Source organism: Gorilla gorilla, chromosome 7, assembly GCF_029281585.2.
Source record: "Gorilla gorilla gorilla isolate KB3781 chromosome 7, NHGRI_mGorGor1-v2.1_pri, whole genome shotgun sequence".
Classification (NCBI taxonomy): domain Eukaryota; kingdom Metazoa; phylum Chordata; class Mammalia; order Primates; family Hominidae; genus Gorilla; species Gorilla gorilla.
This window is the reverse complement of record NC_073231.2, coordinates 11,776,280-11,919,384: the sequence shown is the minus strand read 5'-3', so window position 1 is coordinate 11,919,384 and position 143,105 is coordinate 11,776,280. Positions and strand designations below refer to the sequence as shown.

The window sequence follows — 143,105 nt, the reverse complement described above, 5'->3', positions numbered from 1 at the left end:
AAAGAAGGCCATCATATAATGATAAAAGGGCCAATTCAGCAAGAGGATATAAAAATTCCAAATATGTATATATATGTACCCAGTAGTGGAATATTTAGATATATTAAAAATGTCATTAGAGCTAAAGAGAGAGATACACCTCAACATCATGATAACTGAGGGCTTCAATACCCCACTTTCAGCATTGAACAGATCATCTAGGTAGAAAGCTAACAAATAATCATCAAATATAATCTGTACCACAGACCAAATAGACTTAACAGACATTTACAGAACATTTCATGCAATAGCAGTGGAGTACACACTCCTCTCCTCATCTCATAGAACATTCTCCAGGCTAGACCACATGTTAAGACACAAAACAAGTTTCAACAAATTTTGAAAAATCAACATTATATCAAGTATATTCTAGACAAAAATAGAATAGAACTAGAAATGAATACTAGGAAGAACTTTGGAAACTATACAGATAACATGGAAATTAAACAACATGCTTCTGAACAACCATTGAGTCAATGAGAAAATTAAGAAGAAAATAACAAATGTTCTTGAAATAAATGCAAATGGAAACACAACATACCAAAACCTATGGAATACAACAAAGACAGTGCTAATAGAGAATTTTATAGCAATAAATGCCTACTGCAAGAACATAGTAAGATTATAAACAAGCTGTTATGCACCTCACGGAACAAGAAAAACAAGAAAAAATGAAATCCAAACTTAGGAGAAGGAAAGAAGTAATAAAAATCAGAGCAGAACTAAGTGAATTCGAGATTTAAAAAATGCAAAGGATTAATGAAACAAAAAGTTGACTTTTGGAAGAGATAAACAGACTTTATAAACTGCTAGCTAGACTAACCAAGAACAAAAGAGAGAATGCCAAATAAATAAAATCAGAAATAAAACAGGAGACATTACAACTGATATAAAAGAAACACAATGGATCATTAGAGTCTGTCATAAGCAACCATATGCTAAATAATCCATACGATGAAATTTTTTTTTTACCAACAACAATGATCAATCTAACTTTCCCAAATTAATTTTAAAATCCACCAATACTTTATAATAAATACATATTAAACTGTGGTTTATACCTGAGATTTAGATTATCAATTGACTTATTTATCTTTTCTGAGGCGCATATTACCTCAGAGCATATTTTAAAATGTATTTCAAGATTCCATCATTTATATAATTATACAGAATGATACTTTTCCTCCTTGAATGTTGGTGTTTTATATTTTTATTGAGATAGAATTTACTATAAAATTCATTCCTTTAGAGTGTTCCATTTAGTGCGTATCAGTGGATTCTTAAAGTGGGATATACTGATGACCACTGAATGAAGGAATGAAGTACGAATCTATGCCACAACATGGATGAATCTTGAAAACATTATGCTAAATGAAAGAAAGCAGACATGAAGGATCACATATTTATTATTCTGTTCACAGTAAATGTCCAGAATAGGAATATACATAGAGACAAAAATTAGATCAGTGGTTGCTAGGGACTGGGAGGAGAAGAGATTTCTTCTTGCGGTTATAAATATATTCTGGAATTAGATAATGGTGAGGGGTGCACAATTTTAAGAATACACCGATAACCACTGAATAGAACACTTTAAGGCAATGAATTTTATGGTAAATTGTATCTCAATAAAAATATAAAAATCCCACTAACATTCATGGAGGAAAGGCATAATTATTTATAATTATATAAATAAGGGAATCTTGAATCATGAAGTATTATATAAATGAGGGAATCTTGAATCGTGAAGTATTAAAATGTGCTTCAGAAATGATCAATAAGTCAACCAGTAATCTAAATCTCAGGTATAAACCACAGTTTAATATGTTTTTATTATGGGGTATTGATGAATTTTAAAATTAATTTGGAAAAGTCATATTGATTATTTAATAAATATGCTTATATATATTTGGCTAGTTGTGGTTAAAAATTAAGGTGGAATCTTAACTCTCACCATACAAAAAGTAATTTCCATATACATTAAATGATATCATATGAGTTTTATTCAACTTTAAAGGAACACAGAAGCTAGGTCCTTGCCTGGATCAGTGGTGAATTTATCCTGTGAACCAAGAATTACGGTGGAGTATCCACCTCTTCACCTCTAGCCCTTCTTCTAGTCATCATTCGCTTTTCGTTTTTCCAATTCTTTAAATTTCCTGTGTTCTGTGTGCATCCTCTCACCATCTTTTGATCAAACACAACTCTCAAGTAAGTTTATTTATTATTATTATTATTTTTTGAAACAGGGTCTCACTCTGTTGCCCAAGCTGGTGTGCAGTGGCATGACCTAAGCTGAATGCAGCCTTGACATCTCAGGCTCAAGCGATCCTCCTGCCTAAGTTTCCTGAGTAGCCAGAACCACAGGCACGCACCACTATACCTGACTAAGTTTTTGTATATTTTTTTTTTTGTAGAGATGGGGTTTCACCCTGTTTCCCCCACCGGGCAGGTCTAGAACTCCTGAGATCACCCACCTCAAACTCCCCAAATGCTGGGATTATAGACATGAGCCACTGTGCCCGGCCTCAAGTGAATTTATCATAGGTTAAATCACTGCAGTGAACCACCTGATTTATTTCTTTAGTATCAACTCTTCAATCCTCTGAGCAGCCTTCATGGTACAGTAAAATCTGCCCATGCCTAATTTATTTTCAGACTCTTGAAAGACCTTGCATTTTCTTTTACTTATATTTTTAGAACTTCGGAATAAAAAAGTTTCTGTCTTACCTGGAGGAACTGTGAACATCAAGGAAAGGACTCCAAAGACAAAAAACAAGACCCTCATGTTTGAATAGGTAAAGCAGGTTAGAGGGAATCAGTAGCTGAGATGAAGAGGACTTCTCTGTACATTCAGTCCTCTGAAGAGGTGAGTTGTTTAGTGATTATTGAACCTTTCAGGAGCAAGAAGATTTCTGTGTTTCAAGGAGATTTTATATCAGGAGAAAGCATGCAATCATCACGACTATCAGTCATTTAAAGTACATTTATCAAAGGTCAACAGGGTGTCTGCGAAGGTAGTAGAAAGCACAGCCATGGCAAAGGCAGGAGAGAGACTTGAAATATCAGCATTGTCTTATGCATTCTGGAGGAACTGTAAAAGTTAAGGAAGCAGTTATAGAGGAAAAGCATTCATTTTATTTTTCTGATAATAGAAAGAAGCACGTAATACAACAGCATGCCTATTTATTACTATTTTGGCACCATGTGTTAGCATGCTTAAGCAATGGAATTAAATATGAAATTATAAACAGACTAGTGAGATACAGAAAAACTTTTATTTGATTATCTTTCTGTCCAATCGATCAAATAAGATAAACTAATTTTTATATTGAAATCTAAGTTCACACAAATTGTTTGCACATCAGTTATGTGTAATATTAGAGGAATTAAAGAAAGAAGAGTGGGCCTTAGGGAACCTATAATACACTTCAGAAAGCAAATAATATATACAAAGAAACGGCAATGCAACACGAGCATATTTCTGGCAAAGAGGCACAAATTACTTCTTAGACACTAAGGAAATGAACATAAACACCAGAATACTTTGGGTGCCGTAGGGAATGCTTAAAGAGGGTATGAGTAAACTTTATTTATTTATTTATTTTTTATTTAGAGACAGGGTCTCACACTGTTGCCCAGGCTGGAGCGCAGTGGTGCGATCTTGGCTCACTGCAACCTCTGCCTCCCGGGTTCAAGTGATTCTCCTGCCTCAGCCTTCTGAGTAGCTGGGATTACAGGCACACATCTCCATGCCTGGCTAAGTTTTGTATCTTTAGTAGCAATAGGGTCTTGCCATGTTGGCCAGGCTGGTCTCGAACTCCTGGCCTCAAGTGATCCACCCGCCTCGGCCTCCCGAAGTGTTGGGATTACAGGGGTGAGCCACCACGTCTGGCCAGAATATCAACTTCAGAAACTGCAAAGTACATGCACATTGCTGGTCTTACTTGACCTTCATTCCTTTCTAGATGGTCTCACTACAGGTGAAGTAACTTTTCTCAGTACCAAGAAGGAAGTTCTCTTTCTGCCATGGCTTCTTCTTGGTGCTACTTCTATAATACTTCAGAGTGTTAGTGAATGGAACACGTGGTTACATTATTTCAGCAGGTCCTCCCTGCCTTTAGAGACTTTGAAAATGAAATCTTGAGTCAGGGATGGGGAGGTCTTGGGAGAGGCAAACTTCCCAAGTCTTAGCCTAAGAAGGGCCAGTGAGGGGCATGAAAGCTCTGGGGATGTTTTTTCCTAAACCTCCATTCAGGTCCTTCCTCCTGAGTTGCTGGGGCAGCGGTGCCTGGGCACAAGCCTCTGCCAGCACCCTAGAAACTCAAAGGGGGATCTTAGGGTCATTGTGCTGGTTATTGCTGACTGTTCCATTTACTGAAGCCAGAATGGCCTAGGATCATTAGCATCTCTGATCAAGGATCCAGAATTTACTGATTTTTCTCACCTCTCTGAGAATTCTTTCTTTCTTGATCACGAGGAAAAGCTTTGGAAGTACAGTTTACACTGCAAAGCAATACAATTTATGAGAACAAATAACTGAAATCCTTTATGGAACACTAAGGGCATAATTTTCACTGCTTGATATTTTCTATGAACATTTGTTTGCCAGCCTGATGTAGGTTGGTGCAAACGTAATTGCGGTTTTTGCCATTTCTTTCAATGGCAAAAGTCCCAATTACGTTTGCACCAACCTAAGAGATTTGGAGCCAGGAGGCAGGCTTGGAATCCTGCCCAGGAAGCCCAAGAACATTGTGTAATCCATGGGCTAGCAATCAGGGATATCAAAGAAGGGTCAGAGGAAGGTTCATTGCATGCTGGGGGTGGACCAGTAGGTACCAGATGAGCATTGAAAGATGGCTTAGATTGCAGAGGGCTTCAGCAAAGAAAGATAAAGTGCTCTGACCAATGACTTTCCTTAAAAGAACACCAAGAAGAAAATCAGATAGCTATCAACCTATCAAATATAAGCTGTCACAGTAGAAGAAGAAAGAAGGCAATTTACCATGAGATAATTAAATTTGACCTAGAAATTATAGCGTTTTATTGCACATAACTCTCCAGGAAGGCACCAGATTTTCAATAAACAATTTATAATCAAGTATTCATTGTTTACTTTCCTTCCCTGCCTTCAGCAGTACTGACAGCTTTGGGGACTTTGATGCATTAATTATCTATTTTTCTTCTTGTTGCTGCCGGTTTTCTTTTTCTTATTTATTTATTTATTTGAGACAGAGTCTCACTCTGTTGCCCAGGCTGGAGGGCAGAGGCGTGATCTCAGCTCACTGCAACCTCCACCTCCAGGTTCAAGTGAATCTCCTGCCTCAGCCTCCCGTGTAGCTGGGATTACAGGTGTGTGCCACCACACCCAGCTAATTTTTGTATTTTTGGTAGAGATGAAGTTTCACCATGTCGGCCAGGCTGGTCTTGAACTCTTGGCCTCAAGTGATCTGCCTGCCTCTGCCTTCCAAAGTGCTGGGATTACAGCAGTGAGCTACGTGCCCAGCTGCTGCCAGCTTTCTAAATCCATTGTTTTCCTTACTTGAAGTCTGTCAATATCCTCAAGTTCCTCCCATGTTAAAAACAAAACACAAAATTGTCTTTCCTGTATTTAGTTTGTTTTTTTAATGAATGCCCTAGCTTTTCCCTTTCCCCCTCAGGAAAATCATAGTCTCTATGCTTCATTTCCATTTTATCTTTCATTCACTTCTTACCCCACACGTGGCTGACATTTTCCCTCAGCTTTCCATTGAATACACTTTTGCTAAATCACTCACAAGTTTTTCTCTGTCTTAGAGTAGACAAACACATATATGCCTATATCCTATATGTATATTTTATTTTTATTGATTTCTAAATATTATTTCACGTAAAATTGGAAAAAATAAGATTATCATAATAGATATAACACATTACTTGATCACTAAAAAGATCATCACTATTTTAGTTTATTTACTTTCCATTAAATTTCTCTCTCTTATTCTTGTGATTCACCTATAGCTTTATTTATTTAATAAGTATTACTTTAATGTAAATATTTTCCTATACTATTTTCAAATACTCCAAAACAGTAATTTTTACTTTCTACATAATATTCCATCTTATGGATATTTCATAATATATTTATGTAATCATCCTTTCATTGTTGGGCATTGTTTTGTGTTTATACTTCACTATGTAAATGTTATGAGATTCTCCCAAGGGGCTTCTCTACTATTTCCAAATCAATTTCTGGCTAGGTCTCCTGACCCAAGTGGCTGCTGGAGTTGCAGGTGTGCTTAACTTCTATGGAGTGAGTGAAACCTTTAGTTCAATACATTGTTAATTGAAAGGAGAATCTTAGTATAGACTATTTTCCAGTAGAGGTAAAAAATGGATAATAACTTTGTTCAACTAGCAAAATAAGAGAAAAAGATAGAAAATAAGGTAAAAATAAATGATAGATATAAGGTCAAATGAAATGTGTAAAATCACTCCATCAGTTGTTAGGAGGCAATTTTTTTTCTCTTTCTGCACTTGAGTTGATCAAGTCTATAGATAGATTCTCTTCATAGCTATGAGAAGCATATTGGCACAAGGTTGCTGTCTCTCTCTGTGTAAATGAAGTATTAGTTCTAGCCTGGATGTTCCCTATAAGCTTCAGAATAAAAAAATTCAACTATTTACTTGACATCTACTTTTGGATGTCTAATAAACAACTCAAGAATTCCAAAATGAATTTTTGGTTCATACCACTTGCTCTGTTAATACTCACACTCCCCTTAGTCTTGCTCTCTCAATGATGGGCTCATGTACCTAGTTGTTTAGGTTAAAAAACAAAAACGAACAAAAACTCTGAGCATACCTTTGATTCTCTCATATCATAATTACAACCCATTAGCAAGCCCGGTTCTATCTTTAAAATATCTCTTTTATTTTTTATTTTTAAAAATTTTTGAGACAGAGTTTCACTCTGTCACCTAGGCTGGAGTGCAATGGTGCGATCTCTGCTCACTGCAACCTCTGCTTCCCAGGTTCAAGCGATTCTTGTGTCTCAGCCTCCCGAGTAACTGGGATTACAGGTGCTAGCTACAAATTCTCAGCTAATTTTTGTATTTGTTTTTGTAGAGATGGGGTTTCGCCATGTTGGTTATGCTGTTCTCAAACTCCTGTCCTCAGATGATCCGCCTGCCTTGGCCTCCAAAAGTGCTGGGATTATGGGTGTGAGCTACTGGGCCCAGCCTAAAATGTGTCTTAAATCCAACCTTTGTACACTTCCTCTGCCATTGCACCATTGTCCAAGTCACTAGTGTCTCTGGAGAGAGCCCTCTAACTTGTCTCTGTGTTTTTATGAGAGCTTTGCATACTCTAATTTATGTTCAGACACCAGAGATATGTTTCTAAAATGCAAATTCAATCAAATTATTTCCTTATTGAAAATCTAATTACGTTTTTTAAAAAAACTACATAGAAGAAATCCAGTCTGTTTACATGGCACACAATGTCCTACCTGATTTGGTTGCTGAATATTTCTCCGATCTTTTTTTCCTGCTACTGTTCCCTCTTTTCATTCTGTTCCACACGTATTAGTTTTCTTGCTCTTCCATAAACATTTCAAACTCATTTCTACCTCATAGCCTCTGTTTTTGCTATTACCATTGCAAGGATTATTCTTTTCTAAGATATTTCTATGGAAACTCTGTCCCCCTATTTCATTCAGTCTTTGTTCCTGTGTCACCATCTCAGAGAGGCTTTCCATGATTATTGAATAAATTCTAAAATAAAATTGATATCAAAAAGGTCATGCTCCCTGCAGCAAGTTGCTAATATCAGAAATCAATAACAATAAGATATATTCCCAAATTCATACACAGAGATATTAAAACACAACACATTCCTACATAACACTTGGGCTAAGGCATTCATAAAAATGAATACAAAATAATTAGATCTGAAAAAACGGAAAGCACTATAAATGAAATCCTGTGGAATGCAGCCAAAGTGGTATAAAAACTGTCATTTATGGTCTTCAAGATATTTACTAGAATTCATGAAAGTATGAAAGCAGCGTACTGCTCAACTGAAGAATCGAAATAAATAACAAAATAAAAAGAAGAAAAACCTGAAACAAAATAGGAGACAATAAACAAAAATAATATCACACATAAATAAGAAACAAAACAAACCAAGAAACATTGTAGAGTTATTTAGTAAGACCACTAGATAGTTTATGGGAAGATTCATATATTAGATGAGTCTTAGGAAAACATCATGAGAAAAAGAGAAAAAAATAATACAGGGAAGAAAAGGAACATAAACTACAGATAGAGAAGCGCTTTGATATCACAATAGAATCCTTTAAACCCTCTATCCTGAATATGTGAATGAAATGGACACTTCTAGGGAAATACAAATGAATAATATTGACCAAAACAAACTTACAAGTGGTCAATGTTCTATCCTTTCACATCCAAAAGGAGCTAGAACTAGCAAGATTTTATGTACAATCCTGAAGGAATAGATAATTCCTATTTCTTTTTTTGTTTTTTTGAGACGCAGTGTTGCTCTGTCATCCAGGCTGGAGTGCAGTGGCGCGATCTCGACCCACTTCAAGCTCCGCCTCCCAGGTTCACGCCATTCTCCTGCCTCAGCCTCCTGAGTAGCTGGGACTACAGGCGCCCGCCACCACGCCCGGCTAACTTTTTTTTTGTATTTTTTAGTAGAGATGGGGTTTCCTCCTGTTAGCCAGGATGGTCTCGATCTCCTGATCTCGTGATCCACCCGCCTTGGCCTCCCAAAGTGTGATAATTCCTATTTCATAAGAATAATTGAGATTACAGATTGAGCTAGGTGGTTACTCAACACATTTTATGAAACAGAATAAGCACAATATAGAAATTTCACAGGGGTAGTGTATTAGTTATTGTTGCATAACAAGGTATTCCAAAATGTAGTGGCTTAAAACAACAAATTGATTATCACAAGTTTCTGTGGGATGAGGCTTAACTGGGTGCTTTTGGCTAAAGGTCTGTGTTGAGGTTGCAGACAAAAGCTGTCAGCTGGGGCTACATTTTAATCTGAAGACTGGGAGTGTGGGGGTCATATATAAACTCATTCACTGGCTTTTTTTCATGCAGCATAATGTTGTGGAAGTTCATCCATGATGTATCATCTATTAGTATTTGTTCTTTTTTATTATGAAATAGTATTTCTCCGTATAGATATAGTACATTTTGTTTATCCATATACTAATATATGGGATAGAAACCTAAGAATAGTATCATTAAATTGCATGATATATTCATATTTATCAGTTTTAAGAAAAGGCCAAACTATTTTCCAAAGCGGTGATACTATTTTATATTTCCATCAGCATTGTAAAGGGCCCTCATTTAGCCACATCTTCACGGACATATTTTATCACTGGTCATTTTTATTATAGTTATTCTAGTGTGCGTTAAGTGGCTTCTCATTGTGGTTTTAATTTGCATTTCACTATGACTAATGATTCTGATAATCTTTTCATGTGTTTATGCCCATTCACATATTTTCTTTGGTGAAATGTGTACTCAAATCTTTTGCCTGTTATCTTATTTATTAACAAATTATTAATTATAAATTGATAAATTATAGTTGTCTTATTTATTGGGTACAAAGTGATGTTATGATTTATGAATTCAATGTGGAAAAATTAGATCATGGAAATTAACACACCAATCACCTAAAATCATGATTTTTTTTGTCTTGAGAATGGTTGAAATGTATTCTCTTGGCAATTTCGAAATGTATAATACATTTTTTACTATATTCACCATGTTGTGCAGTATATCTTAAAGAAACCTAATTCTCTTGTCCAGTTGAGGCTTTGTACTGTTTGACCATGATATCCTCATCCCTTTACCATCCCCAGCCTCTGGTAACCACTGTTCTACTCTCTGCTTATTTGAGTTTGATTGTTTTAGATTCCACAAATAAGTGAAACATGTAATATTTGTCTTTCCGTGCCAGACTTATTTCACTTAGCATAATGTTCTCCAATTCCAACTTTGTTGCTGCAAATAAAAAAGTTTCTTTTCTTTAAGGTAGAATAGTATTCTACTGTGTATATATACTATATTTTCTTTATCCATTTATCTGTTGATAGACACTTAGGTTGATTCCAAAACTTGACTATTTCAAAAAGTGCTGCAATGAACATGGAAATGCAGACATCTCTTCAATATACAAATTTCAAGTCTTTTCAGTAAATACCCAGCCGTGAGATTGCTAGGTCATATGTAATTTTATTTTTATTTTTGTTGAGAAACTTGTAAGTTTTCCATAATGGCTACACTAATTTACATTCCTACAACAGTGTGCAAGTGTTCTCTTTTCTACACATCCTCTCCAACACCTGTTACATTTTCTCTTTTTGGTAGTAGCCATTCTAGCAGATGTGAGGTGATATCTCATTCTGGTTTTAATTTCCATTTCCCTAATGAATAGTGATGTTGAACACTTTTTCACAAGTGTATTGGTCATTTGTATGTCTTCTTTTGAGAAATGTCTATTCACCTCCCGTGCCCATTTTTTAATTGGACTATTTGTTTTCTTTCTGTAGAGTTGTTGGGTTCCTTATAAATTTTGTCTATTAACCCCTTATCAGATGTATGGCTTGCAAATATTTTCTCCCAATCTGCAGATTGTCTCTTTAATCATTTTCTTTGGTGTGCATAAGCTTTTTATTTTGATTATAATCGAATTTGTCTATTTTTGCTTGCATTGTCTGCACTTTTGCAGTTAGAACTTAAGTTAGAACTTTAAGTTAGAACTTAAAATGTCCAATGTCAAGTGCAGCAGGTTTCTCACCTCAAGGGACAAGAGAACAAAGCCAGGAGCCTGGTACCAGCTTCCCAGGATTAGGGCACACAGCTTAGGAGTAATGAGCTGAGACTTGGCCCCCAGAAGTTTCCCAGAAATGACACCAGTCAACAGAACCCACTTTATTCCACGATCAAACCGTCAAAGGTGTCAAAGAATATAAGAGCAAAAACCCCATCCAAAGGACAATGATACGGTTTGGCTCTGTGTCCCCACCCAAATGTCACGTTGAATAAATCCCCATGTGTCAAGGGCAGGACCAGATGGAGATAACTTAATCATGGGGGTGGTTCCCCCATGAGTGAGCTCTCATGAGATCTGATGATTTTATAAATGGGAATTCCCCTGCACAAACTCTCTTGCCTGACACCACGTAAGACGTAATTTTGCTCCTCATTTGCCATGATTGTTAGGCCTCCCCAGCCTAACAATGTGGAATTGTGAGCAAATTAAACCTTTTTCCTTAGAAATTACCCAGTCTCTGGTATGTCTTTATTATCAGCTTGGGAACAGATTAACACAGACAGCAACACCAAAGATTAAAGAAACATCAGTCTACACAGATTAAAAAGAAGCAGCACAAGAACTCTGGCAACTCAAAAAACCAGAGTGTCTTCTCACCTTCAAGGGACTGCAGTAGTTCCTCAGCAATGGTTCTTAACTGGGCTGAAATGACAGACATATAATTTAGAATCAAGATAGGAATGAAGATCATCGAGATTCAGGAGCAAATTGAAACCAAATTCAAGGAATCGAAGGAATCGAATAAAATGATATGAGTTGAAAGACAAAATAGCCCTTTTAAGAAAGAACAAAACTGATCTGATAGATATGAAAAACTCTCTATGAGAATTTAATAATACAATCACAAGTATTAACAGCAAAATAGGGCATGCTGATACACACGTATGTTTACTGCAGCACTATTCACAATAGCAAGACTTGGAACCAACCCAAATGCCCATCAGTGATAGACTGGATTAAGAAAAGGTGGCACACATATACCATGGAATATTATGCAGCCATAAGAAAAGGATGACTCCATGTCGTTTGTAGGGACATGGATGAAGCTGGAAACCGTCATTCTCAGCAAACTATCCCAAGGACAGAAACCAAACACCGCATGTTCTCACTCATAGGTGGGAATCGAACAATGAGAACGCTTGTACACAGGAAGGTGAACATCACACACTGAGGCCTGTCATGGGGTAGTGGGAGGGGGGAGGGATAGCATTAGGAGATATACCTAGTGTAAATTACGAGTTAATGGGTGCAGCACACCAGCATGGCACATGTGTACATATGTAACAAACCTGCACGTTGTGCACATGTACCCTAGAACTTAAAGTATAATAATAATAAAAAAATAGGCCATGCTGAGGGAAGAATCTCAGAGATGGAAGACTTGTTCAGTTAGACAAAAATAAAGAAAAAAGAATTCAAAAAAATGAACAAACCTCTGAGAAATAGGGAATTATGTAAAGCGACCAGATATATGACTCACTGGCATCCCTGAAAGAGCAGAAGAGAAAGCAAACAACTTGGGAAACATATTTGAGGATACCTTCCATAAAAATTTCCCCAACCTCACTAGAGAGGTTGATTCAAATTTAGGAAATGCAGAGAACGCCTGCAAGATACTACACAAGACAACCATCCCCTAAACATATGTCATCAGATTCTCCAAGGTCGACATGAAAGAAAAAGTATTAAAGGCAGCTAGAGAAAAGGAGCAGGTAACCCACAAAGGGAATCCCATCAGGCTAACAGTGGATTGTTAAGCTGAAACTCTATAAGCCAGAAGAGATTGTGGGCCTACATTCAGCATTCTTAAAAACAAGAAATCCCAACCAAGAATTTTATATCCATCTAAACTAAACTTTACAAGTAAAGGAGAAATAAAATCGTTTTCAGAAAAGCAAATGCTAAGGAAATTTGTTACCATCAGACATGCCTTACCAGAGGTCCTTAAGGGAGTGCTAAATATGGAAATGAAAGAGTACCAGCCACCACAAAACACAGTTAATTACATAGATATTGACACTATAGAGCAACACACAATGAAGTCTGCATAATAACCAGCTAACAACACAATAACAGGATCAACTCCACACATAGCAATATTAACCTTGAACATAAACGGGCTAAATGCCCTACTTAAAAGGCACAAAGTGGCAAGTTGGATAAAGAAGCAAGCCCCAAATGTATGCTGTCTTCAGTGTCATTGCATGTGAGACCCATCACTCATAGGTTCAAAGTAAAGGCTCCAAGAAAGATCTGCCAAGCAAATGGGAAACAAAAAAGCAGGGGTTGCCATTCTAATTTCAGACAAAACAGACTTTAAGCCAACAAAGATAGAGATAGACAAAGAAGGGCATTACATAATGGTAAAGGGTTCAATTCAACAAGAAGACTTAGCTATCTTAAATATATATGCACCCAAGACAAGTGTGTGCAAATTCATAAAACAAGTTATTAGGGACCTACAAAAAGACTTAGATAACCACACAGTAGTAGTGGGAGACTTCAACACCTCACTGACAGCATTCGACAGATCATTGAGAGAGAAAACTAACAAAGATATTTAGGCCTTCACTCAACACTTGACCAAATGGACCTAAAAGACATCTACAGAACAGTCCACCCAACAACAGAATACACATTCTTCTCATCTGCACATGGTACACACTCTAAAATCAACCATGTGATTGGCCCTAAAACATTACTCAGCAAATTCAAAAAACTCGAAATTATACCAACCACACTCTCTGACCACATCCCAATAAAAATAGAGACAAATATTAGGAAAATCACTAAAAACCATACAATTACATGGAAATTAAACAACCTGCTCCTGAATGACTTTTGGGAATGACTTTTGAGGCTACATCTGGAACCACATATAAGCAGGGCTGCAGCAGGGTCCACAGGCAGATGGCGGTGTTTCTGTGTTCATGGCCAGGTCTATGATTGGTGAGCCTACTCCCAGGGACATGGGCCTGCCTTATCAAAGCAGTTTTCCTTGGTCTTGGGTTCTAGTGTGTTGTCATGAACTCCTGACTGGGTCCTGATGTTACCACAAAGACATTTTATCCATGGATGGTTGCCAAATCAGTGTTCTGTGGGTGGACGAAGGCTGGGGACCTTCTACTTAGCCATCTTACAGATGTTCTGCTTCATTTGTTCTTTGATTTCTTTTTCTTCTTTTTTTCAAGTGGTTGGGTAATTGTGGTTAGTCAATTTTTTTTCTTGTTAAACGGTTGTGTTATTTAAGAGTTGCTTTAGTGCTCATAGTATTGCTCTTTAACCCACCACAGTCTATCATTGGGTGTCATACTACTTTACATCTAATATAAAAACCTTTCAAGGTTATATGAGCTATGGTTCTTACAGCAGCAACAATATTTTATTTTGTATTTTGAATATGGAAATTGCAATCTTTTTCTAGTGATAATAAAATCCATTTTACTTGGACTATTTTCTAGTATTTTTGTGACTTGCCATTTATTCAGAAACTCTATTGTCTCGATCATATCAAATTTTCCAGAAAGATAGAAAGAACAAAACGAACTTCTAAATGTACAACTGGCAAAGGTCTGAGAGTATCTCAAGCTTTCATGATATATAGTATTGCCTTTGTCTTTTTTTTTTTTTTTGAGATGGAGTCTCGCTCTGTCGCCCAGGCTCGAGTGCAGTGGCGCAATCTCGGCTCACTGCAACCTCTGCCTCCTGGGTTCAAGCGGTTCTCCTGCCTCAGCTTCTTTAGTAGCTGGGATTACAGGCACCCACCATCATGCCTGGCTAATTTTTGTATTTTTAGTAGAGACGAGGTTTTGCCATGTTGGCCAGGCTGGTCTTGAACTCCTGACCTCGGCCTCCCAAAGTGTTGGGATTACAGGTGTGACCCACTGCGTCCAGCCTGCCTTTGCCTTTATATAACAATAAAATTAATTCCTTTGGGGTTTATCAACTATGCCCTCATAAATTAGTATCAATATAATATGTTCCAAGCACAGAATCATATCACTGTATACAGTAAACATGGCCTTCTCCAGAAGATATAGTCAAGTACTCCAACAGATTGCATGTAATTCACCCAGTCTTATTATCAAAAGGCACAGACAGTCTTTTCCCAGAAATCTTTTAAATGTCCCTAAAACGTGGATTTCTGCACCTCTGGATGAGATATCAGAGCAATATTGCCCTAAAATCTCAATGGTTAAGATATGGTCAGGTATTTATAACAACTAGCACAGCAGTAAAAAAACCAAAGGGGTTATCTCTAGATCTATATGTTTCAGATAAAGAGATATAATTCATCTTTGGATTGTCAGAAGACTTTTCTGATCTATTATTTTATATGTGAAGCTGTCTTGCTTTTTGAAAGTTTACTGGCAAAGGTCTCTACTTGAGTGAATTTTCTAACTCCTATTTACTTTCAACATTAACTGATAATTTCTTTACTATAGTGGTTTTCAACAACGGACAATGTTGCCCTCAGAGGACTTTTAGAAATGTGTAGAGATTTTTATTTGTTTGTTTGTTTATTTATTTATTTTTTGGTCACAGGTGGGAGAAATATTTTAGAGGCAAGAGAGGCTGCTAAACATCCTACAATATACAGGAAAGCTCCCCACAGCAAAAAAAAAAAAAAAAAATTGTTCTTCTCAAAATGTTGACAGTGCTGCAGATCAGACACATTGCTCTACTTTATATTGTATTGTCTGTCACTGAACTTCTTTATTAAATGGCCAATACTGTATGGTAAAATCGAGAGTATTATTTGAAAGAAAATTAAGAAAAACAATCAGAATTAGAAATTAGAGGCTCCTCTGCCTATGGAATAGCCATTCTTTTATTCCTTTACTTAATAAACTTTCACTTAAAAAAAAAAGAAATTAGACTTTCTGGACTGATTCTGTTTGTTCCTTATATTTTTCATTTCCCTTACCTGTTTTTTCTTCTTGCTCAGATATAAAAAACGTTCTGTCCAGGCACGGTGGCTCACGCCTGTAATCCCAGCACTTTGGGAGGCCGAGGCGGGCAGATCACGAGGTCAGGAGATCGAGACAATCCTGGCTAATACGGTGAAACCCCGTCTCTACTAAAAATACAAAAAATTAGCCAGGCGTGGTGGCGGGCGCCTGTAGTCCCAGCTAGTCGGGAGGCTGAGGCTGGAGAATGGCGAGAACCCGGGAGGCGGAGCTTGCAGTGAGCTGAGATTGCGCCACTGCACTCCAGCCTGGGTGACAGAGCGAGACTCCGTCTCAAAAAAAAAAAAAAAATTCTTTTTGCTTCAGTGAGTTGAGATGTTATATTAATTCAATGTCAAGTCTCTGAAGAAACTTTCACTAATTCACTAAGATGGAGAATAAGAAATGAGTGATGACTTTTTTTTTTTTGCTTACATTTAATAGAAAAATTTGGACTTAACAAGGGGAAGATAATTTAATTTCAGGCAGTAATTCATTTGAATTCTAATGTCTTTGGGCTTTAACATAGAGATAGAAGAGATTCAATCTTTGAACTTCAATTTATGCCTAGAAATTTTATAAGAACACTTGTTTATATTCAAATGTGGGAAGCTTTTCTTTTTTAGCATTTTAATATGGGAGGGTATTTATGACTTTTAAAGTCTCTTAATGTCATTTAATAATCAAAGAATCTCTAATGTGCTACACTGGATAATGTAGTGGCACATAACTTAAGATGACAAAGAAGAGAAGATGTAAATTTTCAGCTATGTGCAAAATGTATATGGTAAAAATTGTATTAGTGTATTATTCTGAGATTAGCTTAGAATCTGATCTCAGAGTAACATGCCATTCATGAGTGATTCTGAGAAGATATAGAAAAAGTAATGACTAGTATTGAAGAAACAGATCCATGAAGATGAGATTAGAGTTATTTTAATAGACTCCTGACATCTCCTCTGCATAGGGAGATAACCCATCCTCCCCTGATTCATTGACCATAAGCTCTGTGGTTAAAAAAATACAAACTCTTGAATTTTGTTTGTGGGGTAATTTGGCCTCATTCTAGATGTTTTCCATCTTTGTGACACTCATGCCATGTCATACTCCTGGTATCCTCCCTGCCCTTTAATTTTCTTGGCCCCAAGAAATGGAGTTATCTGATGGAGAGTTTGGAAAGAACTAACCAGGCATGCTGAGTTGGCAACTCTTCAGCTCTACAGCTCCTCCTAGTGAGCCTACTTGTAGAAAGCGGGTCTTCTTTTCTACTTCTCTAGGGGCAGGGGGCAGTAGAGGGGAGACCTGCTTCAAGTGCTGGAATGACTGGAATGGTCATGCGCCTAATTCTCAGGTGCAATGTTAGCAAGGTCACATGATTAGCAGGCTTTAACCCATATTATCTAAGTAGGTCTCTATTAGTAACGAAAATGATACTTGTTCAGAACTGGATGAGGAAGCAGACTGACATTGCACTTCAAATAATCAAACACTGCCTACTGATACTTCATATTCTTATTGTTTTACATATTTAACATTTTTATCTTTTTTTCTTAGAAACATATTTTTATAAGTACCTATAGGGTATGAGATTCTTCTGTTATTTATTTTATTCTTATAGTTCTTAAGAGGCTTGCATGTGCATCAAGAAGAAATGCTCCAGGAGGCAGTCAGTACACGTGGGATTAGGACAACATTTATTTCCAGTCAAGGAAGAATAAGAAATTGGGTTAAACAGGAGTCTGCAAAATTTATCCATCCATTCTGGAGTTCAAAGGGCTTAACGTTTGCTCCCACCTAAGGAGATTTTCCTTTGGGAACCGGAGTTGGATAGGGCTCAAGTATCCACCACCTTCTACAACATTTTTTTCCTTCATTACATATACCAATGGTATCATCTAGTGTGCTGCATAGTTTGTCTCTGCACACCCCTTTCATTGCAATACTGTTTTTGTCCCGGAATAATGCCAGTCTTTCCTACACAGGAAGATATTTAAGAACATAATTAATTCACTATTGAAAATAGACATAAAACAATAAACCCCCAGAAGATTGGCTTTGGGATAGGAAAGAAAACATTGTCTATATGAAAGGATCAGACCCGCAGACAGAAACAGCACCTTTTTATGGTAAGGCCGCTAAGATTGTAGATTATATACACCTTGGAGGAAATAGGCCAATTTCTAAAATCCTTTAAAGGGATTGTCCTCCCCTAGCGCAGTACATTTTGAAATGTGTGGGACCATTTGTTCTTGCCACCATGCCTAGGGAAGGTGTCTTTGGTATTTAGCAGATAGCACAGCATTGCTAAATTTTTCACCTAAGGAATTGTCTTGCACCAAACACCAACAATGCCACCACTAAGAAAGTCTCAAAGGAAGTATGTGTCCCTCCAAATTCCCATCTGTGCATACATCATCCCTATCAAATGGTTCATGTGCATATCTTCATCTCCTTTCATAGAAAGCCTATCAATCCTTGAGATTTTATCTAAACTAATTTCCTCATTTCAGAACTATGTAAGAAATACCTTTCCTATGTTGCTCAATACCTCATAGATAGATGGAGGGATGGATAGATAGATAGATAGATAGATAGATAGATAGATAGATAGATAGACAGACAGACACCTGGAGAGAATTAGTCACAGAGCTAAAAGGTATTTTCCCTTAAGTGTATCCACATGTTCTCTTAATTCATCTGGTTGTTGAGAAGCATATAGCTAAGGGTGTGCTCTAATTCAGTAGTTTTCTCTATGCTTACTATCCTTTCTCTTGCCTTCTCAGCACAACCATAGTTTATTTTTCCTACTGTATATCACTGCAGATGTTATATAAGAAAAACACTTTTGCTGATGTTCATTAACAGACATTAGTTCCTGAACCATCCTGTTAACACACCTGGATCTTATTTTGTTTTTACTGGCCTCTACCTCTGGCTTCTTTGCTTCTGTAGATGAGTAACAGTTTGGTGGCCGTTTCAGCTCTTAATCTTTTTGTTGTTGTTTGTTATCATTTTGTATTTAAACTAGGCTATCATTATTGTTTCTCTATTCTGTAGAAATAGATCCATAGCCAGAAAAACCAATGCAGCCTTTTGGAACTGAGTGCTCATAACCTATGCAAGATTGTCTTCCACTCTTGTTAGAAGCTTCAACCTAGTGCAGTCTGGTATTATACTCTACTATCAGACTAGCAGTTCATAAACTCAGGGTTTCTGTGCGCAAGAGAATATCATGATGGGGGAGTTGGGTAATATCTTGTAATATTCTCTCTTTTTTCCAAGACTGTTGTGGAAGAGAAAGTGGCTGCCTTTCAGAGAGAGACCTGAAGTCTCCCCAGCCAGTTGTGGAAGGCGCTGGTTCAACTGCATTGTCTACACAGAACACAGGCTTCATGTTCAGAAGCATAGCAGACCTGTTGCTAACTGTTGGTCTTTTCCCTGATAACTTCATCCATACACTTAACATCTGGCAACACTGTCAGACTTTTTAAATGAAGCTAAAATCAGGGGTTATTAGTACTGGGAAAGATATAGTCAGAGGCAGAGTATGGTATCAAGGAGGCCTATGCGTGTGAACTTAGAGGCATCCCATGCAAAATGAGGTGGAATGTGAATCTTCAGCTGAAGCCAAAAGAGAGAACTTCCTCTCAGTAGGATGCGTAACCCACTATACGGTAAAGTTCAGCCTACTGACACTGCATGTAGCCTAAGACAGTGCCAATTCCTCTATTTGGGAGATGTCCCTTGCTTCACTCAAAAGGAGTGGAACAATTCATCCTACCAGTGATGTGCTTCTTGCTACATGGGAAGCTTAATTTAAGGAGGTATGCTTTGAGCATGAAGCCAAAGAGTTATAATCTCCCTTTTTACCGATGACTGTGACATATCATCATGCCAAGGGCACTAGTTTAAGTCAAAAAGATAAGATTAAATTACTTAATTCATATTCAGATTAATATTCCTCATTCATGAGGAAGGAAATTTCTTCCCAGATATTCACATTTATTTTCAGACTTATTGACAGAAGTATATACATATAGAGCAAAAGAAGAGGGGCACTCTCTAATACACTTTAGAATTTATTTGACGTTAATATGTTATAATGGTTATATCACATGGCAGTTGATGAAAGGATGCATATTTAATAAGTGCCTTTGGAAAAAGAAACAATTTAGATGTTCACTTCATATTATATCACAACATTAATTTCTGTGGATGCAGTGAGAAGGACTTAGAATCACACTGGAAAAGACCCCTAATAGCGCATTCATCTACTTTCTAAAAGGATATAACTTTCTTAGCATTAGAACTCATTGAGTCAGTAACTTTTAAGTTTTTTTTTTGGATGATGTAGAGGACTTAAATGGAACAGGCTCTGCCTGGAACTTTATCAATCAAAAAATAGAAGTGCAGTTTCCTTTTCTCTACATAACGTGAGTTCAAGCTGTCTTCTGCTCCTGTCCAATGTCATGTATTTAGATATTATGTTATTCTCCACAGTCAGTGTAAGAAGAATGCTATAATTTTCTTAATTCTCAGACAGCTAATGCAGCAATCCAAGATTTATGCCTTTCTAACCTCTTCAGACTCATATTCCCAGCATATATATGTATGTTTATGTGTACATATAAATCTATATGAACTATTCCAATTTTTTATAGGATACCATGGACTCTTTTTGGATTAAATATAAGGATATATAAAAACATATATTCAAGTAGCTATAACTTAATATTCATCAGACATTAAGCTGATAAACTAATATTTCAGCTTATATAGTTTCTTTGGAGAATTTTTTTCATGAAAACAATAACATTTTTTACTTAATTGGATTTTTTTGGTGTAAAAATGTCTTTAACAAAACTCTTCACGATCTAGCCACTCAATTTTTCTTAAAAGAAATTTTATGACATAAAAGTTATATAGGAGTTATAAAATTTCTAAGATTATCGGAATGCTTCTAGACACCTGATAAATTCTACATGCCCAACAGTCACAGCAGAGATTAAGATCAGAATTTTTGGAGTGCAGTATTATTAAATTGTATAGACAGCTCAGCAATTAACTATTCAGTACTAAGAGACCATACAAAACTGATAATGAAATTCCTATTTTTCGACCTGAGTGTTCTGGGTCCCACTTCATAATGTGTCCAAGAACATCTCAATATGCACAACTAAGGTATTTTGACCTTTATGTATGGTTTTAATATCCTCTGATCACAAGAAACCTGGCTATTCAAAAGTGATTCCCTCCTGTGCAGAATTATAGGACCTTTGTTTAATCCTTCTTCCTGGTATAACTGATTTGGAAGGAAGAAAGAAGGGCTGATATTTCTATTCCTCCAGGAAGATATCACGGCTTGAAAGGCAGGCCTCTAAAGGATTCTTGTCGTATTTGTGGGGAGATTAACTCAGCTTTCAACCTCAAATAACCTCTTGTTCTTCATCTTTTATTTTATTGTGGTAATAGCACTTAAAGTGAGATCTACCTTCTTAAGAAATTAAGTGCTATAGATATAACATTGTACAGTTGATATTTAGAGCTTATTCATCTAATAAAACTGAAAACTTTTACTCATTAAATAGCAACTCCCTATTTCCTCCTCCCTCCCGTCCCTGGAAACCACTATTCTGCTACCTGTTTCCATGAGTTTGACTATTTTAGATACCTCATATAAGTGCAATCATGCAGTATTTGTCTTCTGTGACTGGCTTATTTCATTTAGCATAATGCCCTCCAGGTTCATCCATGTTGTCACATATAGTAGAAAACCTCCTTAGTTTCCTCAATATATAATTAGAAGATTTTGAGAAAAAAGTCTGGCAGAAATCAGAGTTATCATTTTTGCATGCATATCTACACCTATGGATTGATTAAAAACCACATTGACCCAGATTAAAGAGATTTGCTTTTAGCTGCAATGTTGCTACTACCTATGTGATCGGAGGAAAACCACATTCTTTATCTGTACATGGGTTTTATTCTCTAAAATAAAAACAACTGCCACTAAGTTTTATTTTAATTTGAAATTATTACAATCATATAATTTCATATCACATGTCACTACAAGTGTATCTGACCTCAATTGTATCTTCTGACCAAAGCTGAGAACCAAATCGGAATTGCATAAGCTCCTTCAGAAGGAGGCAATCATATGTGAGGTGGATCTCAACATGTCCACAGATTAGGTAAAGATCAAACAATTGAGTAGCTTTGATTGCACTTAAAAGAATCTCAGAACTGGAACAAAACAAGAGTGCCCTCTCTCACCATCCTAATCAACATAGTACTGGAAATATGAGCCAGAGCAATCAGCCTTTTGAAATAAAAGGCATCCGAATAGGAAAAGAAGAAATCAAATTACCTCATTTTATTGATGACATTATTCTACACTTAAGAAACCCTAAAGATTCTTTGAAAGCCTCCTGGACCTGATAGACAACTTTAGTAAAGTTTCAGGATGCAACATCAATGTACAAGATCAGTAGCCTTTCTATACACCAACAATGTTCAACCTGAGAGCCAAGTCAAGAATGCAATCCCATTTACAACAGCCACACAAAAAATTAAATACCCATGAATACATTTAACCAAGGAGGTGAAAGATCTCTACAAGTGACACTACAAATCACTACTGAAAGAAATCACAGATGACACAAATAGAAAAATATTCCCTGCTGTGGATTGGAAGAACCAATATTGTGAAAATGGCCATACTGCCCAAAGCAATTTATAGATTCAGTGCTATTCCTATCAAACTACCAATGACATTTTTCACAGAATAGAAAAAACTATTCTAAAATTCATATGAAACCATAAAAGAACTCAGACAACCAAAATAATCCTAAGCAAAAAGAACAACACTGGAGGCATCATCCTACTTGACTCCAAATTATACTATAAGGCTACAGTAACTGAAAGGGCATGGGACTGGTACAAAAGCAGACACATGAACCACTGGAACAGAATAGAGAACCCAGAAATAAAGCTGCACATTTATAACCATCTGCTCTTTGACACAGTTGACAAAAATAAACAACGGGAAAAGGACTCCCTGTTCAATAAATGGTGCTGGGATAGCTGGCCAGCCACAAGCAGAAGAATAAAACTGGATGCCTATCTTTCACCATATACAAAAAATTAACTCATGATGGATTAAATATTTAAATGTAAGACCTCAAACTATAAGACTCCTAGAAGAAAATCTAAGAAACACCATTGTAGATATTGGCCTTGGGGAATAATTTATGACTACGTACTCAAAAGCAATTGCAACAAAAACAAAAGTTGACAAGTAGAGCCGAATTAAACTAAAGAGCTTCTGCAGAGAAAAAGAAACCATTAACAGGGTAAACAGAAAACAACAGAATGGGAGAAAATATTTGCTAACTATGCATCTGACAAAAATTTAATATCCGGAACCTACAGGGAATTTAAATCAACAAGCAAAAAACAAATAAAGTGGGGAAAAGACATGAAAAACATGAACAGACTCTTCTCAAAAAAAGATATAGAAGCAGCCAGCAAACATGAAAAATAGCTCAACACCACTAATCACTAGAGAAATGCAAATCAAAACCACAATGAGAACTATCTTACACCAGTGAGAATGGCTATTACTAAAAAGTCAAAAAATAACAGAAATGCAGATGAGGCTGTGGAGAAAAGGAGTGCTTATACACTGTTGGTGGGAATGTAAATTAGTTCAGCCACTGTGGAAAGCAGTCTGAAGATTTCTCAAAGAACTTAAAACAGAGCTACCATTCCACCCAGCAATTCCATTACTGGGTATATCATCCAAAAGAAAACAAATAATTCTACCCAAAACATACCTGCACTCCTATGTTCATCCCAGAACTACTCACAATAGTAAAGACAGAATCAACCCAGGTGCTCATCAATGGTGGACTGGATAAAGAAAATGTGGTACATATAGACCGTGGAATACTATGAAGCCATAAAAAGGAACAAAATCATATCCTTTGTAGCAACATGGATGAGCTGGAGGACTGCAAATTAATGCTGAAATAGAAAACCAAATACTGCATGTTCTCACTTTTAAGTGGGAGCTAAACATTGGATACTCATGGACATAAAGATGGGACATTGGGGACTACTAGAGTGGGGAGGGAGGAAAACAAGGATTGAAAAACTATTTGGTACTATGCTCACTACATGAGTGCTGGGATTACCATCATTCCCCAAACCTCACACCGCAAAATATACCAACATAACAAACATGCACATGTACCCCCTGAATCTACAATATAGGTTGAAATTATTTAAAAAATAATCTCAGAGATAAGGGGAGGAAGAGATCTTTGCTCATTGACCACACACTTTATTTTGGGGGCTATGAACATCCCACTATTAATAGTGGAGATCATAATTTTATCATATCTTATCAGGATCTGGATGAAACACCCTGAAGATGTTTGATTCTATATTCCCTTTTCAGTTTGATTCTACATTTCGATATTTAAGCTTCTGAATCGTGGACCCTAAGGATGCAACTATGAGTCCTGGAGGGTTTTCTGTACTATTTGTCTTATGCTTAAAATTTTGCCATTAAAGCTTCATGCCACTGTTTATTCTTTTCCAAATTCCCTTGTTCCCAATTTTCTATCGGTCTTTTATAATTTGATGCAAAATTTTCTTGTTGAACTCTGTCTTATTTGCCTAACTGCTACCCTTTACAAATATTCCTCACCAATAGACTCAACATCACTTCCATCCACTACCGAGTTGGAACCAAGAACTATCATCTTCACTCTCCTTTTTGGAGAGTGAAACCTTGATGATAGCTGTTTGCTTTATTTACTAACCTTTAAATCACATATCAAAGCTTCTATACCCCTAACTCTATTTCGGCCCCATTTTCTAATTATCGAGCTCTTGAACCCCCATTTTCTTTGAAAGAACTCCTTGTCCTGCTTCTCAATTGTGGCCTCATTAGTACCAAAGAAGAGAAGCATGTTGGATTTCTGAATTCCTAAGGCTGTGAATTGGGGTCTGAGTTAGGATGGCCACAGCATAATTATCTCAGTAGACCTCTTCCGGTCTAGGCGTCCCAATAGACTTCTACAATGATTCACCATCTTACCTTTTGGTATTAAAATCACAAAGAGGAGGAGAACAGAAATAAGGCAATGGAGTTTCATGGTTGAGTGTTCAATAGAGAGGTGAGTGATCAGGGCTGGTGGAACACAGGGGCTTTTATTTAATTCTGGGGGCCTGAGGTTCCTCTTGCTCAGTGAAGCTTAACAGAAAGGAAATAAAACAGCTTCCGTTGGAATATTTCCAAACTCGAAGGTCTCTAAATTTTGTGACAAATTAACCTAATTGTAGGAAACCAGATTACTAACCCTTTCCTTTTTCTATGGCTCTCAACTTCACCAGAGGTTAATTAATACCTGTAGTTAATTTCCTTTTTTGAATGGGGCCAAGAAGTAAGGCCATGTGAGTACAGAACATCCTTATTGCAAAAGTCCTAGGGCTTGTAAGGAAACATTTCCATAATACACTGTTTTTTTGTTGTTGTTGTTTTTGTTGTTGTTTTGCAAGAGGGACAAGAGTATTGTCTAAGGTCCATTTATGAAAAGCTTTTTTTTTTTTTTTAACTAAGTTAGTCCTTAAAAGAAAGGCTGTCACTTGTGTGAGGTGTTCTTTTTTTTTTTTTTTTTTGAGACGGAGTCTCGCTCTGTCGCCCAGGCTGCAGGCTGGAGTGCGGTGGCGCGATCTCTGCTCACTCAAGCTCTGCCTCCCAGGTTCACGCCATTCTCCTACCTCAGCCTCCCCAGTAGCTGGGACTACAGGCGCCTACCACCACGCCCGGCTAATTTTTTGTATTTTTAGTAGTGACAGGGTTTCACCGTGTTAGGCAGGATGGTCTCCATCTCCTGACTTCGTGATCCTCCGGCCTCGGCCTCCCAAAGTGCTGGGATTACAAGGCGTGAGCCACTGCGCCCGGCCCTGAGGTGTTCTTAATCACATCTGAAAGGTGGATACACTTAATTCACATTGAAAACAAATATTTTTTCATCGTTATTGATCCTCTGTATAATTATCTCATACAACAAGACAAGAAAGATCAGGAGAGTTGAAAGATAAAAGACAGAGTAAAGTGCGCAGCTCCTGTCAAAAGACTCTGAGCCTACAGCTTAAAGAGATTCCCCTAACCTTTCACCCTAAACCCACCACATAGCAACAAAATATTGAAAGCTTAAGAGCATGCTTTAATCAAGAATCAATTGACCAAGATCCAACTTACCCGAAACAAATTTACCTTCTGTTCAATTCCTTATTGGCATATTTCCCTGAATTGATATTTTTTTAAATTTGTAAACTTTCATATATGGTGTCAGTCTTTTCTGAAAAATTCTATATACATATATATATATATATATATAACTTTTATATAGCTTTTATTTGACTACTTTTGATCATTTTCATGTTAGCTGATGTATTTATGAGCATTTGCTAATTTATTTCCTCATTAATAATTTATGCCTTAATAATTTTAGGTTTGCATAAATGTTCCAAAAGACTAATATTCAAAAGATTTTTTGAAAAGTAGAACAAAGCCAGAGAATTTAGACTACCTTGTTTCAAGACAAAGCTACAATAATGAAGACGCTGTGATACTGAAATAAGAAGAGACGTATAGTTCAACAGAACATAATAGAGAGTCAAGGATAAGACCATCATATGAATGGTCTGTATATGGGTAACACCATATATATTTATCCATGCTTGATGATTTTGACAAAGGTGCTAAGTAAAGTCCTTTTTTTTATGCCCTCATTCTTGTATATGTAACTCATTCAAGTGGTTTGTGTGAAGGTTTGTTACATGGATAAATTGTGTGTCCTGGGGGTTTAGTATACAGATAATTTTCCCAGATATTCAGCATATTACTCAATAGGTAGTTTTTCAATCCTCACCCTCCTCCCACCCTCCACCCCAGGTAGGCCTTAGTGTCTTTTTTTCCCTTCTTTGTGTCCATGTGTATTCAGTGTTTAGCTTCCACTTTTTTTTTTTTTTTTTTTGAGACACAGTCTTGCTCTGTTGTCCAGGCTGGAGGGGCAGTGGCATGATCTCTGCTCACTGCAATCTCCACCTCCCGGGTCCAAGCGATTCTCCTGCCTCAGCCTCCTGAGTAGCTGGGACTACAGGTGTGTGCCACCACGCACAGCTAATTTTTTGTATTTTTAGTAGAGACAGGGTTTCACCATGTTAGCCAGGATGGTCTCAGTCTCCTGACCTCGTGATGTGCCTGCCTCAGCCTCCCAATAGCTTCCACTTTTAAGTAAGAATATATGGTATTTGGCTTTCCGTTTCTGTGTTAATTTGGTTAGAATAATGGCCTCCAGCTGCATGTGTGCTGCTGCAAAGGACATGATTTTTTCTTTTCATGGCTGCATAGTATTCTATGGCGCATATATGCCACACTTTCTTTATCTAGTCCACTGTTGATGGGCATCTAGGTTGATTTCATGTCTTTGCTATTGTGAATAATGCTGCAATGAACATACACATGCATGTATCTTTATGGTGGAATAATTGATATTCCTTTAGATATATACTAAGTAATGGGATTGCTGTGTCAAGTAGTGCTTCTATTTTATGTGTTTTGAGAAATCTTCAGACTACTTTCCACTATAGCTGAACTAATTTATATTTCCACTAGCAGTGTATAAGCATTCCCTTTTCTCCAAAGCCTCACCAGGGTCTGTTATTTTTTGACTTTTAATAATATCTATTCTGACTGGTTTGAGAGGGGATCTTATTGTGGTTTTGATTTGCATTTCTCTAGTTATTAGTGATATTGAGCATTTTAAAAATATGTTGGGTGTCTCTCTGTATGTCTGCTTTTGAGAAGTGTCCATGTTTTCCAAATTTTTAAATAAAGGTTTCAGTTTTTGCTTGTTGATTTAAATTCCTTATAGATTCTGGATATTAGACTTTTGTCAGATGCATGGTTTGCAAATATTTTCTCCCATTCTGTAGTTTGCTGTTTACTCTGTTAATAGTTTTTTTTTTTTCTCTGCAGAAACTCTTTAGTTAATTCGGCTCCACTTGTCAATTTTTGTTTTTGTTGCAGTTGTTTTTGAGGACTTAGTCATGCATTATTTCCCAAGGCCAATGTTGAACATGATGTTTCCTAGATTTTCTTCTAGAATTCTTATAGTTTGAGGTCTTATATTGAAATCTTTAATCCATCTTGAGTTAGTTTTTTGTATACGGTGAAAGGTAGGCATTCAGTTTCATCCTTCTACATATGGCTAGCCAGCTATCTCAGCCCCATTTATTGAACAGGGAGTCTTTTCCCCATTGTTTATTTTTGTCAACTTTGTCAAAGAGCAGATGGTTATAGGTGTGCAGCTTTATTTCTGTGTTACAGCAATCTTTATCTCTGGAATAGAGATTCTGTTCCAATGGTCCATGTGTCTGCTTTTGTACCAGTCCCATGTTGTTTTAGTTTCTGCAGCTTTGTCATATAGTTTGAAGTCAGGTAGTGTGATGCCTCCAGTGATGTTCTTTTTTGCTTAGGATTACTTTCACTCATCAGACTTTTTTTTTTGGTCTCATATGTATTTCAAAATAGTTTTTTCTAACTCTGTAAACATGTCATTGATAGTTTGATAGGAATAGCACTGAATCTGTAAATTGCTTTGAGCAGTATGGCCATTTTAAGAATATTGACTCTTCCTATCCATGAGCATAGAATGTTTTTTCATTTGTTTGTGTCATCCCTGATTTCTTTCAGCATTGTTTTATAATTCTCATTTAGAGATCTTTCATCCTCCTGGTTAGCTGTATTCCTAGGTATTTTTATTTTTTCTTCCAGCTATTATGAATGGAATTTTGTTCTTGGTGTGGCTCACAACTTGGTGTATAGAAATGATATTGATTTTTTATACATTGATTTTTCATCCTGAAACTTTACTGGCTATCAGGTCTATGGCCTTTGGGCAGAGACTATGGAATTTTCTCATTATAGAGTCATACCATCTGTGAAGAGAGATAGTTTGACTTCCTCTCTTTCTAGTTGGATGCCTTTTATTTCCTTCTCTTACCTGATTGCTCTGGCTAAGATTTCCAGTCTTTCAACTAGTGGTTCTGAAGAGGTAGATACAAACAGAAGTCATATAACATTTTATTATGTAGCCTGAGAAGTCAGAAAGCATCATCTGCACTGTATTTATTAGTTAAGGCAGTTACAAAGGTTTGCCTCAGATCAAGCAGAGGGAACATAGACTTCACCTCTCAGTGGAAGAGTATCAATGTTACATTATAAAAAGATCTTGTGGAATGGAATATATATTTTTAGAAAACTACAATTTTTGGAAATGCATTTTTGAAAAATACAATGTGCCACGGTAGCTATAATTTTTCTTTCGGTTTCAAAAATGTCGATTTTACATGGTTCAATCCATTATGCTCTTGAATAAAATTGCCAGAATTTTATTGTCCTTCATTTTCAATATTGGGAATTGTTGTGACTAATAAGTAATAATAATAGTATAATGAATAAATTATATGGTACAAATAGTATAATAAAAAGGTTGTGGTATAGTGACATCAGCAAAAGTGGAATAAAAATGTTCAAAATTTTATCTCTTTATAAAATATATGAAAAAACTGGCAACAACTGTCAACATGAAGCTTTTTAGAACTCTGAAAACTAACCTAAGGTTTTCAGCAATCTAGGGAGTCCTAATTCTAGCAAAATATCTGGTCTCAGTAAGAACATCGATTTGTGGTTTTTAACTTACCCTGTTGCCATTCTTCACAGAGAAGCAGCAGGCTTGAAAATAATGCCCAGATTCTTAATACCGATGCCAGAAGAAACAGAATGGACCTCATTCGTGAAAAATTGATCTGCCTGTTGACTCCCTGGAATATATTCTCAGAAGCCTTGTTTTTTCACCTAATCTGGACCTCACGCAGTGGTAAAGCTGCTACTTGTTGTGTGGCGGTGTTAGAAAACATTTACAGAAAAACATTACAAATACTGCCACCTGAACACTGGGGAAAACAATAGACTAAACAAAAGTCTTGAGAGAAAGTCCTGGGAATGAGATGCTTTGGGGAATATGGGCTTTGAAAAGCTTCAACATATTTCTGAGAATTTGCAAAACTGTGTATGTCAAGCCTGTGTGCATGTTTAGTAAAAACCTGGGAAATTTCTACCTTCCCTGCACAAGCAGAAAGTGTAGGCCAAGGCAGAGTTGTAATCTGTCTGGCTGAGTGTTGAAAGCAGGGCCCAACACATACACAAAGCCCCTCTGCAAGTTCCAAACACATATGGAAATCTTTGTCAAATTATTAGCTGACCTCTAAGCTAATGGAAAAAATATTTTAATCGACATAGGTGACAAAAAATAGAGAACACAAAGTTTATTCAGAAAAGATACTGAACAAACAAATAACTACAATGAGGAGTACAACGTGGGGAGGACGGAGAATCTTATTTCTAGAGTGGCCACATTATCATGTTTAAAATGTCTGGTATTCAAAAAAAGTATGAGACATGCAAAAAGAAAAAACCCAAGAAAGTATGGCACATGGAAAAGAAAAAATGCAGTTAATGAAATCTATCCCTGAGGAGATCCAGACATTGGCCTTAATAGAACCAGGCTTTAAATCAACTATTTTAGATATGTTCAAAGAGCTAAAGGAAACGACATCTATGTAACTAAAGAGAAACATGAGAATGATAACTCACAAAAATAGAGAATATCAACAAGAGACAATTTAAAAAAAACATGAGAATGATATCTCACAAAATAGAGACTATCAATAATTTTTTTTTAAAAAATTATTTATTTTATAATGTTCTTTTAAAAAGAAACCAAATAGAAATTCTGGAGTTGAAAGATAAAATAATGGAAATGAAAAATACTCTGGAGGGCTAAACAGCAGATTTGAGGAGGTACAAAAAATTAGTGAACATGAAAATAGGTCAATTGAGATTATCCAGTTAGGGAAAATCTCAGAGAAAAGAATGAAGAATAATAAAGGAGCCTAATAGACCTGTGGAACACCATCAAGATATCAACATATGCATAATGGAAGTTCCAAAAAGAAAAGAGAGAGAGAAAGGTACAGAAAATATATTTGAAGATATAATTGTCTAATACTTACCAAATTTTATAAAAAATTTAATCTACATGTACAATAAGCTCAATGTACTCTAGATGGATAAACTCAAAGAAACCACCCGAAGACATATCATAACCAAATGGCTCAAATCCAAAGCCAAAGAGTAAATCTTGAAAACAGTAGGAGAGAAGAGACTTATCATTTATAGTAGTTCCTTCTTATCCATGAGGGATACATTTCAAAACTCCTAGTGAATGTCTGAAACCATGGATAGTATTGAATCATACAGATATTATGTTTTTTAATACATACTTACAATAACATTTAATCAAAATTTAAAATTTGATAATTTTAATATATAAATTAGGGGGAGTACTCTTGCATTTTGGGGACATTATTAAGTAAAATTAGGGTTACTTGAATACAGGACTGTGATAGTGTGACAGTCAATCTGATAACCAGGACAGGTGTTAATTGACTAATGGGTCAGTAGCATATACAGGATGAATATTCTGGACAAAGGAATGGTTCACATCCCAAGTGGGATGAAGCCAGATAGCATGAGATTTCATCATGCTACTCGAATGGCATGCAATTGAAAATTGTTTATTTCTGAAATTTTCCATTTAATATTTTCAGGTGAAAGTTGACCATAGGTAACTGAAGCCATGGAAAGTAAAATTGCAGATAAGGGAAGATTAGTTATTAGTGATTCACAGTAAATTTACAGCTGACCTCTTTTAAGAATGCAGTGGGATGATAAAAAATTCTACAAGGAGTTATTTGGGCTGAAATGAAAGAACATTATATAGTAATTTCAAACACATAAAGGAGTAAAAATGCTGGTGTGTGTGTGTGTGTGTGTGTATCTTTAATAAAGGTAACTTTAGTATATATAAGCAATATCCTCTTTTCTTCTGATTTAAAAACAACTGCACATCACATTGCAGCATTACTCACATTACCTAAGATATTGAAAAAATCTAAGTGTTTATGAACAGATGGATAAAGGAATTATATACATAATAGAATATCACTCAGTTTTGTAAGGAAGTTTCTTTCATTTACATCAACATGGATGAACCTAGAAGACATTATGCTAATAATAAATCAAGGCACAGAAAGAAAAATACTGCATTGTCTCATTTTTAGGTAGACCCTAAACAAAAAAGCCCCACAAAAGCCCTAAGAAATAGAAAGGTTAGAAAGAGGTGGGAGGCGTGTGGAAGATGGAAGATGAAAGCCAAAGGGTACAAGTTTCAGCTATATAAAATTAATATGCCTAGAGATCTCATGTACAACACAAGAGCTGTAGTTAATAATGTATCATACTCCAGAAATTTGCCCAGAGTAGATTTTAGATACTTTTACCACAAAAAAATTAACTATGTGAGATGATGGATATGTTAATTTGCTTGATTATGGCAATCATTGCACTATATATATATGTATATATACACAAACATAATATTGTATATCTTAAATACAATAAAAATAAAGTCAATGCATAAAGCAATAAATATAAACCTATGTTGATGATCATACGATGTATAAAGATGTGATTTAGGTTGGGCCCGGTTGCTCACGCCTGTAATCCCAGCACTTTGGGAGGCCGAGGCGGGCGGATCACCTAAGGTCAGGAGTTCGAGAGCAGCCTGACCAACATGGAGAAATCCCGTGTCTACCAAAAATACAAAATTAGCTGGGCATGGTGGCCCATGCCTGTAATCTCAGCCAAAAAAAGCAGGGGTTGCAATTCTAGTCCCTGACAAAACAGAGTTTAAACCAACAAAGATAAAAAAAGACAAAGAAGAGTATTACATAATGATAAAGGGATCAATTCAACAAGAAGAGCTAACTATCTTAAATATATATGCACCCAATACAGGAGCACCTAGATTCATAAAACAAATTCTTAGACACCTGCAAAGAGACTTAGACTCCCGCAAAATAATAATGGGAGACTTTAACACCCCACTGTCAATATTAGATCAACAAGACAGAAAATTAACAAAGATATGCAGGACTTGAACTCAGCTCTGGATCAAGTGGACTTAATAGACATCTACAGAACTCTCCACCCCAAATCAACAGAATATATATTCTATTCAGTGCCACATGACACATATTCTAAAATCGACTGCATAGTTGGAAGTAAAACACTCATCAGAAAATGCAAAAGAACTGAAAATATAACAAACGGTCTCTCAGACCACAGTGCAATCAAATTAGAACTCAGGATGAAGAAACTCACTCAACCACACAACTACATGGAAATTGAACAACCTGCTCCTGAATGACTCCTGGGTAAATAAGGAAATTAAGGCAGAAATCAAGAAGTTATTTGAAACCAATGAGAACAAAGACCACATAGCAGACTCTCTGGGACACAGCTAAAGCAGTGTTAAGAGGGAAATTTATAGCACTAAAGGCCCACATCACAAAGCTAGAAAGATCTCAAAAATGACAGCCTAACATCACAATTAGAAGAGCTAGAGGAGCAACAACAAACAAATCCAAAAGCTAGCAGAAGGCAAGAAATAACTAAGATCAGAGCAGAACTGAAGGAGATAGAGATACAAAAAAAACCCTTCAAGAAATCAATTAATCCACAAGCTGATTTCTTGAAGAAATTAACAAAATAGACCACTAGCTAGACTAATAAAGAAGAAAAGAGAGGAGAATCAAATAGACACAATAAAAATGATAAAGGGGATATCACCACTGACCCTACAGAAATACAAACTACCACTAAAGAATACTATAAATACCTCTATGCAAATAAACTAGAAAACCTAGAAGAAATGGATAAATTCCTGGACATATACACCCTCTCAAGACTAAACCAGGAAGAAGGTGAATCCCTGAATAGACCAATAAGAAGCTGTGAAATTGAGACAGTAATTAATAGTCTACCACCCAAAAAAAGTCCAGGACCAGACTGATTCAGAGCTGAATTCCACCAGAGATAGAAAACCAGCACAAGACAAGGATGCCCTCTCTCACCGCTCCTATTCAACGTAGTATTGGAACTTCTGGCCAGGGCAAACAGGCAAGAGAAAGAAATAAGTGTATTCAAATAGGAAGAGAGGAAGTCAAATTGTCTCTGTTTGCAGATGATGTGATTCCCTCTTTAATAAATGGTGATGGGAAAACTGGCTAGCCATATTCAGAAAATTAAAACTGGACCCCTTCCTTACACCTTATACAAAATTTAACTCAAGATGCATTAAAGACTTAAATGTAAAACCCAAAACCATAAAGATTCTAGGAGAAAACCTAGGTAATACCATTCAGGACATAGGCATGGGCAAAGACTTCATGACGAAAATGCCAAAAGCATGTGCAACAAAAGTCAAAATTGACAAATGGGATCTAATTAAGCTAAAGAGCTTCTGCACAGCAAAAGAAACTATCATCAGAGTGAACAGGAAACCTACAGAATGGGAGAAAATTTTTGAAATCTACCCATCTGACAAAGGTCTAATATCCAGAATCTACAAGGAGCTTAAACAAATTTACAAGAAAAAACAACCCCATTAAAAAGTTGGCAAAGAATATGAACAGACACTTCTCAAAAGAAGACATTTATGTGGCTAACAAACATAAAAAAAAGCTCAACATCAGTGATTATTAAAGAAATGCAAATCAAAACCACAATGAGATAATATCTCATGCCAGTCAGAACGGTGATTATTAAAAAGTCAAGAAGCAATAGATGCTGGTGATGCTCTGGAGAAATAGGAATGCTTTTACACTGTTGGTGGGAATGTAAATCAGATCAACCATTGTAGAAGACAGTGTGGCGATTCTTCAAGGATCTAGAACCAGAAATACCATTTGTCCCAGCAATCGCATTACTGGGCGTATACCCAAAGGAATCATAAATCATTCTACTGTAAAGACACAAGCACACGTATGTTTATTACAGCACTATTTACAATAGCAAAGACATGTAACCAACCCAAATGACTATCAGTGACAGACTGGTAAAGAAAATGTGGTAAATATACACCATGGAATACTATGCAGCCATAAAAAGGAATGAGATCATGTCCTTTGCAGGGACATGGATGAAGCTGGAAGCCATCATCCTCAGCAAACTAACACAGGAACAGAAAAACTAACACCACATGTTCTCACTCATAAGTGGGAGTTGAACAATGAGAACACATGGACACAGGAAGGGGAACAACACACACCAGGGCCAGTCAGGGGATGGGGGCGCGAGGGGAGGGAGAGCATTAGGATAAACAACTCATTCATGTGGAGCTTAAAACCTAAATGAGGGGTTGCTAGGAGCAGCAAACCACCAGGGCACAGGTAAACCTTGCAACAAACCTAGACGTTTTGCATTTGTATCCCAGAACTTAAAGTAAAATGAAAAGATAAAAAAAAGTAGTACAAGAACAAGATAATTAAAATCATACACTAGAAATATTTAATACAAAGGAAGGCAATAATGGAGGAATGAAAGAATTGAAGAACAAAAAAGATATAAGATATATAGACAACAAATAGAAAAATGGCAGAAATCCTTCCTTATTAGTAATTATATTCCATGTAAATGAATTAAATTCTACAATTAAAGGCAGAGATTGAGAGAATATATTTAAAAACATGATCCAATTATATGTTATCTATGAGGCTCATTTTAGATTAAAATACACAAGTAGTTTGAAAATAAAAGAATGGAAAATAATATTTCATGCAAATTGTGACCAAAAAAGAGCAGAAATAGCTATATTAATGTCAGACAAAATAGACTTCAAGACAAAATTTTTATAACCAAAAGGTTATTGTATAATATTAAAAGGGTCATTCCATTAATAAGATATAATAAGTATAAATATGTATGCACCTAATAAGAGAGCCCTCAAATACATATATGCTAATATAACTGAAGAGAGAATAGCTAAAAAGTATGGATATTCTGATACTTTAAATTTAATAGTACAAAATAACTAGATAGAAGACCAGTAAGAAAATGGAAAACTTGAGCAACACTATAAACAAGTAGACTAACAGATATCTATACAACACTCCAATTAACAACAGGTGAATACATATTTTTTTCTTAAGTAAACACAAAACAGTCTCCAGAATAGTCCACGTTAGGCCATAAAATAAATGTCAGAAAATTTTAAAATATTAAAATCATACAAAATACTTTCTCCAACCACTGTGGGATGAAAGTAAAAATCAGTAACAGAAAAAAAAAACTGAAAAATTCACAAATATGTGAGAATTAAACACCACACCCCTACATAACCAATGTGTCCAAGAAGAAATCACAAAGGGAATTGAAAAATACTTGGAGAAGAACCAAAATGAAAATACAATCAGGGATGCAGCAAAAGCTAAGCTCAGATAAAACTTTATAGATGTAAACCCTTTCCTAAAAAAAGAATGAATAAAATAGATAGCTGACACTCGAAATTCAGAACCCAGGAAAAGAAGAACTAATTAAATTCATAGAAAGCAGGAAAAATAAAATAATAAATATTAGAGCAAAGTGAAATAGAGAATAACAAAACAGTAGAGAAATCAACAAAACCAAAAGTTGATTATTTGAAAAGATCGAGAAACTTGACTAACCTTTTGCTATACTGACCAAGGAAAAAAGGAAGAATACATAAATTACTAAAATTAAAAATAAAGGCCAGGCGCGGTGGATCACGCCTGTAATCACTGCACTTTGGGAGGCTGAGGCAGGCAGATCACGAGATCAGGAGATCAAGAGCATCCTGATTAACATGGTGAAACCCCGTCTCTACTAAAAATATACAAAAAATTAGCCGGGCGTGGTGGTGGGCAACTGGAGTCCCAGCTACTTGGGAGGCTGATGCAGGAGAATGGCGTGAACCCAGGAGGCAGAGCTTGCAGTGAGCGGAGATGGCGCCACTGCACTCCAGCTTGGGCAACAAAGCGAGACTGTCTCAAAAAACAAACAAACAAACAAACAAACAAACAAACAGAAAAGAGTGGGGATACTACTACCAAACTTACATAGGTAAAAGAAATTATAAGCGAACCCTATGAATAATTGTATGTCAACAAATTAGATACCCTAAATAAAATGATGGACAATTTCTACAAATAAACTACCAAAACTGAGTCAAGAAGAAATAAAAAATACAGATAGACATATAACAAGTGACAGTAGTGAGTCTGTGATCAAAAACTTCCAAAAAAATAATCCAGGACCAGATGGCTGTACTAGTGAATTTTATCACGTTTAAAGAATAATGAAGGCTAAGCTTTCCTACAATCTTTAAAAAATTATGACACATTTCCAAACTAATTTTATGTGACCAGTATTACCCTGATATGAAAGCAAGACAAAAACATTACCAGAAATGAAAACTAGTCCAGTATTCTTTATAAATAAAGATACAAAAATTCTTAACAAAATACTTTAAAATGGAATCTAGCAATATATTAGAAGGATTATACACCACAACCAAGTGCAATTTATTTTAAGAATTGGTTTGTGGGCGGTGGCTCAAGCCTGTAATCCCGGCACTTTGGGAGGCTAAGGCAGGCAGGTCACTTGAGGCCAGGAGTTCGAGACCAGCCTGGCCAACATGGCAACACTCCATCTCCGCTACAGATACAAATTTAGCTGGGCGCGGTGGCGCACGACTGTAATTTCAGCTACTCCGGTGGCTGAGGCAAGAGAATCGCTTGAACCCGGGAAGCAGAGGCTGCAGTGAGCTGAGATTGTACCACTGCCCTCCAGCCTGGGTGACAGAGCAAGACTCTGTCTCAAAAAAAAAAAAAAAAAAAAAGAAGTTTTTTTAAATATGCAAAATCAATCAATATTGGTAGAATAAAGGGAAAACAAGCCACAATCATCTCAAAAGACATAAACAATTATTTGACAAAATCTAGTGCCCTTTCATGATGACACTGAAGAAATCATAAATCCAAGACAATTTTCTCACCCTGATAACAAGCGTCGATAAAAAAAGTGTAGCTAACATCATACCTAATAGTGAAAGACTAAAAGGTTTTCTCCTAAAAACAGGAACAAGAAAAGAATGTCTGCCCTTGACACTTCCGTTCAACAATGTGCTGAAAGTTCTAGCAAAGGCAATTAGGCTAAGAAGAAACTAAAGGCATTCGGAGGAAAGGAAGAAGCATTATTATCTCCATTAAGCCATGAAATGATATTACATGTAAAATACTCAAAAGAATTCACAAAAATCTATTAGGGCTAATAAACAATTTCAACAAAGTTTGAAGATACAAGATCAATATGCAAAAATCAGCTGCATTTCTTTTCTGTAATAGCAATGAACAACTTGGAAGTTAAATGAAGAAAACAATGATACTTACAATAGCATAAAACATTAAATGCATAGGAAATAGTGCAATGAAGGAAGTGTGAGACTTGTCCGCTGAGTCTACAAAATATTTTTGAAAGAAAAAGAAGACCCAAGTGAATGGAAAGATTTCTGATGCTCATGAGTTGGAAGATTTAATATAATTTAAATGAAAATACTTCCCAAATTGATTTACAGATTTAATGCAATCCCTATCAAAATTCTGTCTTTTTGCAGAAATTGACAAAAATTATTCTAAAATTTATATAGAAATGAAAAGACGATTAAATATCCAAAACAATTTTGAAATAGAAGAACAAAGTGGGAGTACTCAAATTTCTCAATTTCAAAACTTACCTCAAAGTCACAATAATCTAAACAGTGTGATAATGGTGTAAGAATAGACATATAGAGTGATAAAATCAAATTTAAAGTTCAGAAATAAACCCATTCATCTACATGCAATTGATTTTCAACAAGGGTGCCAAGACCATTTAATGAGGAAAGAATAGTCTTCAACAAATGGTGCTGGGACAACTGGATATCCACATGTAAAAGGAAAAATTTGTCTACCTCATGCCATATATGAGAATTAATTCAAAACTGATCAAAGACCTTAATGTAATAACTAAAATTGTAAATGTTTAGGAAAAAATGCTACAAATATTTGTGACCTTAGATTAGGCAATGGTTTCTTAAATATGACACCAAAAACATAGCCACAAAAAATAGTTAAATTGGACTTCATTTAAGTTGAAAACTTGAGTGCATTAAAGGATACTACCAAGGAAGGGGAAAAAAGCCCACTGAATATGAGAAAAATATTTGAAAATTGGATTAATATCCAGAATATATAAAGAACTACTACAAATCAGCAGCAGCAACAACGACAATAAAACACGAATGATCTAAGAAATGATCAAAAGATTTGAACAGTTTTTTGAAAAAGATATTTAAGTGGGCTATAAGCACATGAAAGGGAAATGAAAATCAAAACCACAATGAGATACCATTTGATATCGGGTGGAATAACTATCATCAAGAAAGATGGAAAATAACAAGTGTTGTGGAAAATGTGGAGAAATTGGATTCTCATACATTTCTGATGGAAACATAAAATGGTGGAGGTAGTTTGAAAAACAGGTTGGTAGTTCTTAAAGAATTAAAAATAGAGTTACCATATAACCCAGCAATTCCACTCTTAGGTATATACTTAAGAAAATAGTTTCTACCTAAGAGTTGAAAAATTCTCAATGAATTCTCATAGCAGCATTATTCATAATAGTAAAAAAAATCTGAAATAACCCAAATGCCCATCAGCTGATAAATATATAAACAAAATGTGGTATATTTATATAACACAGTATTATTTATTGATAGAAGGAATGAAATAGCTATATATCATACAACTTGGATGAACTTGAAAAATTATGTTAAGTTATGGAAGGCAGACACAAATGGGTATATATTTTATAATTCCAGTTATGTAATGTCCAGAATAGTCAAATCTATAAAGATAGAAAACAAATTAGTAGTTTCTGGGGATTAGAGAAAGAGTTTCTTTTTGGGATGATGGAAAGGTTTCGGAATTAAATAGTGGTGATGGCTGCACAACATTGTAAATATACTAACATCTATTAAATTAAACAAATCAAAATGGTTGAAATAGTGAATATTTTGTTGTGTGAATATTATCTTAATAAAAATTGTTTTCATAAATACGATGTTTTGGAGTGTCCCTTTTTCTTTTTTTCTTAGAAGAGTTGGATATAATTACAATTTTTTAAATTTCTGAAATGTGGTTGAAAATATAAGTTAAGTGCCCTCTTTTTTGGGAGGTTATTGATTACAGAATTAGTTGCTTTATTAATTCAGGAAAACATTCTTATTTTCTGTTTCATCTTGAGTTAATTTTGTCAAGTTTCTTTAATGGTTTTGCATATTTAAAGATGCTTCCTTTTTTCCTGTTACTTTTATTTGTGCATTTTATTTTCTTTGTAATTCATACTGCAAAGACTGAGATGTTTCTGTTTTCTATTATCATTTTCTTCTGAGATCAGATGAGATCAGGAGTGTTCATGACGGTATTGCCAAAGACTCACCATTATTATTTTCTAATATTAGCATTTATGACTCTGAATTTCCTCTTTAATATTATACCAATGGAATCCAAAAAGTTTTAATAAGTAATATTTTAGGTTGGCCGGGCTGGTCTCCAGCTCCTAACCGCGAGTGATCTGCCAGCCTCGGCCTCCCGAGGTGCCGGGATTGCAGACGGACTCTCGTTCACTCAGTGCTCAATGGTGTCCAGGCTGGAGTGCAGTGGCGTGATCTCGGCTCGCTACAACCTCCACCTCCCAGCTGCCTGCCTTGGCCTCCCAAAGTGCCGAGATAGCAGCCTCTGTCCAGCCGCCACCCCGTCTGGGAAGTGAGGAGCGTCTCTGCCTGGCCGCCCATCGTCTGGGATGTGAGGAGCCCCTCTGCCTGGCTGCCCAGTCTGGAAAGTGAGGAGCGTCTCTGCCCGGCCGCCATCTCCTCTAGGAAGTGAGGAGCGCGTCTTCCTGGCCGCCATCATATCTGGGAAGTGAGGAGCGTCTCTGCCTGGCCGCCCATCGTCTGAGATGTGGGGAGCACCTCTGCCCTGCCGCCCTGTCTGGGATGTGAGGAGCGTCTCTGCCCGGCCGCCCCGTCTGAGAAGTGAGGAGCCCCTCCGCCTGGCAGCTGCCCCATCCGAGAAGTGAGGAGCCCCTCTGCCCAGCAGCCACCCCGTCTGGGAAGTGAGCAGCATCTCCGCCTGGCAGCCACCTCATCCGGGAGGGAGGTGGGGGGGGTCAGCCCCCCGCCCGGCCAGCCGCCCCGTCCAGGAGGGAGGTGGGGGGGTTAGCCCCCGCCTGGCCAGCCGCCCCATCCGGGAGGTGAGGGGTGCCTCTGCCCGGCTGCCCCTACTGGGAAGTGAGGAGCCCCCCGCCCGGCCAGCCGCCCCGTCCGGGAGGGAGGTGGGGGGGTTAGCCTCCTGCCTGGCCAGCCGCCCCGTCCGGGAGGTGAGGGGCACCTCTGCCCGGCCGCCCCTACTGGGAAGTGAGGAGCCCCTCTGCCCGGCCAGCCGCTCCGTCCGGGAGGGAGGTGGGGAGGTCAGCCACCCGCCCGGCCAGCCGCCCCGTCCGGGAGGGAGGTGGGGGGGTCAGCCCCCCACCCGGCCAGCCGCCCCGTCCGGGAGGGAGGTGGGGGGGCCAGCCCCCCGCCCGGCCAGCCGCACCATCCGGGAGGTGAGGGGTGCCTCTGCCCGGCCGCCCCTACTGGGAAGTGAGGAGCCCCTCTGCCCGGTCAGCCGCCCCATCCAGGAGGGAGGTGGGGGGGTCAGCCCCCCGCCTGGCCAGCTGCCCCATCCGGAAGGGAGGTGGGGGGTCAGCCCCCCGCCCGGCCAGCCACCCCGTCCAGGAGGGAGGTGGGGGGGTTAGCCCCCCGCCTGGCCAGCTGCCCCGTCCAGGAGGTGAGGGGCGCCTCTGCCCAGCCACCCCTACTGGGAAGTGAGGAGCCCCTCTGCCCGGCCAGCCGCCCCATCCGGGAGGGGAGGTGGGGGCGTCAGCCCCCCGCCCGGCCAGCCGCCCCATCCGGGAGGTGAGGGGCGCCTCTGCCCGGCTGCCCCTACTGGGAAGTGAGGAGCCCCTCTGCCCGGCCAGCTGCCCCGTCCAGGAGGGAGGTGGGGGGGGGTCAGCCCCCTGCCCGGCCAGCCGCCCCGTCCGGGAGGTGAGGGGCGCCTCTGCCCGGCCACCCCTACTAGGAAGTGAGGAGCCCCCCTGCCCGGCCAGCCGCCCCGTCCGGGAGGTGAGGGGCGCCTCTGCCCGGCCACTCCTACTGGGAAGTGAGGAGCCCCTCTGCCCGGCCAGCCGCCCCATCCAGAAGGGAGGTTTGGGGGTCAGCCCCCCGCCCAGCCAGCCGCCCTGTCCAGGAGGGAGGTGGGGGGGTTAGCCCCCCACCTGGCCAGCCACCCCGTCCGGGAGGTGAGGGGTGCCTCTGCCCGGCCGCCCCTACTGGGAAGTGAGGAGCCCCTCTGCCCGGCCAGCCGCCCCGTCCAGGAGGGAGGTGGGGGGGGTCAGCCCCCTGCCCGGCCAGCCGCCCCATCTGGGAGGTGAGGGGCGCCTCTGCCCGGCCACCCCTACTAGGAAGTGAGGAGCCCCCCTGCCCGGCCAGCCGCCCCGTCCGGGAGGTGAGGGGCGCCTCTGCCCGGCCACTCCTACTGGGAAGTGAGGAGCCCCTCTGCCCGGCCAGCCGCCCCGTCCGGAAGGGAGGTTTGGGGGTCAGCCCCCCACCCAGCCAGCTGCCCTGTCCAGGAGGGAGGTGAGGGGGTTAGCCCCCCGCCTGGCCAGCCACCCCGTCCGGGAGGTGAGGGGCACCTCTGCCCAGCCGCCCCTACTGGGAAGTGAGGAGCCCCTCTGCCCAGCCAGCCGCCCCGTCCGGGAGGGAGGTGGGGGGGTCAGCCCCCCGCCCGGCCAGCCGCCCCGTCCGGGAGGGAAGTGGGGGGGTCAGCCCCCGCCCGGCCAGCCGCCCCGTCTGGGAGGGAGGTTGGGGGGTCAGCCCCCTGCCTGGCCAGCCACCCCATCCGGGAGGTGAGGGGTGCCTCTGCCCGGCCGCCCCTACTGGGAAGTGAGGAGCCCCTCTGCCCGGCCAGCCGCCCCGTCCAGGAGGGAGGTGGGGGGGGTCAGCCGCCTGCCTGGCCAGCTACCCCATCCGGGAGGTGAGGGGCGCCTCTGCCCGGCCGCCACTACTGGGAAGTGAGGAGCCCCTCTGCCCGGCCAGCCGCTCCGTCCAGGAGGGAGGTGGGGGGGGGTCAGCCCCCCGCCTGGCCAGCCGCCCCGTCCGGGAGGTGAGGGGCGCCTCTGCCCATCCGCCCCTACTGGGAAGTGAGGAGCCCCTCTGCCCAGCCACCACCCCGTCTGGGAGGTGTACCCAACAGCTCATTGAGAACGGGCCATGATGACAATGGCGGTTTTGTGGAATAGAAAGGGGGGAAAGGAGGGGAAAAGATTGAGAAATCGGATGGTTGCCGTGTCTGTGTGGAAAGAGGTAGACATGGGAGACTTTTCATTTTGTTCTGTACTAAGAAAAAAATTCTTCTGCCTTGGGATCCTGTTGATCTGTGACCTTGCCCCCAACCCTGTGCTCTCTGAAACATGTGCTGTATCCACTCAGGGTTGAATGGATTAAGGGCGGTGCAAGATGTGCTTTGTTAAACAGATGCTTGAAGGCAGCATGCTGGTTAAGAGCCATCACCACTCCCTAATCTCAAGTACCCAGGGACACAAACACTGCGGAAGGCCACAGGGTCCTCTGCCTAGGAAAACCAGAGAACTTTGTTCACTTATTTATCTGCTGACCTTCCCTCCACTATTGTCCTGTAACCCTGCCAAATCCCCCTCTGCGAGAAACACCCAAGAATGATCAATAAAAAAAAAAAAAAAAAAAATTAGCCAGGTGAGGTGGCACATGCCTGTGATCCCAGCTACTCTGGAGGCTGAAGTGGGAGGATCACCTGAGCCCAGAAAGCTGAGGATGCAGTGAACGGTGATTGCACCACTGCACTCCAGCCTGTGCAACAAAGTGAGACCCTGTCTCAAAAAATAAATAGATAAATAAGCTGAGTGTGGTGGCTCACACCTGTAATCTCAGCACTTTGGGGAGCCGAGGTGGGTGGATCACATGAGGTCAGGAGTTTGAGACTGGCTGGCCAACATGATGAAACCCTGTCTCTACTAAAAATACAAAAATTACCCGGGCATGGTGGCACGTGCCTGTAATACCAGCTACTCAGGAGGCTGAGGCAGGAGAATCACTTGAACCTGGGAGGTGGAGGTTATAATGAGCTGAGATCATGCCACTGCTGTCCAGCCTGGGTGACATAGCAAGACATTGTCTCAAAAAATACATAAATAAATAATAAATAAATAAACTTATGGTGAAACTGAAAAAAAAATAAGTAATATTTTAATTTCAATATATTTATTTTTTCACTATGATTTTTTTCTTTAATTAACTGGGTTTTAGAACAGTTTCTTATAATTTCCTATCAGTGTGATAAATGAACACTTTCTGTAGAGTGTCAGTTATTTGACTTTTGTTAAGATTTGGCATGTAGAACAAATCGTTATATGGTCAATATTTGTGCATATTCAGTATGTCCTATTAAAATTGTATTCGGTAGTTGTTGAATGAAGTTATTTGTAATTATTCCCTTCACAAAAATAGTAAATTTTTATTAACATCCAATGTATTATTGATGTTTAAGGTCTTCTTTTTCTTTGAATGACTAAGAAAAATAAGTTATAATCTCCCTCTATAGTTTGGAATTTTTTCATTTTCCCTTGTAGGTTGCTCAATTTTTGTTTTATAAATTTGATGCTATGTTATTGAAGTGCACATATTTTGATGTATATATTTTCCTGGTACCACACTGTTTTGGTGACTGTGATCTTATAGCATACTTTGAAATCAGGTAGTGTGATGCCTCCAGATTTGTTCTTTTTGCTTAGTCTTGCTTTGGATATGTGGGCTCTTTTTTGGTTCCATATGAATTTTAGAATTGTTTTTACTAACTCTGAAGAATGATGGTGGTGTTTTGATGACTCCATGGGGGTCATCCACGTTGTAGGATATATAGCTATTTCATTCCTTCTATCAATAAATAATACTGTATTATATAAATATACCACAATGTGTTTATATATTTATCAGCTGATGGGCATTTGGGTTATTTCAGCTTTTTTACTATTATGAATAATGCTGTTATAAGAATTCACTGATAATTTTTCAACTCTTACGTACAAACTTTTTTCTTAAGTATATACCTAAGAGTGGAATTGCTGGGTTATATGGTAACCCTATTTTTAATTCTTTGAGAACTGCCAACCTGTTTTTCAAACTGCCTCCACCATTTTGGTGGTTTAAGGCTCTATTTTTTGCACTGATGGGCCTCCTGCTGGGAGATGGCACTTTCCAGAAAGCATCCGCTGTAGTAGTGTTGAGAGATGACAACATGCTAGCAGCCCTCGTTTGCTCTCAGCGCCTCCTTGGCCTCGGCGTCCACTCTGGTTGCACTCGAGGAGCCCTTCAGCCCGCCACTGCACTGTGGGGGCCCCTCTCTGGGGCTGGTCAAGGCTGGAGCCGGCTGCCTCTGCTCTCGGGGTGTGGAGGGAGAGGCCCTGGTGGGAGCCGGGGCTGTGTGTGGCCCTTGTGGGCTGGCGCGGGTTCTGGGTGGGCGCAGGCTCGGTGGACCCCACACTTGAGGCGGCTGGCCAGTGCCTGCTGGGCTTGACCGGGGGATGAGCTCTCTCTAGGCTGCTGGAATTCTCGGGCTGGGTGCTGCAAACTCCTGTCTGGCGAGTGCCATCAAGAGGTGAAGCCGGCTGGGCTTCTGGGCCCGCTGGGGACTTGGAGAACTTTTCTGTCCAGCTAAATGATTGTAAACGCACCAATCAGCACTCTGTGTCTAGCTAAAACTTTGTAAATGCACCAATCAGCACTCTGGGTCTAGCTAATCTGGTGGGGGACTTGAAGAACTTTTGTGTCCAGCTGAAGGATTTTAAATGCACCAATCAGCACTCTGTGTCTAGCTAAAGGTTTGTAAATGCACCAGTCAGCACTCTGTCAAAACGGACCAATCAGCTCTCTGCAAAATGGACCAATCAGCAGGATGTGGATGGGGGCCAGACAAGGGCATAAAAGCAGGTCACTGGAGCCCACAGCTCAACAGGCTTGGGTCCCCTTTCATGCTGTGGGAAGTTTGTTCTTTCGCTTTTTGCAACATAGCTTGCTGCTGCTCACTCTTTGGGCCCGTGCCGCCTTTAAGAGCTGTAACACTCACTGCGAAGGTCTGCAACTTCACTTCTGGGGCCAGCCAGACCATGAACCCACTGGGAGGAATAAGCAACTCTGGACACACCATCTTTAAGAATTGTTAACACTCACCAGGAGGGTCTGCGGCTTCATTCTTAAACTCAGCGAGACCAAGAACCCACCAATTTCGGACACTGTGGAGAGGGACCTGTGGTGGGCAGGGCTTCAGAACTCCAAAGAGCGTATGTTCTTTGTCTTCTGCTACCAGGGTGGATATGGAAGGACCATCAGGTGGGGGTGGGGCTAGGCGTGCCTGAGCTCAGACTCTCCTTGGGTGGGTCTTGCTTTGGCTGCTGTGGGGGATGGAGGTGAGATTCCCAGGTCACTGGAGTTGTGTACCTAGAAGGATTATGGCTGCCTCTGCTGAGTCATGCAGGTTGTCAGGGAAGTGGGGGAAAGCTAGCTTCCATGCACACTGAAAGGCTGGTCTCACTCCCACAATGCCCCTTGTGATAGCCCAGAGTCTGTTTCCAGGCCGAAGGCGAATCTGGCTTGAAAACTTACCTGAGACTTTCTGCCTCCCGACTGACAAAGAAATGGGCTTCAGTTCTTACCCCGCCTGTGAAGTCTGCAAGCCGGATTCACGCCCTCACCCGAGTTCTGGCCAGGAGGCTTCCAGCCCCATTCAATTTTTTACAAAGTTCAGCTAGAGAAGTCCTTCTCCCTGTGAAGTTTTACCCCCTGCTCCTCTGGCCACCCTCCTGATGGATGCCTGTGGTGCCAGGCAGGAATGGGCTACTTGGGGATCCAGCGGCCTTCCAGTGCCTTTGTGCTACTTCCTCTACTCCTGTATGTTGCTCAGCTCGGCTCTCTAACTTGACTCAGCTCCAGGTAAAGTCACGAACTTCTCCCACAAACAGACTTTCAGCTTCTCCAGTGGGGGTGTGTGTTCATGAGACGAGGGTCTCCCTTTCCCATTTCCGTGGTTAGGGGCCTTAAAGTATTTGGGGTGTCTCCCAGGCCCTGCAAGAGCAGTCTGCTTCCTTCGGAGGGTCTGTGGGTTCTGTCAGGATTGCTGGTGTGCTCTTGCAGTCCATCTGGGGCTAAAATTCACAATGCAAGCCTCCGCATGCTGCTCTGTCCAGAGCTGCCATCTAGTTCTGCCTCCTGTCTGTCATAATCCCTCATGACCCTTGAGCTTTTTTTTCATATGATTGTTGGCAGCATGTATGTCTTCTTTTGAGAAGTGTCTGTTCATGTCTTTGCCTACTTTTTAAAGGTTTTATTTTTTTGTAAATTTGTTTAAGTTCCTTATAGATGCTGTATATTGGATCTTTGTCGAATGCATAGCTTGCAAAAATTTTTAGCAAAAAAAATTTTTTGCGTAGCTTGCAAAAAAAGACAGGTTGTCTTTTTGCTCCGTTAATAGTTTCTTTTGCTGCCCAGAAGCTCTTTAGTTTGATTACATCCCATTTGTCAATTTTTGCTTTTGTCACAATTGCTTTCGGTGTCATTGTTATAAAATCTTCGCCCGTGCCTATGTCCTGAATGATATTGCCTAGGTTGTCTTTCAGGGTTTTTACAGATTTGTGTTTCACACTTAAGTCTTTAATCCATTTAATCCTGCATATGAAGACCGATCTTTATGTTTAGAAATTCTTTCATCTTCTTAATCTAGTCTATTGTTGAGGTTCTCAAATTGTATTATTTATTTTATTTATTGAATTATTCAATTTCAGCTGTTAAATTCCTTTTCACTCATTTTATGGATTTGCTTGATTGAAATCTGTTGCTGGAGAATTATTGGTTTTCCTTCAGAGGTGGTATGTTTCCTTGCTCTTTAGTGTTTCTTATGTCCTTACATTGATATTTGAATATCTGGTAAAACAGTTGCTTCTTCTAATTTTATAGATTGGCTTTGGTAGTAAAAGACTGACTTCTGTAGCTGTATCTATACTGTTGAATCAGTAAGACACTTTGCCTTTAGTTCTGGGTTGGTTCAGTAGTTTAGACTTCTATGATTTCTTCAGCTATAATCAGCATCACTGATGTCTGTGAGCTCCTCAGTGTCTTAGCCTTCATTGTTAATGGAGGCTGTGGTGAGATTTTGCTGGGGAAAGACAGGCCAGGCAGTTTGGTCCTTGGGCATCAGTTGCATTGGTCTTTGAACTTGTGGGTGATGAACGTGGGCACTAGTGGTTGAAGTTTCAGGCAGGCCATCCTTGGGCCTTCAGGTGGCTTTTTTTTTTTCTTTTTTTTTTTTGAGATGGAGTTTTGCTCTTGTTGCCCAGGCTGGAGTGCAATGGCGTGATCTCAGCTCACTGCAACCTCTGTCTCCCAGGTTCAAGCAATTCTCTTGCCTCAGCCTCCCGAGTAGCTGGGATTACAGGCATGCACCTCCATGCCTAGCTAATTTTGTATTTTTTTTTTTTTTTTTGTAGAGATGGAGTTTCTCCATGTTGGTCAGGCTGGTCTTGAACTCCCGACCTCAGGTGATCTGCCCCCCTCAGCCTTCCAAAGTGCTGGGATTACAGGCGTGAGTCAGGTGGCTTTCTCAAGTGCCAGCAGTGAGAGTGGTGAGCTAGGGAGATAGGCATGCCCTCAAGACCCTGAGAGGCATGTGTAGCATCAGCAATTGCAGTAGTCATAGCAGGTGAACTCTTGTGACCCCAGATGGCATGTGCAGACACCAACAGTCATGGCAACATGATGGACAGAGTAGTCCCCAGGCTTTCACCTTGTGCAAATATGTGGGCACTGGTGGCAGCGGTGATGGCAGGCTGGGAAGTCCTATCCTTAGGCTCTCAGGAGACACACAGGTACTTGATTGTGATAGGCATGGTGGATTAATCCCCAGGCTCCCAGACAATGTGCACAGGAACCACCAGGCTGGGTGGGCTCATACGCAGGTCACAAGAAGGCGTGCACAGGTCCCAATGACAGAGAGCAGTGTGGGTTGATCCCCAGCCTCCTGGACAACGAGCTTGGGTAGTGGTAGTGACAGCAATGGGTGGGATGGGCCTGTGCTTTGGCCCTGGAAAAGTGCCCAGGCAGGCGAGTTCCCAGGTCCCCTGAGGATGCCAGCAGGTGTGCAATGGCCCTGCTCCTGGGGGTCAGGATTGCTGTCAGTGTCAGTGGCCCTGGGAAGGTGACTCTCCACTTGTGAAGAGTTTCTGCTTCAGCTCCCTTTGTTTTGGGGGCAGCCTCCCTAGTGAATGGCACTGCCAGTTCCCTGGAGTGTAGGACACTGTGTAGGCTAGAGTGATGGGGACCAAGCTACACTGGTGAGTTCAGCTGGTATTGTGACTCTGCAGGCCTCTGGATGGACATGAGGGAATGTCACTGGGGGTCCAGTGATGTGGAGATGCAGGGGCTGTTGGGTCCCAGGGCAGGATGTAGTATGTTGGGGGCTGGGCTCTCAAATAGGCACTGTGCCACAGCTGCCTGTGTCTGGGGGTGGGTGCAGACGATCCAGTGCCAACTCCTTCTCTGGAACAATGACCATCATATAGACTCCAGGCAGCTCCCTATAGTAATCTCAGGGCCTGCGAGGGCTGAGAGACTGTCCCTTGGCTAGGATTGCAGTGTCCACAGTGGGAATATGGACCACTGGGGCTCTCTTTTTTACCTTTTCACCACACTGGAGAGCCTGTCCTGGCTTTAAGCTGATTCTGGCTGGGCTGCTGCTTCATTTTCCTTTCCTTCCATACCTCAGAGATTCGTCGTCACTTTGCTGCTGAATTCTAGTGCCCCCTTTCATGCCCTCTTCAAGGTATGATTATCTACCTGCTGTTTTGGTCTTTCTTTGGAAGGACACAGTACCTGGTACCTCTAGTCAGCAAACTTGAAGGCCACCTCCTAGCAATGAGAGAATAATATTCTATGTGACGTCTTTAATATATGTGTCCAAAATGCTTCTTTTCTAGGGAAGCACTTACTCTAAGAAATAAATGTTATATAGTGCAAAAATATATTAAAGGGTCAGTTGGTGATGTAGTTTCAAGAGTGGCACTGAGGAAAACTTGGCACTTCCACAGGGTTGAGTTGGTTGGAATATTTCTCAATCTCTGAGATTTTGAACCCAATGTTTTGAAGTTTTTGAGATTTCAAGTAGCCCATGTGACATAACTTAACATTCTTTCTTGGCCAAATCAGGCATAGTGAAAAATAAAATCCAGCTAATATACTTTTAAATATCTTGATTCTATACTCTTTCAATGACCAAAGGGAGGCCCCCCACTACTTTACACAAAAAAGAAACTCTATGAATGAGAATCTCTTCACGCAAAGCCACTAAAATTGTGTCTAAATGGAGCAAAATTGTGACAGGTGGTAAAAGCACTCAGTGGCTGTTGTAGGCAGAATAATGTCCCCTCTGTCTCCCGCCAAAGCTATCCACATTCTAACTCCTGGGTCCTGTGAATGTGCCACCTTGTAAGGCAAAGGGGAATTGAGGTTTCCTGTGAAATTAAGGATGTTAATCAGCTGACCTTAAAATAGGGAGATTATTTTAGATTATCCAGGTGGGCCCAACGTAATCATGAGTCCTAAAAAATGGAAGAGTGGGGAGAAGATGAATTCAGAATGATGGAACTTGAGAACTCAACGCTGCGTTGCTGGCTTTGAAAATGGATGAACGAAGCTATGGTGCCCAGGAGTAACCTGCCATTGCTGGGATAAAGGTGCAGGAAGAAAACTGTAGAGCTTCCAGAAGAAAGCTCAGCCCGGCTGACACCTTGATGTTGGCCCACTGAGATCCATCTGAAACCTGCAGCCTATAGAACTGTCAGATAATGCATTTGTGTTGCTTTAAGCCACTAAGTTTGTTGTAATTTGTGATAGCAACCATAGGAAGCCAATGCAGTGTTTTAAAAGACGGAAGAAAATGCTGAATGATTATGCCCAGTGAAAGCTGGGAAGTAAAGGAATTCCCTGAATCTTGGCCAGGCATACATGTACAGACCCAGGGAATTGCCTCCGCAAAGGGTGCTGAAGAAATTGCCTTTAATCTGAGTGCACCTCTTTTTATAATTTAGATTTCTGGTGAAGTCTGGTTGACGTGATTGTGCAATTTTCCCATGTGCTGCACCTTTATCAGGGAGAGACAGAGCCCCGCAAGGCTGCATGGAATAGGATGGTGCATTTTCCCAGTAAAAAAGGGGAGTGGTCTTCCCACACGCAAGGTGAAGGATTACAGTGCTAGACAAAAGCAATAGGTATGGTTGAAAGTTCCCCACCCTGCTGTAGGTCATTTTCAACTAAGAGCTCATCTAGATGGGATAGAAGGATACTGGAAACCAAACAGTAATCAAGTGATAACATGTAATATAAACTTATTTCTTTCTTTTTTTTCTTTCTTTTTTTTTTTTTTTTGGGACATTGTCTTGCTCTGTCACCCAGGCTGGAATGCAGTGTCGGGATCTCGGCTCACTGCAGTCTCCACCTCATGGGTTCAAGCGATTCTCCTGCTTCAGCCTCCTGAGTAGCTGGGATTACAGGTGACCACCACCATGCCTGGCTAAATTTTTGTATTTTTAAAAGAGACAGGGTTTCACCAAGTTGGCCAGAATGGTCTTGATCTCCTGACCTCATGATCCACCCACCTTGGCCTCCCAAAGTGCTAGGATTACAGGAATGAGTCACCGCACCCAGCCAGTAATATAAACTTTTAAAAGAGGTTTTGTGCTGGTTGGTTTTGGTTTATTCTTTTTTGAGGATCCAATAAAGTTCCCTGTGAGAAAAATGGAGAGAGGCAAAGAGAGACAGGGAGACAGGGAGAGAGAGAGAGAAAAAAGAGAACCTAAAACCTCCAGAAAACAACAGGCTTCAGTCCTTTTTGGGTGTAGTGCTCTCAATTCTTAGTTGATGCTCCAGAGGCAGGTAGCAGGGTCGGCTATTTAAACATCTCCCAACATGGATTTCTGTTTCGAGGCAAAAGTCCTGACAGGAGCCATTTGGACGTTCACAGATCCCCTTGAATTTGCCCCTGGCTACATGCAGAAGAGGGTTATTGTAACCATTCAACAGTCTTTCTTTACTTTATATTGAATTACATGGACATAGGGGGCAGTGCCTGAAAATAATCTTGTGTGGATTTGTGTGTGTGTGTGTGTGTGTGTGTGTGTTATTTGATTTCTTAAACACTTAAAAATCTGCTGTCACACAAAAATTTGGATTTTTTGATGTTCTTGAAAAATCTGGGAATATTGGGTGCACCTACATGACAAAAGGCTGGAGGTGAGTAGTCCGCTCCCCTTTACAAGTTCTAGAGCATGCAAGTTTCAGTTTATTTCTTCCTTATTATCTTCTAACACTGATGGGAGATTTCAGCCTTTTAAAAAAATATAATGTCTTGTACTATGGATTTTCCTGGAGTGAAAGAGAAGAAAATCTCTTTTGGCTCATCTATTTTTTTTTCCTACAGACACACACTCACACACACACTCTATATGATAGATTATAATAGATGTATCTTTCAAAAGTAGAACTGAAATATAGACCTAAAAGATAATATACTTTAATTGTTAGAGAGGATATTTTTCCTGTGGAAGGGAACAATATTCCTGTGTGTTTAATACACAAATATATCTGTGCCATTACTTGTCACACCCTGAGACTTCACTCACTACTTATGTCTCTGGCACTGGTCTTTGAGGTTGCAATTTTTTTCTAGAAACCATTGCATATATTAAGAGTGAAACATTCAAGGTCTTCTTAAAGGCTCAAAAACTATACTTGTTGAAAACATTGAATAGTATTTCATTTATGTCCTAAGATATCACTGCTCTGGGGATAGGCCACACACTCTGAGGTATTTAGTTTGAAAAGTGTTTTAATTCTGAGCAGTCTTTGTATGTAACACAGAGCACCTTTTCCATGATAACTTCTTGGCAATAAGAGAGGTATAAAAACCAGCACTTTTTTTTTTTCTATTCTGGAACACAAAAGCCAATTCTAGAATAGCTTTCAATCAGTACAGCAATTTTAATAAACACTCAATAAATGCCTATTTAATTGAACTGAAATCCAAATGTATTAGATTCCATTAAACTTTTCAATGGTCACAAAGCAGTTAGTGGATTGATGTGAAGACCAAATACAGGCAACATCATATTTATATCTGTAATGCAAATTGGGAAATAAAGGTCATGCTTTTCTGAAGACAATGGTAATTCTAAATGTTGACCACTTAGTAGAAACAAGCTGAAATCTGAGTTTTTTGATCCCTGAGCTTTCCATCTCTTCCTTTTATCTGTAAGTAGTCAGCTACTATGTATAGTAGTACCCAAGCCCACTGGCCTTCTGCTAAAATTGGCCCTTTGCAGCTGGAAGAGTCATAAGAGATTAGTATAGTGTAGAGGATGAACCACTGACCTGTCTTGTGATATGTGATAAATCACTCTCGAACATCCCTCTGTGGTAGTACTTCTTGCATTCTACTACGGGTGGTGTTTTCCCATCTGACCTCAATTCTTGATAATGAATTTCTTGAGGGCAGGAATCATATCTTATTCTCCTCTGTATGTATATTCCAGAATCTGATTAAAGTCTTGGCTTATAATAGCTATTCAGTAAATGATTGTGGAATAATTGATTAAAATACAGCTATTTTCTAACTTGCAATATGTTTGTGCGGAAATTTGTTGTTACTCTCAGTTCACAGGTCTTTGAATCATGTGTACTATTTTAGTATACCTGATTCTATTGAGCATTATATTTTCAAACCACTTTTCAAGAAACTTAATACAGAACTACCATTTGACCCAGTAATCTCACTACTGGGTGTATATCCAAAGGAAAATAAATCAGTCTTGTAAAAAGACCTAAATTTGTATGTTCATCACAGTGGTATTCACAGTAGCAAAGGTATGGAATCAAACTAGGTGTTCATCAACAGTGGATTGAATAAAGAAAATGTACATATATGTCACGGAATACTATGCGGCCATAAAAAGAACAAAATTGTGTCCTTCTCAGCAACATGGATGCAGCTGGAGGACTTTATTCTAAGGAAATTAGCTCAGGAACAGGAAGACAAATACCACATATTCTCAGTTATAAGGGGGAGCCGAGCAATGAGTGCACATGGACATAAAAATGGGAACAAGAGAGAATGGGTCTTACCAGGAGGGGAGGGAGAGGGAGTAAAGTCTGAAAAGCTACCCTTTGGGTACACCCTACCTGCGTGACAGAGTTATTCATACCCCAAACCTCAATATCACACAATATACCCATGTAACAAATCTGCACATGCACTCCCTGAATCTAAAATAAAGGTTGAAGTTATTTTTAAAAATTGAAATTACAAAAGGCTTTTTAAAATTATGATGTACCATTGTTCATTTGTAAGAATTCAAGTAACGTTAGGGATTTTAAAAATCTTTTGTTTTCATTTGTTCTTTGCTTGTAAACCTTGTGTATTGCATATTGTGGACACTAAGTCTTTTCCAGCCATTTGCTTTAGGAACAAAAGCTAGAGTTACAATGAACATAGGCTGTCTTGTCTAGTCACTTACCTTAAAGATGAGGAAATAAGCTGATGGAAAGGAAGAAACTTACCCAAGATTACCCAGTGATCGAGTGAGGCAGATGATAGGGACAGCACTAAGGCTTGGTATTCTGAGCCTCATTCTATTTTCCACTCTTGCCCTCTCTCTGTGTCCTCCTCTCCTCTCTAGCCTTCTACAAAAAGCTTGCAGTTCTGCTTCAATGTCTACCTAAGGACATCCAGATGAGATGCCACGTTTCATTAGGCTGCATTCTTTAGCACCATCCTGTGTTTTCTTCTCCAGTCTTGTTGCATCCCATTTTTCACTGTGAGTAATGCTACTGCCTGTGCTGTTCTATCCAATTAGTTGCTTCTATTTTGATTGAGTGACAGTGAAAACAAAACAACACAAAATTTGTTTATCCAAATTTGGAATTTTTAAACCTTGATTAAAAGCATTGATTTTCTGGGGTTATATATGTAAGACACATATTTTAAAATATTTTTAACTGATTAAAAAAATCAAACCCATGTATTTAGCCAGGGTGACTATTTAACAAGTACTAGTGAGACAGGACTTCAGTAATGCCACAAGGATAATAATCTTGTCAGTCCCCGCTTTTGTGTGTTACCAAGTTAATATAATTGGATATGGTATCACCTTTTTTCAGACTTTAGAAAGTCATACAAAGGAACAGCACAACAGAACTCTAGGGTGGGATGTATAGGGAAAGCCAGGATATTAAAACAAAGCGTTGACTCTGACATTTACCCCACTGTTGGGAAAAGCAGTTCAGTTTCCAGGGCCTTAATTTTTTTCTCTATAAAACAGCAAAAATAGAGGCAATTAGTTGCTTATTCATCCTTGAATACACATGTTCAGGAGTTCCAGAAAATTTTCGAATATACTTTGGGTGTCTGGTAACCACCTTGGGCAAATCCAAGAAGTCCTATACAAACTTCTCCAAAGCATGTCTGGGCAAAGGGGCCTTATACCTGTGATTAATGTTCGCATGCTGAATGCAGTAGGCTATGCTCTGGTGTGGGGTCATCCCTGGTTCCTGTGTTTAAATTCTACATTACAAGACTAGATGCTGAGAAGGAAGAGGGAAAGCCAGGGATAGAGATGGAGCCTTAAGGGGAAAAGTCAAGCCCCAGGGACCAACAGTATTGGGGAGCAATAGGTTAAAGATTTCTTAGATTATAATAATATTTTCAAAGAGACTTCTTCCACCAATCCCTTCTGTCTGAGCCTACCACAGCTTTGGCATAGCTCTTATGCCAGTTCTTAGGATAACTAACTTTTGCCGAAAGAAACTAGAGGAGCTTTGGAGACAAAAATTTAGTAGAATAATGCCTGATTTTTAATTTTTGAAGTCTAGTAACTGCTAGTAAACTTGCCTAATTTGGAGATGGAATAAGAGGGTTTCAAAGACTTGAAACACCATTGACTTCATTTAACTGAGTTGCTATGGAGAATTAATGAATTAGATGGCTGCAGGCCTCTCAGCCAATGAGTCTTCCAGATTTCCTATGAAACCCCCTTTTCTGGTCATAGGTGATGGTGATTTCTCTTTGAGTATTGAATCCCTGTAAGGTGTTAGGCACTCTACTCTTACCAAGTTTATTTTGTTACCTGGTAGAACTTGGCTCATAAAGAAGAAAATGGTGAAGAGGAGGACAGCAATCCTCACGGCTGAAGAAAGAAGAAAGTTTGGCTTCATTTCCAGGAGGCAGAGAAAACTTCCATCTGTGGCTCTCTAGCACCAGTAGAATGTCTCTGTTTGGATAATAAGAGTCTTTCTGTACCTCATTAGGGATATTCATAGATAGAGTTGTTCTATGCACGCAAAATTGCTTTTATGGGAAGACTGAGAATCCTTTTTTTAATTGGACAGCCAGTTCATTAGAATGATGTGGGTGCACAGTTTTGGCCAGAAAACCTTGTTAAATGGGGACATAAGCTACAAACATTTTGGCAAAAGATGAAAGTTTATGAACAAACAACCATATATATTGTTACAATAAATTAGACTGTGTTGAGAAACCAGTTGGTTTCATTAATGACCAGACATTTGGTTAGTGAACACTTCCCAGACTTTACTAGCCCTGCTAAGAATTAATCACCCCACTTGCTCCTGGTCTGAAACTCCAAAGTGCTTTGTCTACATTACAGTACTTACTGCCTTGTATGTTAGATTAGTGAATGTATATTTGCCTCATCCACTACTGTATGAGCTTCTTGCTTGCTAGGACAAGGCTATATTCCTCAGAACTGAGGAGGGAGTTGAATCATGTGGCTATTTATTCTCAAATCGTCTTCACCTAGTGGAACAAAACAACAGCGAAAGACCACCACACAAGGAAGCAGGAGGTCTGGATTTGGGTTCTAGATCTCTAGATCTATTACTAACGGGAGGTATGGATATAGTCAGGAAAATTGTCTTCCTTAGAGGCTTCCTTGATAGCACCTATAAAGGTCGAGATCTGTCGGATCTAGATGAGGGGATTCTCAATCATTACTATGCAGAAAATCAACTGGGAGAGTTACTTTGCAATACAGATGCTTAGTTCCATCTCATGATATTTTAATTTTTTTTTAAATTGGTCAAGTATTTTTCATTAAATAATGTAAACTTTCTTAGTCTACATCTAATAAAACTCCCACCAGCATACAAATACATTGAATGATATTAACAGCAGAATCTTTAAATAAAGTAACCATACACAACTATGAGGCAACTTTTTTTCATTGCTTATTATTTCATGCTATTTGTCACCATTGTCATCATAATCAGCCTCATCCTACATTGTTGAACACCCATCATGGACCATATGGCATAAACATTTTTCCTACTCATAAAGGAGCATATGTTCTCTATATGTATATAAAATTAATGTCTGAACAAAGTGGCTTAAACATGGCAGAAGTTTATTTCTCCCTCACTTAAATCTATAGTTCCACCTACCATGGCTAGTACAGATACTTGCCAAATTCAATAGGGACACAGGCCCCTTCCAGCTCTCTGTTCTGCTATACTTTAGAAGAGGCTCTAGTTTGGCTGCTAAATCCCCACCTATCATTTTTGAATTCCACGCAGCAGGAAGGAAAAAAGCCAAGAGAGAAAAACAAGGAATATCTACCCCTCCTTTTAAATTTTTTAACCAACCCCCTCTTGTTTTTTTTAACCGACTTTGTTGAGCTATGATTACATTTAAAAAGCTGTACACATTTAAGGTGTACATCTCAGTGAGCTTGGGGATAAGTATACACCATGAACACATCACTACCATCAAGATTATAAACATATCCTTCACCTCCCTAAGTCCCCCCCCTTTATTATTATTATTATTATTATTATTATTATTATTATTATTATTATTATTTTGGTAAGAAATTTTGGTAAGAATACAAAATCTACCCTTTTAGCAAATTTTAAGTATGCAATACAGTATTCTTAACTGTAAGCACTATGCTGTAAACGAGACCTCCAGAACTTACTTATGCAGTATATCTGAAACTTTGTGCTCTAACCACATCTACCCAATTCCCCAGCACCACGGCCCCTGGCAGCCACCATTCTACTCTCTGCTTTTGTGAGTTTGTCTATTTTAGATTTCAAATACAAGTGAAATCATATAGTAGTTGTCATTCTGAGGTTGGCCTATTTCATATAACGTAATGCCCTCCAAGTCCATCCATGTTGTCACAAATGACTGGGTTTCATTATTATGTAACACTGAATAATATTCCATTGCATATATGTATTAGCCATTTATCTTGTTACTCTCCCTCCACCTGCCTCCCAACAGGCCCCAGTGTGAGTTGTTCCCCTCCTAATATCCATGTGTTCTCACCGTTCTGCTCCCACTTGTAAGTGAGAATGTGCAGTGTTTGGTTTTCTGTTCCTAGGTTAGTTTGCTGAGGATGATGGCTTTCAGCTCCATTCATGTTCCTGCAAAGAACATGATCTCATTCCTTTTTATGGCTGTATAGTATTCCATGGTGTATATGTACCACATTTTCTTTATCCAGTCTGTCACTGATGGACATTTGGGTTGATTCCATGTCTTTGCTATTGTGAACAGTGCTGCAATGAACATATGTGTGCAAGTATCTTTATAATAGAATGATTTATATTCCTTTGGGTATATACCCAGTAATGGGACTGCTGGGTCAAGTGGTATTTCTGGTTGTAGGTCTTTGAGGAATCACCATACTGTCTTCCACAATAGTTGAACTAATTTACATTCCCACCAACAGTGTAAGTGTTCTTATATCTCACAGCCTCATCAGCAGGTAGTTTTATTTTAAAAATTTTTGAGAAACCTTCATACTATTATCTGAAATGGACATAGTAATTTGTATTTCCATCACAAGTATACAAAGGTTATCTTTTCTCCACATCCTCACTAATACTTGTTATACATCTTTTTGATAATAGCTATTCTAAGAAGTATCAGATGATATTTCATGGTGGTTTTTATATGCATCCCCCTGATGATTAGAAATGGTAAGAATTTTTTCATATATGGCCATTTGTATCTGTTCTTCTGGGAGATGTCTATTCAGATATTTGCCTTTTTTTTTTTTTTTTTTTTTTTTTTGAGATGGAGTCTCGCTCTGTCACCCAGGCTGGAGTGCTGTGGCATGATCTCGGGTCACTACAAGCCCCACCTCCCAGGTTCACACCATTCTCCTGCCTCAGTCTCCCAAGTAGCTGGGACTACAGGCACCCGCCACCATGCCCTGCTAATTTCTTGTAATTTTTTTTTTTTTTTTTTTTTTTTTTTTTAGTGGAGACTGGGTTTCACCATGTTAGCCAGATCTTTGCCCATTTTAAAAAAAATTCAACTTTTATTTTAGATTCACTGGATGCATGTGCAGGTTTTTACATTGGCACATTGTGTGATGCTGAGGCTTGGAGTATGGATGATCTTGTAACCCAGATAGAAAACATAATACCCAATAGATAGTTTTTCAGGCCTTTGTCCCCACCTTCCCTTCCCCCTCTAGTAGTCCCCAGTATCTGTTGTTCCGATCTTTACATCCATGTGTAACCAATGCTTTGTTCTCACTTATAACTAAGAACATATGGTATTTTGTTTTCTCTTCCTGCATTATTTTAGAATAATGGCCTCCAGCTGCATCCATGTTGGTGCAAAGGACATAATTTTTTTATGGTTGTTTAGTATTGCGTGGTGTACATATACTGTATTTTCTCTATCCACTGTAACATTGATGGGCATCTAGGTTGATTCCATGTCTTTGCTATTGCAAATAATGCTATAATAAATATATGAGTGCACACTTCTTTATGGTAGAACAATTTATTTTCTTTTGGATACAAGGGTCTGTCCCCATGGCTGCTGTCAAGGGCAAGTGTTGAGTGCCTGCAGCTTTCCCAGGCTCAGGGTGCAAGCTGTCAGTGGATCTACCATTCTAGGGTCTGGAGGATGGTGGCTGTCTTCTCAGAGCTCCAATAGGCTGTGCCCCAGTGTGGACTCTGTGGGGGCTCCAATCCCACATTTTCCATGTGCACTGCTGTAGTAGACATTTGCCATGAAGTCTCCACCCCAGCAGCTTCTACTGGACATACAGGCTTTTCCATACATCTTTAGAAATCCAGGCGAAGTCTTCTGATATGGTTTGGCTCTGTGTCCCTGCCCAAATCTCACCTCAAATTGTACTCCCATAATTCCCACATGTTGTGGGGGGACACAGCGGCGATAACTGAATCATGGGGGCAGTTTCTCCCATGCTGTTCTCGTGGTAGTGAATAAGTTTCACGAGTTCTGATGGTTTGATAGGGGGAAACCAGTTGTGCTTAGCTATCATTCTCTCACTTGCCTGCTGTGATGTAAGACATGCCTTTTGCCTTCTGCCTCCCCCCCGCCATGTGGAACTGTAAGTCCAATTAAACCTCTTTCTTTTGTAAATTGCCCAGTCTCAGGTATATCTTTATCAGCAGTGCACTCCTGTACTTTGTGCACCTGCAGGTTTAATACCCCATGGAAATTGTCAAGGTTTATGGCTTACACCCTCTAAAGTGGTGGCCCAAACTGTGTCTGGGGCCCTTTTAGCCATGGCTGGAGCTGGAGTGGCTGAGACCTAGAATGCTGTGAGCACTGTCCTGTGCTTGCACTGGCCCCAGCCCACAAAACGATTCTTCCCTCCTAGGCCTCCAGGCCTTTGAGGGGAGGGGCTGCCACCAGCCAAGGTCTCTGAAATGTCTTTGAGGCCCTTTCTTCATTGTCTTCTATTAGCATCTGCTTTCCTTTTAGTTACCCAAATTTCTGCAGCCTGCTTGAATTTCAGACAATACCAGTGGTCTTACAAGTACTACATGACCCCTATAACACTTCCTGACTTCATTTCTGCAATATATTTTATTTTTTTACATCATCATGAACATTGAAACTTTTTATATCTATTCACCTTCCATTTGTTTTCAAGTCCAGTTTACCTCCAAAGAATTTTAGAATATAGAGTCTCCAGAAGACTCTAGTTTGTCTGGTTTCTTTCTGTATCCCTTGACTGCGAATGCTTTCTAGTACATATAATACACTCAAAAGTACTTATGAATAAAAAAAAGGAATTAATCTTCACATTTTTCCTTCAAAATAGACTTAACTCTTTGGTTTCCAACTTTATGTGAGGGTTTTTAGTAGTAATCTCAAAAATCCAATCAAATTGAACAGGGAGTGTCTCCAGAATGAAGTTTTTGATTAGATTCAGTGTCTGTGCAATCAGGGCATGTCTCTTGGAATGTAGTGGTGATTAGGTTTATTAATTTTTTTTATATATAAGGGGAAGCCAATCAGAGGATGCATTTTCCCAGAGAAGGAGCATCTGAAGAGTTTAAGACCTTGGGGAAACAGAGTTTTGCTGCTTGCTTGCGGGACTTGCCTTGGAAGGTAGATAAGTTCACTGCATCCTCCAACTTTTTATTTCTGGTGAGTTCTCCAAGCACTGAGATGTGAACTGGCCTCATTCCCTTACAATGATACTGTTACCAGTAGAAGAGATTCCAGTTACTGGCAGCATAGCTGCATGGGTCCATAAGCAACTTCAGTCCTTGCCTCCTCAGAAGAAAGAATTCGACTGAAGGGCATACAGCGGAAAAAGAGACTGAGCGGCAAGTTTCAGAGTAGGAGTGGAAGTTTATTTAAAAAGGCTTTAGAACAGGAAGGAGAGGAAAATTCTCTTGGAAGAGACCCGAGAAGATGCCTGAAGGTCCAAGAAAGAAAAGAGAAGAGTCTTTAACCTTGATCCTGCGATGGGTTTGCCTCTTTCCCATGATTCTTCCTTTAGGGAGAGTTTCCGGCATGCACAGTGCTTTCCTTACCCTTTGAAATTGAGCATGCACGGTGTGTTTAGGGAGTTATATGCATGTCCATCTGAAGCTTTCTTTCCTTTTCCGGTGGAGTGTGCCCCCAGAAGATTATGCTTTGCCATTTTTGTCTCTTAACATGCATGCCCAAGAAGTTGCTTCTTCCTGGGGTCTGCATTTAATTAACATTTTTGATGTTAACAGGTGTAGACCATCAGGAAATGGCCTCTCTCTGGTGCTTCCTAATTATCATTTTTAGAGAGGCAATGTGATAATTGACAGGCCATCACCTGACATTTCTAGTGAGTAGGGGAAGAGTCCTCTCCTGTCCTGCTCATGCTCTTCTACCTGTAACAAGACAAGCCTTGTATATCATTAGACATTTGTCCCATCAAGGCAGCATCTCATTATTACATTTTATTGTGTGAATTGTTACTTCACATTCTCATATTCTGTGTTCACTATTTGTGTGCCTTTTCCATTTTTGTTTTGACCATATCTCATTATTTTAACTGCCTCCTCCAAGATTCTAGATCTGCATTGGCCAATACAGTAACTACTAGGCACATGTGACTATAAACTGTAAATTAATTATAATTAAATGGACAATGCAGATATAGAGAATTTTTTTCATCACAGAAAATCATGTTGGGCATGTTGGCTACCACTTATTTTTAAATTCTATTTGTGTGGTTTATAGTTAAATTATATTCTGCTTCTCTATATTCATTTCCTTTCACAGATTTTCTCAAGCAATTTTTAAATTTCATTCATTTACCTTATTGAGGTAAGTACTTAGATTACTTTTTTAAAATAATGCACAGCAAATAATTTTTCCATCGATATTGTTTTAGCTTTATTGTATTGGTACTTTTATGTACTATATTCAGGTATTATTATTTTTCACAACTTACTTTAAAAATTGTGCCAAGTTTATTTAAAATAGATTTCTCCCTTGATTTTCAGATGTTAGATTCTGTCTTCCATTGCTGTATTTTAATTTAATTTTATTTTATTGTATGTAAATATGTTGCATATTCCTTTTTTTAAAATGTGAGATATTTCCTCTCTCCTGTTACACAAACTTTGTATGCAGTGTTCATTATGCACTTTAAAAATAAATATTTTGTTTCAGGGCATGGTGCTTTCACACATAAAACCTTAGAATAATTTTAAATTCCATTCCACTTTCACCATTCCTGAGCTGCTTTGAATATATTGGATGTTGGAAGCCATGAGAGGCTTGCAATCCTGTCAAGATAATAGGATTTTCCATTTATAGTGTAATCTGACTTGCAATCCCGTCAAGATAATAGGATTTTCCATTTATAGTGTAATCTGATATATATTCGTTTTGGTTTCATACTTTAAAAAGATCTATTCCCTTTTACTCTGTGGTGATCTTTACTTTTCTGTTTGTTCATTGCTAGAATGTCAGCTGCTGTTTCCCTAGCACCTGAGATGTCATTCAACATTGTATAGCACTGGTGTTGAGAAGTGAGAGAATCTACTAAATAATAGCACTTTTCGAGACTGCAGTTCTGAATTAAAAGGAAGGGAAAGGACAGGCAAAACAATATAGACATCAGCTATTTTTACTGAAGATCTGTTGGAGAACATGGTTTTGTTGTCCAGGAACTTGAGACCTAATACTGCATTCCTAATACTTCACTAAGGTGTGTCTAAATAGCCGTGAAGGGGCTAAGAAGTCACAAGTCGGCCTTTTAATTTTTACTGGTGCCTTTAAAATATTAAGGTAATATTGAGGATGCAGAATGGCTCATTCCTCATGACTTTTTAAGAGATCTGGGCCGGGCACGGTGGCTCACGCCTGTAATCCCAACACTTTGAGAGGCGGAGGCTGGCGGATCACCTGAGGTCAGGAGTTCCAGACCAGCCCTACCAAAATGGCGAAACCCCGTCTCGACTAAAAATACAAAATTAGCCGAGCACGATGGCGCACGCCTGTCATCCCAGCTACTCAGGAGGCTGAGGCTGGAGAATTGCTTGAACCCAGGAGGTGGAGGTTGCGGTGAGCCGAGATCGCGCCACAGCACTCCAGCCTAGGCAACAAGAGTGAAACTCTACCAAAAAAAAAAAAAGAGAGAGAGAGACATCTGGAGGGAGATACTAAGCTGTGCAGGCTCTCATCTTGAAGTCACCAAATACATAAGTTGTTATTCCTGCTCAGTGAAAAGTTTGTCAATACATTTTTTCCCATGAATTAATGAAAATTTTAGACCCATAACATAAGTTTTTAAAAGTTTCTCCTAAAGATTGCTTGTGTATGTGTGTGTTTAAAATATATTGAATCTCTACATCTTGAAATAGTTTTTATAGATTCCACACCAGAGTCCTTTATGAAATAAATATGCTTTAACTTTCTTATAATATTTGTCCTTTTCTGTCCCTGGCACAGTCTGTATATGACCAGTTAAATGACTTTTCGTTCATGTTTGAGTTATAATTACACACAAATATTCTCTAAAGCCCAAATCTTATTTTGATATTCAAGGAAGAGTTTACATGGTAATAATATTAAGGGTTACAGCTGGTTTCACTGAAGCTTTGTCGGCATTCTCTAATATCTTATTTTTTTTGAAGGAATATCTGTTCTGCTTGAATTATAGACTACATAATACATGTACTGTCAGGTACATTCATGGAAGGCACAGGAAGATGGAGTCATATGTTACTGGAGTCTTGATGAACAGATGTAGAAAATAGTCCAAGGAATAAGAAAAAAGTTGATATTGAAAAGTGCTTGTTGAAGTCTGTAAATGTGCATTAAATGTGGCAGTAAAAATAGTCACAATGATGTTTGGGAACTGGGTTCTAAATGCTGGAGTCCCCAGAATCATAGAGAACCTTGGTTAGGGGAGTAATTTTGTCAAAAAGCAAGAAGAGGCAGTGACAGGCAGAATATAATTAAAAGTATTGCTGGGCCATTTTCTAATTTTGTAATTTTGTCATATTATTCAAACCCTGTTGATCATTTATTAAATTGGTAAATAAATTATAATCAGCAGGGTTATTATGAGGGTTAAATAAGGAAATATATGTACATCTGTAGGCACAATGTCACAATTAATACAAAGTTACCCTTTTTATTTTTCATGGACTTCATGTACAAATAGGTCAGTAAATTTTTTGTTTATGACACATAATTATCACTTGCACATAAAATATATTTAATTATTTTTATATTTTTAGCAAGGAAATAATACATGCATGTTTCCCCCTGTCTCAAACACATACATTCATATAAACACATGCACCTATATACCTACGTATCTATGTACGAATATATACATGGACATCGGTATTTCTCAGCAAATATGTATCATGATAATCAGAGATATTGCAACTAACAAAGACTAATATAAACCATGATTGCAAGAATTTTAGATACCACGTTAGTAAAACATCAGGTTGAGCTGCTAAATTTCTCCCACCCCTACGTCATTTTGTATTTTCTGAGCATCCTAGAGGATTGTGACTGTATACACAGGACAGAAACACCATGACTCTGGGTACTCCTGCTAATTTCTGATGCAGGAGATTTTAAGGGCTAGATTAGCAGGATGGGAGTGTTGACCCTCTAAGTGAAATAAATCCCTCAATTGATTATCCCCATCCTAAAACAGATTTTTTTTTTTTGAGACAGAGTCTCACTCTGTTGCCCTCGCTGGAGTGCAGTGGTGGGATCTCGGCTCACTGTAATCTCTGCCTCCCGGGTTCAAGAGATTCTCCTGCTTCAGCTTCCTGAGTAGCTGGGATTACAGGCAAGCACCACCATACCCAGTTAATTTTTGTATTTTTAGTAAACACGGGGTTTCACCATGTTGGCCAGGCTAGTCTCGAACCCTTGACCTTAGGTGATCCACCTGCCTTGGCCTCCCAAAGTGCTGGGATTACAGGCGTGAGCCACTGCAGTCGACCCTACAACAGATTCTTACTTGATTATTTCCACGTTCCAAGGGGAAATACAAAAGTCAGAGTTGAGTGAAAATAAAAGTGGAGTAAGGCTTCAGAAGGCTGTGGTGGGTGTTGGAGAAACATTGCTAGGGCATAAAGCTGGGATAATAAAATCTGAGAAATCCCAGTGTTTATCTATAGGTGGAAATCATATTCCACATGTGGATGGAGTCAGGGATCCCTGTGTTTTAAAATCAGTGAGGGAATTGAATATCTGGACTTGTGCCAATTAACATACAAAACTCCGTGCTTTTGAAGTTCTCATTCACAAGATATCTGTGTTCCTTCTTGGTTAGCAACCACAGTCATAGGCTTCCTAATTTTGACCACAGGAAAAGAGGAGAGGCCTCTGCGTGTTTGTGTCTGTTGGTTAGGCTGTGGTGCAGCTGGTGTCACACTTCAATGAAAGTCTGGCTTTTCATCACAGGTTGATCTGGAAATTGTGCACAAGACTGGTGTCTCACATGTTCTTTCTCCAACCTCAGCTTTTCTTAGTGCCTAAAGTGTCTGCAAGTGGAAATCCAGAGGAAGACAGAGAGAAACTGAGTTCCTGACAATGCATTCACTAGTGAGTAGGGGATGCCTCTTTCTACTGAAATTATACCCATATTGCTGGCAAATGGGCAGTTTTCTCCAATTTGCATGGGTGTTTCAGTTTTATTCTTTTTTTGTTTGTTTTTATGATGTAAAATCCACCCAGCCTGGGTGTTCCAAATGCAGTCAGGAGGCTTTCAGGTATCTGGCCTCCAATTAAGTTTTCTCAGGACTCTAGGTTGGGTATCGTGTGTCAAAGACTTCTAAATTATCAATATAATTTCTAATATTACACTACTTTATTCCAGCCCTTATTAAGACTATTTACAAAAAAAGATATGAGAGGTTTCATTCATATATTTCTTTTTCTTCTATCCATCCTATAATCTCATAGGGAAATAATTGACCCATTAACTGTACTGTTGGCTGAAATAGACTTAGGATTGTGATGAATGCAGGCGATAGAGATGAGTGAAGAGCAGAACATCACAGCCCAACAATGAGTCTGATGTTCTAGCAGCTGAGTTCAATAAATCCAGTGTGATAGGACTTGGGCAAGAGCTGTGCAGTGTTGAGGGAAAAGAAGAGTTTGATAAAATATATTTGAGCTTTTAAAAACTTTGTGAAAGGACAACTAAAGAAGTCATTACTATTCTTATCCCCATTCATTTTACCTTTTGGTAATTAACCTTTTTGCCTTCTGGTAAGTGAAAGTAACATATAAGAAATATAATTATTTAGTTATGGTTGCACACTCAGAAGAAGGAATATAGTAGATAGAGTACAATTTAGGGCTCTGTGGAAATGCTTTATAGGGGCTGGTTAAAAAAAAACAATGAAGAGGCTTTTTTAATCTTTGAACAAGTGAAGTGAGAAGGTAAATTTAAAAGAGAAACAATGATAACTGATGTTTGGATTGCTGAGAGAAAGTTGAGAACAGGAGGCTTCATATCACAGGAATCATCGGACTAAGATTTCCTCAGTATAGCAGCCTCAGCGGTCTTGTCTTGTGCTGCTAGGCTGTCTTTAAGCCTTGTCATGAACACCTGAATTATATAACATTAGAGAGACTATATGTATGAATTGAATCCTATATTCTGCAAAAAGCTTGTTCAGTTCTGAAGAATGCTGGAGTCTGGTTCATTACTTTCTAACTTTTCAATGAATAAGGGACCAATGACTTATATTTAATAAATATTTGCTAGATAGGAAACATGTTTTCTATTAGTTCATTAGATTATTCAAAATACATCATAGGTCTAACCATTTGATTGGTGAGAAACCTGTGGTTCATCTAGAGAAATAATTTATTTCATCACAGTCATGTTTAAAAAGTAGTAAATCATGGTTATTTCCCTTGTGATAAATCTGTAATTTACTTGAAATTCATGGTAAATTTCATTTTATTTATGAATGTTCAAGTGAAAATTTTATAATCAGTTATGTAGAGGTGATTAACAGATTACTGAAAAATATCTGGGTTATATTATGCTACACCTCATGCGATATTTCTTCATAGTAAAGTTTAATGGATTCAGAGTGGGTATATCTCTGTAAGTGAATCTGAAAGGCAGATACCAGCTTAGTACTGAGAATGAACTGGCTGGAACCAAAAACACTGAGTATTCTGCATACCCAGCTCCTAGCTATGTCATCTCAGCCTTCCTCCTCCGGACATTGAAAGGGATTTCTCTGTCTAAACTAAAATGTCTGTGATGTTTTAGGAGAAAGTGACTTTTGAAGATGTAGCTATTGACTTCACCCAGGAAGAGTGGGCCATGATGGACACATCAAAGAGAAAGCTGTACAGAGATGTGATGCTGGAAAATATCAGTCACCTGGTGTCCCTCGGTGAGTCCCTCAATGTTCACGTACATATGTAGACACACATTCGCTCATTCATTCAATAAGTGTTAGAACAGCTTCCCCATATCTCACTCTAATCTCTTCTCTGATTCACAGATCTCATCTGAAAAAAGTTTGAACTCTCTAAATCTATCTGAAATAAATATCTTTCTTTTTATTTTATTTTATTTAGTTTGTCACTCAGTTAGAATGTAATCTTGACAAGGATTTCATGGTTTCTTTGGTACTCAGTCTGTAATACTCATAACAGACCTGGGAACATAATGAATATCTTCAATGTATTAAATTAAATATTTTCTAAATAACTCTTCTGCTTTAGTCTATGCTTAAGCTGAGACCAGTTAGTGAAAACAATAGCAATATCTTTTCCATATAGAACACCAATTATTTTTGTAAATCGAATGTTTTTTTTTTGTTCTGCGTGAGAATAATAATAAACACACTGTGCAGAGATTTAATTACTCTCTTTCTGAAAAGATTGTGTATTATGCATTGTGTCTTGGAACTTAGGCATGGACTCATCATTCATAGGTCCTGACTGTTTTGAATTTCCTTTTCCTGATGGCCCTTTGGTTTGGATTTATTTTCTAGTCTCATGTTGGGTCAGAAAAATCCTGGGGAGTTTTCTGTGTTCTAGGTCTTGTGGCCTGAGCTGACCTTCACTGTTTTTATTCTTCCTTGATAGCCTGCCTTACACTTGGTGATAATGCACATTTATTGACAGTGAACTCAAAACACATGTATTCTTTCCACTAGCAGGGTACCAGATAAGCAAATCCTATATAATTTTGCAGCTGGAGCAAGGAAAAGAGCTGTGGCAGGAAGGAAGAGAATTTCTTCAAGACCAGAATCCAGGTAAGCAACAGGGTCCTGTGCTCTAATAGGAGGAGGTGCTTTGTCAATGAATAATATTAGTTGAATATTAATTAGTGGTTTTATTAAATGAGGGATAATTTCTAAAATGTAGGTTAGGCTACTGGAGCAGAATTCCTTAGATGTTATTATCATTTTGTTCATGTGTCAGATGCTACTCTTGTGTCCTCTTTTTTTTCTTTTCTTTTACTTTTGGGAAAAGGATAATTCATGTACTTGGCTGGGGTTAAACTTTCATATGCTGACTCTTTCCCTGATATCCCTGTGAAGACTATCCCTCTATTTACTTGCCTGATATCTCATCACCATTTTAACTCTTTTCACATTTTAATTTTAAAAATCTTTTCTAATTTCTGACACTGTACAATCTATTTCTTCTATTCAAGTAGTTTCTTCATTTGACACACTTGCCACATCTAAGTGTCAATTTTTGAAAAAAGTAAATGGGTCTTGGGGCTTTTCAAACAATTTTATTACCATAATACCAATGTAACAATTTATTTTTCAATTATTTCAGACAGGGAAAGTGCCCTTAAGAAAAAACACACGATATCCATGCATCCTATCATCAGAAAAGATGTATCCACCAGTATGACAATGGTAAGTTTTATAGCTGTGTACACCAGTCATCTAAGTTAAAGACATGGTAATGGGTTAAGTTAGTAATGAAGCACAATCACCTGAGTGTAATTAGGCTGGCATTAAGTGCTTTCTAAGCAAAGAAAAAAACTGGAGACTTTGAATTTAGTGAATACATTGACCTGTGTTCTAAACCATAACATGAGATCTCTAAAATAGAGCAAGTGCATATACATTGCTCATGCCCAGACATTGAAAGATATTGATATCATCACAATTATGCAATAACTCTGCAGTTGAGATCTTACAGAAGAGAACATATCTGTGTCTGCAGGAGATAATGTGTATGCAAATGTCAATTGAGAAAAATGACAAGACAAGTCTCAATCATTTTAGGAGATTTATTTGCCAAAGTTAAGGACATGCATCCAGGGGAAAGGTGTATGCCTTTCTCCAAAGATGATTTTGAAGGCTCCAAATTTAAAGGGGAAAGGGTGGGATATTGAGAAGTATACAATTTTCATGTAAAAGGTGGGTAGAAAAAATAGTCATTCATGCATTTTTCTGGCTTAGTGAATCTGGATTTTTTTTTACATAACATGACATAAACAAATGAGGCAGAGGAATAATGCAGGAAAGCTGCATTTTTACATAAGACAACATAGGCAAAATTGGGCAGGGAAACAATCAGATTTGCATTTGTGTCTGGTGAACTGGGGATGACTGCACCTGTAAAGACAAGTTATCAGTTTGCATTGCCATGGTGTAATTTTAACAGCTCATGAGGAATTTCCTCGTGGGCAAAATATGGGGGAGGCGTGTAGCTTTTCATCTTGTAGCCATATTATTTAGGAACCGGAAGGGGGAGGCAGGTTTGTGTGACCCAGTTCCCAGCTTGATTTTTCCCTGTGGTTAAATGAGTTTGGGGTCCCAAAATTTAATTTCCTTTCACACAAGAAACATTGGAAAGCTTTCAACTGGGGTCTACCACTGAATGGTTGGTCTAGGATTCAAAGGTAGTGAAATGAATGTATAGATATATGTGGGTAAACCTTTAAGAGCTTTTAATCTTTGTCCCAAAGGAGAACTCTCTCATTCTGGAGGATCCTTTTGAATGTAATGATTCGGGAGAAGATTGCGCTCACTGTTCCACAATAACTCAGTGTTTGTTAACTCACAGTGGAAAGAAACCCTATGTCAGCAAAGAGTGTGGAAAATCACTTAGTAATCTTTTGTCCCCTAAACCACGTAAACAAATTCATACTAAAGGTAAATCATATCAATGTAATCTATGTGAAAAGGCCTATACTAATTGCTTTCACCTTAGACGTCACAAGATGACTCACACTGGAGAGAGGCCATATGCATGTCATCTATGTGGAAAAGCCTTCACTCAGTGTTCTCACCTTAGAAGACATGAGAAAACTCACACGGGAGAGAGACCATATAAGTGTCATCAATGTGGGAAAGCCTTTATTCAATCCTTTAACCTTCGAAGACATGAGAGAACTCACCTTGGAAAAAAGTGTTATGAATGTGATAAAAGTGGGAAAGCCTTTAGTCAAAGCTCTGGCTTTAGAGGAAACAAAATAATTCACACTGGAGAGAAACCACATGCTTGTCTTCTATGTGGGAAGGCCTTCAGTCTGTCTTCTGACCTTAGATGACATGAGAGAACACGCACTGGAGAAAAGCCATATGAATGCCATTTATGTGGGAAAGCCTTCAGTCAATGTACTAATCTTAAATAGCATCAGAAAATTCACCCTGGAGAGAAAATTATAAACTTCTTCAGAACATATTGACTTTAAATGACACGGTGTTAGGAATGACGAAGGTAAGGAACGTGGAAGAGACTTCAGCTGTAGTTGTAGCATCTAAACATGCGAAAGGACTCACATTTTGAAGAAATACTGTAATCAACGTGGAAGATACTTCAGTTACCTTTATTCTTCAGTCCACATCAATAAATTCATATGGAAGAGAAATTGTATGACATGTATGTACCAAAGACTTGTTAGTGATCTGAGCATAAATGACATGAGAGAGCTGAAACTGTCAACATAATCAACTAAAAGTCTTCAGCAACAGCTTTAACTTAAAACATGTGGGACTTTCAGGTAGAGAATCTCTGACTCTGCATTCAGTGTGAAAATGTTTTTATTTGCAATTTATTGTCAAATAACATGAGAAAACTTTACTTGGATGAACCCTTTATTTGTATTTTCTGTGAATAAACATTCAGCCAAGCACCAGCCTTGATGTTCACAAGAAAACACAGTGATAAAATGCTGCTAAAATGGAAAATAAGAGAGGAAAACCTTCATAAGCTAAATAAGAAGAGAAAGTCTTTCCAAGGACATTGAATTCTCTTGGAATACCAAACACTTCTTACTGGAGAAGTTATGCAATGAAAAATCATGAGAAATCCTTTCTTCATAGAGCAACACTTGTGGCACATGTGAGATTTCACACTGGACAAAACATGGTTAGCATCTTGAAAGGAGAAATTTCTTTAGTGGTAATTCATTTCTTAGTTGACATTAAGTTTCTCACATTGAGGCGCTATCAAACTTGAAAATCACTGTGGAGAAACCTGATAGATTTCTCATCAGAAAAGTGAGTCAAGAAGGTGGACCTCTACAAAAAACTCTTAACACATACTTTAGCAAAATAATTCAGAAATTTGAGAAAATATCTATTCATAAAAATGTGGCATGTAAATGCATAATAGCTAAGTGACCAAGGAATAAATTGAATGCAGAATTATATAAGAAATCTCATTAAACTTTTCCAAAAGATCAATACTTACAAATATTGAAAGAATACAATCTGTTGTTGAAAAAACTTAGTATGTTGGCGAAACCCTTGTTTCATTTATGCAGCCCTAACAAATTGATTTGCATCTGCACTCCTTGGGTGAGATTCTTGGTCGAGATTCTACCCCAACTTCTGAGTCTCCCCAGTCTTCAACAGCTCTTTCCTCACAGCTCACCTCCTTTTACTTCAACATCCACCAAAACCACTTGTTTCCATCCAACCCTCGAGTTGACACACCAGGGATCTTCAGCCCCACTTGCTAGATTTCTGAAGTGTGTCATTGCATAGATTTAGCAGGGGAATGGAGGCTGTATCAAAGACCCCTAGTATATCCATTTGGGTGTCCCCAGCTCTTGCCTCTGTCTCTGAGCAGTTACCTGGGATCAGAGAATAAGGCAGCTCTTCTCTTCTATCCCTCAGAAGGCTCTTGAAATTTTGTCCCTAGAGCCTCTCTAACTGGAAGTAGCAGTTCATCTCATGACACCCCACATTTTATTCAGGTGAGTCCTGAGTTATTACACAGAGACAGACACAGCTATGCTCCTTTTACTGCAGTCCAGAAGATAAAACACCAGCATGATAAAACAGCCGAACCTGTCAGCCACCTTGCAAGCCTTTCCTATATTTGACTCAATGTACTTTTCCCAAAGCAAAATGAAAGTTCTCACAGAGGGGCCTTCCTCTGCCTTGTCCTCAGAATTGGAAAATGTATTGTCCATGAAGGAGCCTCACCAATGAACCTAAAACTCAAGAGAAAATGTTTCCTGAATATCAAGTGGGATGACTTGAAGTTTTGCCAAACAGGCACAATCTTAATACGATCGGCCTTACTAAGGCTAAATGGCCTTATCCATGGTTGAAATTGACACATCATCATATTAAAAAATCTCCACAAGTGATTGATTTTACTCTGCAGCCAGGGTTGATGTCAAGTGTGAGGATAATGAGCAAGAAATTCAAGCCCTTGGCAAACTGGTTGGAGAGGCAAGGACTATGTCCAGGCAGAGCTCATATCATTATTTATTGTTTAATCTATTTAATTAAATATGTAATTTACCCACAAACTGTGGCAGACATTATATCTACTCCTGAGCCACATTAAGATGTACTATTTGTGCTGTGAAATTCTATGGGATTTGACAAATGCATGGTGGCAGATCTCCAGCTATTATTAAAGCGTAACACAGAATGCTTCTCTTATTCAAGCTCGTCTTCCCTCCACATAGAGGGAATCCATCGACTTTTGTATACTGATTTTTGAATTTGCTTCTTTATTTCCATCTTCTTTAATTAAAGCAAAAGATATCGTACTCAATTTCCATTTCATCTTCCAAAAGAAAAGTACTGAATAATCCACACCTGAATTTCAGTGATTCAGACTCAGGTCCACCGCTAAGACCAAACGTCCTGTGCTGCCACCTCATGGCCGGCAGAGGGCAATGAAACCCATCTTTCTGGCCATGCAGGGCGCATGCGCTTCCTCCCGCGGCAGGCCGGGTCTCCAGAGAGGACCTGAGTTTTCTTCACCCACGGTCAGGGAGGCGCCATCGCCCTGGCTTTGGGGCTGGGGCCTCCGGGGAGGTTCCGGTAGGGGCGTTGGAGAGGCCGCTCTTTTTGCAAGGCCCGAGACGGCGGGCCCTGCGCAGGCCGCCCTATTCCGCGCCCTCAGGGCGTCAGTATCCGCCTGAGGCCGGATACCCCCGCTGGGCCCGGATGCCCCCGCTGGGCCCGGAGCATCCTTGGCGCTTCCCTCCCAGAGCCCCGCAGAGGCTGAGGTGGCGCGGGGGGGAGGCCGGCTCCGCGAGAAGCGGCGGCAGCAAGGGCTGGAGGACCCGGGCTACGGGGCTCCAGGGCGTCTGGCCTGGGTGGGACTGAGCCCATCCAGGGACTGGGACTCCGGGGTTGTGGTGTAGGTGGATCCGGGGCAGGCTCAGGACCAAGTCCCTCTCCTTCCACCAAGGAGCGCCCAGAGGCCGGCGGGAGCTCCAGGTTCACCTCCTCCTCCTCCAGGTGTTTACTTTTCCTTTATTTCTGTGAGGCCAGAAGTTGTCTCCATCCTTCACATTGGTGAATCGGGACCCTAACACTCATTACCTCAGGTTTATTGTTATTGCCATTAACAGTGTTGGTGGCATTATCACTAAGATCATCGTTGTTGTTATTATTGTCATTTATGATTATTAGCAGGTGTGTTCATCATTTTGTCTCACTATGCATTTTTTTTTTGGGGGGGGGAGGGGATTGGTTTTGTATGACGTTGAACTGAGCTTCTTTAATATTGACCAGTGTTGTCAGATTTCTGAAGAGCATTCTGGAGGACAACTCCTGCCTTTCAGCACAGCCACAGAATTTCATGGGCACAGGAGAGCACCTAGAATATTCCCCTTTCATTGCACAGCAGCTTTGGGAAATAGTGACTGCCTGGCTCTGAGATGAGGTAGAAAAGACTGGATAATGGGGCAAGTGTTAGCACCTCCACTGGTGTTTTCATGAAGCTAAGAGCACTGTCTCCCACGTAGACTTAGAATAAAATCTGATGGCTCTAAAGGGCCATGGCTGCCCTTCCTGGGACTTCCTGGGAACCTTTAAAGCTTCTGTGGTTCCTGGAGTAAGTAGGTTGCCAAGTCTGTGCCTCATATGGTAGCACCAGTCTTTTCTGGGCCAACAAGGGCACTTAGAATGTTTCCAGAAGCTCAGGCATGCTGTCTCTGTTCCTCCCTTCTGTTCAGTGGCAATTCACTGGGTCCCTGGCTGATATAGAACATCCTGCAGAAGGTTGGGCTTGGGTGACTTCCTGGCCAGCCTTCCCAGGCAGTCATCTTTGAAAACGTTGAAGAGACTCACAGAGGCCATTCACTGGTATTTCATGATTGCAAGTAGGGTTTCTGGATCCTTGAGTTTACTTAGAATATTTGAATGGCTCTGAATGGCCAAGAAACCCTCCCTGGTCTTAGAAGCTGCCAAAAGCTATTACTGGGCCTCTGAAGAGACTTTTAAATTTTTCCAAGTACATTTGGGCATAGGAAACTTTTCCAGGTGTAGCTGAGCCAGCTCAGGTCGAGTCCTGAAAAACTGGTGGGTATTGGGGGATCTCATCTTACGAAAGAGCAATTGGTGGCAAAGCTGGGTCTCCAGGACAGCTGTGTGTGTATATGTCTGTAGAACATGCCTTGTAGTCATCTTTGGTAACTGAACACCATTTGTGAATGGATAAACTATATTCATTGCTGTACAATAATGAAAAATCCATATTAACAATGGCAGTAATAAAAATATTGATGTATATTAACAGGAATAATGATCATCATGATACTAGTACTAATGGTTTTAATACTGATAATAATACTAACCCTATGGACTTGGGACATATAAGTTTTCCATAAGTGGATAATAGACATAAATATTTGGCTGTGTAGGGTTATTTCAAGTCCCAAAAAGCAAGGATGAACATCTAGAACGAGAAGAAAAACAATCTGGAGGTGAGTATGTGCACACCTGGGGACTCCTGTGTTAACTTCTGGTGTTTCAGCCTAAGAGAGAATGTTAATATAACCCTCGTCCTGGAACACCATGCTGACCAACATCTACCAGCTTTCAGGAGATAAGACAGCTGGCTGATGGGGCAGGGATCCAGAGAAGGCACGGGTCCACACCTGCACATGTTGCCTAGTGGCAGAGTTCATGACAAGCAACAAGCCCCAGGACAATGTCATTCCCAGCCACCTGGCTGTCATCTGTCTTTCATGGCCCCTCTCTACTGGTACCTCTAGACACTGGCATGTCCTCCAGAGGGTGTAGGAGGGCATGGTACTCAGTACTCTCCCACCTGCAGGAGGCAAGAAAGATGGAAACAGCTAAATACCATGGCTTCTGGATTTTTTTTGGTGGGCATGGCATATTTTGCATTTGCTTTAATAATGGTGGAACCCAGTCAGTGGCTTGCAATACAGATCTAGATGACTCTGGACACCTGTAGAGATTTTGACAATTTCCAGAAGGTCACAAGTTCTTGGAGGACTTTTTCATGAGTTCTTTGACTGAAAAGGTGGTTCAAAGAGCTTCTATACTGACTTAGAAAATGTTGCAGAGGCCAGGTGCGGTGCCTTATGCCTGTAATCCCCGCACTTTGGGAGGCCAACTCAGGCGGATCATGAGGTCAGGAGTTTGAGACCAGTCTGACTAACATGGTGAAACCCCCTCTCTACTAAAAATACAAAAATTAGCCGGGCGTGGTGACACGCACCTGTAATCCCAGCTACTCAGGAGGCTGAGGCAGGAGAATCGCTTGAACCTGGGAGTCGGAGGTTGCAGCGAGCCGAGATCGTGACACTGGACTCCAGCCTGAGCGATGGAGCGTGACTCTATCTCAAAAAATAAATAAATAAATAAATAAATAAATAAATAAATAAATAAAAAGAAAAAAAAAAGAAAATGTAAGAAAATGTTGCAGACACTCTGGTGAACATGTAGACCCTCTGCTGCCACTCCAGGTAAAAGTTTCTTGGCCACAAACCTGATTTAGCAATATCCCTTCATCTTAGGTGGGTAACAGAAAGCCATTCATGACCTATCCAAGCATGGAGAAGGGATTTGACTTAGAAAACTGTTAGGTGGACTAGTTGGTGAAAGAAAGTGCATTCTAGGGCTCACAGGCCTACACATAGAGTTGCTATCACATAAAGCATATGTACGAATTCTTTCTGAGCCCATGGCAAGATGAGGGTGCACTTCATCAGTCTCCCATGCTGGTATGAATAGGTACTTGCCTGAAAAATAAAAGAATAATTCAGGAAGCCCATTCTTCTACAGGACACCAAGCAGTACAGTAGGATTCCTGGGGTTGCTGTGGTATTTATGTTTTAAGGTTGTCTTTTAATCATCTTCAGCAAATTCAGCAGTCTTCAGGAACATAAAAAAATTATTCAACATTGCATAAAAACGACCACAATTATATCCATGATAAAGAACTGTACCAATATAATAATATTAATAACAATCATAATGGTGATGATATAAATGTCAATTTAATGAAGAGAGTAATAAAAAACAGATATTTAAGAACATATTCCTATAATCCTGTGACAATATTCCCATACGAGCCCTCATGTTATTGATTAGATGGAGAAGCTTAGGGCTACATCTTGAAATATCTTCTGTGATGGCAAAGAAGAGTGGCAGTAGGGAGAATAATTCTGAGCCACATGAGAGCATGGGCAAAAGTGGAGATACCTGTGCCATGTGGAAATACATTACAAATGGACTATGGCAAAGGGTCTGGCCAGAGTCTTGCCTGACACAGGTCGTACAAAAGCCTTCAGTAGTTCACCCCAAGAAATAGCTGGTCCAGGCTGTAGATGAGAGACACTGGGCAGACAGATCCACACCCGCCTCCTGAATCTCAGAAGTCTGGTGTGCATCGAACATTAAGCCTCTAGCCTACTGAGACTTCACCTCCCAGCTGGTCTTCTACCATCTGATTCTTGAGCCCCATCACGTTAGTGTCATCTCCATACTGGAATTGCCAACAATGTCTGATGGAGGGTTTCACCCTGGATACTTGGTACCGGCAATGTATGAAATACCAGAAGGGAGGCTCCAGGGCTTCCATAGAAGACACATTCTAAAGTTACTCAGGTGATCAAATGGTCATCTCAGAGATTTTCAGTAGAACTGCAGCATTTTGTCAATACCTGAGTGAATGCAGAAACTATCCAGAGACACGGGCATTCTAGGAAGCTCCTTGTGTAAATCAAATACAAGGAATATCTACTTCTGGGCTCAAAAGCTAACTTAGAGAAAAAAAGTGCGATGCTGGCAGAAGGCAAATAACTCCACTTCAGTTCCCAAGAGAAAAATAGTTCTGTAACCTCTGAGTTTATTTAGAAAAATTTTGGAGCCTCAGGAAAACGAGTATATCATTCCTGATGTTTCCAGGACCGATTGGACTGCTTAGGCCTTTGGGAATATTCTAAGTCCTCTCAGGTTTCCATGGGAGACTGTAACTCTACTCCTAGAGCTCACACAACCCCCGAGCAAGCTTATTGTTTTCTAAATATTCCAAGGAAGCCCATCCAGGGTATGCCTGTATTGGTGAGTTTCACTTTGGACTGGCAGGAGAAGACTGAGAATGATACATCCTGAGTTCACTTGGTAAAGGTAGGGGAGCCAAGAAGTCCAGATCTGGAGAGCACCTGAAACACCAGATGGCAGAAGGACAGTAAGGAGGTAAAGTCAGCTATGGAGTTGGAGCTTCATGTTTACTGCATGTAGGATTCTGAGTTCCAGGACTGATGGGCTGGTGGGGATCAGAGACGTGTCTTCCTTGCAGGGAGCCAGGCCAAACTAGCCATCTGGTTGCACTACTGAAAGCTTTTGTGTGCCCAGTGGAGGGCAGGACACAAATCACAGTCCCTTCACCTCTGGCTGGTAGTTCTCGATGAGAGAGTTTTGCACACAAATGTTCATATTAGCCCATGGTCTGCTGTGGCTTGCTTTTCTTTCACCTGCTGTTTTTGATGTTTGCCATCATGGAACACATTTCATAGAGAAATTCTTTGACTCTGACTCCAAATTACACAAGGAGGACACAATTTGTGAAGTTTTCATATATTTAGGGGAAGCTTCACATTAATTTTTGTATCCTTACGTTTATATTGTCTCCAGTATTAAAATTCATACTATTTAGGTCATTGAGTTCATTATCATGATTATTAATTATTTTTCATTTATCATTTCTTTTTATTGATTAATTTTTGTGGCAGCTGTTATATAACAATCACTAGAGTTTCCCTATTCATGAAAGATGTCCAAGTTAATGGAGATAACTAGGAGTGTTACTTTACAGGTATGTAAATACAGATAATCTTGGCTGGACTGTGGCTATATTGTCTGGTGTCCCTTTGAGGGTGAAGCCTCTTGTATTATTCTAAGTGACCTCTGGAGAAAGCAACTGTCTCATAATTGCAGGGACGACTTGAGAAGGCATCCTGAGCCTATGCAGAAATGCAGAAACACTTCCATGATCTAAACAACCTATGTGAAGGCCTGAAAGCCAAAGCAAGATCCTCTTATTACAAAGCTGTCCAACAAAAAGTTTTCCAAGTAACACTGGAGGTCCGTCAGTCACTCTTCCTGGTCTGGAAATGCCAGAAATGTCCTCCTTGGTCCTTCTGAGAGTCAAGATCTTTTCAAAATCACCTCAGGAGCCACAGAACCACTCCATCCTACCTGAAATTGCAGGATGACTCTTCTTTTGGCCAGAATCTCAAAAAGATATTTGTTGATAGTATTGATTCCTGGGAGCCGCCATTGCTTGCAAAAGATGTGCCAGAGACTAGACATTTTCTGTCTCCTCACTTGTCCGGGGAAGACTGAAGTTTTACTGAAACACAGAGAAGGGAATCTGACCCTCTGAGCAGCCTCAGGATTTTCTAAGTCTTCCAAGCAGAGTGGAAATACTGGTGAGGACCCATTGCACACCCTGATTGTCTGGAATCACATAGGATGATGCTTTCAAACAACTCTAGGTGGAGATACATTTTCTGAGATATTCCAAGGAGGAGGGACACAATTGGACCAGATGTTAGAAGGACAGCTGAGCATTAAGTGCCTATGTAGTGTTTGCAGCTTAGTGTCCCATGCAGAAGGGGAACCTGGGTCCTGGTGTTAGAATTCAGTGTAATTCTGGGTTCCTGCTTTCCTTCCAGGAAATCCCACTTCCAACTGGATGTCTGGATGAACTACAGAAAGCTGCTGAGTGTCCTGCAGCAGGTGAGCTGTGGCCAGAGCCCAAGGATGAAGGGGGCTCCCTCACTCTGTGACTGTGAAGAGGAAGCCTGAGGTGTAGCAGGCCCAGGCCCCAGAAGTATGGAAAAAATGAGGTAGGGAGGGAGGGGACCTCAGGAGAAGACTGAGGTCTACAGAATCCCAGGGTCAAGGGGATGGTGCGGTGTCCTGGCACTATCCTTGATGTTCCAAGAGGGGTGAGAATCCATCTCCTGAGTAAAAACTTCACATGGGGTGAGGAGGGGAGAATTGAACACAGAGGAAGCAGGGAAGGCCAAGACAGCGACCAGCCTTACAGCAATTTTAACCAGAAATGGACACAGACCCTGGGCCCCATCACAGGAGTGCAGGCCTAGGACTATCTCCAGGTGATGCATAGCTCCCTTGTCAGGTTAGTGGGTGCAGGGATTGTGATGTCTGCAGGGGTGTGGAAGGCTGGGCAACGGGAGCAGCTTACTGGGCTGGACCAGAAATACTGAACTTCTTTTCCATCAGTGAAATCCGCTTCTGGGTCAGAAAAAACTGCGAGTTCTAGAGAGGCAGGGCCTAGGAGGAGGTCAGGTCCTGAGTCTTCCTTGTTTGACCCCCTCCCACCCCCTTTGTTTCTGGGTCTGTCCTCACTTCCACCCAGCGGATCCTGAGTCTCTTCCTTTGAGTCCCTGTGAGTGTGTTGTGTGCAGTGGGGCCAGGCTGCTTCATCCACTGCACGTTAAATGTTTCCAATAGTTTCCGGCCAAAGCTTAGAGTTGTCAGACCACTGACTTTGAATGTTGACCTGGTTCCTTGTGGAACAGAGTAATAACTATTGAAGTTTAAAGTCACTTTCCTGCATGGATGGTGAGGAGGCAGGCTGTTCAGGCATAACTGTCCTCAGGCCTGGAGGGCTGTGGAGGTCACCGTGGGCGGTGGGTGGATCCGGAACCTCTGTGGCTCTAGACTTTCAACTATTTCATTTTTTCTTTTGTAGTTTTTGTTGGTTGCTTGCTTTTTTACAATGGGAACTAGAATGTAAGATGCCAAACTCAGCCTGTGGGGAACATGGATTTTCACAACAGCAACCACAGAACGTGGTTTCCATTTCTATTCCCTGTTCATGTGGGAGGCAGAGAAGGAAATAAGGTGCTCAGTTCCAGGGACATCACAGGACTAGGACATGTGCAGTGAGGGTGGAAGGTAGAGGCATTGCTTTAGGAGAATAAAATTACTGCATGCACACACATATATATGTATATGGATGTATGTACACAAACATGCATATTTATAGATTCTGTTCTCCCTCTAGTCTATATAATTTTCTTTATTTCACACTTGATATGATTTCTAAATGTAAATACCTTTGAGACAAACGTGAATTGTGAAGGGATTTAAAAATGTCAGTGAAAAATGGAATTAACAATAAAAATATAAATATAAACTTTATTTCTCAATATAAGCTCTACTGAGGTCCAGACACTCCATTAAGGGATGATCCCAGCCTTTCAGCCCATTGCTAAACAATTGAGGGTAACGGAATTTAACTGTGTCAATGCAGTCTTCTATTATTAACTAAAGAAAAATGGGTGCCCTTTACGGTTATTTTAAGATTAGGGAAAAAAAGGTCAGAAGAAACCAAATCAGGACTGTAATGTTGATGCCTAATAATTTCCCATGAAAACTCTTGCAAAATTACCCATGTTTGATGAGAGGAAGGAACAGAAGTGTTGTTGTGGTGCAGAGGGACTCTCTAGTGAAGCTTTACAGGGCGCTTTTCTGCAAAAGTATTTGCTAATTTTCTCTAAGAACTCTCCTAGTAAGCAGATGTTAACGTGCTTTGATCTTACAGAAAGTCAACAAGCAAAATACCTTGAGCATCCCCAAAACCTCCATGGCTTTTGCTTTTGAGAAGTTTGCTTTTGCTTTGACTGGACCACTTCTACCTCTTGGTAGCCATGGCTTGAATTGTGCTTTGTCTTCAGGATCTTATTGATAAAGCCAGTTTCACTCACTGTTAAAATTCTTCAAAATAATGCTTCAGGATCTTGATTCCGCTTGCTCAAAATAGCTACTAATAGCTCTGCTTTTGTTCACTGCTGATCTAGGCACGAGGGTATTTAGGACCCATCGAATGTAAAGTTTCTCAACTTTCACATTATAGTCAGTATTGTGTAAGCTGAACCAATTGAGATGTCTGTGGTGTTGGCTATAGTATCTCTTGTTAATTGTCAATCCTCCTCAATGAGGGCATAGAATCGATTTTTTTTTTCTCAAAAATTGGTATGGATATCCTTCCTCTGTTGACTTCATCTTCAACATTGTATTATCTCTTCTTAGAATGAGGTATCCATTTGTAAATGACTGATTCTTCAGGTCATTTTTCCCGTAGACTTTTCATAAAGAATAATTTATTTCACCATTTTTTGTACCCCAGCTTCACTGTAAATTTGATGTTTGTTCTTGCTTCAGGTTTGAAAGAATTCATGTTGCTGCCATAGAAGGGCTCTTTTCAAACTGATGTCTTAAATCTTGTTCAGATATGTTAAAACGGGGCCAGGCACGGTGGCTTACGCCTGTAATCCCTGCATTTTGGAAGGTTAGAAAAAATAAAGTTTTTTAAAATTTTATTTTATTTCATTTTAAGTTCTGGGATACATGTGCAGGATGTGCAGGTTTGTTACATAGGTAAATGTGTGCCGTGGTGGTTTCCTGTACCTATCAACCCATCACCTAGGTATTCAGCCCACATACATTAGCTATTCATCCTGATGCACTCCCTCCCCACTCACCCCCAGACAGGCTCCAGTGTGTGTTGTTCCCCTCCCTGTGTCTATATTCTCTCATTTTTCATCTCCCACTTATTAAGTGAGAACATGTGTATTTGGTTTTCTGTTCCTGCATTAGTTTGCTGAGAATAGTGTCTTCCAGCTTCATCCAAGTCCCTGCAAAGGACATGATCTCATTCTTTTTTATGGCTGCATAGTATTCCATGGTGTATATGTATCACAGTTTCTGTAGCCAGTCTATCATTGATGGGCATTTGGGTTGATTCTATGTCTTTGCTATTGTGAATAGTGCTGCAATGAACATACACATGCATGTATCTTTATAATACAAGAATTTATATTCCTTTGAGTATATATCCAGTAATGGGATTGCTGGGTCAAATGGTATTTCTGATTCTAGGTCTTCGAAAAATCACCACAGTCTTCCACAGTGGTTGAACTAACTTACATTTGCACCAACAGTGTAAAAGTGTTCCTATTTCCCCACAGTCTCACCAGCATCTGTTGTTTTTTAACTTTTTAATAATCACCATTCTAACTGGCATGAGATGGTATCTCACTGCGGTTTTCATTTGTATTTCTCTAATGATCAGTAATGTTGGGCTTTTTTTTTTATGTTTGTTGGCTGCATAAATGTCTTCTTTTGAGAAGTGTCTGTTGATGTCCTTTGCCCACTTTTGAAATTTTTAAATTTTTATTTTTTAAGACAGAGTCTTGCTCTGTCACTCAGGGTGGAGTTCAGTGGCACAATCTCGGGTCACTGCTACTTCTGCCTCCCAGATTCAGGCAATTCTTCTCTCTCAGGCTCTTGAGTAGTTGGGATTACAGGTCCGCACCACTACATCCGGCTAATTTATTGTATTTTCAGAAAAGACGTGGTTTCACCAGCTTGGCCAGGCTGATATTGAATTTCTGGCCTCAAGTTATCTGCCCACTTCACCCTCCCAAACTGCTGGGATTACAGGCATGAGCCACTGTACCCAGCTTTTGCCCACTTTTATATGGGGTTGGATTTTTTACAGTTTTGGGTTTTACATTTAAGTCTTTAATCCATTTTCAGTTTATTTTTGTATAAGGTATAAGGAAGGGGTACAGTTTCAGTTTTCTGCCTATGTCTAGCCAGTTTTTCAAGCACCATTTATTATTAAATAAGGAATCCTTTCCCCATTGCTTGTTTTCATCAAAAATAAAATGGTTGTAGATGTGCAGTCTTATTTCTGATATATCTATTCCATTCCATTGGTCTATGTGTCTGTTTTGTACCACTACCATGCTGTTGGGTTACTGTAGCCTTGTAATATAGTTTGAAGTTAGGTAGCATGATGCCTCTAACTTTGTTATTTTACCTTAGGATTGTCCTGGGTATATGGGCTCTTTTTTCATTCCATATGAATTTTGAAGTAGTTTTTTCTAATTTTGTAAAGAATGTCCATGGTAGTTTATGGGAATACCATTGAATCTATGAATTACTTTGGGAAGTATGGCATTTTCATGATATTGATTCTTCTTACCCATGAGCATGGAATGTTTTTCCATTTGTTTGTGTCCTCTCTTATTTCCTTGAGTAGTGGTTTGTAGTTCTCCTTGAAGGGGTCCTTCACTTGCCTTGTTAGCTGTATTCCTAGGTATTTTATACTCTTTGCATCAACTGTAAATGGGAATTCATTTGTGATTTGGCTCTCTTCTTGTCTATTGTTGGTGTATAAGAATGCTTGTGATTTTTGCACACTGATTTTGTATCTTGAGAATTTACTGAAGTGGCTCATAAGCTTAAGAATCTTTTGGGCTGAGATGATGGGATTTTATAGATATAGGATCATGTCATCTGCAAACAAAGACAGTTCAACTTCCTCTTTTACTGTTTGAATATGCTTTACTTCTTTCTCTTGCCTGATTGCCTTGGCCAGAACTTCCAGTACTATATGGAGTAGGAGTGGTGAGAGAGGGCATCCTTGCCTTGTGCCGAATTTCAAACGGAATGCTTCCAGCTTTTGCCTATTCAATATGATATTGGCTGTGGGTTTGTCAAAAATGACTCTTATTATTTTGAGTTATATTCCATCAATACCTAGGTTCATGAGGTTCTTAACATAAAGGAATGTTGAATTTTATCAAAGATCTTTTCTGAGTCTACTAAAATAATCAAGGGGTGATTGTCTTTAGTTCGGTTTACATGGTGAATTACATTTATTGATTTGTGTGTGTTGAACCAGCCTTGCACCAAAGGGATGAAGCTGACTTGATCTTGGTGGATAAGTTTTTGATATGTTGCTGGATTTGGTTTGCCACTATTATATCGAGAATTTTTGCATCAAAGTTTATCAGAAATATTAAACTAAAGTCTAGTAAATACATTGAAAATAATAACAGACTGATTACAACAGTAAATAATATGAATCCTAAGTGTTCTCACAACTAATTTATAGAGTAAAAGTATTGTTAAACCAAATGAGCTTGGCCAGAAACTGTATAGAGTCTGAGATGTTGTCTGAACTTCCAGTTACTCATTGTGAGGTGGAACTGCAGCAACTATATTTGGTGCAAAATTTCACGTTGATGGAAGCTGAGATGTCCTGCAGTCTCAGAGGGACAGAATTCTGGGGTATCTCCCTTTGGCCTATGAGGAATGAAGATTTAGTCCCTGAGGGTTTTGTCAAAATTTATAAGATGTAAGAAATGGGGACGTCTTTAGGCCATGAGTCAAGGCCTAGATGTGTAAAGAAAACAGCTTCTGACCCAGGGCTCATGAAGTCAGCATAGTGTCAGAGGCGATGGTGGAGTGAGCATAGTATGGTCTTTGGAACCATTCCTTCCCCAAATTTCTTCATAGGCCAAGTATGCGCAACAAGGGGGCATCTCGGGCCTGATGAGCAGAGTCCTGAAGAGACAAAGGGGCAGTCCTGAGGAAGAGACTTGACAGGGAGGAAGGAGCCACCATTTTCACTGCTGAGAAAATTACTCCTCCCTAGTAAACCATAGGATTTTCCTTGGTCCAGTGAGAGTTTTCCTGAGTGAAGAGAAAAGAGAGAGAAAGGGACTGATGTGTTTTCTGTTTCTACCACCTGAAGTGATTCTGAAATTTTGGGGGACAGGAGAATTATCTTCAGAATAATGAGCAATCCAGATGCCACGATTACACATGAGAGACTGGAAGTTCTTATCTCTGGGGGGTAGGCACTAGGCATTGATATTCGTTAAAGCTCATTCACTGATTACAAAGTAAGACAAATAAATACTCTGCTGCAAGATTTCTTCGTGACACTTTATTTCACACACAATTAACTTCTCTTCAGCACAAACAGCTCTTGGATCCCTGGCTATAGACACACTGTAACTGAGTCTTCCAAATTCATTCTTCTGGATGTAAAAGAGGACATAAGCCTGTTGACCCAAAGGAGAAGAGATACCAGAGGCAGTGACCTCGGCATCATCCATTTTATACCACTGGCCTTCTTGAGCTTTGACATAAGAGAAGTAATGTCCGTTGTGACAACTCCACACAGCGTGGACCAGCACAGCATGGAGGACATAGACAAGAGGTCCTGTGTTCTGCTGAGACATGTATGGCTGCATGTCAAGGCACTCAAGATATTGCACATTCTTGGCAAGTTTGTTGCCTGTGACATCGGAGAATCTCTTCAATACAAGGATGAGGAAATTGGCAGAAGTGTGTAAAGTTAACGTCTTGGAGGCAGGCGCCTTCTGGAGACAAAGAGCACAATGATAGGCATTCTCTCCATTGAGTTCTTCGGGCTTCACCAACTGTTCCAAAGCTTGCTTGACACTCTGAGCTGCCTGGATATCCAGGGCGATGTCCAGGTAAGGGTCAAAGGTGTCTGACATGCCGTGGCAGTGGAGACACTTGATTTGAGATCTCCAGTACCCTCCAAATATTTGGTGGATGAGGGTGGTGTCCTTGGAGTGATGATCTACCTGCTTGTGCCCGGGAAGGCATGCCTTTTTCATGGCATCCACAGTGAACATGAGAAATTCATGGGCATCTTCCTGCTTGCCTCTATGGAAGCCAGCAGCCAATGCCTGTGAGGGCTGGATGACATGGCCAGGACGGTAGAGGGCCCGTGTGATGTGAGCTTGCATAGTACAGAGCATGCAGCCCTTGTGACGATGACACGTTTGAGAGTGCTCCCGGGACAGCATGTAGTTGGCAAGGGGCGGTGTGTATGTCAGGCACTGCAGGGAAGCGTTCACGTAGCAGGTATTTCCCATATTCTGGAGCCCAGCCCCCACCGCAGCAGGTCTCCTGCTACTCAGAGGAAGCTTCTCCCTGGGAGCAAGCTGTCTTGCCACAGGAGCCAAATCATCACAGAAGTCGACACGGGTCTCACATGAGAGTGGTGACTTCTCAGGGAGAGAAGTCCGCTGGATTTCAGCAAAAGCTGCATCTGGCCGAGAAGATGTGAGTTTTGAAAAGTGGTTGAACTGCCACTCACCTCCCGAGCAGAGTGAGTCGTCCTCCATGTCGCCTGGAACAAGGATCACAAGGTTTTTCTGCTGGGACCGCAGGTTGCAGAAAGACGCTATCTCTTCCGAGAGAGTCTTCAAATGACGAGCTCTCTGGCCGCATCAGCCCTTATAGAACTCACCCCCACCAACCGCGAACACCCCACCCACCCATCAGGTGCTCCATAAACCGATCAAATATCAGCACTCAATTAAGGAATGAGTCACAGGGTGTGTCCCCTTGCATCGCTGGGAATTCAACAGACACAGCCCACATCATGACTTCTAGAACACCTGAATCAAATTACTCCTCAGGCTGATAGGCACATGTAACATGAGTGTAACCGGGTTGGGACAGTGGCCACACAGTTGCCTTATTTTAGGTAAAACAATGTCAGGGAAGAAATCTTTACCTATGAAACCTATGTGTGTGTTTGTGTATGTGTGTGTGTGTATGTGTGTGCGTGTGCGTCCGTGTGCGTGTGTGTGTGTTTGTGCCGGGATGTACTTCCAAGTATGTGCTTTTGGCAGATACCATCATCCTCTCAGCGATGGAAGGACAAGAAGTCGGAAGTGCGCTTTCTGACCTGAGAATAGTCAATGAAGTACAGTAATTAGCACAGTGTATTTCTTCCTTAATAAGAAAGGAGAGATCCGTGGAATCAAACAGTCCATTCCAGCGATAACCTTTCCACGTTCAGCCTATTGATTCTCTATCCGAGTGAAATTACCTGCCAGTGGAGAACAAGACCAGTCTTTGCATGAAATGCTCTTGTGGAAGCTAGATTGCCAAATAAGAAAGCATCAATGGTAGAAACATGCACTGAAGTTTGAAGAGATACTCAGTGCACAATGTAGAGTGTGAAAGACTTTGGGGAAATCATGCAATCACCGAGAGACTAATTGATGACATTCCGCAAATTTATGTTTGCCAGAAAAGAGAGATGGTCATGACATTGTATAGTGTGTGGTTTCGGACGTGCGACGGCAGTTTAAGAAAACATGAAACAAAAAATTTGAGAAATCACAAGGTATCCCAAGTATGACCTTTGGTTTATTAAAGAATTGACGAAAATAACAACAACGTGTCTCACATCATGGGTGATAATATTTTCATACGTATGTGATAATGGATCAACATTGGATAGAGATGAAATGAAAAGTTCTAAATTTGACAAAAGCAAACACCAAAAACTGCACCGTCAAAAAGCCCGGGTGACGGGTGTGAGGCCCTGTCTCAAGAAGCAAACACCGGAGAGATTTAAAAGCAGGGAGTGAAACCGAGGATAGCTTAACATTGTTAATACTGGCCCTTGTTTCAGTGGGAAAAGGCAAAAATAAGCCGTGTGTGTCCTGGATTCTCGCATCAATTGTTCAGGATCTGAGATGTTGCCTCCATTTCCAGTTACGCATGGTATGGTGGAACTGCAGTTAGCACATTTGGTGCAAAACTTTTAATGCTGACGAAAATGGACATGTTCCCTGAACTAAGAGGGACAGAATTTGGGTGTGTCTCCAGGCTCTCTGGCTTACCAGGAATGAAGATCCTGGCTCTAGGGATTTCCCCATAATGTCTTAGACAGTAAGCAACAGGACATTATTGAGGTCCGGCGCCAAGGCCTCGAGGTGTAAAGAGACAGCCGTGGCCTCAGGGCCCATGAAATTAGGATGATTTTAAGGAGAATGGTGGAATGAGAGGACTGTGACCTTTGGCCCCTTTTCTTTCCCTTTACTTTTCATGGGCCAGGTGTGCTCCATCAGAAGGCTTCCTGTGCCTGATGTAAAGTGTCCTGGGTGAAGAAAGGGCACTGCTTAGAAAGGTGCTCCACAGGGAGAAAGGAGCCACCATTTTCAGGAGAATGATCCCCAGAAGCATGAACAATCCAGATGCCATGGCTTCACACAAGACGCTGGAGGGTCTTATTCTTGGAGCTGGGACCTGGGCATCGGTGTTCTTTAATGCTCATAAGTGATTTTGAGGGGAGCCCAATCGATAACCTTTCTGGGAGTCATGTTCATCAGACTGTAGTTTTCACACACGTCACACACAGACCCTGTTCGTATGCACATTTGGGTGCTTGAGCAGGGTTGCGCCCAAGATTCTGTGGTTCTACGGAGCCCTGAGTTGTGTCCTGGACTGCTTTCCTCAGAGGTTGGTCAACTTTGATCACTGCACCTAGCAAGAAAGGGACCATGAAATCTAATCAGCAAATACAGAAAAGGAAGGGACCATTTCCCACAATTAGTTCCACAGGAACACCATGTCGGATAAATAAGTCTGATTGCAGGACAGGGTCTGTGCTTCAGAGGTACAGCTTTCGCAGCTGGACGAATGACCTGGAATCTGCACATATGCCGTTTTTAAACACACCAAATGAGATTTATTTCAGGGCTGACTGAATGTATTTCAGTTGAGTACACACACTCCAGTGTTGCATTTCCTTTATTATCAATAAGACTTTGTTCCAAATGACTTCCATGGCAGAGGGAAAATTTTCTGTTTCGACTCATTGGAAGTGGACACCGTGAAACAGGCAAGTCGGTCTGTCTGTTTCCGGCGTTATGTGGGTTCCAGCAAGAGCACAAGTCCCAGGGCGTCTGAGGTCCATTCAGAAACCAAACTAAAATGGGGGAGCCAGGGTAAGAAAGAAGAGCACCGTTCCTATCTTCCAATTGAATTCCAGTTTCCATCATTCAAGGTGGCGAGAATGATCCACGGATGTCCCACATGAGCAAAATTTCACCTTCTCTTGCCGACCAACAACTGACGAATGAAACACACCCCAAGAGAAAATAGTAAACCCTGTCTCCTGCAATAACCTCACACGTAAACCTACACGTCAATAGGTCATATTCAGAAATACACACTGAATGTCATCTACCATGAACACAGACACACAGACAGTCCCTCCAGAGGTTCGGAAGACTCACCACTCCAAAACTTGATGTTTCCCAGGTGTGGGCTCATCCTGAGACGCAGCCATCACTATCCAGTTGTCCCTGTTGTAGAGACAGAATCTTGGGCTCCTCATTACTTTATGTAGGATTGACGGTGTTCGTGTTTGTGTGGGTGTGTGTGTGTTTCCGTGCACGCTTGTGGGTGTATTTCTGTTTGTGTGTGTGTGTGTGTGTGTGTGTGCGTGTGCACCCCTACGTGTGGGTCGGCACTTAAACAGAGATCACTGGCACACAAGCAGAGCCCTCTTGCTGTGTTTGTTCTTCCCTTTGGATCTCCTGGTCCTCCCTTGCAGAGAAGCGAGTGTGCCCGTGTTCATGGACTCCTGATCTGTCGGGTTCGTCGAAGAGAGGTTTAGCAGGGAGCTTTGCTGTTCAGGATGATGGTTTTTCATCCCACACTTGTATTTTGATTGATGAATCACAAGTACGTTGGGAGGCAAGGTACCTTCGACTTTTCTGACGTTGAACTCAGGCTTCGTTTTGTTTTGCTCTTGGAGGAATTTCCAGTGGTCTAGGGTGCTTTCCTGAGTGTCTCTTTCCACCAAGTGCTCGCCCAACTCGGTTACCTGGAGGCAGGGGTGGTCTCTCTTGAGCTCTCCTTGCGTTGCTCGCCTGTCTGTGTCTTCAGCGCCAAGGGCTCTTGGTTCCCTGCCTCTTGACACACTCTCACTGTGTCTTTCCCATTCACTCTTCTGGATGTAAAAGAGGACATAGGCCTGTTGACTCAGGGCAGAAGTGATGCCAGAGGCAGTGACTTCGGCATCATCCATTTTATACCACTGGCCTTCTTGAGCTTTGACATAAGAGAAGTAATGTCCGTTGTGACAACTCCACCCAGCGTGGACCAGCACAGCATAGAGGACATAGACAAGAGGTCCTGTGTTCTGCTGAGACATGTATGGCTGCATGTCAAGGCACTCAGGATATTGCACATTCTTGGCAAGTTTGTTGCCTGTGACATCGGAGAATCTCTTCAATACAAGGATGAGGACCTTGGCAGAAGTGTGTAAAGTTAACGTCTTGGAGGCAGGCGCCTTCTGGAGACAAAGAGCACAATGATAGGCATTCTCTCCATTGAGTTCTTCGGGCTTCACCAACTGTTCCAAAGCTTGCTTGACACTCTGAGCTGCCTGGATATCCAGGGCGATGTCCAGGTAAGGGTCAAAGGTGTCTGAAATGCCGTGGCAGTGGAGACACTTGATTTGAGATCTCCAGTACCCTCCAAATATTTGGTGGATGAGGGTGGTGTCCTTGGAGTGATGATCTACCTGCTTGTGCCCGGGAAGGCATGCCTTTTTCATGGCATCCACAGTGAACATGAGAAATTCATGGGCATCTTCCTGCTTGCCTCTATGGAAGCCAGCAGCCAATGCCTGTGAGGGCTGGATGACATGGCCAGGACGGTAGAGGGCCCGTGTGATGTGAGCTTGCATAGTACAGAGCATGCAGCCCTTGTGACGATGACACGTTTGAGAGTGCTCCCGGGACAGCATGTAGTTGGCAAGGGGCGGTGTGTATGTCAGGCACTGCAGGGAAGCGTTCACGTAGCAGGTATTTCCCATATTCTGGAGCCCAGCCCCCACCGCAGCAGGTCTCCTGCTACTCAGAGGAAGCTTCTCCCTGGGAGCAAGCTGTCTTGCCACAGGAGCCAAATCATCACAGAAGTCGACACGGGTCTCACATGAGAGTGGTGACTTCTCAGGGAGAGAAGTCCGCTGGATTTCAGCAAAAGCTGCATCTGGCCGAGAAGATGTGAGTTTTGAAAAGTGGTTGAACTGCCACTCACCTCCCAAGTAGAGTGAGTCGTCCTCCATGTCGCCTGGAACAAGGATCACAAGGTTTTTCTGCTGGGACCGCAGGTTGCAGAAAGACGCTATCTCTTCCGAGAGAGTCTTCAAATGACGAGCTCTCTGGCCGCATCAGCCCTTATAGAACTCACCCCCACCAACCGCGAACACCCCACCCACCCATCAGGTGCTCCATAAACCGATCAAATATCAGCACTCAATTAAGGAATGAGTCACAGGGTGTGTCCCCTTGCATCGCTGGGAATTCAACAGACACAGCCGTCATCATGACTTCTAGAACACCTGAATCAAATTACTCCTCAGGCTGATAGGCACATGTAACATGAGTGTAACCGGGTTGGGACAGTGGCCACACAGTTGCCTTATTTTAGGTAAAACAATGTCAGGGAAGAAATCTTTACCTATGAAACCTATGTGTGTGTTTGTGTGTGTGTGTGTGTGTGCGTGTGCGTGCGTGTGCGTGTGTGTGTGTTTGTGCCGGGATGTACTTCCAAGTATGTGCTTTTGGCAGATACCATCATCCTCTCAGCGATGGAAGGACAAGAAGTCGGAAGTGCGCTTTCTGACCTGAGAATAGTCAATGAAGTATAGTAATTAGCACAGTGTATTTCTTCCTTAATGAGAAAGGAGAGATCCGTGGAATCAAACAGTCCATTCCAGCGATAACCTTTCCTCGTTCAGCCTATTGATTCTCTATAAGAGTGAAATTACCTGCCAGTGGAGAACAAGACCAGTCTTTGCATGAAATGCTCTTGTGGAAGCTAGATTGCCAAATAAGAAAGCATCAATGGTAGAAACATGCACTGAAGTTTGAAGAGATACTCAGTGCACAATGTAGAGTGTGAAAGACTTTGGGGAAATCATGCAATCACCGAGAGACTAATTGATGACATTCCGCAAATTTATGTTTGCCAGAAAAGAGAGATGGTCATGACATTGTATAGTGTGTGGTTTCGGACGTGCGACGGCAGTTTAAGAAAACATGAAACAAAAAATTTGAGAAATCACAAGGTATCCCAAGTATGACCTTTGGTTTCTTAAAGAATTGACGAAAATAACAACAACGTGTCTCACAGCATGGGTGATAATATTTTCATATGTATGTGATAATGGATCAACATTGGATAGAGATGAAATGAAAAGTTCTAAATTTGACAAAAGCAAACACCGAAAACTGCACCGTCAAAAAGCCCGGGTGACGGGTGTGAGGCCCTGTCTCAAGAAGCCAACACCGGAGAGATTTAAAAGCAGGGAGTGAAACCGAGGATAGCTTAACATTGTTAATACTGGCCTTTGTTTCAGTGGGAAAAGGCAAAAATAAGGCGTGTGTCCTGGATTCTCGCATCAATTGTTCAGGATCTGAGATGTTGCCTCCATTTCCAGTTACGCATGGTATGGTGCAACTGCAGTTAACACATTTGGTGCAAAACTTTTAAAGCTGACGAAGATGGACATGTTCCCTGAACTAAGAGGGACAGAATTTGGGTGTGTCTCCAGGCTCTCTGGCTTACCAGGAATGAAGATCCTGGCTCTAGGGATTTTCCCATAATGTCTTAGACAGTAAACAACAGGACAGAATTGAGGCCCGGCGCCAAGGCCTCGAGGTGTAAAGAGACAGCCGTGGCCTCAGGGCCCATGAAATTAGGATGATTTTAAGGAGAATGGTGGAATGAGAGGACTGTGACCTTTGGCCCCTTTTCTTTCCCTTTAGTTTTCATGGGCCAGGTGTGCTCCATCAGAAGGCTTCCTGTGCCTGATGTAAAGTGTCCTGGGTGAAGAAAGGGCACTGCTTAGAAAGGTGCTCCACAGGGAGAAAGGAGCCACCATTTTCAGGAGAATGATCCCCAGAAGCATGAACAATCCAGATGCCGTGGCTTCACACAAGATGCTGGAGGGTCTTATTCTTGGAGCTGGGACCTGGGCATCGGTGTTCTTTAATGCTCATAACTGATTTTGAGGGGAGCCCAATCGATAACCCTTCTGGGAGTCATGTTCATCAGACTGTAGTTTTCACACACGTCACACACAGACCCTGTTCGTATGCACATTTGGGTGCTTGAGCAGGGTTGCGCCCAAGATTCTGTGGTTCTACGGAGCCCTGAGTTGTGTCCTGGACAGCTTTCCTCAGGGGTTGGTCAACTTTGATCACTGCACCTAGCAAGAAAGGGACCATGAAATCTAATCAGCAAATACAGAAAAGGAAGGGACCATTTCCCACAATTAGTTCCACAGGAACACCATGTCGGATAAGTAAGTCTGATTGCAGGACAGGGTCTGTGCTTCAGAGATGCAGCTTTTGCAGCTGGACGAATGACCGGGAATCTGCACATATGCCGTTTTTAAACACACCAAATGAGATTTATTTCAGGGCTGACTGAATGTATTTTAGTTGAGTACACACACTCCAGTGTTGCATTTCCTTTATTATCAATAAGACTTTGTTCCAAATGACTTCCATGGCAGTGGGAAAATTTTCTGTTTCGACTCATTGGAAGTGGACACCGTGAAACAGGCAAGTCGGTCTGTCTGTTTCCGGCGTTATGTGGGTTCCAGCAAGAGCACAAGTCCCAGGGCGTCTGAGGTCCATTCAGAAACCAAACTAAAATGGGCGAGCCAGGGTAAGAAAGAAGAGCATCGTTCCTATCTTCCAATTGAATTCCACTTTCCACCATTCAAGGTGGCGAGAATGATCCACGGATGTCCCACATGGGCAAAATTTCACCTTCTCTTGCCGACCAACAACTGACGAATGAAACACACCCCAAGAGAAAATAGTAAACCCTGTCTCCTGCAATAACCTCACACGTAAACCTACACGTCAATAGGTCATATTCAGAAATACACACTGAATGTCATCTACCATGAACACAGACACACAGACAGTCCCTCCAGAGGTTCGGAAGACTCACCACCCCAAAACTTGATGTTTCCCATGTGTGGGCTCATCCTGAGACGCAGCCATCACTATCCAGTTGTCCCTGTTGTAGAGACAGAATCTTGGGCTCCTCATTACTTTATGTAGGATTGACGGTGTTCGTGTTTGTGTGGGTGTGTGTGTGTTTCCGTGCGCGCTTGTGGGTGTACTTCTGTTTGTGTGTGTGTGTGTGTGTGTGTGCGTGTGCACCCCTACGTGTGGGTCGGCACTTCAACTGAGATCACTGGCACACAAGCAGAGCCCTCTTGCTGTGTTTGTTCTTCCCTTTGGATCTCCTGGTCGTCCCTTGCAGAGAAGCGAGTGTGCCCGTGTTCATGGACTCCTGATCTGTCGGGTTCGTCGAAGAGAGGTTTAGCAGGGAGCTTTGCTGTTCAGGATGATGGTTTTTCATCCCACACTTGTATTTTGATTGACGAATCACAAGTACGTTCGGAGGCAAGGTACCTTCGACTTTTCTGACGTTGAACTCAGGCTTCGTTTTGTTTTGCTCTTGGAGGAATTTCCAGTGGTCTAGGGTGCTTTCCTGAGTGTCTCTTTCCACCAAGTGCTCGTCCAACTCGGGTACCTGGAGGCAGGGGTGGTCTCTCTTGAGCTCTCCTTGCGTTGCTCGCCTGTCTGTGTCTTCAGCGCCAAGGGCTCTTGGTTCCCTGCCTCTTGACACACTCTCACTGTGTCTTTCCCATTCACTCTTCTGGATGTAAAAGAGGACATAGGCCTGTTGACTCAGGGCAGAAGTGATGCCAGAGGCAGTGACTTCGGCATCATCCATTTTATACCACTGGCCTTCTTGAGCTTTGACATAAGAGAAGTAATGTCCGTTGTGACAACTCCACCCAGCGTGGACCAGCACAGCATAGAGGACATAGACAAGAGGTCCTGTGTTCTGCTGAGACATGTATGGCTGCATGTCAAGGCACTCAGGATATTGCACATTCTTGGCAAGTTTGTTGCCTGTGACATCGGAGAATCTCTTCAATACAAGGATGAGGACCTTGGCAGAAGTGTGTAAAGTTAACGTCTTGGAGGCAGGCGCCTTCTGGAGACAAAGAGCACAATGATAGGCATTCTCTCCATTGAGTTCTTCGGGCTTCACCAACTGTTCCAAAGCTTGCTTGACACTCTGAGCTGCCTGGATATCCAGGGCGATGTCCAGGTAAGGGTCAAAGGTGTCTGAAATGCCGTGGCAGTGGAGACACTTGATTTGAGATCTCCAGTACCCTCCAAATATTTGGTGGATGAGGGTGGTGTCCTTGGAGTGATGATCTACCTGCTTGTGCCCGGGAAGGCATGCCTTTTTCATGGCATCCACAGTGAACATGAGAAATTCATGGGCATCTTCCTGCTTGCCTCTATGGAAGCCAGCAGCCAATGCCTGTGAGGGCTGGATGACATGGCCAGGACGGTAGAGGGCCCGTGTGATGTGAGCTTGCATAGTACAGAGCATGCAGCCCTTGTGACGATGACACGTTTGAGAGTGCTCCCGGGACAGCATGTAGTTGGCAAGGGGCGGTGTGTATGTCAGGCACTGCAGGGAAGCGTTCACGTAGCAGGTATTTCCCATATTCTGGAGCCCAGCCCCCACCGCAGCAGGTCTCCTGCTACTCAGAGGAAGCTTCTCCCTGGGAGCAAGCTGTCTTGCCACAGGAGCCAAATCATCACAGAAGTCGACACGGGTCTCACATGAGAGTGGTGACTTCTCAGGGAGAGAAGTCCGCTGGATTTCAGCAAAAGCTGCATCTGGCCGAGAAGATGTGAGTTTTGAAAAGTGGTTGAACTGCCACTCACCTCCCAAGTAGAGTGAGTCGTCCTCCATGTCGCCTGGAACAAGGATCACAAGGTTTTTCTGCTGGGACCGCAGGTTGCAGAAAGACGCTATCTCTTCCGAGAGAGTCTTCAAATGACGAGCTCTCTGGCCGCATCAGCCCTTATAGAACTCACCCCCACCAACCGCGAACACCCCACCCACCCATCAGGTGCTCCATAAACCGATCAAATATCAGCACTCAATTAAGGAATGAGTCACAGGGTGTGTCCCCTTGCATCGCTGGGAATTCAACAGACACAGCCCTCATCATGACTTCTAGAACACCTGAATCAAATTACTCCTCAGGCTGATAGGCACATGTAACATGAGTGTAACCGGGTTGGGACAGTGGCCACACAGTTGCCTTATTTTAGGTAAAACAATGTCAGGGGAGAAATCTTTACCTATGAAACCTATGTGTGTGTTTGTGTGTGTGTGTGTGTGTGCGTGTGCGTGCGTGTGCGTGTGTGTGTGTTTGTGCCGGGATGTACTTCCAAGTATGTGCTTTTGGCAGATACCATCATCCTCTCAGCGATGGAAGGACAAGAAGTCGGAAGTGCGCTTTCTGACCTGAGAATAGTCAATGAAGTATAGTAATTAGCACAGTGTATTTCTTCCTTAATAAGAAAGGAGAGATCCGTGGAATCAAACAGTCCATTCCAGCGATAACCTTTCCACGTTCAGCCTATTGATTCTCTATAAGAGTGAAATTACCTGCCAGTGGAGAACAAGACCAGTCTTTGCATGAAATGCTCTTGTGGAAGCTAGATTGCCAAATAAGAAAGCATCAATGGTAGAAACATGCACTGAAGTTTGAAGAGATACTCAGTGCACGATGTAGAGTGTGAAAGACTTTGGGGAAATCATGCAATCACCGAGAGACTAATTGATGACATTCCGCAAATTTATGTTTGCCAGAAAAGAGAGATGGTCATGACATTGTATAGTGTGTGGTTTCGGACGTGGGACGGCAGTTTAGGAAAACATGAAACAAAAAATTTGAGAAATCACAAGGTATCCCAAGTATGACCTTTGGTTTATTAAAGAATTGATGAAAATAACAACAACGTGTCTCACAGCATGGGTGATAATATTTTCATACGTATGTGATAATGGATCAACATTGGATAGAGATGAAATGAAAAGTTCTAAATTTGACAAAAGCAAACACCGAAAACTGCACCGTCAAAAAGCCCGGGTGACGGGTGTGAGGCCCTGTCTCAAGAAGCAGACACCGGAGAGATTTAAAAGCAGGGAGTGAAACCGAGGATAGCTTAACATTGTTAATACTGGCCTTTGTTTCAGTGGGAAAAGGCAAAAATAAGGCGTGTGTCCTGGATTCTCGCATCAATTGTTCAGGATCTGAGATGTTGCCTCCATTTCCAGTTACGCATGGTATGGTGCAACTGCAGTTAACACATTTGGTGCAAAACTTTTAAAGCTGACGAAGATGGACATGTTCCCTGAACTAAGAGGGACAGAATTTGGGTGTGTCTCCAGGCTCTCTGGCTTACCAGGAATGAAGATCCTGGCTCTAGGGATTTTCCCATAATGTCTTAGACAGTAAACAACAGGACAGAATTGAGGCCCGGCGCCAAGGCCTCGAGGTGTAAAGAGACAGCCGTGGCCTCAGGGCCCATGAAATTAGGATGATTTTAAGGAGAATGGTGGAATGAGAGGACTGTGACCTTTGGCCCCTTTTCTTTCCCTTTACTTTTCATGGGCCAGGTGTGCTCCATCAGAAGGCTTCCTGTGCCTGATGTAAAGTGTCCTGGGTGAAGAAAGGGCACTGCTTAGAAAGGTGCTCCACAGGGAGAAAGGATCCACCATTTTCAGGAGAATGATCCCCAGAAGCATGAGCAATCCAGATGCCGTGGCTTCACACAAGACGCTGGAGGGTCTTATTCTTGGAGCTGGGACCTGGGCATCGGTGTTCTTTAATGCTCATAACTGATTTTGAGGGGAGCCCAATCGATAACCCTTCTGGGAGTCATGTTCATCAGACTGTAGTTTTCACACACGTCACACACAGACCCTGTTCGTATGCACATTTGGGTGCTTGAGCAGGGTTGCGCCCAAGATTCTGTGGTTCTACGGAGCCCTGAGTTGTGTCCTGGACAGCTTTCCTCAGGGGTTGGTCAACTTTGATCACTGCACCTAGCAAGAAAGGGACCATGAAATCTAATCAGCAAATACAGAAAAGGAAGGGACCATTTCCCACAATTAGTTCCACAGGAACACCATGTCGGATAAGTAAGTCTGATTGCAGGACAGGGTCTGTGCTTCAGAGATGCAGCTTTTGCAGCTGGACGAATGACCGGGAATCTGCACATATGCCGTTTTTAAACACACCAAATGAGATTTATTTCAGGGCTGACTGAATGTATTTTAGTTGAGTACACACACTCCAGTGTTGCATTTCCTTTATTATCAATAAGACATTGTTCCAAATGACTTCCATGCCAGTGGGAAAATTTTCTGTTTCGACTCATTGGAAGTGGACACCGTGAAACAGGCAAGTCGGTCTGTCTGTTTCCGGCGTTATGTGGGTTCCAGCAAGAGCACAAGTCCCAGGGCGTCTGAGGTCCATTCAGAAACCAAACTAAAATGGGCGAGCCAGGGTAAGAAAGAAGAGCATCGTTCCTATCTTCCAATTGAATTCCAGTTTCCACCATTCAAGGTGGCGAGAATGATCCACGGATGTCCCACATGGGCAAAATTTCACCTTCTCTTGCCGACCAACAACTGACGAATGAAACACACCCCAAGAGAAAATAGTAAACCCTGTCTCCTGCAATAACCTCACACGTAAACCTACACGTCAATAGGTCATATTCAGAAATACACACTGAATGTCATCTACCATGAACACAGACACACAGACAGTCCCTCCAGAGGTTCGGAAGACTCACCACCCCAAAACTTGATGTTTCCCAGGTGTGGGCTCGTCCTGAGACGCAGCCATCACTATCCAGTTGTCCCTGTTGTAGAGACAGAATCTTGGGCTCCTCATTACTTTATGTAGGATTGACGGTGTTCGTGTTTGTGTGGGTGTGTTTGTGTTTCCGTGCGCGCTTGTGGGTGTACTTCTGTTTGTGTGTGTGTGTGTGTGTGTGTGCGTGTGCACCCCTACGTGTGGGTCGGCACTTCAACTGAGATCACTGGCACACAAGCAGAGCCCTCTTGCTGTGTTTGTTCTTCCCTTTGGATCTCCTGGTCGTCCCTTGCAGAGAAGCGAGTGTGCCCGTGTTCATGGACTCCTGATCTGTCGGGTTCGTCGAAGAGAGGTTTAGCAGGGAGCTTTGCTGTTCAGGATGATGGTTTTTCATCCCACACTTGTATTTTGATTGACGAATCACAAGTACGTTCGGAGGCAAGGTACCTTCGACTTTTCTGACGTTGAACTCAGGCTTCGTTTTGTTTTGCTCTTGGAGGAATTTCCAGTGGTCTAGGGTGCTTTCCTGAGTGTCTCTTTCCACCAAGTGCTCGTCCAACTCGGGTACCTGGAGGCAGGGGTGGTCTCTCTTGAGCTCTCCTTGCGTTGCTCGCCTGTCTGTGTCTTCAGCGCCAAGGGCTCTTGGTTCCCTGCCTCTTGACACACTCTCACTGTGTCTTTCCCATTCACTCTTCTGGATGTAAAAGAGGACATAGGCCTGTTGACTCAGGGCAGAAGTGATGCCAGAGGCAGTGACTTCGGCATCATCCATTTTATACCACTGGCCTTCTTGAGCTTTGACATAAGAGAAGTAATGTCCGTTGTGACAACTCCACCCAGCGTGGACCAGCACAGCATAGAGGACATAGACAAGAGGTCCTGTGTTCTGCTGAGACATGTATGGCTGCATGTCAAGGCACTCAGGATATTGCACATTCTTGGCAAGTTTGTTGCCTGTGACATCGGAGAATCTCTTCAATACAAGGATGAGGACCTTGGCAGAAGTGTGTAAAGTTAACGTCTTGGAGGCAGGCGCCTTCTGGAGACAAAGAGCACAATGATAGGCATTCTCTCCATTGAGTTCTTCGGGCTTCACCAACTGTTCCAAAGCTTGCTTGACACTCTGAGCTGCCTGGATATCCAGGGCGATGTCCAGGTAAGGGTCAAAGGTGTCTGAAATGCCGTGGCAGTGGAGACACTTGATTTGAGATCTCCAGTACCCTCCAAATATTTGGTGGATGAGGGTGGTGTCCTTGGAGTGATGATCTACCTGCTTGTGCCCGGGAAGGCATGCCTTTTTCATGGCATCCACAGTGAACATGAGAAATTCATGGGCATCTTCCTGCTTGCCTCTATGGAAGCCAGCAGCCAATGCCTGTGAGGGCTGGATGACATGGCCAGGACGGTAGAGGGCCCGTGTGATGTGAGCTTGCATAGTACAGAGCATGCAGCCCTTGTGACGATGACACGTTTGAGAGTGCTCCCGGGACAGCATGTAGTTGGCAAGGGGCGGTGTGTATGTCAGGCACTGCAGGGAAGCGTTCACGTAGCAGGTATTTCCCATATTCTGGAGCCCAGCCCCCACCGCAGCAGGTCTCCTGCTACTCAGAGGAAGCTTCTCCCTGGGAGCAAGCTGTCTTGCCACAGGAGCCAAATCATCACAGAAGTCGACACGGGTCTCACATGAGAGTGGTGACTTCTCAGGGAGAGAAGTCCGCTGGATTTCAGCAAAAGCTGCATCTGGCCGAGAAGATGTGAGTTTTGAAAAGTGGTTGAACTGCCACTCACCTCCCAAGTAGAGTGAGTCGTCCTCCATGTCGCCTGGAACAAGGATCACAAGGTTTTTCTGCTGGGACCGCAGGTTGCAGAAAGACGCTATCTCTTCCGAGAGAGTCTTCAAATGACGAGCTCTCTGGCCGCATCAGCCCTTATAGAACTCACCCCCACCAACCGCGAACACCCCACCCACCCATCAGGTGCTCCATAAACCGATCAAATATCAGCACTCAATTAAGGAATGAGTCACAGGGTGTGTCCCCTTGCATCGCTGGGAATTCAACAGGCACAGCCCTCATCATGACTTCTAGAACACCTGAATCAAATTACTCCTCAGGCTGATAGGCACATGTAACATGAGTGTAACCGGGTTGGGACAGTGGCCACACAGTTGCCTTATTTTAGGTAAAACAATGTCAGGGGAGAAATCTTTACCTATGAAACCTATGTGTGTGTTTGTGTGTGTGTGTGTGTGTGCGTGTGCGTGCGTGTGCGTGTGTGTGTGTTTGTGCCGGGATGTACTTCCAAGTATGTGCTTTTGGCAGATACCATCATCCTCTCAGCGATGGAAGGACAAGAAGTCGGAAGTGCGCTTTCTGACCTGAGAATAGTCAATGAAGTATAGTAATTAGCACAGTGTATTTCTTCCTTAATAAGAAAGGAGAGATCCGTGGAATCAAACAGTCCATTCCAGCGATAACCTTTCCACGTTCAGCCTATTGATTATCTATAAGAGTGAAATTACCTGCCAGTGGAGAACAAGACCAGTCTTTGCATGAAATGCTCTTGTGGAAGCTAGATTGCCAAATAAGAAAGCATCAATGGTAGAAACATGCACTGAAGTTTGAAGAGATACTCAGTGCACGATGTAGAGTGTGAAAGACTTTGGGGAAATCATGCAATCACCGAGAGACTAATTGATGACATTCCGCAAATTTATGTTTGCCAGAAAAGAGAGATGGTCATGACATTGTATAGTGTGTGGTTTCGGACGTGGGACGGCAGTTTAGGAAAACATGAAACAAAAAATTTGAGAAATCACAAGGTATCCCAAGTATGACCTTTGGTTTATTAAAGAATTGATGAAAATAACAACAACGTGTCTCACAGCATGGGTGATAATATTTTCATACGTATGTGATAATGGATCAACATTGGATAGAGATGAAATGAAAAGTTCTAAATTTGACAAAAGCAAACACCGAAAACTGCACCGTCAAAAAGCCCGGGTGACGGGTGTGAGGCCCTGTCTCAAGAAGCAGACACCGGAGAGATTTAAAAGCAGGGAGTGAAACCGAGGATAGCTTAACATTGTTAATACTGGCCTTTGTTTCAGTGGGAAAAGGCAAAAATAAGGCGTGTGTCCTGGATTCTCGCATCAATTGTTCAGGATCTGAGATGTTGCCTCCATTTCCAGTTACGCATGGTATGGTGCAACTGCAGTTAACACATTTGGTGCAAAACTTTTAAAGCTGACGAAGATGGACATGTTCCCTGAACTAAGAGGGACAGAATTTGGGTGTGTCTCCAGGCTCTCTGGCTTACCAGGAATGAAGATCCTGGCTCTAGGGATTTTCCCATAATGTCTTAGACAGTAAACAACAGGACAGAATTGAGGCCCGGCGCCAAGGCCTCGAGGTGTAAAGAGACAGCCGTGGCCTCAGGGCCCATGAAATTAGGATGATTTTAAGGAGAATGGTGGAATGAGAGGACTGTGACCTTTGGCCCCTTTTCTTTCCCTTTACTTTTCATGGGCCAGGTGTGCTCCATCAGAAGGCTTCCTGTGCCTGATGTAAAGTGTCCTGGGTGAAGAAAGGGCACTGCTTAGAAAGGTGCTCCACAGGGAGAAAGGATCCACCATTTTCAGGAGAATGATCCCCAGAAGCATGAGCAATCCAGATGCCGTGGCTTCACACAAGACGCTGGAGGGTCTTATTCTTGGAGCTGGGACCTGGGCATCGGTGTTCTTTAATGCTCATAACTGATTTTGAGGGGAGCCCAATCGATAACCCTTCTGGGAGTCATGTTCATCAGACTGTAGTTTTCACACACGTCACACACAGACCCTGTTCGTATGCACATTTGGGTGCTTGAGCAGGGTTGCGCCCAAGATTCTGTGGTTCTACGGAGCCCTGAGTTGTGTCCTGGACAGCTTTCCTCAGGGGTTGGTCAACTTTGATCACTGCACCTAGCAAGAAAGGGACCATGAAATCTAATCAGCAAATACAGAAAAGGAAGGGACCATTTCCCACAATTAGTTCCACAGGAACACCATGTCGGATAAGTAAGTCTGATTGCAGGACAGGGTCTGTGCTTCAGAGATGCAGCTTTTGCAGCTGGACGAATGACCGGGAATCTGCACATATGCCGTTTTTAAACACACCAAATGAGATTTATTTCAGGGCTGACTGAATGTATTTTAGTTGAGTACACACACTCCAGTGTTGCATTTCCTTTATTATCAATAAGACATTGTTCCAAATGACTTCCATGCCAGTGGGAAAATTTTCTGTTTCGACTCATTGGAAGTGGACACCGTGAAACAGGCAAGTCGGTCTGTCTGTTTCCGGCGTTATGTGGGTTCCAGCAAGAGCACAAGTCCCAGGGCGTCTGAGGTCCATTCAGAAACCAAACTAAAATGGGCGAGCCAGGGTAAGAAAGAAGAGCATCGTTCCTATCTTCCAATTGAATTCCAGTTTCCACCATTCAAGGTGGCGAGAATGATCCACGGATGTCCCACATGGGCAAAATTTCACCTTCTCTTGCCGACCAACAACTGACGAATGAAACACACCCCAAGAGAAAATAGTAAACCCTGTCTCCTGCAATAACCTCACACGTAAACCTACACGTCAATAGGTCATATTCAGAAATACACACTGAATGTCATCTACCATGAACACAGACACACAGACAGTCCCTCCAGAGGTTCGGAAGACTCACCACCCCAAAACTTGATGTTTCCCAGGTGTGGGCTCGTCCTGAGACGCAGCCATCACTATCCAGTTGTCCCTGTTGTAGAGACAGAATCTTGGGCTCCTCATTACTTTATGTAGGATTGACGGTGTTCGTGTTTGTGTGGGTGTGTTTGTGTTTCCGTGCGCGCTTGTGGGTGTACTTCTGTTTGTGTGTGTGTGTGTGTGTGTGTGCGTGTGCACCCCTACGTGTGGGTCGGCACTTCAACTGAGATCACTGGCACACAAGCAGAGCCCTCTTGCTGTGTTTGTTCTTCCCTTTGGATCTCCTGGTCGTCCCTTGCAGAGAAGCGAGTGTGCCCGTGTTCATGGACTCCTGATCTGTCGGGTTCGTCGAAGAGAGGTTTAGCAGGGAGCTTTGCTGTTCAGGATGATGGTTTTTCATCCCACACTTGTATTTTGATTGACGAATCACAAGTACGTTCGGAGGCAAGGTACCTTCGACTTTTCTGACGTTGAACTCAGGCTTCGTTTTGTTTTGCTCTTGGAGGAATTTCCAGTGGTCTAGGGTGCTTTCCTGAGTGTCTCTTTCCACCAAGTGCTCGTCCAACTCGGGTACCTGGAGGCAGGGGTGGTCTCTCTTGAGCTCTCCTTGCGTTGCTCGCCTGTCTGTGTCTTCAGCGCCAAGGGCTCTTGGTTCCCTGCCTCTTGACACACTCTCACTGTGTCTTTCCCATTCACTCTTCTGGATGTAAAAGAGGACATAGGCCTGTTGACTCAGGGCAGAAGTGATGCCAGAGGCAGTGACTTCGGCATCATCCATTTTATACCACTGGCCTTCTTGAGCTTTGACATAAGAGAAGTAATGTCCGTTGTGACAACTCCACCCAGCGTGGACCAGCACAGCATAGAGGACATAGACAAGAGGTCCTGTGTTCTGCTGAGACATGTATGGCTGCATGTCAAGGCACTCAGGATATTGCACATTCTTGGCAAGTTTGTTGCCTGTGACATCGGAGAATCTCTTCAATACAAGGATGAGGACCTTGGCAGAAGTGTGTAAAGTTAACGTCTTGGAGGCAGGCGCCTTCTGGAGACAAAGAGCACAATGATAGGCATTCTCTCCATTGAGTTCTTCGGGCTTCACCAACTGTTCCAAAGCTTGCTTGACACTCTGAGCTGCCTGGATATCCAGGGCGATGTCCAGGTAAGGGTCAAAGGTGTCTGAAATGCCGTGGCAGTGGAGACACTTGATTTGAGATCTCCAGTACCCTCCAAATATTTGGTGGATGAGGGTGGTGTCCTTGGAGTGATGATCTACCTGCTTGTGCCCGGGAAGGCATGCCTTTTTCATGGCATCCACAGTGAACATGAGAAATTCATGGGCATCTTCCTGCTTGCCTCTATGGAAGCCAGCAGCCAATGCCTGTGAGGGCTGGATGACATGGCCAGGACGGTAGAGGGCCCGTGTGATGTGAGCTTGCATAGTACAGAGCATGCAGCCCTTGTGACGATGACACGTTTGAGAGTGCTCCCGGGACAGCATGTAGTTGGCAAGGGGCGGTGTGTATGTCAGGCACTGCAGGGAAGCGTTCACGTAGCAGGTATTTCCCATATTCTGGAGCCCAGCCCCCACCGCAGCAGGTCTCCTGCTACTCAGAGGAAGCTTCTCCCTGGGAGCAAGCTGTCTTGCCACAGGAGCCAAATCATCACAGAAGTCGACACGGGTCTCACATGAGAGTGGTGACTTCTCAGGGAGAGAAGTCCGCTGGATTTCAGCAAAAGCTGCATCTGGCCAAGAAGATGTGAGTTTTGAAAAGTGGTTGAACTGCCACTCACCTCCCAAGTAGAGTGAGTCGTCCTCCATGTCGCCTGGAACAAGGATCACAAGGTTTTTCTGCTGGGACCGCAGGTTGCAGAAAGACGCTATCTCTTCCGAGAGAGTCTTCAAATGACGAGCTCTCTGGCCGCATCAGCCCTTATAGAACTCACCCCCACCAACCGCGAACACCCCACCCACCCATCAGGTGCTCCATAAACCAATCAAATATCAGCACTCAATTAAGGAATGAGTCACAGGGTGTGTCCCCTTGCATCGCTGGGAATTCAACAGGCACAGCCCACATCATGACTTCTAGAACACCTGAATCAAATTACTCCTCAGGCTGATAGGCACATGTAACATGAGTGTAACCGGGTTGGGACAGTGGCCACACAGTTGCCTTATTTTAGGTAAAACAATGTCAGGGGAGAAATCTTTACCTATGAAACCTATGTGTGTGTTTGTGTGTGTGTGTGTGTGTGCGTGTGCGTGCGTGTGCGTGTGTGTGTGTTTGTGCCGGGATGTACTTCCAAGTATGTGCTTTTGGCAGATACCATCATCCTCTCAGCGATGGAAGGACAAGAAGTCGGAAGTGCGCTTTCTGACCTGAGAATAGTCAATGAAGTATAGTAATTAGCACAGTGTATTTCTTCCTTAATAAGAAAGGAGAGATCCGTGGAATCAAACAGTCCATTCCAGCGATAACCTTTCCACGTTCAGCCTATTGATTCTCTATAAGAGTGAAATTACCTGCCAGTGGAGAACAAGACCAGTCTTTGCATGAAATGCTCTTGTGGAAGCTAGATTGCCAAATAAGAAAGCATCAATGGTAGAAACATGCACTGAAGTTTGAAGAGATACTCAGTGCACGATGTAGAGTGTGAAAGACTTTGGGGAAATCATGCAATCACCGAGAGACTAATTGATGACATTCCGCAAATTTATGTTTGCCAGAAAAGAGAGATGGTCATGACATTGTATAGTGTGTGGTTTCGGACGTGGGACGGCAGTTTAGGAAAACATGAAACAAAAAATTTGAGAAATCACAAGGTATCCCAAGTATGACCTTTGGTTTATTAAAGAATTGATGAAAATAACAACAACGTGTCTCACAGCATGGGTGATAATATTTTCATACGTATGTGATAATGGATCAACATTGGATAGAGATGAAATGAAAAGTTCTAAATTTGACAAAAGCAAACACCGAAAACTGCACCGTCAAAAAGCCCGGGTGACGGGTGTGAGGCCCTGTCTCAAGAAGCAGACACCGGAGAGATTTAAAAGCAGGGAGTGAAACCGAGGATAGCTTAACATTGTTAATACTGGCCTTTGTTTCAGTGGGAAAAGGCAAAAATAAGGCGTGTGTCCTGGATTCTCGCATCAATTGTTCAGGATCTGAGATGTTGCCTCCATTTCCAGTTACGCATGGTATGGTGCAACTGCAGTTAACACATTTGGTGCAAAACTTTTAAAGCTGACGAAGATGGACATGTTCCCTGAACTAAGAGGGACAGAATTTGGGTGTGTCTCCAGGCTCTCTGGCTTACCAGGAATGAAGATCCTGGCTCTAGGGATTTTCCCATAATGTCTTAGACAGTAAACAACAGGACAGAATTGAGGCCCGGCGCCAAGGCCTCGAGGTGTAAAGAGACAGCCGTGGCCTCAGGGCCCATGAAATTAGGATGATTTTAAGGAGAATGGTGGAATGAGAGGACTGTGACCTTTGGCCCCTTTTCTTTCCCTTTACTTTTCATGGGCCAGGTGTGCTCCATCAGAAGGCTTCCTGTGCCTGATGTAAAGTGTCCTGGGTGAAGAAAGGGCACTGCTTAGAAAGGTGCTCCACAGGGAGAAAGGATCCACCATTTTCAGGAGAATGATCCCCAGAAGCATGAGCAATCCAGATGCCGTGGCTTCACACAAGACGCTGGAGGGTCTTATTCTTGGAGCTGGGACCTGGGCATCGGTGTTCTTTAATGCTCATAACTGATTTTGAGGGGAGCCCAATCGATAACCCTTCTGGGAGTCATGTTCATCAGACTGTAGTTTTCACACACGTCACACACAGACCCTGTTCGTATGCACATTTGGGTGCTTGAGCAGGGTTGCGCCCAAGATTCTGTGGTTCTACGGAGCCCTGAGTTGTGTCCTGGACAGCTTTCCTCAGGGGTTGGTCAACTTTGATCACTGCACCTAGCAAGAAAGGGACCATGAAATCTAATCAGCAAATACAGAAAAGGAAGGGACCATTTCCCACAATTAGTTCCACAGGAACACCATGTCGGATAAGTAAGTCTGATTGCAGGACAGGGTCTGTGCTTCAGAGATGCAGCTTTTGCAGCTGGACGAATGACCGGGAATCTGCACATATGCCGTTTTTAAACACACCAAATGAGATTTATTTCAGGGCTGACTGAATGTATTTTAGTTGAGTACACACACTCCAGTGTTGCATTTCCTTTATTATCAATAAGACATTGTTCCAAATGACTTCCATGCCAGTGGGAAAATTTTCTGTTTCGACTCATTGGAAGTGGACACCGTGAAACAGGCAAGTCGGTCTGTCTGTTTCCGGCGTTATGTGGGTTCCAGCAAGAGCACAAGTCCCAGGGCGTCTGAGGTCCATTCAGAAACCAAACTAAAATGGGCGAGCCAGGGTAAGAAAGAAGAGCATCGTTCCTATCTTCCAATTGAATTCCAGTTTCCACCATTCAAGGTGGCGAGAATGATCCACGGATGTCCCACATGGGCAAAATTTCACCTTCTCTTGCCGACCAACAACTGACGAATGAAACACACCCCAAGAGAAAATAGTAAACCCTGTCTCCTGCAATAACCTCACACGTAAACCTACACGTCAATAGGTCATATTCAGAAATACACACTGAATGTCATCTACCATGAACACAGACACACAGACAGTCCCTCCAGAGGTTCGGAAGACTCACCACCCCAAAACTTGATGTTTCCCAGGTGTGGGCTCATCCTGAGACGCAGCCATCAGTATCCAGTTGTCCCTGTTGTAGAGACAGAATCTTGGGCTCCTCATTACTTTATGTAGGATTGACGGTGTTCGTGTTTGTGTGGGTGTGTTTGTGTTTCCGTGCGCGCTTGTGGGTGTACTTCTGTTTGTCTGTGTGTGTGTGTGTGTGTGCGTGTGCACCCCTACGTGTGGGTCGGCACTTCAACTGAGATCACTGGCACACAAGCAGAGCCCTCTTGCTGTGTTTGTTCTTCCCTTTGGATCTCCTGGTCGTCCCTTGCAGAGAAGCGAGTGTGCCCATGTTCATGCACTCCTGATCTGTCGGGTTCGTCGAAGAGAGGTTTAGCAGGGAGCTTTGCTGTTCAGGATGATGGTTTTTCATCCCACACTTGTATTTTGATTGATGAATCACAAGTACGTTGGGAGGCAAGGTACCTTCGACTTTTCTGACGTTGAACTCAGGCTTCGTTTTGTTTTGCTCTTGGAGGAATTTCCAGTGGTCTAGGGTGCTTTCCTGAGTGTCTCTTTCCACCAAGTGCTCGCCCAACTCGGTTACCTGGAGGCAGGGGTGGTCTCTCTTGAGCTCTCCTTGCGTTGCTCGCCTGTCTGTGTCTTCAGCGCCAAGGGCTCTTGGTTCCCTGCCTCTTGACACACTCTCACTGTGTCTTTCCCATTCACTCTTCTGGATGTAAAAGAGGACATAGGCCTGTTGACTCAGGGCAGAAGTGATGCCAGAGGCAGTGACTTCGGCATCATCCATTTTATACCACTGGCCTTCTTGAGCTTTGACATAAGAGAAGTAATGTCCGTTGTGACAACTCCACCCAGCGTGGACCAGCACAGCATAGAGGACATAGACAAGAGGTCCTGTGTTCTGCTGAGACATGTATGGCTGCATGTCAAGGCACTCAGGATATTGCACATTCTTGGCAAGTTTGTTGCCTGTCACATCGGAGAATCTCTTCAATACAAGGATGAGGACCTTGGCAGAAGTGTGTAAAGTTAACGTCTTGGAGGCAGGCGCCTTCTGGAGACAAAGAGCACAATGATAGGCATTCTCTCCATTGAGTTCTTCGGGCTTCACCAACTGTTCCAAAGCTTGCTTGACACTCTGAGCTGCCTGGATATCCAGGGCGATGTCCAGGTAAGGGTCAAAGGTGTCTGAAATGCCGTGGCAGTGGAGACACTTGATTTGAGATCTCCAGTACCCTCCAAATATTTGGTGGATGAGGGTGGTGTCCTTGGAGTGATGATCTACCTGCTTGTGCCCGGGAAGGCATGCCTTTTTCATGGCATCCACAGTGAACATGAGAAATTCATGGGCATCTTCCTGCTTGCCTCTATGGAAGCCAGCAGCCAATGCCTGTGAGGGCTGGATGACATGGCCAGGACGGTAGAGGGCCCGTGTGATGTGAGCTTGCATAGTACAGAGCATGCAGCCCTTGTGACGATGACACGTTTGAGAGTGCTCCCGGGACAGCATGTAGTTGGCAAGGGGCGGTGTGTATGTCAGGCACTGCAGGGAAGCGTTCACGTAGCAGGTATTTCCCATATTCTGGAGCCCAGCCCCCACCGCAGCAGGTCTCCTGCTACTCAGAGGAAGCTTCTCCCTGGGAGCAAGCTGTCTTGCCACAGGAGCCAAATCATCACAGAAGTCGACACGGGTCTCACATGAGAGTGGTGACTTCTCAGGGAGAGAAGTCCGCTGGATTTCAGCAAAAGCTGCATCTGGCCAAGAAGATGTGAGTTTTGAAAAGTGGTTGAACTGCCACTCACCTCCCAAGTAGAGTGAGTCGTCCTCCATGTCGCCTGGAACAAGGATCACAAGGTTTTTCTGCTGGGACCGCAGGTTGCAGAAAGACGCTATCTCTTCCGAGAGAGTCTTCAAATGACGAGCTCTCTGGCCGCATCAGCCCTTATAGAACTCACCCCCACCAACCGCGAACACCCCACCCACCCATCAGGTGCTCCATAAACCAATCAAATATCAGCACTCAATTAAGGAATGAGTCACAGGGTGTGTCCCCTTGCATCGCTGGGAATTCAACAGGCACAGCCCACATCATGACTTCTAGAACACCTGAATCAAATTACTCCTCAGGCTGATAGGCACATGTAACATGAGTGTAACCGGGTTGGGACAGTGGCCACACAGTTGCCTTATTTTAGGTAAAACAATGTCAGGGGAGAAATCTTTACCTATGAAACCTATGTGTGTGTTTGTGTGTGTGTGTGTGTGTGCGTGTGCGTGCGTGTGCGTGTGTGTGTGTTTGTGCCGGGATGTACTTCCAAGTATGTGCTTTTGGCAGATACCATCATCCTCTCAGCGATGGAAGGACAAGAAGTCGGAAGTGCGCTTTCTGACCTGAGAATAGTCAATGAAGTATAGTAATTAGCACAGTGTATTTCTTCCTTAATAAGAAAGGAGAGATCCGTGGAATCAAACAGTCCATTCCAGCGATAACCTTTCCACGTTCAGCCTATTGATTCTCTATAAGAGTGAAATTACCTGCCAGTGGAGAACAAGACCAGTCTTTGCATGAAATGCTCTTGTGGAAGCTAGATTGCCAAATAAGAAAGCATCAATGGTAGAAACATGCACTGAAGTTTGAAGAGATACTCAGTGCACGATGTAGAGTGTGAAAGACTTTGGGGAAATCATGCAATCACCGAGAGACTAATTGATGACATTCCGCAAATTTATGTTTGCCAGAAAAGAGAGATGGTCATGACATTGTATAGTGTGTGGTTTCGGACGTGGGACGGCAGTTTAGGAAAACATGAAACAAAAAATTTGAGAAATCACAAGGTATCCCAAGTATGACCTTTGGTTTATTAAAGAATTGATGAAAATAACAACAACGTGTCTCACAGCATGGGTGATAATATTTTCATACGTATGTGATAATGGATCAACATTGGATAGAGATGAAATGAAAAGTTCTAAATTTGACAAAAGCAAACACCGAAAACTGCACCGTCAAAAAGCCCGGGTGACGGGTGTGAGGCCCTGTCTCAAGAAGCAGACACCGGAGAGATTTAAAAGCAGGGAGTGAAACCGAGGATAGCTTAACATTGTTAATACTGGCCTTTGTTTCAGTGGGAAAAGGCAAAAATAAGGCGTGTGTCCTGGATTCTCGCATCAATTGTTCAGGATCTGAGATGTTGCCTCCATTTCCAGTTACGCATGGTATGGTGCAACTGCAGTTAACACATTTGGTGCAAAACTTTTAAAGCTGACGAAGATGGACATGTTCCCTGAACTAAGAGGGACAGAATTTGGGTGTGTCTCCAGGCTCTCTGGCTTACCAGGAATGAAGATCCTGGCTCTAGGGATTTTCCCATAATGTCTTAGACAGTAAACAACAGGACAGAATTGAGGCCCGGCGCCAAGGCCTCGAGGTGTAAAGAGACAGCCGTGGCCTCAGGGCCCATGAAATTAGGATGATTTTAAGGAGAATGGTGGAATGAGAGGACTGTGACCTTTGGCCCCTTTTCTTTCCCTTTACTTTTCATGGGCCAGGTGTGCTCCATCAGAAGGCTTCCTGTGCCTGATGTAAAGTGTCCTGGGTGAAGAAAGGGCACTGCTTAGAAAGGTGCTCCACAGGGAGAAAGGATCCACCATTTTCAGGAGAATGATCCCCAGAAGCATGAGCAATCCAGATGCCGTGGCTTCACACAAGACGCTGGAGGGTCTTATTCTTGGAGCTGGGACCTGGGCATCGGTGTTCTTTAATGCTCATAACTGATTTTGAGGGGAGCCCAATCGATAACCCTTCTGGGAGTCATGTTCATCAGACTGTAGTTTTCACACACGTCACACACAGACCCTGTTCGTATGCACATTTGGGTGCTTGAGCAGGGTTGCGCCCAAGATTCTGTGGTTCTACGGAGCCCTGAGTTGTGTCCTGGACAGCTTTCCTCAGGGGTTGGTCAACTTTGATCACTGCACCTAGCAAGAAAGGGACCATGAAATCTAATCAGCAAATACAGAAAAGGAAGGGACCATTTCCCACAATTAGTTCCACAGGAACACCATGTCGGATAAGTAAGTCTGATTGCAGGACAGGGTCTGTGCTTCAGAGATGCAGCTTTTGCAGCTGGACGAATGACCGGGAATCTGCACATATGCCGTTTTTAAACACACCAAATGAGATTTATTTCAGGGCTGACTGAATGTATTTTAGTTGAGTACACACACTCCAGTGTTGCATTTCCTTTATTATCAATAAGACATTGTTCCAAATGACTTCCATGCCAGTGGGAAAATTTTCTGTTTCGACTCATTGGAAGTGGACACCGTGAAACAGGCAAGTCGGTCTGTCTGTTTCCGGCGTTATGTGGGTTCCAGCAAGAGCACAAGTCCCAGGGCGTCTGAGGTCCATTCAGAAACCAAACTAAAATGGGCGAGCCAGGGTAAGAAAGAAGAGCATCGTTCCTATCTTCCAATTGAATTCCAGTTTCCACCATTCAAGGTGGCGAGAATGATCCACGGATGTCCCACATGGGCAAAATTTCACCTTCTCTTGCCGACCAACAACTGACGAATGAAACACACCCCAAGAGAAAATAGTAAACCCTGTCTCCTGCAATAACCTCACACGTAAACCTACACGTCAATAGGTCATATTCAGAAATACACACTGAATGTCATCTACCATGAACACAGACACACAGACAGTCCCTCCAGAGGTTCGGAAGACTCACCACCCCAAAACTTGATGTTTCCCAGGTGTGGGCTCATCCTGAGACGCAGCCATCAGTATCCAGTTGTCCCTGTTGTAGAGACAGAATCTTGGGCTCCTCATGACTTTATGTAGGATTGACGGTGTTCGTGTTTGTGTGGGTGTGTTTGTGTTTCCGTGCGCGCTTGTGGGTGTACTTCTGTTTGTGTGTGTGTGTGTGTGTGTGTGCGTGTGCACCCCTACGTGTGGGTCGGCACTTCAACTGAGATCACTGGCACACAAGCAGAGCCCTCTTGCTGTGTTTGTTCTTCCCTTTGGATCTCCTGGTCGTCCCTTGCAGAGAAGCGAGTGTGCCCATGTTCATGCACTCCTGATCTGTCGGGTTCGTCGAAGAGAGGTTTAGCAGGGAGCTTTGCTGTTCAGGATGATGGTTTTTCATCCCACACTTGTATTTTGATTGATGAATCACAAGTACGTTGGGAGGCAAGGTACCTTCGACTTTTCTGACGTTGAACTCAGGCTTCGTTTTGTTTTGCTCTTGGAGGAATTTCCAGTGGTCTAGGGTGCTTTCCTGAGTGTCTCTTTCCACCAAGTGCTCGCCCAACTCGGTTACCTGGAGGCAGGGGTGGTCTCTCTTGAGCTCTCCTTGCGTTGCTCGCCTGTCTGTGTCTTCAGCGCCAAGGGCTCTTGGTTCCCTGCCTCTTGACACACTCTCACTGTGTCTTTCCCATTCACTCTTCTGGATGTAAAAGAGGACATAGGCCTGTTGACTCAGGGCAGAAGTGATGCCAGAGGCAGTGACTTCGGCATCATCCATTTTATACCACTGGCCTTCTTGAGCTTTGACATAAGAGAAGTAATGTCCGTTGTGACAACTCCACCCAGCGTGGACCAGCACAGCATAGAGGACATAGACAAGAGGTCCTGTGTTCTGCTGAGACATGTATGGCTGCATGTCAAGGCACTCAGGATATTGCACATTCTTGGCAAGTTTGTTGCCTGTGACATCGGAGAATCTCTTCAATACAAGGATGAGGACCTTGGCAGAAGTGTGTAAAGTTAACGTCTTGGAGGCAGGCGCCTTCTGGAGACAAAGAGCACAATGATAGGCATTCTCTCCATTGAGTTCTTCGGGCTTCACCAACTGTTCCAAAGCTTGCTTGACACTCTGAGCTGCCTGGATATCCAGGGCGATGTCCAGGTAAGGGTCAAAGGTGTCTGAAATGCCGTGGCAGTGGAGACACTTGATTTGAGATCTCCAGTACCCTCCAAATATTTGGTGGATGAGGGTGGTGTCCTTGGAGTGATGATCTACCTGCTTGTGCCCGGGAAGGCATGCCTTTTTCATGGCATCCACAGTGAACATGAGAAATTCATGGGCATCTTCCTGCTTGCCTCTATGGAAGCCAGCAGCCAATGCCTGTGAGGGCTGGATGACATGGCCAGGACGGTAGAGGGCCCGTGTGATGTGAGCTTGCATAGTACAGAGCATGCAGCCCTTGTGACGATGACACGTTTGAGAGTGCTCCCGGGACAGCATGTAGTTGGCAAGGGGCGGTGTGTATGTCAGGCACTGCAGGGAAGCGTTCACGTAGCAGGTATTTCCCATATTCTGGAGCCCAGCCCCCACCGCAGCAGGTCTCCTGCTACTCAGAGGAAGCTTCTCCCTGGGAGCAAGCTGTCTTGCCACAGGAGCCAAATCATCACAGAAGTCGACACGGGTCTCACATGAGAGTGGTGACTTCTCAGGGAGAGAAGTCCGCTGGATTTCAGCAAAAGCTGCATCTGGCCAAGAAGATGTGAGTTTTGAAAAGTGGTTGAACTGCCACTCACCTCCCAAGTAGAGTGAGTCGTCCTCCATGTCGCCTGGAACAAGGATCACAAGGTTTTTCTGCTGGGACCGCAGGTTGCAGAAAGACGCTATCTCTTCCGAGAGAGTCTTCAAATGACGAGCTCTCTGGCCGCATCAGCCCTTATAGAACTCACCCCCACCAACCGCGAACACCCCACCCACCCATCAGGTGCTCCATAAACCAATCAAATATCAGCACTCAATTAAGGAATGAGTCACAGGGTGTGTCCCCTTGCATCGCTGGGAATTCAACAGGCACAGCCCACATCATGACTTCTAGAACACCTGAATCAAATTACTCCTCAGGCTGATAGGCACATGTAACATGAGTGTAACCGGGTTGGGACAGTGGCCACACAGTTGCCTTATTTTAGGTAAAACAATGTCAGGGGAGAAATCTTTACCTATGAAACCTATGTGTGTGTTTGTGTGTGTGTGTGTGTGTGCGTGTGCGTCCGTGTGCGTGTGTGTGTGTTTGTGCCGGGATGTACTTCCAAGTATGTGCTTTTGGCAGATACCATCATCCTCTCAGCGATGGAAGGACAAGAAGTCGGAAGTGCGCTTTCTGACCTGAGAATAGTCAATGAAGTATAGTAATTAGCACAGTGTATTTCTTCCTTAATAAGAAAGGAGAGATCCGTGGAATCAAACAGTCCATTCCAGCGATAACCTTTCCACGTTCAGCCTATTGATTCTCTATAAGAGTGAAATTACCTGCCAGTGGAGAACAAGACCAGTCTTTGCATGAAATGCTCTTGTGGAAGCTAGATTGCCAAATAAGAAAGCATCAATGGTAGAAACATGCACTGAAGTTTGAAGAGATACTCAGTGCACGATGTAGAGTGTGAAAGACTTTGGGGAAATCATGCAATCACCGAGAGACTAATTGATGACATTCCGCAAATTTATGTTTGCCAGAAAAGAGAGATGGTCATGACATTGTATAGTGTGTGGTTTCGGACGTGGGACGGCAGTTTAGGAAAACATGAAACAAAAAATTTGAGAAATCACAAGGTATCCCAAGTATGACCTTTGGTTTATTAAAGAATTGATGAAAATAACAACAACGTGTCTCACAGCATGGGTGATAATATTTTCATACGTATGTGATAATGGATCAACATTGGATAGAGATGAAATGAAAAGTTCTAAATTTGACAAAAGCAAACACCGAAAACTGCACCGTCAAAAAGCCCGGGTGACGGGTGTGAGGCCCTGTCTCAAGAAGCAGACACCGGAGAGATTTAAAAGCAGGGAGTGAAACCGAGGATAGCTTAACATTGTTAATACTGGCCTTTGTTTCAGTGGGAAAAGGCAAAAATAAGGCGTGTGTCCTGGATTCTCGCATCAATTGTTCAGGATCTGAGATGTTGCCTCCATTTCCAGTTACGCATGGTATGGTGCAACTGCAGTTAACACATTTGGTGCAAAACTTTTAAAGCTGACGAAGATGGACATGTTCCCTGAACTAAGAGGGACAGAATTTGGGTGTGTCTCCAGGCTCTCTGGCTTACCAGGAATGAAGATCCTGGCTCTAGGGATTTTCCCATAATGTCTTAGACAGTAAACAACAGGACAGAATTGAGGCCCGGCGCCAAGGCCTCGAGGTGTAAAGAGACAGCCGTGGCCTCAGGGCCCATGAAATTAGGATGATTTTAAGGAGAATGGTGGAATGAGAGGACTGTGACCTTTGGCCCCTTTTCTTTCCCTTTACTTTTCATGGGCCAGGTGTGCTCCATCAGAAGGCTTCCTGTGCCTGATGTAAAGTGTCCTGGGTGAAGAAAGGGCACTGCTTAGAAAGGTGCTCCACAGGGAGAAAGGATCCACCATTTTCAGGAGAATGATCCCCAGAAGCATGAGCAATCCAGATGCCGTGGCTTCACACAAGACGCTGGAGGGTCTTATTCTTGGAGCTGGGACCTGGGCATCGGTGTTCTTTAATGCTCATAACTGATTTTGAGGGGAGCCCAATCGATAACCCTTCTGGGAGTCATGTTCATCAGACTGTAGTTTTCACACACGTCACACACAGACCCTGTTCGTATGCACATTTGGGTGCTTGAGCAGGGTTGCGCCCAAGATTCTGTGGTTCTACGGAGCCCTGAGTTGTGTCCTGGACAGCTTTCCTCAGGGGTTGGTCAACTTTGATCACTGCACCTAGCAAGAAAGGGACCATGAAATCTAATCAGCAAATACAGAAAAGGAAGGGACCATTTCCCACAATTAGTTCCACAGGAACACCATGTCGGATAAGTAAGTCTGATTGCAGGACAGGGTCTGTGCTTCAGAGATGCAGCTTTTGCAGCTGGACGAATGACCGGGAATCTGCACATATGCCGTTTTTAAACACACCAAATGAGATTTATTTCAGGGCTGACTGAATGTATTTTAGTTGAGTACACACACTCCAGTGTTGCATTTCCTTTATTATCAATAAGACATTGTTCCAAATGACTTCCATGCCAGTGGGAAAATTTTCTGTTTCGACTCATTGGAAGTGGACACCGTGAAACAGGCAAGTCGGTCTGTCTGTTTCCGGCGTTATGTGGGTTCCAGCAAGAGCACAAGTCCCAGGGCGTCTGAGGTCCATTCAGAAACCAAACTAAAATGGGCGAGCCAGGGTAAGAAAGAAGAGCATCGTTCCTATCTTCCAATTGAATTCCAGTTTCCACCATTCAAGGTGGCGAGAATGATCCACGGATGTCCCACATGGGCAAAATTTCACCTTCTCTTGCCGACCAACAACTGACGAATGAAACACACCCCAAGAGAAAATAGTAAACCCTGTCTCCTGCAATAACCTCACACGTAAACCTACACGTCAATAGGTCATATTCAGAAATACACACTGAATGTCATCTACCATGAACACAGACACACAGACAGTCCCTCCAGAGGTTCGGAAGACTCACCACCCCAAAACTTGATGTTTCCCAGGTGTGGGCTCATCCTGAGACGCAGCCATCAGTATCCAGTTGTCCCTGTTGTAGAGACAGAATCTTGGGCTCCTCATTACTTTATGTAGGATTGACGGTGTTCGTGTTTGTGTGGGTGTGTTTGTGTTTCCGTGCGCGCTTGTGGGTGTACTTCTGTTTGTGTGTGTGTGTGTGTGTGTGTGCGTGTGCACCCCTACGTGTGGGTCGGCACTTCAACTGAGATCACTGGCACACAAGCAGAGCCCTCTTGCTGTGTTTGTTCTTCCCTTTGGATCTCCTGGTCGTCCCTTGCAGAGAAGCGAGTGTGCCCATGTTCATGCACTCCTGATCTGTCGGGTTCGTCGAAGAGAGGTTTAGCAGGGAGCTTTGCTGTTCAGGATGATGGTTTTTCATCCCACACTTGTATTTTGATTGATGAATCACAAGTACGTTGGGAGGCAAGGTACCTTCGACTTTTCTGACGTTGAACTCAGGCTTCGTTTTGTTTTGCTCTTGGAGGAATTTCCAGTGGTCTAGGGTGCTTTCCTGAGTGTCTCTTTCCACCAAGTGCTCGCCCAACTCGGTTACCTGGAGGCAGGGGTGGTCTCTCTTGAGCTCTCCTTGCGTTGCTCGCCTGTCTGTGTCTTCAGCGCCAAGGGCTCTTGGTTCCCTGCCTCTTGACACACTCTCACTGTGTCTTTCCCATTCACTCTTCTGGATGTAAAAGAGGACATAGGCCTGTTGACTCAGGGCAGAAGTGATGCCAGAGGCAGTGACTTCGGCATCATCCATTTTATACCACTGGCCTTCTTGAGCTTTGACATAAGAGAAGTAATGTCCGTTGTGACAACTCCACCCAGCGTGGACCAGCACAGCATAGAGGACATAGACAAGAGGTCCTGTGTTCTGCTGAGACATGTATGGCTGCATGTCAAGGCACTCAGGATATTGCACATTCTTGGCAAGTTTGTTGCCTGTGACATCGGAGAATCTCTTCAATACAAGGATGAGGACCTTGGCAGAAGTGTGTAAAGTTAACGTCTTGGAGGCAGGCGCCTTCTGGAGACAAAGAGCACAATGATAGGCATTCTCTCCATTGAGTTCTTCGGGCTTCACCAACAGTTCCAAAGCTTGCTTGACACTCTGAGCTGCCTGGATATCCAGGGCGATGTCCAGGTAAGGGTCAAAGGTGTCTGAAATGCCGTGGCAGTGGAGACACTTGATTTGAGATCTCCAGTACCCTCCAAATATTTGGTGGATGAGGGTGGTGTCCTTGGAGTGATGATCTACCTGCTTGTGCCCGGGAAGGCATGCCTTTTTCATGGCATCCACAGTGAACATGAGAAATTCATGGGCATCTTCCTGCTTGCCTCTATGGAAACCAGCAGCCAATGCCTGTGAGGGCTGGATGACATGGCCAGGACGGTAGAGGGCCCGTGTGATGTGAGCTTGCATAGTACAGAGCATGCAGCCCTTGTGACGATGACACGTTTGAGAGTGCTCCCGGGACAGCATGTAGTTGGCAAGGGGCGGTGTGTATGTCAGGCACTGCAGGGAAGCGTTCACGTAGCAGGTATTTCCCATATTCTGGAGCCCAGCCCCCACCGCAGCAGGTCTCCTGCTACTCAGAGGAAGCTTCTCCCTGGGAACAAGCTGTCTTGCCACAGGAGCCAAATCATCACAGAAGTCGACACGGGTCTCACATGAGAGTGGTGACTTCTCAGGGAGAGAAGTCCGCTGGATTTCAGCAAAAGCTGCATCTGGCCGAGAAGATGTGAGTTTTGAAAAGTGGTTGAACTGCCACTCACCTCCCAAGTAGAGTGAGTCGTCCTCCATGTCGCCTGGAACAAGGATCACAAGGTTTTTCTGCTGGGACCGCAGGTTGCAGAAAGACGCTATCTCTTCCGAGAGAGTCTTCAAATGACGAGCTCTCTGGCCGCATCAGCCCTTATAGAACTCACCCCCACCAACCGCGAACACCCCACCCACCCATCAGGTGCTCCATAAACCAATCAAATATCAGCACTCAATTAAGGAATGAGTCACAGGGTGTGTCCCCTTGCATCGCTGGGAATTCAACAGGCACAGCCCACATCATGACTTCTAGAACACCTGAATCAAATTACTCCTCAGGCTGATAGGCACATGTAACATGAGTGTAACCGGGTTGGGACAGTGGCCACACAGTTGCCTTATTTTAGGTAAAACAATGTCAGGGGAGAAATCTTTACCTATGAAACCTATGTGTGTGTTTGTGTGTGTGTGTGTGTGTGCGTGTGCGTGCGTGTGCGTGTGTGTGTGTTTGTGCCGGGATGTACTTCCAAGTATGTGCTTTTGGCAGATACCATCATCCTCTCAGCGATGGAAGGACAAGAAGTCGGAAGTGCGCTTTCTGACCTGAGAATAGTCAATGAAGTATAGTAATTAGCACAGTGTATTTCTTCCTTAATAAGAAAGGAGAGATCCGTGGAATCAAACAGTCCATTCCAGCGATAACCTTTCCACGTTCAGCCTATTGATTCTCTATAAGAGTGAAATTACCTGCCAGTGGAGAACAAGACCAGTCTTTGCATGAAATGCTCTTGTGGAAGCTAGATTGCCAAATAAGAAAGCATCAATGGTAGAAACATGCACTGAAGTTTGAAGAGATACTCAGTGCACGATGTAGAGTGTGAAAGACTTTGGGGAAATCATGCAATCACCGAGAGACTAATTGATGACATTCCGCAAATTTATGTTTGCCAGAAAAGAGAGATGGTCATGACATTGTATAGTGTGTGGTTTCGGACGTGGGACGGCAGTTTAGGAAAACATGAAACAAAAAATTTGAGAAATCACAAGGTATCCCAAGTATGACCTTTGGTTTATTAAAGAATTGACGAAAATAACAACAACGTGTCTCACAGCATGGGTGATAATATTTTCATACGTATGTGATAATGGATCAACATTGGATAGAGATGAAATGAAAAGTTCTAAATTTGACAAAAGCAAACACCGAAAACTGCACCGTCAAAAAGCCCGGGTGACGGGTGTGAGGCCCTGTCTCAAGAAGCAGACACCGGAGAGATTTAAAAGCAGGGAGTGAAACCGAGGATAGCTTAACATTGTTAATACTGGCCTTTGTTTCAGTGGGAAAAGGCAAAAATAAGGCGTGTGTCCTGGATTCTCGCATCAATTGTTCAGGATCTGAGATGTTGCCTCCATTTCCAGTTACGCATGGTATGGTGCAACTGCAGTTAACACATTTGGTGCAAAACTTTTAAAGCTGACGAAGATGGACATGTTCCCTGAACTAAGAGGGACAGAATTTGGGTGTGTCTCCAGGCTCTCTGGCTTACCAGGAATGAAGATCCTGGCTCTAGGGATTTTCCCATAATGTCTTAGACAGTAAACAACAGGACAGAATTGAGGCCCGGCGCCAAGGCCTCGAGGTGTAAAGAGACAGCCGTGGCCTCAGGGCCCATGAAATTAGGATGATTTTAAGGAGAATGGTGGAATGAGAGGACTGTGACCTTTGGCCCCTTTTCTTTCCCTTTACTTTTCATGGGCCAGGTGTGCTCCATCAGAAGGCTTCCTGTGCCTGATGTAAAGTGTCCTGGGTGAAGAAAGGGCACTGCTTAGAAAGGTGCTCCACAGGGAGAAAGGATCCACCATTTTCAGGAGAATGATCCCCAGAAGCATGAGCAATCCAGATGCCGTGGCTTCACACAAGACGCTGGAGGGTCTTATTCTTGGAGCTGGGACCTGGGCATCGGTGTTCTTTAATGCTCATAACTGATTTTGAGGGGAGCCCAATCGATAACCCTTCTGGGAGTCATGTTCATCAGACTGTAGTTTTCACACACGTCACACACAGACCCTGTTCGTATGCACATTTGGGTGCTTGAGCAGGGTTGCGCCCAAGATTCTGTGGTTCTACGGAGCCCTGAGTTGTGTCCTGGACAGCTTTCCTCAGGGGTTGGTCAACTTTGATCACTGCACCTAGCAAGAAAGGGACCATGAAATCTAATCAGCAAATACAGAAAAGGAAGGGACCATTTCCCACAATTAGTTCCACAGGAACACCATGTCGGATAAGTAAGTCTGATTGCAGGACAGGGTCTGTGCTTCAGAGATGCAGCTTTTGCAGCTGGACGAATGACCGGGAATCTGCACATATGCCGTTTTTAAACACACCAAATGAGATTTATTTCAGGGCTGACTGAATGTATTTTAGTTGAGTACACACACTCCAGTGTTGCATTTCCTTTATTATCAATAAGACATTGTTCCAAATGACTTCCATGCCAGTGGGAAAATTTTCTGTTTCGACTCATTGGAAGTGGACACCGTGAAACAGGCAAGTCGGTCTGTCTGTTTCCGGCGTTATGTGGGTTCCAGCAAGAGCACAAGTCCCAGGGCGTCTGAGGTCCATTCAGAAACCAAACTAAAATGGGCGAGCCAGGGTAAGAAAGAAGAGCATCGTTCCTATCTTCCAATTGAATTCCAGTTTCCACCATTCAAGGTGGCGAGAATGATCCACGGATGTCCCACATGGGCAAAATTTCACCTTCTCTTGCCGACCAACAACTGACGAATGAAACACACCCCAAGAGAAAATAGTAAACCCTGTCTCCTGCAATAACCTCACACGTAAACCTACACGTCAATAGGTCATATTCAGAAATACACACTGAATGTCATCTACCATGAACACAGACACACAGACAGTCCCTCCAGAGGTTCGGAAGACTCACCACCCCAAAACTTGATGTTTCCCAGGTGTGGGCTCATCCTGAGACGCAGCCATCAGTATCCAGTTGTCCCTGTTGTAGAGACAGAATCTTGGGCTCCTCATTACTTTATGTAGGATTGACGGTGTTCGTGTTTGTGTGGGTGTGTTTGTGTTTCCGTGCGCGCTTGTGGGTGTACTTCTGTTTGTGTGTGTGTGTGTGTGTGCGTGTGCACCCCTACGTGTGGGTCGGCACTTCAACTGAGATCACTGGCACACAAGCAGAGCCCTCTTGCTGTGTTTGTTCTTCCCTTTGGATCTCCTGGTCGTCCCTTGCAGAGAAGCGAGTGTGCCCATGTTCATGCACTCCTGATCTGTCGGGTTCGTCGAAGAGAGGTTTAGCAGGGAGCTTTGCTGTTCAGGATGATGGTTTTTCATCCCACACTTGTATTTTGATTGATGAATCACAAGTACGTTGGGAGGCAAGGTACCTTCGACTTTTCTGACGTTGAACTCAGGCTTCGTTTTGTTTTGCTCTTGGAGGAATTTCCAGTGGCCTAGGGTGCTTTCCTGAGTGTCTCTTTCCACCAAGTGCTCGCCCAACTCGGTTACCTGGAGGCAGGGGTGGTCTCTCTTGAGCTCTCCTTGCGTTGCTCGCCTGTCTGTGTCTTCAGCGCCAAGGGCTCTTGGTTCCCTGCCTCTTGACACACTCTCACTGTGTCTTTCCCATTCACTCTTCTGGATGTAAAAGAGGACATAGGCCTGTTGACTCAGGGCAGAAGTGATGCCAGAGGCAGTGACTTCGGCATCATCCATTTTATACCACTGGCCTTCTTGAGCTTTGACATAAGAGAAGTAATGTCCGTTGTGACAACTCCACCCAGCGTGGACCAGCACAGCATAGAGGACATAGACAAGAGGTCCTGTGTTCTGCTGAGACATGTATGGCTGCATGTCAAGGCACTCAGGATATTGCACATTCTTGGCAAGTTTGTTGCCTGTCACATCGGAGAATCTCTTCAATACAAGGATGAGGACCTTGGCAGAAGTGTGTAAAGTTAACGTCTTGGAGGCAGGCGCCTTCTGGAGACAAAGAGCACAATGATAGGCATTCTCTCCATTGAGTTCTTCGGGCTTCACCAACTGTTCCAAAGCTTGCTTGACACTCTGAGCTGCCTGGATATCCAGGGCGATGTCCAGGTAAGGGTCAAAGGTGTCTGAAATGCCGTGGCAGTGGAGACACTTGATTTGAGATCTCCAGTACCCTCCAAATATTTGGTGGATGAGGGTGGTGTCCTTGGAGTGATGATCTACCTGCTTGTGCCCGGGAAGGCATGCCTTTTTCATGGCATCCACAGTGAACATGAGAAATTCATGGGCATCTTCCTGCTTGCCTCTATGGAAACCAGCAGCCAATGCCTGTGAGGGCTGGATGACATGGCCAGGACGGTAGAGGGCCCGTGTGATGTGAGCTTGCATAGTACAGAGCATGCAGCCCTTGTGACGATGACACGTTTGAGAGTGCTCCCGGGACAGCATGTAGTTGGCAAGGGGCGGTGTGTATGTCAGGCACTGCAGGGAAGCGTTCACGTAGCAGGTATTTCCCATATTCTGGAGCCCAGCCCCCACCGCAGCAGGTCTCCTGCTACTCAGAGGAAGCTTCTCCCTGGGAGCAAGCTGTCTTGCCACAGGAGCCAAATCATCACAGAAGTCGACACGGGTCTCACATGAGAGTGGTGACTTCTCAGGGAGAGAAGTCCGCTGGATTTCAGCAAAAGCTGCATCTGGCCGAGAAGATGTGAGTTTTGAAAAGTGGTTGAACTGCCACTCACCTCCCAAGTAGAGTGAGTCGTCCTCCATGTCGCCTGGAACAAGGATCACAAGGTTTTTCTGCTGGGACCGCAGGTTGCAGAAAGACGCTATCTCTTCCGAGAGAGTCTTCAAATGACGAGCTCTCTGGCCGCATCAGCCCTTATAGAACTCACCCCCACCAACCGCGAACACCCCACCCACCCATCAGGTGCTCCATAAACCAATCAAATATCAGCACTCAATTAAGGAATGAGTCACAGGGTGTGTCCCCTTGCATCGCTGGGAATTCAACAGGCACAGCCCACATCATGACTTCTAGAACACCTGAATCAAATTACTCCTCAGGCTGATAGGCACATGTAACATGAGTGTAACCGGGTTGGGACAGTGGCCACACAGTTGCCTTATTTTAGGTAAAACAATGTCAGGGAAGAAATCTTTACCTATGAAACTTACGTGTGTGTTTGTGTGTGTGTGTGTGTGTGTGTGTGTGTGCGTGGGCGTGCGTGTGCGTGTGTGTGTGTTTGTGCCGGGATGTACTTCCAAGTATGTGCTTTTGGCAGATACCATCATCCTCTCAGCGATGGAAGGACAAGAAGTCGGAAGTGCGCTTTCTGACCTGAGAATAGTCAATGAAGTATAGTAATTAGCACAGTGTATTTCTTCCTTAATGAGAAAGGAGAGATCCGTGGAATCAAACAGTCCATTCCAGCGATAACCTTTCCTCGTTCAGCCTATTGATTCTCTATAAGAGTGAAATTACCTGCCAGTGGAGAACAAGACCAGTCTTTGCATGAAATGCTCTTGTGGAAGCTAGATTGCCAAATAAGAAAGCATCAATGGTAGAAAGATGCACTGAAGTTTGAAGAGATACTCAGTGCACAATGTAGAGTGTGAAAGACTTTGGGGAAATCATGCAATCACCGAGAGACTAATTGATGACATTCCGCAAATTTATGTTTGCCAGAAAAGAGAGATGGTCATGACATTGTATAGTGTGTGGTTTCGGACGTGCGACGGCAGTTTAAGAAAACATGAAACAAAAAATTTGAGAAATCACAAGGTATCCCAAGTATGACCTTTGGTTTATTAAAGAATTGTTGAAAATAACAACAACGTGTCTCACAGCATGGGTGATAATATTTTCATACGTATGTGATAATGGATCAACATTGGATAGAGATGAAATGAAAAGTTCTAAATTTGACAAAAGAAAACACCGAAAACTGCACCGTCAAAAAGCCCGGGTGACGGGTGTGAGGCCCTGTCTCAAGAAGCAGACACCGGAGAGATTTAAAAGCAGGGAGTGAAACCGAGGATAGCTTAACATTGTTAATACTGGCCTTTGTTTCAGTGGGAAAAGGCAAAAATAAGGCGTGTGTCCTGGATTCTCGCATCAATTGTTCAGGATCTGAGATGTTGCCTCCATTTCCAGTTACGCATGGTATGGTGCAACTGCAGTTAACACATTTGGTGCAAAACTTTTAAAGCTGACGAAGATGGACATGTTCCCTGAACTAAGAGGGACAGAATTTGGGTGTGTCTCCAGGCTCTCTGGCTTACCAGGAATGAAGATCCTGGCTCTAGGGATTTTCCCATAATGTCTTAGACAGTAAACAACAGGACAGAATTGAGGCCCGGCGCCAAGGCCTCGAGGTGTAAAGAGACAGCCGTGGCCTCAGGGCCCATGAAATTAGGATGATTTTAAGGAGAATGGTGGAATGAGAGGACTGTGACCTTTGGCCCCTTTTCTTTCCCTTTACTTTTCATGGGCCAGGTGTGCTCCATCAGAAGGCTTCCTGTGCCTGATGTAAAGTGTCCTGGGTGAAGAAAGGGCACTGCTTAGAAAGGTGCTCCACAGGGAGAAAGGATCCACCATTTTCAGGAGAATGATCCCCAGAAGCATGAGCAATCCAGATGCCGTGGCTTCACACAAGACGCTGGAGGGTCTTATTCTTGGAGCTGGGACCTGGGCATCGGTGTTCTTTAATGCTCATAACTGATTTTGAGGGGAGCCCAATCGATAACCCTTCTGGGAGTCATGTTCATCAGACTGTAGTTTTCACACACGTCACACACAGACCCTGTTCGTATGCACATTTGGGTGCTTGAGCAGGGTTGCGCCCAAGATTCTGTGGTTCTACGGAGCCCTGAGTTGTGTCCTGGACAGCTTTCCTCAGGGGTTGGTCAACTTTGATCACTGCACCTAGCAAGAAAGGGACCATGAAATCTAATCAGCAAATACAGAAAAGGAAGGGACCATTTCCCACAATTATTTCCACAGGAACACCATGTCGGATAAATAAGTCTGATTGCAGGACAGGGTCTGTGCTTCAGAGATGCAGCTTTCGCAGCTGGACGAATGACCTGGAATCTGCACATATGCCGTTTTTAAACACACCAAATGAGATTTATTTCAGGGCTGACTGAATGTATTTTAGTTGAGTACACACACTCCAGTGTTGGATTTCCTTTATTATCAATAAGACTTTGTTCCCAATGACTTCCATGCCAGTGGGAAAATTTTCTGTTTCGACTCATTGGAAGTGGACACCGTGAAACAGGCAAGTCGGTCTGTCTGTTTCCGGCGTTATGTGGGTTCCAGCAAGAGCACAAGTCCCAGGGCGTCTGAGGTCCATTCAGAAACCAAACTAAAATGGGCGAGCCAGGGTAAGAAAGAAGAGCACCGTTCCTATCTTCCAATTGAATTCCAGTTTCCACCATTCAAGGTGGCGAGAATGATCCACGGATGTCCCACATGAGCAAAATTTCACCTTCTCTTGCCGACCAACAACTGACGAATGAAACACACCCCAAGAGAAAATAGTAAACCCTGTCTCCTGCAATAACCTCACACGTAAACCTACACGTCAATAGGTCATATTCAGAAATACACACTGAATGTCATCTACCATGAACACAGACACACAGACAGTCCCTCCAGAGGTTCGGAAGTCTCACCACCCCAAAACTTGATGTTTCCCATGTGTGGGCTCATCCTGAGACACAGCCATCACTATCCAGTTGTCCCTGTTGTAGAGACAGAATCTTGGGCTCCTCCTTATTTTATGTAGGATTGACGGTGTTCGTGTTTGTGTGGGTGTGTGTGTGTTTCCGTGCACGCTTGTGGGTGTACTTCTGTTTGTGTGTGTGTGTGTGTGCGTGTGCACCCCTACGTGTGGGTCTGCGCTGAAACTGAGATCACTGGCACACAAGCAGAGCCCTCTTGCTGTGTTTGTTCTTCCCTTTGGATCTCCTGGTCGTCCCTTGCAGAGAAGCGAGTGTGCCTGTGTTCATGGACTCCTGATCTGTCGGGTTCGTCGAAGAGAGGTTTCGCAGGGAGCTTTGCTGTTCAGGATGATGGTTTTTCATCCCACACTTGTATTTTGATTGACGAATCACATGTACGTTGGGAGGCAATGTACCTTCGACTTTTCTGACGTTGAACTCAGGCTTCGTTTTGTTTTGCTCTTGGAGGAATTTCCAGTGGTCTAGGGTGCTTTCCTGAGTGTCTCTTTCCACCAAGTGCGCGTCCAACTCAGGTACCTGGAGGCAGGGGTGGTCTCTCTTGAGCTCTCCTTGCGTTGCTCGCCTGTCTGTGTCTTCAGCGCCAAGGGCTCTTGGTTCCCTGCCTCTTGACACACTCTCACTGTGTCTTTCCCATTCACTCTTCTGGATGTAAAAGAGGACATAGGCCTGTTGACTCAGGGCAGAAGTGATGCCAGAGGCAGTGACTTCGGCATCATCCATTTTATACCACTGGCCTTCTTGAGCTTTGACATAAGAGAAGTAATGTCCGTTGTGACAACTCCACCCAGCGTGGACCAGCACAGCATAGAGGACATAGACAAGAGGTCCTGTGTTCTGCTGAGACATGTATGGCTGCATGTCAAGGCACTCAGGATATTGCACATTCTTGGCAAGTTTGTTGCCTGTGACATCGGAGAATCTCTTCAATACAAGGATGAGGACCTTGGCAGAAGTGTGTAAAGTTAACGTCTTGGAGGCAGGCGCCTTCTGGAGACAAAGAGCACAATGATAGGCATTCTCTCCATTGAGTTCTTCGGGCTTCACCAACAGTTCCAAAGCTTGCTTGACACTCTGAGCTGCCTGGATATCCAGGGCGATGTCCAGGTAAGGGTCAAAGGTGTCTGAAATGCCGTGGCAGTGGAGACACTTGATTTGAGATCTCCAGTACCCTCCAAATATTTGGTGGATGAGGGTGGTGTCCTTGGAGTGATGATCTACCTGCTTGTGCCCGGGAAGGCATGCCTTTTTCATGGCATCCACAGTGAACATGAGAAATTCATGGGCATCTTCCTGCTTGCCTCTATGGAAGCCAGCAGCCAATGCCTGTGAGGGCTGGATGACATGGCCAGGACGGTAGAGGGCCCGTGTGATGTGAGCTTGCATAGTACAGAGCATGCAGCCCTTGTGACGATGACACGTTTGAGAGTGCTCCCGGGACAGCATGTAGTTGGCAAGGGGCGGTGTGTATGTCAGGCACTGCAGGGAAGCGTTCACGTAGCAGGTATTTCCCATATTCTGGAGCCCAGCCCCCACCGCAGCAGGTCTCCTGCTACTCAGAGGAAGCTTCTCCCTGGGAGCAAGCTGTCTTGCCACAGGAGCCAAATCATCACAGAAGTCGACACGGGTCTCACATGAGAGTGGTGACTTCTCAGGGAGAGAAGTCCGCTGGATTTCAGCAAAAGCTGCATCTGGCCGAGAAGATGTGAGTTTTGAGTTTTGAAAAGTGGTTGAACTGCCACTCACCTCCCAAGTAGAGTGAGTCGTCCTCCATGTCGCCTGGAACAAGGATCACAAGGTTTTTCTGCTGGGACCGCAGGTTGCAGAAAGACGCTATCTCTTCCGAGAGAGTCTTCAAATGACGAGCTCTCTGGCCGCATCAGCCCTTATAGAACTCACCCCCACCAACCGCGAACACCCCACCCACCCATCAGGTGCTCCATAAACCGATCAAATATCAGCACTCAATTAAGGAATGAGTCACAGGGTGTGTCCCCTTGCATCGCTGGGAATTCAACAGGCACAGCCCACATCATGACTTCTAGAACACCTGAATCAAATTACTCCTCAGGCTGATAGGCACATGTAACATGAGTGTAACCGGGTTGGGACAGTGGCCACACAGTTGCCTTATTTTAGGTAAAACAATGTCAGGGAAGAAATCTTTACCTATGAAACCTACGTGTGTGTTTGTGTGTGTGTGTGTGTGTGTGTGCGTGGGCGTGCGTGTGCGTGTGTGTGTGTTTGTGCCGGGGTGTACTTCCAAGTATGTGCTTTTGGCAGATACCATCATCCTCTCAGCGATGGAAGGACAAGAAGTCGGAAGTGCGCTTTCTGACCTGAGAATAGTCAATGAAGTATAGTAATTAGCACAGTGTATTTCTTCCTTAATGAGAAAGGAGAGATCCGTGGAATCAAACAGTCCATTCCAGCGATAACCTTTCCTCGTTCAGCCTATTGATTCTCTATAAGAGTGAAATTACCTGCCAGTGGAGAACAAGACCAGTCTTTGCATGAAATGCTCTTGTGGAAGCTAGATTGCCAAATAAGAAAGCATCAATGGTAGAAACATGCACTGAAGTTTGAAGAGATACTCAGTGCACAATGTAGAGTGTGAAAGACTTTGGGGAAATCATGCAATCACCGAGAGACTAATTGATGACATTCCGCAAATTTATGTTTGCCAGAAAAGAGAGATGGTCATGACATTGTATAGTGTGTGGTTTCAGACGTGGGACGGCAGTTTAAGAAAACATGAAACAAAAAATTTGAGAAATCACAAGGTATCCCAAGTATGACCTTTGGTTTATTAAAGAATTGTTGAAAATAACAACAACGTGTCTCACAGCATGGGTGATAATATTTTCATACGTATGTGATAATGGATCAACATTGGATAGAGATGAAATGAAAAGTTCTAAATTTGACAAAAGCAAACACCGAAAACTGCACCGTCAAAAAGCCCGGGTGACGGGTGTGAGGCCCTGTCTCAAGAAGCAGACACCGGAGAGATTTAAAAGCAGGGAGTGAAACCGAGGATAGCTTAACATTGTTAATACTGGCCTTTGTTTCAGTGGGAAAAGGCAAAAGTAAGGCGTGTGTCCTGGATTCTCGCATCAATTGTTCAGGATCTGAGATGTTGCCTCCATTTCCAGTTACGCATGGTATGGTGCAACTGCAGTTAACACATTTGGTGCAAAACTTTTAAAGCTGACGAAGATGGACATGTTCCCTGAACTAAGAGGGACAGAATTTGGGTGTGTCTCCAGGCTCTCTGGCTTACCAGGAATGAAGATCCTGGCTCTAGGGATTTTCCCATAATGTCTTAGACAGTAAACAACAGGACAGAATTGAGGCCCGGCGCCAAGGCCTCGAGGTGTAAAGAGACAGCCGTGGCCTCAGGGCCCATGAAATTAGGATGATTTTAAGGAGAATGGTGGAATGAGGACTGTGACCTTTGGCCCCTTTTCTTTCCCTTTACTTTTCATGGGCCAGGTGTGCTCCATCGGAAGGCTTCCTGTGCCTGATGTAAAGTGTCCTGGGTGAAGAAAGGGCACTGCTTAGAAAGGTGCTCCACAGGGAGAAAGGATCCACCATTTTCAGGAGAATGATCCCCAGAAGCATGAGCAATCCAGATGCCGTGGCTTCACACAAGACGCTGGAGGGTCTTATTCTTGGAGCTGGGACCTGGGCATCGGTGTTCTTTAATGCTCATAACTGATTTTGAGGGGAGCCCAATCGATAACCCTTCTGGGAGTCATGTTCATCAGACTGTAGTTTTCACACACGTCACACACAGACCCTGTTCGTATGCACATTTGGGTGCTTGAGCAGGGTTGCGCCCAAGATTCTGTGGTTCTACGGAGCCCTGAGTTGTGTCCTGGACAGCTTTCCTCAGGGGTTGGTCAACTTTGATCACTGCACCTAGCAAGAAAGGGACCATGAAATCTAATCAGCAAATACAGAAAAGGAAGGGACCATTTCCCACAATTAGTTCCACAGGAACACCATGTCGGATAAGTAAGTCTGATTGCAGGACAGGGTCTGTGCTTCAGAGATGCAGCTTTTGCAGCTGGACGAATGACCGGGAATCTGCACATATGCCGTTTTTAAACACACCAAATGAGATTTATTTCAGGGCTGACTGAATGTATTTTAGTTGAGTACACACACTCCAGTGTTGCATTTCCTTTATTATCAATAAGACATTGTTCCAAATGACTTCCATGCCAGTGGGAAAATTTTCTGTTTCGACTCATTGGAAGTGGACACCGTGAAACAGGCAAGTCGGTCTGTCTGTTTCCGGCGTTATGTGGGTTCCAGCAAGAGCACAAGTCCCAGGGCGTCTGAGGTCCATTCAGAAACCAAACTAAAATGGGCGAGCCAGGGTAAGAAAGAAGAGCATCGTTCCTATCTTCCAATTGAATTCCAGTTTCCACCATTCAAGGTGGCGAGAATGATCCACGGATGTCCCACATGGGCAAAATTTCACCTTCTCTTGCCGACCAACAACTGACGAATGAAACACACCCCAAGAGAAAATAGTAAACCCTGTCTCCTGCAATAACCTCACACGTAAACCTACACGTCAATAGGTCATATTCAGAAATACACACTGAATGTCATCTACCATGAACACAGACACACAGACAGTCCCTCCAGAGGTTCGGAAGACTCACCACCCCAAAACTTGATGTTTCCCAGGTGTGGGCTCATCCTGAGACGCAGCCATCAGTATCCAGTTGTCCCTGTTGTAGAGACAGAATCTTGGGCTCCTCATTACTTTATGTAGGATTGACGGTGTTCGTGTTTGTGTGGGTGTGTTTGTGTTTCCGTGCGCGCTTGTGGGTGTACTTCTGTTTGTGTGTGTGTGTGTGTGTGTGTGCGTGTGCACCCCTACGTGTGGGTCGGCAATTCAACTGAGATCACTGGCACACAAGCAGAGCCCTCTTGCTGTGTTTGTTCTTCCCTTTGGATCTCCTGGTCGTCCCTTGCAGAGAAGCGAGTGTGCCCATGTTCATGCACTCCTGATCTGTCGGGTTCGTCGAAGAGAGGTTTAGCAGGGAGCTTTGCTGTTCAGGATGATGGTTTTTCATCCCACACTTGTATTTTGATTGATGAATCACAAGTACGTTGGGAGGCAAGGTACCTTCGACTTTTCTGACGTTGAACTCAGGCTTCGTTTTGTTTTGCTCTTGGAGGAATTTCCAGTGGTCTAGGGTGCTTTCCTGAGTGTCTCTTTCCACCAAGTGCTCGCCCAACTCGGGTACCTGGAGGCAGGGGTGGTCTCTCTTGAGCTCTCCTTGCGTTGCTCGCCTGTCTGTGTCTTCAGCGCCAAGGGCTCTTGGTTCCCTGCCTCTTGACACACTCTCACTGTGTCTTTCCCATTCACTCTTCTGGATGTAAAAGAGGACATAAGCCTGTTGACTCAGGGCAGAAGTGATGCCAGAGGCAGTGACTTCGGCATCATCCATTTTATACCACTGGCCTTCTTGAGCTTTGACATAAGAGAAGTAATGTCCGTTGTGACAACTCCACCCAGCGTGGACCAGCACAGCATAGAGGACATAGGCAAGAGGTCCTGTGTTCTGCTGAGACATGTATGGCTGCATGTCAAGGCACTCAGGATATTGCACATTCTTGGCAAGTTTGTTGCCTGTGACATCGGAGAATCTCTTCAATACAAGGATGAGGACCTTGGCAGAAGTGTGTAAAGTTAACGTCTTGGAGGCAGGCGCCTTCTGGAGACAAAGAGCACAATGATAGGCATTCTCTCCATTGAGTTCTTCGGGCTTCACCAACTGTTCCAAAGCTTGCTTGACACTCTGAGCTGCCTGGATATCCAGGGCGATGTCCAGGTAAGGGTCAAAGGTGTCTGAAATGCCGTGGCAGTGGAGACACTTGATTTGAGATCTCCAGTACCCTCCAAATATTTGGTGGATGAGGGTGGTGTCCTTGGAGTGATGATCTACCTGCTTGTGCCCGGGAAGGCATGCCTTTTTCATGGCATCCACAGTGAACATGAGAAATTCATGGGCATCTTCCTGCTTGCCTCTATGGAAGCCAGCAGCCAATGCCTGTGAGGGCTGGATGACATGGCCAGGACGGTAGAGGGCCCGTGTGATGTGAGCTTGCATAGTACAGAGCATGCAGCCCTTGTGACGATGACACGTTTGAGAGTGCTCCCGGGACAGCATGTAGTTGGCAAGGGGCGGTGTGTATGTCAGGCACTGCAGGGAAGCGTTCACGTAGCAGGTATTTCCCATATTCTGGAGCCCAGCCCCCACCGCAGCAGGTCTCCTGCTACTCAGAGGAAGCTTCTCCCTGGGAGCAAGCTGTCTTGCCACAGGAGCCAAATCATCACAGAAGTCGACACGGGTCTCACATGAGAGTGGTGACTTCTCAGGGAGAGAAGTCCGCTGGATTTCAGCAAAAGCTGCATCTGGCCGAGAAGATGTGAGTTTTGAGTTTTGAAAAGTGGTTGAACTGCCACTCACCTCCCAAGTAGAGTGAGTCGTCCTCCATGTCGCCTGGAACAAGGATCACAAGGTTTTTCTGCTGGGACCGCAGGTTGCAGAAAGACGCTATCTCTTCCGAGAGAGTCTTCAAATGACGAGCTCTCTGGCCGCATCAGCCCTTATAGAACTCACCCCCACCAACCGCGAACACCCCACCCACCCATCAGGTGCTCCATAAACCAATCAAATATCAGCACTCAATTAAGGAATGAGTCACAGGGTGTGTCCCCTTGCATCGCTGGGAATTCAACAGGCACAGCCCACATCATGACTTCTAGAACACCTGAATCAAATTACTCCTCAGGCTGATAGGCACATGTAACATGAGTGTAACCGGGTTGGGACAGTGGCCACACAGTTGCCTTATTTTAGGTAAAACAATGTCAGGGAAGAAATCTTTACCTATGAAACCTACGTGTGTGTTTGTGTGTGTGTGTGTGTGTGTGTGCGTGGGCGTGCGTGTGCGTGTGTGTGTGTTTGTGCCGGGGTGTACTTCCAAGTATGTGCTTTTGGCAGATACCATCATCCTCTCAGCGATGGAAGGACAAGAAGTCGGAAGTGCGCTTTCTGACCTGAGAATAGTCAATGAACTATAGTAATTAGCACAGTGTATTTCTTCCTTAATGAGAAAGGAGAGATCCGTGGAATCAAACAGTCCATTCCAGCGATAACCTTTCCTCGTTCAGCCTATTGATTCTCTATAAGAGTGAAATTACCTGCCAGTGGAGAACAAGACCAGTCTTTGCATGAAATGCTCTTGTGGAAGCTAGATTGCCAAATAAGAAAGCATCAATGGTAGAAACATGCACTGAAGTTTGAAGAGATACTCAGTGCACAATGTAGAGTGTGAAAGACTTTGGGGAAATCATGCAATCACCGAGAGACTAATTGATGACATTCCGCAAATTTATGTTTGCCAGAAAAGAGAGATGGTCATGACATTGTATAGTGTGTGGTTTCGGACGTGGGACGGCAGTTTAAGAAAACATGAAACAAAAAATTTGAGAAATCACAAGGTATCCCAAGTATGACCTTTGGTTTATTAAAGAATTGTTGAAAATAACAACAACGTGTCTCACAGCATGGGTGATAATATTTTCATACGTATGTGATAATGGATCAACATTGGATAGAGATGAAATGAAAAGTTCTAAATTTGACAAAAGCAAACACCGAAAACTGCACCGTCAAAAAGCCCGGGTGACGGGTGTGAGGCCCTGTCTCAAGAAGCAGACACCGGAGAGATTTAAAAGCAGGGAGTGAAACCGAGGATAGCTTAACATTGTTAATACTGGCCTTTGTTTCAGTGGGAAAAGGCAAAAATAAGGCGTGTGTCCTGGATTCTCGCATCAATTGTTCAGGATCTGAGATGTTGCCTCCATTTCCAGTTACGCATGGTATGGTGCAACTGCAGTTAACACATTTGGTGCAAAACTTTTAAAGCTGACGAAGATGGACATGTTCCCTGAACTAAGAGGGACAGAATTTGGGTGTGTCTCCAGGCTCTCTGGCTTACCAGGAATGAAGATCCTGGCTCTAGGGATTTTCCCATAATGTCTTAGACAGTAAACAACAGGACAGAATTGAGGCCCGGCGCCAAGGCCTCGAGGTGTAAAGAGACAGCCGTGGCCTCAGGGCCCATGAAATTAGGATGATTTTAAGGAGAATGGTGGAATGAGAGGACTGTGACCTTTGGCCCCTTTTCTTTCCCTTTACTTTTCATGGGCCAGGTGTGCTCCATCAGAAGGCTTCCTGTGCCTGATGTAAAGTGTCCTGGGTGAAGAAAGGGCACTGCTTAGAAAGGTGCTCCACAGGGAGAAAGGATCCACCATTTTCAGGAGAATGATCCCCAGAAGCATGAGCAATCCAGATGCCGTGGCTTCACACAAGACGCTGGAGGGTCTTATTCTTGGAGCTGGGACCTGGGCATCGGTGTTCTTTAATGCTCATAACTGATTTTGAGGGGAGCCCAATCGATAACCCTTCTGGGAGTCATGTTCATCAGACTGTAGTTTTCACACACGTCACACACAGACCCTGTTCGTATGCACATTTGGGTGCTTGAGCAGGGTTGCGCCCAAGATTCTGTGGTTCTACGGAGCCCTGAGTTGTGTCCTGGACAGCTTTCCTCAGGGGTTGGTCAACTTTGATCACTGCACCTAGCAAGAAAGGGACCATGAAATCTAATCAGCAAATACAGAAAAGGAAGGGACCATTTCCCACAATTATTTCCACAGGAACACCATGTCGGATAAGTAAGTCTGATTGCAGGACAGGGTCTGTGCTTCAGAGATGCAGCTTTTGCAGCTGGACGAATGACCGGGAATCTGCACATATGCCGTTTTTAAACACACCAAATGAGATTTATTTCAGGGCTGACTGAATGTATTTTAGTTGAGTACACACACTCCAGTGTTGCATTTCCTTTATTATCAATAAGACATTGTTCCAAATGACTTCCATGCCAGTGGGAAAATTTTCTGTTTCGACTCATTGGAAGTGGACACCGTGAAACAGGCAAGTCGGTCTGTCTGTTTCCGGCGTTATGTGGGTTCCAGCAAGAGCACAAGTCCCAGGGCGTCTGAGGTCCATTCAGAAACCAAACTAAAATGGGCGAGCCAGGGTAAGAAAGAAGAGCATCGTTCCTATCTTCCAATTGAATTCCAGTTTCCACCATTCAAGGTGGCGAGAATGATCCACGGATGTCCCACATGGGCAAAATTTCACCTTCTCTTGCCGACCAACAACTGACGAATGAAACACACCCCAAGAGAAAATAGTAAACCCTGTCTCCTGCAATAACCTCACACGTAAACCTACACGTCAATAGGTCATATTCAGAAATACACACTGAATGTCATCTACCATGAACACAGACACACAGACAGTCCCTCCAGAGGTTCGGAAGACTCACCACCCCAAAACTTGATGTTTCCCAGGTGTGGGCTCATCCTGAGACGCAGCCATCAGTATCCAGTTGTCCCTGTTGTAGAGACAGAATCTTGGGCTCCTCATTACTTTATGTAGGATTGACGGTGTTCGTGTTTGTGTGGGTGTGTTTGTGTTTCCGTGCGCGCTTGTGGGTGTACTTCTGTTTGTGTGTGTGTGTGTGTGTGTGTGCGTGTGCACCCCTACGTGTGGGTCGGCAATTCAACTGAGATCACTGGCACACAAGCAGAGCCCTCTTGCTGTGTTTGTTCTTCCCTTTGGATCTCCTGGTCGTCCCTTGCAGAGAAGCGAGTGTGCCCATGTTCATGCACTCCTGATCTGTCGGGTTCGTCGAAGAGAGGTTTAGCAGGGAGCTTTGCTGTTCAGGATGATGGTTTTTCATCCCACACTTGTATTTTGATTGATGAATCACAAGTACGTTGGGAGGCAAGGTACCTTCGACTTTTCTGACGTTGAACTCAGGCTTCGTTTTGTTTTGCTCTTGGAGGAATTTCCAGTGGTCTAGGGTGCTTTCCTGAGTGTCTCTTTCCACCAAGTGCTCGCCCAACTCGGGTACCTGGAGGCAGGGGTGGTCTCTCTTGAGCTCTCCTTGCGTTGCTCGCCTGTCTGTGTCTTCAGCGCCAAGGGCTCTTGGTTCCCTGCCTCTTGACACACTCTCACTGTGTCTTTCCCATTCACTCTTCTGGATGTAAAAGAGGACATAAGCCTGTTGACTCAGGGCAGAAGTGATGCCAGAGGCAGTGACTTCGGCATCATCCATTTTATACCACTGGCCTTCTTGAGCTTTGACATAAGAGAAGTAATGTCCGTTGTGACAACTCCACCCAGCGTGGACCAGCACAGCATAGAGGACATAGACAAGAGGTCCTGTGTTCTGCTGAGACATGTATGGCTGCATGTCAAGGCACTCAGGATATTGCACATTCTTGGCAAGTTTGTTGCCTGTGACATCGGAGAATCTCTTCAATACAAGGATGAGGACCTTGGCAGAAGTGTGTAAAGTTAACGTCATGGAGGCAGGCGCCTTCTGGAGACAAAGACCACAATGATAGGCATTCTCTCCATTGAGTTCTTCGGGCTTCACCAACTGTTCCAAAGCTTGCTTGACACTCTGAGCTGCCTGGATATCCAGGGCGATGTCCAGGTAAGGGTCAAAGGTGTCTGAAATGCCGTGGCAGTGGAGACACTTGATTTGAGATCTCCAGTACCCTCCAAATATTTGGTGGATGAGGGTGGTGTCCTTGGAGTGATGATCTACCTGCTTGTGCCCGGGAAGGCATGCCTTTTTCATGGCATCCACAGTGAACATGAGAAATTCATGGGCATCTTCCTGCTTGCCTCTATGGAAGCCAGCAGCCAATGCCTGTGAGGGCTGGATGACATGGCCAGGACGGTAGAGGGCCCGTGTGATGTGAGCTTGCATAGTACAGAGCATGCAGCCTTTGTGACGATGACACGTTTGAGAGTGCTCCCGGGACAGCATGTAGTTGGCAAGGGGCGGTGTGTATGTCAGGCACTGCAGGGAAGCGTTCACGTAGCAGGTATTTCCCATATTCTGGAGCCCAGCCCCCACCGCAGCAGGTCTCCTGCTACTCAGAGGAAGCTTCTCCCTGGGAGCAAGCTGTCTTGCCACAGGAGCCAAATCATCACAGAAGTCGACACGGGTCTCACATGAGAGTGGTGACTTCTCAGGGAGAGAAGTCCGCTGGATTTCAGCAAAAGCTGCATCTGGCCGAGAAGATGTGAGTTTTGAAAAGTGGTTGAACTGCCACTCACCTCCCAAGTAGAGTGAGTCGTCCTCCATGTCGCCTGGAACAAGGATCACAAGGTTTTTCTGCTGGGACCGCAGGTTGCAGAAAGACGCTATCTCTTCCGAGAGAGTCTTCAAATGACGAGCTCTCTGGCCGCATCAGCCCTTATAGAACTCACCCCCACCAACCGCGAACACCCCACCCACCCATCAGGAGCTCCATAAACCAATCAAATATCAGCACTCAATTAAGGAATGAGTCACAGGGTGTGTCCCCTTGCATCGCTGGGAATTCAACAGGCACAGCCCACATCATGACTTCTAGAACACCTGAATCAAATTACTCCTCAGGCTGATAGGCACATGTAACATGAGTGTAACCGGGTTGGGACAGTGGCCACACAGTTGCCTTATTTTAGGTAAAACAATGTCAGGGGAGAAATCTTTACCTATGAAACCTATGTGTGTGTTTGTGTGTGTGTGTGTGTGTGCGTGGGCGTGCGTGTGCGTGTGTGTGTGTTTGTGCCAGGATGTACTTCCAAGTATGTGCTTTTGGCAGATACCATCATCCTCTCAGCGATGGAAGGACAAGAAGTCGGAAGTGCGCTTTCTGACCTGAGAATAGTCAATGAAGTATAGTAATTAGCACAGTGTATTTCTTCCTTAATAAGAAAGGAGAGATCCGTGGAATCAAACAGTCCATTCCAGCGATAACCTTTCCACGTTCAGCCTATTGATTCTCTATAAGAGTGAAATTACCTGCCAGTGGAGAACAAGACCAGTCTTTGCATGAAATGCTCTTGTGGAAGCTAGATTGCCAAATAAGAAAGCATCAATGGTAGAAACATGCACTGAAGTTTGAAGAGATACTCAGTGCACGATGTAGAGTGTGAAAGACTTTGGGGAAATCATGCAATCACCGAGAGACTAATTGATGACATTCCGCAAATTTATGTTTGCCAGAAAAGAGAGATGGTCATGACATTGTATAGTGTGTGGTTTCGGACGTGCGACGGCAGTTTAAGAAAACATGAAACAAAAAATTTGAGAAATCACAAGGTATCCCAAGTATGACCTTTGGTTTATTAAAGAATTGACGAAAATAACAACAACGTGTCTCACAGCATGGGTGATAATATTTTCATACGTATGTGATAATGGATCAACATTGGATAGAGATGAAATGAAAAGTTCTAAATTTGACAAAAGCAAACACCGAAAACTGCACCGTCAAAAAGCCCGGGTGACGGGTGTGAGGCCCTGTCTCAAGAAGCAAACACCGGAGAGATTTAAAAGCAGGGAGTGAAACCGAGGATAGCTTAACATTGTTAATACTGGCCCTTGTTTCAGTGGGAAAAGGCAAAAATAAGCCGTGTGTGTCCTGGATTCTCGCATCAATTGTTCAGGATCTGAGATGTTGCCTCCATTTCCAGTTACGCATGGTATGGTGGAACTGCAGTTAGCACATTTGGTGCAAAACTTTTAATGCTGACGAAAATGGACATGTTCCCTGAACTAAGAGGGACAGAATTTGGGTGTGTCTCCAGGCTCTCTGGCTTACCAGGAATGAAGATCCTGGCTCTAGGGATTTCCCCATAATGTCTTAGACAGTAAGCAACAGGACATTATTGAGGCCCGGCGCCAAGGCCTCGAGGTGTAAAGAGACAGCCGTGGCCTCAGGGCCCATGAAATTAGGATGATTTTAAGGAGAATGGTGGAATGAGAGGACTGTGACCTTTGGCCCCTTTTCTTTCCCTTTAGTTTTCATGGGCCAGGTGTGCTCCATCAGAAGGCTTCCTGTGCCTGATGTAAAGTGTCCTGGGTGAAGAAAGGGCACTGCTTAGAAAGGTGCTCCACAGGGAGAAAGGAGCCACCATTTTCAGGAGAATGATCCCCAGAAGCATGAGCAATCCAGATGCCGTGGCTTCACACAAGACGCTGGAGGGTCTTATTCTTGGAGCTGGGACCTGGGCATCGGTGTTCTTTAATGCTCATAACTGATTTTGAGGGGAGCCCAATCGATAACCCTTCTGGGAGTCATGTTCATCAGACTGTAGTTTTCACACACGTCACACACAGACCCTGTTCGTATGCACATTTGGGTGCTTGAGGAGGGTTGCGCCCAAGATTCTGTGGTTCTACGGAGCCCTGAGTTGTGTCCTGGACAGCTTTCCTCAGGGGTTGGTCAACTTTGATCACTGCACCTAGCAAGAAAGGGACCATGAAATCTAATCAGCAAATACAGAAAAGGAAGGGACCATTTCCCACAATTATTTCCACAGGAACACCATGTCGGATAAATAAGTCTGATTGCAGGACAGGGTCTGTGCTTCAGAGATGCAGTTTTCGCAGCTGGACGAATGACCTGGAATCTGCACATATGCCGTTTTTAAACACACCAAATGAGATTTATTTCAGGGCTGACTGAATGTATTTAGTTGAGTACACACACTCCAGTGTTGCATTTCCTTTATTTTCAATAACACTTTGTTCCCAATGACTTCCATGCCAGTGGGAAAATTTTCTGTTTCGACTCATTGGAAGTGGACACCGTGAAACAGGCAAGTCGGTCTGTCTGTTTCCGGCGTTATGTGGGTTCCAGCAAGAGCACAAGTCCCAGGGCGTCTGAGGTCCATTCAGAAACCAAACTAAAATGGGCGAGCCAGGGTAAGAAAGAAGAGCACCGTTCCTATCTTCCAATTGAATTCCAGTTTCCACCATTCAAGCTGGCGAGAATGATCCACGGATGTCCCACATGAGCAAAATTTCACCTTCTCTTGCCGACCAACAACTGACGAATGAAACACACCCCAAGAGAAAATAGTAAACCCTGTCTCCTGCAATAACCTCACACGTAAACCTACACGTCAATAGGTCATATTCAGAAATACACACTGAATGTCATCTACCATGAACACAGACACACAGACAGTCCCTCCAGAGGTTCGGAAGACTCACCACCCCAAAACTTGATGTTTCCCATGTGTGGGCTCATCCTGAGACACAGCCATCACTATCCAGTTGTCCCTGTTGTAGAGACAGAATCTTGGGCTCCTCCTCATTTTATTTAGGATTGACGGTGTTCGTGTTTGTGTGGGTGTGTGTGTGTTTCCGTGCACGCTTGTGGGTGTATTTCTGTTTGTGTGTGTGTGTGTGTGTGTGTGTGCGTGTGCACCCCTACGTGTGGGTCTGCGCTGAAACTGAGATCACTGGCACACAAGCAGAGCCCTCTTGCTGTGTTTGTTCTTCCCTTTGGATCTCCTGGTCGTCCCTTGCAGAGAAGCGAGTGTGCCTGTGTTCATGGACTCCTGATCTGTCGGGTTCGTCGAAGAGAGGTTTCGCAGGGAGCTTTG

General features: G+C 42.9%; 12 protein-coding genes and 2 pseudogenes across 13 annotated transcripts in view; 1 reads left to right on the top strand and 13 right to left on the bottom strand.

The window, feature by feature from the left end:
• The window catches only part of DEFB131A (defensin beta 131A), a 6,388-nt gene extending 3,444 nt beyond the window's left edge, over window positions 1–2,944 (bottom strand). The window contains exon 1 of the mRNA XM_031014002.3: window positions 2,767–2,944. Within this exon, the coding sequence (XP_030869862.1) occupies window positions 2,767–2,824 (58 nt within the window). The 5' untranslated portion in view covers window positions 2,825–2,944. The remainder of the gene's footprint in view (window positions 1–2,766) is intronic.
• Window positions 2,945–17,642: 14,698 nt separating this feature from the next.
• Window positions 17,643–25,012, bottom strand: DEFB130B (defensin beta 130B). Its single transcript, XM_055349375.2, is given in 3 exon segments — window positions 17,643–17,790; window positions 17,792–17,822; window positions 24,955–25,012. Coding segments are annotated over 3 exon segments (237 nt in total).
• A 21,041-nt stretch (window positions 25,013–46,053) lies between these two features.
• ZNF705D (zinc finger protein 705D) lies at window positions 46,054–73,794 on the top strand. Of its 2 annotated transcripts, XM_055349800.2 has the most exons (7): window positions 46,054–46,359; window positions 62,682–62,726; window positions 66,403–66,485; window positions 68,176–68,302; window positions 69,077–69,172; window positions 69,708–69,790; window positions 70,852–73,794. In XM_055349800.2, exons 3-7 carry the CDS (start codon window positions 66,474–66,476, stop codon window positions 71,434–71,436), a joined length of 903 nt encoding a protein of 300 aa, XP_055205775.2. In that variant the 5' UTR covers window positions 46,054–46,359; window positions 62,682–62,726; window positions 66,403–66,473; the 3' UTR covers window positions 71,437–73,794. The 2 variants fall into 2 exon arrangements, with proteins under 2 accessions (XP_055205775.2, XP_063565093.1); XM_063709023.1 differs by lacking the exons at window positions 46,054–46,359; window positions 62,682–62,726 and having other exon boundaries at window positions 66,394–66,485; window positions 70,852–71,458.
• On the bottom strand, window positions 51,944–56,329 carry LOC115935600 (beta-defensin 108B-like). The gene is made up of 2 exons (XM_055349374.2): window positions 56,242–56,329; window positions 51,944–52,107 (listed from the first exon to the last, which is right to left on the bottom strand). Exons 1-2 carry the CDS (start codon window positions 56,327–56,329, stop codon window positions 51,944–51,946), a joined length of 252 nt encoding a protein of 83 aa, XP_055205349.2.
• Window positions 73,795–86,168: 12,374 nt separating the features above from the next.
• Window positions 86,169–87,644, bottom strand: LOC134759057 (ubiquitin carboxyl-terminal hydrolase 17-like protein 6). Its single transcript, XM_063709022.1, has one exon. It carries the CDS (start codon window positions 87,610–87,612, stop codon window positions 86,335–86,337), a length of 1,278 nt encoding a protein of 425 aa, XP_063565092.1. The 5' UTR covers window positions 87,613–87,644; the 3' UTR covers window positions 86,169–86,334.
• Window positions 87,645–90,767: 3,123 nt separating this feature from the next.
• LOC101126783 (ubiquitin carboxyl-terminal hydrolase 17-like protein 22) lies at window positions 90,768–92,507 on the bottom strand. Its single transcript, XM_055349737.2, has one exon. The coding sequence runs from the start codon at window positions 92,364–92,366 to the stop codon at window positions 90,774–90,776; it is 1,593 nt and encodes a 530-aa protein (XP_055205712.2). The 5' UTR covers window positions 92,367–92,507; the 3' UTR covers window positions 90,768–90,773.
• A 3,008-nt stretch (window positions 92,508–95,515) lies between these two features.
• Window positions 95,516–97,108, bottom strand: LOC129524346 (ubiquitin carboxyl-terminal hydrolase 17-like protein 22). Its single transcript, XM_055349731.2, has one exon. It carries the CDS (start codon window positions 97,106–97,108, stop codon window positions 95,516–95,518), a length of 1,593 nt encoding a protein of 530 aa, XP_055205706.2.
• A 3,149-nt stretch (window positions 97,109–100,257) lies between these two features.
• Window positions 100,258–101,991, bottom strand: LOC129524347 (ubiquitin carboxyl-terminal hydrolase 17-like protein 22). Its single transcript, XM_055349732.2, has one exon. The coding sequence runs from the start codon at window positions 101,848–101,850 to the stop codon at window positions 100,258–100,260; it is 1,593 nt and encodes a 530-aa protein (XP_055205707.2). The 5' UTR covers window positions 101,851–101,991.
• Window positions 101,992–104,999: 3,008 nt separating this feature from the next.
• Window positions 105,000–107,306, bottom strand: LOC134758996 (ubiquitin carboxyl-terminal hydrolase 17-like protein 22). The gene has a single exon (XM_063708968.1). The coding sequence runs from the start codon at window positions 106,590–106,592 to the stop codon at window positions 105,000–105,002; it is 1,593 nt and encodes a 530-aa protein (XP_063565038.1). The 5' UTR covers window positions 106,593–107,306.
• Window positions 107,307–114,888: 7,582 nt separating this feature from the next.
• Window positions 114,889–116,475, bottom strand: LOC129524397 (ubiquitin carboxyl-terminal hydrolase 17-like protein 6; the record flags this gene model as incomplete). The annotated part of the gene is made up of 1 exon (XM_055349793.2): window positions 114,889–116,475. A coding segment is annotated over exon 1 (1,188 nt), but the record flags the coding sequence as incomplete, so codon positions are not given.
• Window positions 116,476–124,368: 7,893 nt separating this feature from the next.
• LOC129524394 (ubiquitin carboxyl-terminal hydrolase 17-like protein 6) lies at window positions 124,369–125,839 on the bottom strand (the record flags this gene model as incomplete). Its single annotated transcript, XM_055349790.2, has 1 exon — window positions 124,369–125,839. A coding segment is annotated over exon 1 (1,188 nt), but the record flags the coding sequence as incomplete, so codon positions are not given.
• A 7,621-nt stretch (window positions 125,840–133,460) lies between these two features.
• On the bottom strand, window positions 133,461–135,343 carry LOC129524395 (ubiquitin carboxyl-terminal hydrolase 17-like protein 22; annotated as a pseudogene).
• A 2,432-nt stretch (window positions 135,344–137,775) lies between these two features.
• LOC134758995 (ubiquitin carboxyl-terminal hydrolase 17-like protein 22) lies at window positions 137,776–139,947 on the bottom strand. Its single transcript, XM_063708967.1, has one exon. The coding sequence runs from the start codon at window positions 139,804–139,806 to the stop codon at window positions 138,214–138,216; it is 1,593 nt and encodes a 530-aa protein (XP_063565037.1). The 5' UTR covers window positions 139,807–139,947; the 3' UTR covers window positions 137,776–138,213.
• A 3,011-nt stretch (window positions 139,948–142,958) lies between these two features.
• LOC134758994 (ubiquitin carboxyl-terminal hydrolase 17-like protein 6) overlaps window positions 142,959–143,105 on the bottom strand; it is a 1,883-nt pseudogene continuing 1,736 nt past the window's right edge.

Excerpts from the sequence above, each read along its gene's own strand:
- LOC115935600 (XM_055349374.2), bottom strand. The coding sequence starts at position 56,329 with ATGAAGCCAAACTTTCTTCTTTCTTCAGCCGTGAGGATTGCTGTCCTC. Across the intron at positions 52,108-56,241 it reads TATGAGCCAAGTTCTACCAG|CCAGGGGCAAATTCAAGGGG; the intron begins GTAACAAAATAA and ends TTCTGCATGTAG.
- ZNF705D (XM_055349800.2), top strand. Across the intron at positions 68,303-69,076 it reads CAGTCACCTGGTGTCCCTCG|GGTACCAGATAAGCAAATCC; the intron begins GTGAGTCCCTCA and ends TTCCACTAGCAG. Across the intron at positions 69,791-70,851 it reads TATCCACCAGTATGACAATG|GAGAACTCTCTCATTCTGGA; the intron begins GTAAGTTTTATA and ends TTTGTCCCAAAG.
- LOC134759057 (XM_063709022.1), bottom strand. The coding sequence starts at position 87,612 with ATGGAGGACGACTCACTCTGCTCGGGAGGTGAGTGGCAGTTCAACCAC.
- LOC101126783 (XM_055349737.2), bottom strand. The coding sequence starts at position 92,366 with ATGGAGGACGACTCACTCTACTTGGGAGGTGAGTGGCAGTTCAACCAC.
- LOC129524346 (XM_055349731.2), bottom strand. The coding sequence starts at position 97,108 with ATGGAGGACGACTCACTCTACTTGGGAGGTGAGTGGCAGTTCAACCAC.
- LOC129524347 (XM_055349732.2), bottom strand. The coding sequence starts at position 101,850 with ATGGAGGACGACTCACTCTACTTGGGAGGTGAGTGGCAGTTCAACCAC.
- LOC134758996 (XM_063708968.1), bottom strand. The coding sequence starts at position 106,592 with ATGGAGGACGACTCACTCTACTTGGGAGGTGAGTGGCAGTTCAACCAC.
- LOC134758995 (XM_063708967.1), bottom strand. The coding sequence starts at position 139,806 with ATGGAGGACGACTCACTCTACTTGGGAGGTGAGTGGCAGTTCAACCAC.